Genomic DNA, 110,010 nt, shown 5'->3' with positions numbered 1-110,010 from the left:
GAAAACAGGTTACATCTATGTGTGAATCCACTGGGCATTTATACCAAGACTCCGTACATACAGCACCAGGCGTCGGGACTGAAAGCTGGTCGCTGAAGTTATCAGACAGCTATCGATTCGCTACACGACTGTGAGACAATTTGGTTTGAGAATTGCCCCACTATCCACAAACCAATTTAGTTCAACCAGGCTGTAACTGCAACGTCGATGATAAGTCGGGTAAAAACACTCTATCAAGTAATTCCGATTACTACGATTGTTTTAATTATTTGAAATTGTAATACATGTTTTGATGTGTTTTCAGGTCATTCTTTTCTTCAGATTACAGACGTCAGAAGTTCAGTTGACTTGACAGATGGCAAACTCGGTGAGTAGCGCTACGCCGAGGATTTCGTGGGTGGAGCTTGTTCTGGCATGTGTTAGTGGTCACGCAAGTTCCGGGAAAAGAGTCAACGACCAGGTCCGAAAGGATATGATCACCGCTTCATTCTGAAAGGAATTGAATGATATTGGAGTATGTAAGTAGCGTCCGTAGGACGTGTGATGCACCAACAAATCCAAGGTAAGCGAATTGACAAAAGCTTACGACTTTTATGTATCCTTTCTGAAAGTTATAATTTAGCTTTGGAGTTATTAACTACGTTTTAATATTCCAAAATTTTTACAAACACATTGTGTGTGTGTGTGTGTGTGTGTGTCTGTGTGTGTGTGTGTGTGTGTGTGTGTGTGTGTGTGTGAGTGTGTGTGTGTGTGTGTGTGTGTGTGTGTGTGAGAGAGAGAGAGAGAGAAAGAGAGAGAGAGAGAGTGTTTCTATCTTTGTGCATATCTGTATGAGCTTCAAGTTGTGTGCCTTATGTATATTTGTGAATATGCCTGTATGTCTGCGTATATAATTGTTTGCTTCTGTAGATATGCATGTGAGCGAGAGAGGGGGTGAGAGAGAGAGAGAGAAGGAGAGAGAGAGAGCTGGGAAAGAATGCCTTTAGCTTAAGACCATGTTTTCCTTTATTAATATAGTTATGCTGTTGGGTATTTTATTTTCTGCAGATTTTCTCAAAATGCAATGTGTACCTTTCATTGCATTATTAAATCGAATGATTCAGTTGATTGATAAGTTAGGCTTGTTGAATTGGCTAACAGCATTTGTCTTGTTAACATTTGGCAAATAGAATGCTCTGGAACATTCCAGAGGGATCGGGGCATTTTTAGGACAGACCTGGAGGAAGAAAGAGAGAGACGAAAGAATGGAGATGGACGAAAAACATAAGTGAAGAACAGGGTGACGCGCTCACACAACCCATTTGAAAGGGTAGATACTGCTGTCAGAAAATCCTCATACAAATAATGGTCTCACGTTTAGAGGTAGTAACACCGAAAAGTCAGGAGGTAGGTAAATGGGTGACAGTCAAGAGAGGCAGGGGAGCAGACAGAGAGAGCAGAGCACCCCTGTGGCCGTTCCCATCAACAATAAGTATACCGTTTTGGATACAGTTGGTGAGGATGACCTACCAGGAACAGGTTGCAGTGATCCTGTCTCTGGCACTGAGGTTGGACCCTCGACTAGGAAGGGGAGGAGGGAAGAGAAGAGAACGGTAGAGGTAGGGGATTCTATAGTCAGGGGGGCGGATAGGAGATTTTGTGGGGAAGATCGGGAGTCTCAGATGGTATGTTGCTTCCTTGGTGCCGGGGTTCGAGACATCTCAGATCGGGTGCAGTTTATTCTCGAGAGGGAGAGCAAGAATCCAGATGTTGTGGTCCATGTAGGGACAAACGACGTGGGTAGTATGAGTGAGAGGGTCCTGCGTAGGGAGTTCAGGGAGTTAGGTGCGAAGCTGAAGAGCAGGACCTCCAGGGTAACAATCTCAAGATTGCTACCTGTGCCACGTGCGAGTGAGGCAAGGAACAGGAGGATTATAAAGATTAATACGTGGCTGAGAGGATGGTGCAGGAGGGAGGGCTTCAGGTTTTTAGATAATTGGGCTTTGCTCCAGGGAAGGTGGGATCTGTTCCGAAGGGACGGTTTACACCTGAACTGGAGCGGTACTAACATTCTTGCAGGGAAGTTTGCTAGTGCTTCTTGAGGGGGGGGGGGGTTAAACTAAATTTGCAGGGGGCGGGAATCCAGAATGCGAGAGAGGATAGCGAGATGAAGAATAAAGGACAGGTGGGGACTACACGGTTCCGGAATATTAAGTGTGTAGTGGAGGAAGGTGAGGCGGAACAAGTGATAAGGGGGACACATGTACAGAGGGATGATCTGACGGAACATGGAGTTAAATGTGCAGAAAGAATAAGTAAATTTAGGAAGGACAGCAACATTCAAGGGGATGTATAGCCCGATGGGAGTTCGGGGAGCTGGGTTAAGCACAATAGGCAGAGATTCAAACAGAGAGAGGAGAAATGGGCTAAAAATTCTATATCTGAATGCACGAAGTGTCAGAAATAAGGCGGATGAGCTTGAAGCTCAGGTGCGAATGGGTAACTATGATGTTGTTGGGATAACGGAGACATGGCTGCAGGGAGATTAAACCTGGGAAATGAATGTACAAGTAGGGACAGAAATGTGGGCGGAGGGGGTGGGGTGGCCCTGTTGGTGAGGAATGAAATTCAGTCCTTTGCAAGGGGGGACATAGGATCAGGAGAAGTGGAGTCTGTGTGGATAGAATTGAGGAACAGTAAGGACAAAAGGACCCTAATGGGTGTTGTCTATAGGCCACCAAACAGCAGCATGGATATTGGGTGAAAGTTGAATAGGGAGTTAATATTGGCATGTGGCAAAAGTAGTGTCGCAGTAGTTATGGGGGATTTCAACACGCAGGTGAACTGGGAGAATCAGGTCGGTGCTGGACCCCAGGATAGGGAGTTTGTAGAATGCCTACGGGATGCATTCTTGGAACAGCTTGTACGAGAGCCGACCAGGGACAAGGCTATTCTGGATTTAGTGTTATGTAATGAACAGGATTTGATAAGCGATCTTGAAGTAAAGGAGCCATTAGGAGGTAGTGATCATAATATGATAAGTTTTTATCTGCTATTTGAAAAAGATAAGGGCAGCTCGGAGGTGTCAGTGTTGCAGTTGAACAAAGGAGACTATGGAGCCATGAGTGAGGAGCTGGCCAAAGTTAACTGGACGGATATCCAAGCAGAAAAGACAGTGGAACAGCAATGGCAGGTATTCTTGGGAATAATGCACAAGGTGCAAAATCAGTTCATCCCCCGGAGAAGGAAGGATTCAAAGGGGGGAAAGGGGCCACAGTGGTTAACAAAGGAAGTCAGAGATTGCATAGCATTAAAAAAGGAAGTATCGTGGCCTCTCTCATCCATATGTACTGGTTCTGTCCTAGCTTGGAGAAATTCTGGAAAGATGTCTTCACTACGTTCTCGTGTATTCTGAATCAGCACCTAGAACCTAACCCCTTAATTGCTCTGTTCGGTTTTTGGGGTGAGACAGATTTATGTCTGGGTCCGACCAAATGCCGAATATTGTCCTTTGCCTCTCTCCTGGCTAGACGCTTGATCCTCCTTAGATGGTGAGATGTTGCCCCGCCCATTCATGCGCAATGGCTTAACGACATTATGGCCTGCTTGGACCTCCAAAAGATTCATTATTCAGTTCTTAATTCGGATCTAAAGTTCCATAAGTTCTGGGGACCTTTTATCGAGTTCTTTCATAACCTTCCTCTTGACTAGGGTTTTTTCTTTCTTCTTTTTGGTCCCTTGCTTTCAGCTCCCTTTTTTTTCTGGTAGGAGGCATTATTACCCTCTGTTGCTAAGTGTATTCACAGTCTGGGAGTTTGACTGTCCTGACTTATACTCTCTATATTGTGTTGTGGTTGGTCTGGAGTTGTTGTTGTTTTTTCTTGTGTTGTGGGGCTTGGGGAGGATACTAAGCTTACTTGTCTTTAATTTAGGTGCTTTTTTGTTAAGTTCTCTTCCTTTGTAGCATATTGTTATTGTATGCTTAATTTTGCACTATATTAATGTTCCTCATTGGGATTTGGGGTTTTTAATTTGTAAAATGTTTTGAAAAACTAATTTAAAAAATTTTAAAAAAGGAAGTATGACAGAGTTAAGGTGAGTGGGAGGACAGATGATTGGGAAATGTTTAAGGAACAACAGAACTTAAATAAAAAGGCAATACGGGGAGAAAAAAATGAGGTACGAACGCAAGCTAGCCAGGAATATAAAGGAGGATAGCAAAAGCTTTTTTAGGTATGTGAAGAGAAAGAAGATAGTTAAGAACAATGTTGGGCCCTCGAAGAATGAATTGGGTGAAATTGTTATGGGAAACAGAGAAATGGCAGAAGAATTTAATAAGTACTTTAGATCTGTCTTCACTAAGGAAGACACAAGCAATCTCCCAGATGTATGGATGGGCCAAGGACATAGGGTAACAGAGGAAATGAAACAGATTGGCATTAAGAAGGAAACGGTGATGAGTAGACTGATGGGACTGAAGGCTGACAAATCCCCAGGTCCAGATGGTCTGCATCCTAGGGTACTAAAGGAGGTAGCCCTGGAAATTGCGGATGCATTGGTAATCATTTTCCAATATTCCTTAGATTCAGGATCAGTTCCTGAGGATTGAAGAATGGCTAATGTTATCCCACTTTTAAAGAAAGCAGGGAGGGAGAAAACAGAGAACTATCGACTTGTCAGCCTAACATCAGTAGTGGGGAAGATGCTGGAGTCCATTATTAAAGATGAAATAGTGGCATATCTAGATAGCAGTAATAGAATTGGGCCGAGCCAGCATGGATTTACCAAGGGTAAATCATGCTTGACTAACCTATTGGAGTTTTTCGAGGATGTAACCAGGAAGTTAGACAAGGGAGATCCAGTGGATGTAGTGTACCTCGATTTTCAGAAGGCATTTGATAAGGTCCCACATGGGAGATTGGTGGTTAAAATCAAAGCTCATGGCATTGGGGGGCAGACATTGACATGGATAGAAAACTGGTTGGCAGATAGAAAGCAAAGGGTAGCGGTGAATGGGTGTTTCTCGGAATGGCAGGTGGTGACTAGTGGGGTGCCACAGGGCTCGGTATTGGGACCACAGCTGTTTACGATTTACGTCAACGATTTAGATGAAGGCATTGAGAATAACATCAGCAAATTTGCTGATGATACCAAGCTGGGTGGCAGTGTGACATGTGATGAGGATGTTAGGAGAATTCAGGGTGACTTGGTTAGGCTGGGTGAGTGGGCAGATACTTGGCAGATGACGTTTAATGTGAATAAATGTGAGTTTAACAACTTTGGGAGTAAGAACAGGAAGGCAGATTATTAACTGAACGGTGTAAAGTTAGGTAAGGAAGAAATGCAAAGAGATCTAGGAGTCCTTGTTCATCAGTCACTGAAGGTGAATGAGCAAGTGCAGCAGGCAGTGAAGAAGGCTAATGGAATGTTGGCTTTTATTACAAAGGGAATTGAGTACAAAGGGGATGCAAGGAAATCCTTTTGCATTTGTACAGGGCCCTGGTGAGACCACACCTGGAGTATTGTGTACAGTTTTGGTCTCCAGGGTTAAGGAAGGACATCCTGGCTGTAGAGGAAGTGCAGTGTAGATTCACACTGTTAATTCCTGGGATGTTAGGACTGTCTTACGCAGACAGGTTAGAGAGACTGGGCTTGTACACGCTGGAATTAAGGAGATTGAAATGGGATCTGATTGCAACATATAAGATTATTAAGGGATTGGACAAGATAGAGGCAGGAAATATGTTCCAGATGCTGGGAGAGTCCAGTACCAGACGTCACGGTTTGAGAATAAGGGGTAGGTCATTTAGGACAGAGTTAAGGAAAAACTTCTTCTCCCAGAGAGCTGTGGGGGTCTGGAATGCACTGCCTAGGAAGGCAGTGGAGGCCAATTCTCTGGATGCTTTCAGGAAGGAGCTAGATAGGTATCTTATGGATAGGGGAATCAAGGGATATGGGGACAAGGCAGGAACCGGGTATTGATAGTAGATGATCAGCCATGTTCTCAAAATGGCGGTGCAGGCTCGAAGGGCCGAATGGTCTACTTCTGCACCTATTGTCTACTGTCTATTGTTTAATATACGGATAACTTTTAGTTAGCACACGATCCAGGAGAATGCTCGTCGCCTTGCCCTTGGACTTGGCGGGAATATTTACTTTTTCACTTGGACTGTGCATTCAAGCAGAATTGTTCGGTACCGTGAGTAAATAAAGTGAAGCAAACTGGATTGAGAATAAAGCAATGCGCTCTATCAATTAGTACACACAGTGTGTATTGGGCCCTTTTCTGTATTCTATTTGTTATCGTTTAAATATTTTGTCAATACACTTTGAATTTAAATTTATACTGTTGCGAGTTACGATGTTTCCTGGCAGAATGTCATTTTGCATGGGTCTTTCAGTGTTCAGAAGAGGCAAAGAAACAGTCGGGAGTAATTTCAAACCGAGGGAGGTTAAAGTAAATGTGCGGAGCAAACCATTTACACAGGGAGTGGCGCGTACACGGAGTACCTTGGATTTCAGAGGAGGTGTAGGAAGCTAACCACACAGAGTCGTTTAAATGGCTCTGAAGTAGGAACGTATGCAGGGAATGGAGCCAGGTGGTCCTGTGCAGCCAAAAGGAATTGGCCAAAAGCTAGAAATTCTGCACACTGTGGAAATACAGAGTAACCCACGGGAAATTTAGGTCAGGCAGCATCTATGGACAGGAATAAATAGTCGATGTCTTGTGTCGTGACCCTTCATCAGGATGGGAGAGAAGCTAAAATAAGAGGGTTTGGAGAGGGGAAGGAGAACGGGATAGAACGTGATAGGTGCTGCCAGGTAAGGGGCAAGGTAGGTAGATTGATGTGTGGATTGTGAGTAACTTGCAAGTGATAGGCCGAAGAGATGAAGGGCTGAAGAAGGAATCAGATAGGAAAGAACTATGGACAATGGGTGAAAGGGAAGGAGGACAGTCACCAGAGGGAACATTAGGAAGGTGAGCTATAATGAAGAATGGGACAAAAGAGAGGAAAAAATAGGCTTAATTTAGCTTCCTGTCCGGCACAGATATTGCAGGCCGAAACGTCTATTCCGGTGTTATGCTGTTATCCGTTCTCTACCTTGTGCAGGCACAGGTTTGTGAACTTGGCTTAATTTTCCACCCTTTCACACTATATTTCCAACACTTCACACATCATTGTGTCCTGTCAACTATGTCCATCACCACACTGACAGCAAATCGCTCCGGCTATCCAGGTCCTAACTGACCACAGGTTTTCTCGTTATCCTTTCTTTCCAGACGAAACCTGTGCTCAACCAAATAGCCCACACTCAATGCAGTTATACAGGACAGACACCAGCTCTTTGGTCACATTCGTCCGTGGCCAACAAACTGCTTTCTTAAATTAATAATATTCGTTGGCGCTTCGCCTTTTTTTCTTCTGATCCTATATCTGTATCTATAGAAGTCGCTTCCATCATCAGATATCTACACTATCCTTCCCGTACCATCATTTCGCAGCAAGAGAAACAAAAGTCTGAATTCCAACAACACTAGCTTTAAGAACATCTACTTCCCTTCAACAATTCGGTTCCTGAAACCATCCGGAAAAAAACCCCAAACGCTCTGATCATTGGCACGAAAACTGACTTTGCTTTCTCCTGTCAATGTTTTGTTTAATTTATATATCGCTTTGATGGTGCTTATATGATGTTGTATGCCTGTGATACTGCTGCAATTTTTCCTTAAACATGTGCAGGTATGTGCTGTAAACATCTACAGTTTGGCTTCACCTTGTCACGTGTACATACAGTGTACATATGACAAGTGAAACGTACGGTGAAATGCGGCATTTTTGCGTCAACAACCAACATAGTCCGGGGATGTGCGGGGAGTGCGGCAGTGGGAGCGTGGAGAGAGGAATGCTTCTGACGACAAAAAGCAAAGAACAAAGTTTTCGAACTCTAACCATAACCTATTAGAAAAAATTGGACAGCTTGGAAGCCCACACGTCACGGCAAGAAATCCTTCCAGCCAGTTACAGGAAATGAAACTTGGTCAGGGATGACGTCAAACATTTCACTATAATCTACGTCAACATGCCTGCAAAAATAAGTTCCAACTTTTGACATTGACCTTTGTGCGTCAAGAAGAACGAAGAGGAAGGAAAGGGGGAGAATCATTGCAGTACATTGAAAGACCATTTCTCCCATCCATACAATGTCCGCTCTTGGTAGAACAAACTAACTAATACTTTTGAAATTATACTTCCACCGCGACACTTCTTCTAACATACATCTTCACAGACCGTGGCAGTCTGTGGACTGATGACTTACTGTGGAAGTATGAGTGTAAGAAAGAGCACGAAAAGAGGAAGAAGGGAGAAAAAAGGGAACGCGACATGATGGGAAATTAGGAGACAAGAAGAGGGGCGACAGAAAGAGCAGGGAGCAGGAGAAAGAATACACCTGGAGATGGGGAGGGGAGAGGAAGGGATGGAGAAGAATGGGAACAAGGAGGAGGGAAAAAGAGGAATGGGGCATCATTTCATTTTCTTTAGAGATACAACATATTAAGAGAACTTTACGGCTCAATGAGCCCGCGCCGTCCAATTACATCTATACGACTAACTCACTGCTCACCCTTATGTTTTTGGAATGTGGGAGGAAATCGGACCACCGGAAGAAACCCAGGCGGTAACGAGGAGAACGTACACGCTCCTTACAGACATCTGTTGGAATGGAAAGGGACCGAGAGGAGAATGACGGAGGAACCTACAGGCCAAAGTGGAGGAGAATAAGAGAGGAGAGACAGACAGGGAAACATCAGGCCTACGTTACGAAAGAAAATTTGAGGAAGAGGAGGAGTGCCAAAGGAGAAACCGAGAACAGAGGAAAATGGAATAGCAGAGTGGGAATAGAAGAAGGAATGTTAGGAAAATGAGAGGACGAGGGAATGTTAAAGAGCGAAGAACAGAAAGGAGGGGAAGCAGGCGTTAGTGGAAAGAGGAAGGGGGGCAAGCGTTGCGAAATTAGAAGGAACGAAATCGCCAATAGATGAAGGAGTGGACGAAGAGAGGCAAGGGCAAATGGGAGACAAAAGTGTGGATTGTTGTGGGAGAGGAAAGAGCCAAACAAAACGATGGAACTGCGAGGGTGTATGTGGGAGGGAAGAGATTTTCACGAAAGTGAAGCAACGAGTAGATTGATCTGGAGACAACGAACTTCATCAACGCATTTATATATATGAACTCGCGTCCCCAAGTTTAAATTAGTGCGAGCAACCTGTGCAACAGACAGCGGGGAATCAAAACACTCATCAACGGCGATAACGTTTCCTCACCTGTTATGGTGACAGTCAGCGTACTGCTGTATTTCGAGTAGATGAGGCGATCTTGGAACTGGTAGCTGTAACGACAACTGTAGTTGCTTCTTCCGACTATAGTCAGGTTGGAGAGTGTAAACGTGGCGTGGCTATCGGACTCAGTGAAGTTTTCCACTGAATGGTAACTGTCTCCGACAACAGCGTACAAGCCAATTTCTCTAGCAAACCAGCTAAACGGAGTGAAGCAATCCAGTACAATATCGCTGCCAATCAGATGCGGAATGTACGTCCCATGGAGTGACAGGATAGGCGGTGGCGGTCGATCTGAAATAATATATTGGAAAGCTGATATTTATATTGTGTGATAGAAGTTTGAGGAGCCTTGCCATGCTCCTCCTTCAGTAAAATAATGGATGATGTCGAACCACAGATAAGAAAACACTAACTATCCAAGTACTCCGCTGATCTGGCAGCATCTGTAATAGGAAACGTGCAGTCAAGAGTCAACGTTCCAAGCCTTCCTCTCTACCCGATGGAGTAGATCAGAGATGGCCAGTATAAAGATTCAAGGGGAAGGGAGAAGGCAAGCGATGGATACATCTAGGAGGTGCTCCGTTAGACAGACCGAGTTAGTGAGTGCAATGACATTAGATGTAACAGGTGGAACAATAAAGCATAGCCAATGATGGAATCTGAGAAAGTGGAGCATGGAACCAAATAAGGGTGGTAGGATGGATGATGGGAACAGTGGGGGACGTGACCCAGTGAAACATGTGTGTGGCATTGGGGTAGATCGCGGCATGGCAAGAAAAATAGGGAACTCTGCGGGGGCAGGACGGACTGGGCAAGCCAGGAAAAGGAAAACCTGACAGTGCGGGGGAGGTTACTTAAAACTGGACCAGTTGATTGCCTGAATTCCCAAAGTGTTACCCATCACTACAGCGCAGATACCAGCGACTGAGTCCTCCAAGACCTCGGAGGAAGAGAATTCCAAACAATCACCGGCTATCCTTCTAATCTGAGCTCTGAACAGCGAACATCTTATTCTGGAAGGGTGCCCCGCTAAATGGAACTTCTTAGCTAGGGAGGCCGTACCCTCATATATTTACCTTTCCAATACTGTGACAGATCAGCCTTTCTCCAAGTTCAACTCTGCGGACAAATGGGACTGATTAGGAGAACGGGTAAAGAGGTCACAGAGGGGATAAAGAGTAGGGAAGTGTATGGTCCTGCTTTGAGAAGCAATAAAGCTGTAGACCATTTTCTAAACGGTAAGCAAATTCAGAAATCAGAGATCAACGGGGGGTTGGGATACCATGTCCAGGATGCACTAACAGTTATTTTGTACGTTGAATCTTGGTAAGTAAGGCAAATGCAATGATACCATTCATTTCGCAACGACTACAATAGAAAAGCAAAGGCATAATTTTGAGGCTTTAGAAGACAATGCCAAGACCCACTTGGAGCATTGTGAGCAGTTTTTAACCCCATATCTAAGAAGAGACGTGCTATCATGAGAAATAATTCAAAAGACGCTCACGAGAATGATCCCTGAAAGAAAGCAGTAATGTATGAGAGGTGTTAGGTGTCTTTACTTGTTGGATCTTAGAAGAATGAAGCGAGAAGCGGTTGAAATCTACCGAATACTGAAAGATCGAGATAGAATAGAAGTGGACAGAATGCGTTCTCCAGTCCTACCCTGCGCGGTTAGTCCGTACTCACCAGTGATGTGGACGTATAGACTCTGGCTCTCCGTCGAGTTCCACATATTCCCATTTCGCTGGACCTCATAGAGACACGTATACTCCCCTTCATCTGTTAGACTTGCGTTGAGAATGGTGAAAGTGGCGCTATGCTCAGTTCTTCGAGTGGGCCAAGATGACAAGGAAGGTGCTTTGCCAACCTTTCCCAAGTAGAACCGGCTTCCTGCGTAGTAATGCCTAGTTGTGCATTCAATGCTTATATTCTGCCTTTCAATAAATGTTGCAAAACGCCTTTGTAGGTCAATAGTAGGTTGTGGTGGTTTCACTGTGTAAAGATAATAAAATAGACTTCTTTGTTATTATCTACGACGGTTTGAATCGGTTGCAGTAATATTACTAACGTACTAGTATTATCAGTGGCTGAGAAGAGAAACACAGAAAGTTCTAGAAACACGCTTCAGTTTAGTCCTGGGGTTCCCAACATGAGGTTCACGGATCCCCTGCAATGGCATTGGCCTCTGGCATATGAAATAAAAGGTTGGAAACAGCAGACTTAGGCAGTGTCTATGGAGGAAGAAGCTAACTCAGATTTTAAAGTCTAAAATAAAATTGGAGAATTCTTGAAGTATTAGGAACGTCAGTCTAAGACTTTGGACAGAGAACCAATGTGAATGTTTCATGTCATACCCAGAGAATTATAGAGTTATATAGCACAAAACCTGGACCTATGATACATGCCGACGAGGGTATCCCATCCGAGATAGGGCTCCCATCCAAGAGTCAGCCCTCACAACATTAATTCCTGGTGGCTGGGTTCTCTGAACCCAATGACTTTGAGATCATCTGTGTCTGCACTCTAGCGAGCGTGCGGCCATTAAGATTTGTATCAATACATTTGTCTGACTGTCATTTAATACGTATTATTGTACCCGACTCTGCCACTTCTGCTGGCAACTCAGTGCACATCGATGCTTCGCGATCAAACCATTAGACTTCAAGTGCATTTTAAATTTTTCCAACAAATTGACATGGTGATAGGAATCGGAGACCGATGGTAGAAGATTGCTTATCGCACTGGAAGTGCGTAACTTCCGACATTGCCGATGGGCCATAATTACAATTTGCCACGTCAGTGAATGATACGGATTAGAATATACAATCCGTATATACAATATACAAAACGGATTAAAATATACAAAATATACTTCTGCAGGTGACACTAATACAGCTAGTATCGTTGGTAGTGGAGATTATTATCAGGATGTACAAAGTGATATTGATCAGCTGAAGAAGGAACCGAGAATTCATAGGAGTATAAGATATTGTATTCTGTGAAGACTAATCCCCAAGGTTTTCTAGCATTCATACTCTTTTACATTATCATGTGGTGTTTCCAGATACCTTTGCTGCCACGGAGTACAGACACAGATGATCTCAAAGTCTTTGGGTTCAGAGAACCCAGCCACCAGGAATTAATGTTGTGAGGGCTGACTCTTGAATACACAAATATCTCAGCTATTGACTCATCAACTATCTCTGATTATGTTTGATGTGTTAAATGATAAACTCTGTCTTGTCTGCCAGGTTCTCGAAACTCAGTCACAATAGTCCAAATAACTTAACCAGTTTTGTCTGGTCTCTTTCAGGCCAATTAACACAACAACATTGTCTTACGTTCATTGTGCCTATGCCACAATATTTCAACACCATCGGTTGATACACTGTCCGGCTGCAGACTGCTACAACATTCATGGAATCGGAGACTTGAGCAATATTTTTGTGTGACTGTACTTTACTATTATCTTACAAGAGCTACATTATATGTTTCTTGTGTAGTTGATGACTGTTGAGACTGAGTTCTGCACCTTGGGCCCAGTGCAACGCTATACCGTTGGGCTATATTCATGGGCCTTAACTCCATGGGTAGAAAGATGCCGACGGATGTAGTATACGGTCCCCCAACCACGAGTACGGATGTGGAGATAGGAAATGCATGCGAAAAGGGCAATGTTACAATAGTCATAGGGGATGTCAATATGCTGATAGATTAGGAATATAAGGTTGATGCTGGATTCCGGGGTTGGGGGGGGGGGGGAGCGGCTGGTGATTGATTTCTAAAATGAGATTGGCTTTTTACAGCAGCTCCGGTTTGAGCCCACTAGGTTCACAGCTATTCTGCACTGGCTGTTGTGCAATCAACCGGAATTGATTAGAGAGCATAAGATATTTTTTTAAAAAAAAAACCTTTAGGACAATTAATCGTAACATGATCGAATTCACCATGAAATTTGAGAAGGAGAAGCTAAAGTCACACATATCAGTATTACAGTAGAGGGGAGGGAATTGCAGAGGCTTGAGAGAGGAGATGGCTAGAATTGATTGGAAAACATCACTGGTAGGGATGACGGCAGAGCAGTGATTGCAGGAATTTCTATAAGCAATTCAGAAGATAAAGGATATACACATCCCAAAGAGGAAGAAGTATTCTAGAAGGAAGATGGCACAACCGTGACTAATAACGCCTACAGAAAAACCAAAAAGAGAGCATCTAATAGTGGAAATAATAGTGGGACGTTCGAGGTTTGGGAAGTTTTTTTAACCAACAGAGGGCAACTGAAAAGTTCATTAAGATGGAAAAGATGGTAAGCTAGCCAATAATATTGAAGAGGATGCCAGAGGTTTCTTCAGATACATAAAATGTAAAAGAAAGCCGAAAATTCGCATCGGACCGCTGGGAAACGATGCTGGAGAGGTAGTAATGGGGTAAGGAAATGGGGGATAAACTGAAGAAGTGTTTTGCATCAGTCGTCACTGTGGAAGACAATAGCAGCATGGTGTAAGTTCCAGGTGTCGGGAGTCATGAAGTGTGTGACGTTACCATTACAAAAGAAAAGGTTCTTGGGAGACTAACAGGTCTGAAGGTAGATAAGTCATCTGGACAAGATGATGTGCACCGCAGGGTTCTGAAAGAAGCAGCAGAAGAGATTGTGGAGTCATTAGTAATGTTCTTTCAAGAATCACTAGATTCCGGAAAGGTTCCTGAAGACGGGAAATTTGCAATTGTCACTTCATTCTTGAAGAAGAGAGAGAGGCAGAAGAAAGGAAACTATAGGCCAATTAGCCTGGCGTCACTGGTTGGAAAATTGTTGGAGTCGATTATTAAGGACGAGGGCTCAGGGTATTTGGAGACACTTGATAAAATAGGCCGAGTCAGTATGGTTTATTCAAAAGAAAATCTTGCCTGACAGATCTGTTGGATTGCTTCGAAGACATAACAAGCAGGGTAGAAAAAATGAGAAACGGTTCACGTTGTTTACTTGGATTTTCAGAAATCCTTTGACAAGGTCCCACACATGCGGCTGCTTAACAAGCTACAATCCCATGGTATAACATGATAGCCGGGAATAAAGAGGGTCTCTTTGGGTTGACTGCTAGTGACTAGTGGTGTTCTACAGGGGTCTGTGTTGGGCCGATTATTTTTACGTTAGATGTCAAAGATTTCGATGATGGAACTTATGGCATTGTTTCAAAGTTTACAGACGATTTAACGACAGGTTGGAAGGGAAGGTAGTTTTCAGGAAGTAGAGAGACTACAGAAGAGCAAACATGAGGAAATCTGCAGCTGCTGGAAATTCAAACAACGCACACAAAATTCTGGTGGAACACAGCAGGCCAGGCAGCATTAGAAGGAGAAGCACTGTCGACGTTTCGGGCCGAGATCCTTCGTCAGGACTAACTGAAAGGAAAGATAGTAAGAGATTTGGAAGTAGTGGGGTGAGGGGAACTGCGAAATGATAGAAGACCAGAGGGGGTGGTATGAAGTTAAGAGCTGGAAAGGTGATTGACGAAAGTGATACAGAGCTGGAGAAGGGAAAGGATCATGGGACGGGAGGCCTCGGGAGAAAGAAAGGGGGAGGGGGGAAGCACCAGAGGGAGATGGAGAACAGGCAAACAACTAGATATATTCAGGGATGGGGTAAGAAGGGGAGGAGGGGCATTAACGGAAGTTAGAGAAGTCAATATTCATGCCTGATATTTAGTTTATCGACTTACTTTTGCAGGTGACGGCGGCATATGCCCAAGGCAGGCATCGGATACGAGAGACTTCTGAAGGGTGGGAGCACTGCGACAGAGACTTTTCACTGCCCTGACAGTTAACTCCAGTCAGAATTTGTTTCTCTTCTTTTCTTTTCTTTCTCCATTCGGCTCTTGGATGAAGAGAGAAGCCGCAGTTCAGCTGTTTGCAGGTAACTTCTGCATTTGCTGCACTCCAGCTCTCGGCACACATTGGGCTCCAGGCCTGATTGTAATACACTTCAACTACTCCACTGCACAAGCTGTTGCCCTTGCGTAATCGCAGCCGTGTGCCTGAAATCAAGATCACGCAACAAGTACTTGTATGAGTGCATTTATCCAACAAATAATATACTTTCGTCACCAGGAATGCATGACAGATTGGTGATTCGCGTTGCCATAAATTACTCTGCTTCTCTTGAACAGAAGAAGGTTTTCAATATGTGAGCCATTGAGGTGCATTGACCGAGGGAATGCAAAGGAATTTCGGTCCAACAGTTGCCAATGTGCTGTATCAGATCGATTGCAAGAATGCGGCGAGTGTGCAGGTGACCGGTCAATCACGTGGTTAGTCGTCGTCCTACGTGCGGGTGCGGGCATTCGAGTGCTTATATCTTTTCCTCTCGTCGGACTCGGTTTATCACTACCGAACTTTGAGTTCTCCAGCGTGTATCGTTACTGGACTGGTAGAATGCGGAGAACCTGCACCCCTTTCATACCGCGGGGGAGCGTGGGGGGGGGGGCGGGTCTTGGAAACGAGCCTATTTCTAGGCCCCCCGCGATATGAGGACACGTCTTTTCCATAATTCACCTTCGTCATCTCAACATACTTATTCCTCCATCTTCTGGTAACCACTCCCTTCTGTCTCTTATTTTTTTCCTTATCCTGCCTTACCTTATCATCTCAATCCGTCCTGTCTCCCAGAATCTCGATCCGCCCGTCACCCATCTGTTCCTTCCTACATTTCCACCCTTGTGAAAAGGTTGATCGAGTTGTGCGGTATTGGATTGTACATGTGCAGGAGGCAATGAACGGCATGGATCGTTTGCCAGTGAGGTAAAATAAAACCTGGATGTCAAGATAATCGTGGAAAGGTTGAAGGGCCATTTGCGCAAAGCTTTGTAGAGGTAATCATCTGAAATGTCAGAGTGGCAGAGGTTCTTTACGAACTTAGATGTACAATAAACATCGAAAATGCTGCAATAATTCAAAAGGTCAGGAAGCATCTGTGGAAGAGAGACAGAATTAAAGGTGCAGATCAGGACTGGGAAACAGAAGTGACTAAACTTGCAGAGAAGGTAGCTTGCGAGGTGGCAATTGGCAGCTGGTAAATTACCTTTGTTAATGTCATACATGTAACAAGATACGGAGAGAATCTGTACCTGCATACCATCTATACAGAACGGAACGCAAAACAATATACGCGAATATAATGCAAGACAAAACATTAAGTACACCAAGGTGGTGCAGGGGGAAACCGTAGAAAGTGCAGAATATAATGTTAAAGTTGCAAACAGAGTTTACGTTGAGAGCAAGGTGCGAGGAAGGAGTGGAGGCTGATTGTGGGAGCTGCGAGAGAACTTAAGGAAGTTTGTCTTTATCGCAAACGAGATCCATTCAAGACTCTTCTAACACGGGTTAGAATTTGCCCTCGAGTCCTCTCGTGAGCGTTTTCAAGTGTTTGTATCTTCTGCCTGATGGGAAGGGGGATAGGAGAGCATCACTGGATGGTAGGAGAGTGATTACGTTGGCTGGCTTTCCAATACAGTCGTAAGTATAGACCAGAGTCCATGATTTTCGTGATGGACTGAGTTGTATTCGCAAATCACTTACGTGTTGGGCAGGCCTAATGCTGCATCAATCTGTGATGTATCCGGGTAAGATGCATTCCAATGTGCCTCTCAAAAATGTGATCATGGTCAATGGAAGGGTGCACTATTTCCTTCGGCTTCTGAGGATACAGACGCACAAGGGTGCTCTCTTGATAATGGCGTGGTTGGACCAGTACAGGCGTTTTGTTAATGACAGGAGAACGGAGATACTGTAATAAGGTGAGAATAGGTCATATGAATAAATATAGAATTGGTGGATACCTAGTGTGTGTTGTGTGCCACGAGTCAGGGGATCCGGGTCATGCTTCGGAAATCACGTGACATAAATGGTTAAAATGGGAAAGCAATCACAGATTAATTATCCACAGAATCGGTCAGTTCTGATGTAGACAGAAAAAATGTTGGTATTCTTAAATGGGAGAATTGTATCTTTACCATCCAACGCTGCAAAGCATGCTGGATCGTCCTGTTATAACAATGCGTGGCAGTACAGTCAGATTGAATAAGATTTTGAGATTTCTGTTCCTTTTACGCCCTGATCTGCATGAGGTATTTGTTGCTTTTGTCGTTCAGTACCTTACTGTCGACATGACCGTGACACGCTGGGTGGAGGATTGAAGGTCGAATGCGTTTAACGCTATGAATCTCACCCTGTGTTTTTATTCCAATGGGATCGCTCCGCTCTGAGTTGTATCTGTTACCCATCCATTCAATTTCGTAGCCGCACGTGTAGTTCCCGCTGTTCGTTTCATCCAGATTGTCGATGTCGAACCTGGCGGAAGTACGTGTTTTCTGAACATGCTGAAATGCAATTGGTTCTGCCGAGCCATCCTTGTACAAGTGAAAGGTTATTCCACTGTAGCCTTTCGTTCTCCTGCATGTTACTCGAATCTGTTTCTGAAGCATTGAGGGGTCCTGACGGTCGACGGCTAATCGTGGCTTGGGCGGTCTATCTGTCAATGGAATAAACCAATAAGCACTTTCATAGCTGACATAATCATCCGAAATATTCAGCGACGTTACAGGGAAGACACGTACCGTTTTCATGAAGGATAAATTGCTCTTCTTACATTCAAAACCCACTATAACCCTCGCCAACTCCCTTAACACTGTAAATCCTAACACTGTTCTAATTCTGATACTATTACTCATATTACATTTAACATATATATTATGTATCTTTGTGTAACGCTACGGCTACGATTTTTACTGCTAGTGCTCTAGGATATTTCATTTCGTAGCTTTCAGTAGAAGCAGTGTGTCCTGCCAATAGTGTTTGGTTTTCAGTTAAAGATAAGAGGGCTATGACGTTCAATTTAGGAATACTGTGTCAGTCATTCACGATAGCCGAATGGGAGAGCGTTCGAGAGAAAGCTGGTCGGAGAGGATTTGCATCGGGAACAGATGGGGTTCCGGTGCTTCTGGCTGGAGATGGAGGGAGCAGGAGTTCGGGAGAGACGGACGTACAATTGGATCCGAAGGGACGGCGTGATTGGGAAGTCCAAGATGGGAAGTTCCACCGGTGATCAGCGATGAGAAGTCGGAGTCGTGAGTAAGGGATACATCCAACTTTTGGAATATATGAGCTCCAACATCTGTACATTTAGAATGGCTTAATTATAATAGGCCCTTTTATTTTTTCTCCTCTTAATAACTCTTTGATTAAGCAGTTATTAAGAGGTAAAAATAAGTTAGTATATGTCTTTATAATTGTAGCGGTGTAGGATTTGTTATTTATTGCCGACGGATGAATCGGTATATCGGTGTATCGGCAGTATTTACACAGCATTCGTTCAAATCGGGGTTCCGTTAATGAAAAGATCGGAATTTTCCCGAACTACTGGGACGCAAATTATACCTAACCTAGACGTATATTGTTTGAGAAAGGTGGCTTTGTGTGTGTGTGTGTGTGTGTGTGTGTGTGTGTGTGTGTGTGTGTGTGTGTGTGTGTGTGTGTGTGTGTGTGTGTGTGTGTGTGTGTGTGTGTGTGTGTGTGTGTGTGTGTGTGTGTCTGTCTGTCTGTCTGTCTGTGTACATTAAGTTTCTATTTATAATATATTCTATGTGTGTATGCATAATAAGAGACATCCATCTGTATGTCAATGTCTCCTCTGGCCGTGGCATTCACTGCTCACTCGCCCTCTTCTCTATAGCCGCTTCAACGGAACTGGAAAATTACCTTGCTTTCCTAACTGACTATTACGGTAAACATAAGTATGATTGGGGAATGTCCTTATTGTCCATTTACTCGACCATGACACAGGTGGACAGGAAAAGCCGAGTCGACTACTTCGGCTGGGCGTGTCGTCCAGTCTCAGAGGCAACCAATGGAGGAAAGTCGAGAAGAAAATTAAGAATAAATGGACAACAGATACAGGCAGAGAAATAAACTCACGTGAAATTTTAACCTATCAGGGATATCTTCTTCCGTAACCCCCTGCATTTATTCAATCACATGATCGTGTCTGATAAATTATCAATGAGTGATTTCGAACAGTTAATGTCATTAATTCTGTTATTCTTCTATCTCAGATCTATCTGTCATATTCTTCGTGTATTATTGTTTTTTAGTTTGTATTTTACATTTCCAGCATTTGCATTTTTAAAAGACCTTCTTTACTTATGGAGGCAATAAATGCTTAGAGTGTTGGTTGCCGTGGACAACGTTTTGTAAATATTGGAGTATCATTCCCGGCAACGGGATCAGCTGATTCATTGCGCTGTTAGGTGCAACGTTTGCCCTGGTCTGTCCTCTTGCTTACTTATCTGTCTTATCATTTTTATATTCTATCCTCTTTCACAGAACATGAAATCGAGGGTATAATGATAGGTCTTTATAAGGCATTGGTCAGGCAGCACTGGAATATTGTGAGGGGTATTCAGTCCCGTATCTAAGAAAGGACATGCTGGCATTGAAAACGATCCAGACGAGTCTGACGAGAATTATCATGGGACTGAAAAAGTAAACGTATGCGCAAAGTTTGGTTGTTCGAGCTTGTATTCTTTGGAGTTTAGAAGAATGAGAGGGATCTCATTGAATCTTCTCGAATATTCAAAGGCCTGGATAGAGTGGAAGTGGGGATGGTGTTTCCTATAGTGGGGAAGTCTAAGACCAGGGGCCACAGACTCAGAATAGAGAGACGTTCCTTTAGAACGGGTTAAAGAGGAACCCCGTTTGCCAGATGGCGTTTAATCTGTGGAATTCACTGCCAAAGATGGCTGTGGAGGCTAAATCATTTGCTGTATTTAAAATGAAGGTTAACGTGTTCTTGATTAGTAAGGGCGTCAAAGGTTACGGGAAGATGGCAAGAGTATGCTGTCAAGAGGGATAATAAATCAGTGGAGCAACTCGATGGGCCGAATGCCCAAATCCTGCTCCTATGTCTTATGACCTTACAGGTCTTACCTGTAATAGCTAACTGCAGTGCGTCACTCCAAGTCGAATTGACAATTCGTCCTCTCATTCGACCCTGGTACATGCAGGTGAAGTTGAGACGAGCGCCCACGGTCAGATTCTCCAGGGTCGCCGACGCACCGCTAACTGAGAACCTGGATCGGATTATTTCTACAATGTGGTCGTGGCGCTTTTGAATATAAACTTGAGTTGTGGGGATGTTTCTTGGGACGACACACTCGACCTGCACTCTGTCTCCCACGAAGAGTGTATCACGTTGTGGGCGCACTGTGATCGTAGGTTTGGGGTATTTGCCTAACGAAATGACATAAGTGTTACAATAATATGCCCCATCAGATTCCGTTCATTCCAATATGACCTAGTTCGCTGTCTGCGTTTTGAAAGACAGACTTTTGGACTCGACTCTTTCCACACAAGGTGCCGTACACGTTAGAATGGAACTGTCATTGTATCGGAAATCCCTCATAATACCCACTACACATATTCTACAGACATAAATACTTGACATTTCCTCGACATTAATAACACTGGACAATAATGATTTCGCTTCCTGAATATGTTTTGGAATTTTTTTTGGATTTTGGGCTGATGAACATAAAAATCACCATGAAATTTCCCTATCACGCACCATATCAGAATAACTGACGACAAGATTATGGAAGGCATTTTTGTTGGTCCACATATCAAATGGGTCATCAATGACAGGCAATTCGAAGAAACTCTAGTGTGACCAGAGAAAATAGCATGGAAGGCATTCATGGATGTTGTTGAAAATTTTCTTGGCAACTGCAGAGTACCAAACAACGTGCAGCTGGTTGACAACAGGCTTCAAGCATACAAAACCATGAAATGCAACATGTCACTAAAAATACATTTTCTGCATTCCCTTTTAGACTTATTTCCTGCAAATTGTGGTGCTGTCCGTGACGAACATGGTGAAAGATTTTACCAGGACATTGCCATCAGGACAACTGGAATCCATCAAACTGGCTGATTATTGTTGGACACTTAAGCAAAAAGCCTCCGACACTGAGAACAAACGAAAGTCATCAATAACACATATTTAGCTTCGTTGATGTATTGCAAAGCGTCGACGCCGTTCTGCAGTTAAAAGGGTTATAGTCAATAAAAGTTAATTTCTTGTTTCTCCATATCCCTACGTAATACAAGTAGTCTGAAATTATTTTCGTGTGCAGCTTCAAGCGATTCATCATAAACTAAAAAAAAACTCTGTGGAAGCAATACTTCCGAAAAAAAATTGCTGCCCATTGTAATTGCATTCAAAGTTCGATTACCCCTTTATGGGATGGATGTGAGGGTTTTAGAAAAGATGCAGAATAAGCTAACCAGGATGCTGCCTGGATTACCGGGCGTGTGCCATCAGGAGACAACCCTGGATTGTTTTATCGAGTTCTGCATATTCCACGATATTCTACCTTCCTTTTGCATTCACAGAATAGAGAAATGCAAGAGAATCAATGAGAAACTACACACTAAGAATGACGAGCAACCAATGTGCAAACCGAAGACAATCTGCGTAGATAGATAGATCGATAGATATATGCAAACGTAGACAGGCAGAGAGACACTGGTGTAAACACAGATATACGGTTAGCCTTTCCCTGAAAAGGCTATTTGTAAAAAAATTAAAACTTCTGAATTGTTGAACAAACAGGATAACTGACCTCAATGTGACAGCCATGTGGAAATTTTCCACAGTTCTTTACCACATAGGATTCGGGCACTCTGATCATCAAATCTACGCCCCCCCCCACACACACACACACACACACACACACACACACACACACACACACACACACACACACACAGATATAGATTCAAATGCATACACACATATACACACAAGCATAAGTTCATGGAACACAAGCATAAGTTCATGGAACACATACCTATTGTCAAAGTCAATCGTGTTTACCTGTCACAATGACCTCAATGCTAAGACTCTTTGTTGATGCGTACGTGGTCCCAAATCTCTCTACTTGGTAGGCACAGACATAAGAACCCGTGACTTCAACACTTGCGTTAACAATGCTGAACGCAACATGAGAAAAATGTTTAGTCGCCGTCTGCTTCGCTATCTCTACTTCTTCGCCAAGCTTGAACAAATAGAATGTGTTCCCGGGGAAGTAACTGGCAGCTCGGCAGTGGATTTTGATTTTCTCCCCTGTCATGAAATGGCCGGACGATCTGTCCAACAGGATAACTGGCTTCTCGGGCCTACCTATACCAGAAATAAACACTGTCGGTTTATTTAGAAAAACACTTTTTTTAATATAAATGAATTGTTCAAAAGATTCACTGGAATGTTGCCGAGATTGGAGAACATTCGGTATGGGGAGAGATTGGATAGATTGACAATTTTGTAAATCTGTTTACCTATCTAACCATCTATCTCTATGTCTATCTATCTATCTATCTATCTATCTATCTATCTATCTATCTATCTATCTATCCAACTATCCATCCATCTACATTGCTATCTATCTAGCTATCTATCTATCTATCTATCCATCTATCTATCTGTCTGTCTGTCTATCTATCTATCCATCGATCTATCTATCCAACTATCCATCCATCTACATTGCTATCTATCTATCCATCCATCTATTTGTATGTCTATCTACCTTTCCTTTTATCTACAAACCCCATTTCCAGAAAAGTTGGGATATCTTCCAAAATGCAATAAAAACAAAAATCTGTGATATGTTAATTCACGTGAACCCTTATTTAACTGACAAACGTACAAAGAAAAGATTTTCAATAGTTTTACTCACCAACTTAATTGTATTTTGTAAATATACACAAATTTAGAATTCGATGGCTGCAACACACTCAACAAAAGTTGGGACAGAGTTAAAATAAGATTGAAAAGTGCACAGAATATTCAAGTAACACCGGTTTGGAAGACTCCACATTAAGCAGGCTAATTGGTAGCAGGTGAGGTATCATGACTGGGTATAAAAGTAGCGTCCATCAAAGGCTCAGTCTTTGCAAGCAAGGATGGGTCATGGCTCACCCCTTTGTGCCAAAATTCGTGAGAGAATTGTTAGTCAGTTCAAAAGGAACATGTCCCAACGCAAGATTGCAGAGAATTTAGGTCTTTCAACATCTACAGTACATAATATTGTGAAAAGATTCAGAGAATTCAGAGACACCTCAGTACGTAAAGGGCAAGGTCGGAAACCACTGTTGAATGCGCGTGATCTTTAAGCCCTCAGGCGGCACTGCCGAAGAAACCTTCATGCTACTGTGACAATTATAGCCACCTGGGCTCGGGAGTACTTCGGAAAACCATTGTCACTTAACATGGTCCGTCGCTGCATCCAGAAATGCAACTTGAAACTGTATTACGCAAGGAGGAAGCCATACATCAACTCTATGCAGAAACGCCGGCGAGTTCTTTGGGCCCGAGCTCATCTCAGATGGACCGAAAGACTGTGGAACCGTGTGCTGTGGTCAGATGAGTCCACATTTCAGCTAGTTTTCAGAAAAAACGGGCGTCGAGTTCTCTGTGCCAAAGATGAAAACGACAATCCTGATTGTTATCAGCGAAAGGGGCAAATGCCAGCATCTGTGATGGTATGGGGCTGCTTCGGTGCCCACGGCATGGGCGAGTTGCATGTATGTGAAGGTACCATTGACTCTGAGGCGTATATTAGGAGTTTAGAGAGACATATGTTCCCATTAAGAGGACATCTTTTCCCGGGACGTCCATGCTTATTTCAGCAGGACAATGCCAGACCACATTCTGCACGGGCTATAACAGCATGGCTTTGTAGACACAGAGTGTGAGTGCTTGACTGGCCTGCTGCCAGTCCAGATCTATCTCCTATTGATAATGTATGGCGCATCATGAAGAGGAGAATCAGACAACGGAGACCACGGATTGTTGAGCAGCTGAAGTCTTATATCAAGTAAGAATGGACAGCATTTCCAATTACAAATCTACTACAATTGATATCCTCAGTTCCAAAACGATTAAAAAGTGTTATTAAAAGGAAAGGTGATGTAACACAATGGTAAACATGCCTCTGTCCCAACTTTTGTTGACTGTGTTGCAGCCATCAAATTCTAAATTTGTGTATATTTACAAAATACAATTAAGTTGATCAGTAAAACTATTGAAAATCTTTTCTTTGTACTTTTGGCAGTTAAATAAAGGTTCATGTGAATTAACATATCACAGACTTTTGTTTTCATTGCATTTTGGAAAATATCCCAACTTTTCTGGTAATGGGGTTTGTATATGTCCATCTATCTATCTATGTACCTATTTGTCTACGAAATTCTCTCTCTCCCTCTCCCTCTCCTCCCTCTCTCTCCCCTATTTATTCAAACAGCCAACTGTGAATCTGCTCTGCTTATTGTTTCCTTGAGGGTGGAAGAATGGCGGTTCTCATATGTACAACCTGACCTGCATTAACCTCATCATTTTGCAGACCTACCAATCCACGTCCCCCAGCTTCTTCAGCACCAAGAAGTTTAAGCGCAGCCTATGCCATTTCCCAGCCGAGGCTCTCCGTTACCTTCGTCGGGGATCCCGACGGATCTCTGCTGCAGCCTCTCCAATGCAGTCACGTCCTTGGCAGTTTGATGAATGGACGCTTTCACTACTAACCTGAACAATTGGCAACAGCTACTCTTTGACGGTTGCAGCTACCGAAGCTGTCGGTGGATCTCATAAAGCATTGCCAGAGGGTGGCCTCTTGGCCGCTACAGGAGATTGCATTTGGCAAGACCTGCCCGGTTCTTCGGCCGTAGTCCACGTTGCTTGTTTCCGATGCCACAAATCCGCATCCCATATGTCTGCAAACCACATTTATTTCTTTCGCTTTCCAGTCGGGGGCGCAGATCCTCCACCATTTACCATTATGAAACACTTCCACCCTTCCTGAGCATCGGTTCATCCCGTCGATGAGCCTTAATTCAATTTTGTCTGGAAAGAAATAGTTGACCTGGTTACAAGCAAACCTAAATTGTTAGTTACATGTGACGCCAAAATTACGCCAGGTTTGAATCCTGAGAACTGTCTTTAAAACCATTATATAAGCTCAATGCACCACGCAAAGACTTGATCCATACAAACAATATGTAAGACAAGCTGTTCACTGTACCTCGGGACATGTGACAATAACAAACTATTTCCATTTTAGCTGTCAGATTGAAACATATGTTTTTCCTAAATGTCTCTGAAATATCAGTAATATAAATTACAACAGTGAAATTTATCGTAAGAAAGACTAACCAAGGAACATGACAGAGTATTTATTTCTAACACAGAGGGTAATGGGTGCTTGGAGCACGCTGCAAATTGCAGATGTACAGATAAATACGATGGTGGCAACTACGAAGCTTTAACAGAGGCAAATGAATCAACAGAGAATATAGGAACATGGATATATGCCAGCAGAAGGGATTAGTTTAGTTCGCCGTTAGAAAAGTGTTTAATTGGTTTGACACCGTCTGAACAAGCAGAAATAAAAAGTGGGCATAAAATGATCGGTGGAATTCCAGCGTATCAGTATTGATACCAGCACTTTTCACTCTCTAACTTAACCTCAGGAAGAAGGAACTGATGACATTGTGGCCAAATTGCAGAGTGGACCAAGATAAAAGAAGGAACACGTAGTGTCACAGAGGCGGGAAGTATGTAGGATATAAATCGATTGAGAGAGTCGTCAAGGAAGTGGCAGAGGTAGTGCAGCGCTGGGAAATATGGGGTTATACACTATGGTATTGAGAATAAAGTTCAAATAGGATGTTAAGACAAAGTATTTAACTCGGAGTGTGCGACGTGTCTGGAATGCGCTGCCAAGCGTGGTGCGGAAGGCGGTTACGAAAGAGGATTTCAAGAGCTTCTTGGATAGGTACATGTACATGCAGAGAATGAAGGGATATGAACTTAAGTAGGCATCAGGAAATAGTATATCAGCTGACATTGGCTTTGTTCGTTCAGCACAAAGTGGAGGACCGGGGGCGCACTTGCAGCACTTTGCTGTTCTGTGACTTATTTCATCTCCCATTCTTTGGTCCACTTTCTCAGTTCATTTACACCCTGTTGTAAACGCGGGGAACCTCCTCCTCTGACCACTATATGGTGTTACTCACAAATTTACTAATCGTGACAATTCCACGTCTATCATAATCTCAACTACCATCAAAAGAACCTCAGACCGTTAGCATTGGCGAAATCCATCACCATCCATCACCATTTCTGATCATAGTCATCCTGCCGCCACGACTATCACCTAGTATACCACTTCCTGCCCTCCCTCTTTTTCTTTTTCTCTCGCTCATTCTCTCACAAGGCATGATCTTTCTCTCTTAGGCAACACGAGTGAATCTGTAGATGCTGGAAATAAATAAAAAACACAAAATGCTGGCAGAACTCAGCAGGCCAGCCAAACTGTTGCTGTCTGGCCTGCTGAGTTCTGCCAGCATTTTGTGTTTTCATCTTTCCCTCTTAGTTGCTCCTCAGAAAATCACCTTGCCGGACAAAAAGGCTCCTTCTGCAATCGTCATATTCAATCTCGTGGACATTTGATCATGTGACATCCCTCGCGAATTTCTGGTTGTATAACTCACCTGTTATATTTAGCTTCAGCTTGTTGCTGCGGAACGAGCTGTACAGGCGTCCGTCCACACCAACTTGCTGCACGCACGAGTAATATCCCTCGTTGGTTTTATTCGCTTTGGAGACTCTAAAGCTGACCCTGTTCGATCTTTTGCTGTCCTGTCGCGAATCAATAGCCCCTTCATGGCCTTCTTTGTACAGGTAGAAAACTCCCCCAGCGAAGTTATTTGTGGCCAAGCATGAGATACTGATATTCACGTTAAATGTACCAGTTGACTGCATGATCTCCAGTCGAGGCGCTGATAACTTATCTACATCAAGATATGTGTAATTTTCTATCTTTAATCAGTATAACGATTTTCTTATAACCATTTGCAAGGCAGTTTTAAAACAGTTTATACTACTATGAAAAAAAAACAGAACTACAGCATCATCCTCTAACAAATCATGAAGTACCTTTTGTAAATGGCGTCAGGCGTATACGTACATCAAACAAAGAAAACCACAGCTCATTACAGGCCCTTCGGCCCACAATGTCGTGCCGATTATATAATCTACTCTAGAAACTGCCGAGAATTTCCCCAGCGGATAGCCCTCTATTTTTCTAAGCTCGATGTACCTATCTAAGAGGCTCTTAAAAGACCTTATTGTATCCGCTTCCACCACCTCCGCCAGCAGTGCATTCCACGCTCTGCCACTCTCTGTGTGAAAAACTTACCCTGGCGTCCCCGGTGGACCTATTTCCAAGCACTTTAAAACTATGCCCCCTCGTGTTCATCTTTTTAACCCTGGCAAAAAGTCCTGGGCTATCCACACGATCAATGCCCCTTATCATCTTATACACCTCTATCAGCTCACCTCTCATCCTACGTAGTTCCAAGGAGGAAAGGCCAAGTTCACTCAGCCTATTCTCTCATAAGGTACGCTCTCAATTTCAGGCAATATATTTGTAAATCTCCTCTTCACTCTCTCTATTGTATCCACTTCCTTCTTGTAGTGAGGTGACCAGCACTTCAAGTGGAGTCTGAACAAGGTCTTATATAGCTGTAACATTACCTCACGACACTTGAACAAAATCGTTTCAATTGATAAATATCAACACACCATACGCTTTCTTAACAACAATGTCAACTTTCTCAGAAGCTTTGAGTGTCCCATGGACACGGGCCCTAAGATCCTCCACACAGCCAAGAGTTTTACCATTATTATTATATTCTGTCTTCAAATATGACCGACCAAAATGAACTGCTCCACACTTATATGGGTTGAAGTCCAGCTGGCACTTTTCACTTTTCGGCACTATCGATTTCCCACTCTAACCTTTGACAATCCTCCAGACTATCCATAACACCCCCAACCTTTGTGTCATCAGAAAAACTCCTAGCCCACCCTTCTACTTCTTCATCCGGGTCATTTATAAAAATCACAAAGAGGGAGAGTCCCAGTTCAGCGACAGTTTTCTGTGCCACTTACGCGGAATAGTGCCCCAAATAAACCAAGGAAATCCCGACTATTTTCCCAATTAAATTTTGTTCTTTAAAAGTTGTTCCAAATGAACTGCCCGGATTAACCGATTGCCCAATTAACCAGAAACGACTTATCTAGATATGTATCGAGATTGCTTTTAAACTTTGATAACATTCTCGCCTCGACTTATGTTCTTGGCAAACTATTCCAAATGTAAACCACCCTAACGAAGTAGAAAAAGCCACTTTTGGTTTCTCTCTAAAATATCTGACGTCTTGCTAAGACTTAAGAGAATGATTTCGGAACCGAAAGGTTTATCATATCAGGAGCCTTTGACTGTACTGGCCTGCACTCGCTGGAGTTTAAAAGAAAGACTGAGCATCTCATTGAAATATATCCAATATTGAAAGGACTAAACCGTATGGAGGTTGCAGGATTGTTTCTTATGGTTGGAGAGTCTAGGGCCAGAGAGCATAGCCTCAGATAACAAGGACATCCCTTCAAAACAGAGTTTAGAGGAATTTCTTTCGCCAAAGGGTGGTGAATGGGTGGAATGCATTGTCACAAACAGTTCTAGTGGTCAAGCCATCATGCATTTATGAAGCGAAGGTTGATATGTACTTGATTAGAAAGTGTGTCAAAGGTTAAGGGACGAGGCGGGGTGGGGGGGAAATATAACCGAGAGCGATAATAATAAATCAAGCAAGATGGAATGACGGAGCCGACCCGGTTTAATTCTGACCCCATGTATTATGGTCTTACGATGTTATGGTCCAGACAGCACCACGTTAACCCAGTGTCTCTACCAGCAAGCAGAACAAGGGTAGTAAAAGATATGGGGAACACAAGCAACTGGAAGTCACCCGTCAAGCCACACCCCGTTCTGACTTGGAAATGTATCACCCAGGCTTTGCTGTCACTGTGTCGGCCGTCAGTCCCTTTGGTGGAATGAATTTTAGCAGCCTGATGATCACAGATACTGACTTCAGGGGGTGGCCCACTGTTCCACTCAAATTCTCGATCAGAGTCACTGCCTGAGAGTCCTTGGCCACAATTCGCATCTTGCTATAATCTAGTTCTAGCTTTCACTTCGCCGTCTCAAGACAACACTTTAAAAAATTGAACTGTCTGATTTCTTCGGCTTTGATGAGCTTGCAGTGTTATTGCTGGAAGTATAATGGGTAGCACCATTCACAACTGTCATGTGTTCTGTATGGATGTCACAGCGTCATTTATTTCTGTGTCCAGCAGTCTCATCTACCTTGTTGACCTGGAAATACAACCCTCGCTAGGAGCCGGTGTCATCTTATTAGTCACTATTACTTTTGTTCTGAGATGTAGTTCGTGTAAATGTGGGAAAAGGAGCCTTTTGGGTTTGCTTATCTGAATATATTTGGGTGTGCTGTTGGAATGCTGGTGATATCGGGATTTAATATTTTCATACGAAGTCCTGGAACTCTCTGGCTAACAGCCTTCTGAATATCGCCATACCTCAAGGAATGCGGAACTTTAAGAAGGCGGCTCACCATCACCGTCTGAAGGACAACAATATGCTCTCAATAAACGAACCCCGAAATCCTTGAATGAATAACGTGAAGGAAATGTATACATTGGAAGAGGGGCGTTTCCCCAGTTGAACAGTCTAAAAAACAGAAGGGGCACAGTCGCAGAATAAAAAGCCAGAGGAAGTGACCAGGGCGTGTACAACTGCAGCCTTTAAGATGCATTTCGAAAGCCACATGGAGGGGAAGGAATTGGAAGATTATTGGACGAGCCCTGGCAACTAGGACTTGAAAGAAAGATGCTGTGGTCAGTATGGATCACTGGGCCGAAGGTTCTGCTTCCGTGCTGGATTGTTCTGAGATTCTATAATGCTCTGACAGAGGGAGGTGAATCTTTGGAGTTATTTGCTAAGGCTATGTCTGTGGGGGCTGATCGACGTTTAGCTATCGGAGGAATCGGTAAAATGAGATCAGCGCAGGGAAGTGACACTGAGATTGGAACGCCGTCCAAGTATCCTCCCATGCCGGCGCAGGAGCAGTCCCTATGAACTATCAAGTCCAGCACAAACCAATTTACTCTAACTCTAAATCAACCCCATTTTCTGTTCCAGTTCACGCCGGCAACCACATACCCAACCTCATTTTCTGTTTCAGTCCCCACCAAAAACCATATACCTATTTACTCTAACTGTACACCAACATAATTTCTTTTTGAATCCTCACCGGCGACCACGTACCCACCTACTGTAACTCTAAGCCTATTCTATGTTTTCTTGACTCCGTACCGACCAGAATTACCTATTTGCTCTAACTCTACACGAATCCCATGTTTTGTTCTCCACATTCCCGTTAGTTATTCTTCCTGCAACAAATACTGTACGCTGCCAAACAGTAAGGCCCAGAGAGATATTGTTCAAACATAGCAAGTGGGACTTGACAAGACAGACTTGTTGGTCCTTTGGGATGAGTTAGGCTGCATGGTCTATTTCAAAGCTATATTGCTATGACTTTGTTACTTACGGGGAATAATCTCTCTCTCTCTCTCTCTCTCTCTCTCTCTCTCTCTCTCTCTCTCTCTCTCTCTCTCTCTCTCTCTCTCTCTCTCTCTCTCTCTCTCTCTCTCTCTCTCTCTCTCTCTCTCTCTCTCTCTCCCCCCCCTCCCTCCCTCCCTCCCTCCCTCCCGCTCCCACCTTCCCTGTCTCACTCACTCTCGCTCATCCTCTCTCTCGATACCATTTACTTTCTGTTTCACCCTTACCTGTGACGATTATCTCCAGAGCGTCGCTGGGAGTCGAGTTGAAGAAACGCCCTGAGATCTGAACCTGGTAGGCACAGGTGTAATAAAACCTTCCTACCTTCGTTCCCACGGGTGCCAGGAAAGGCATTGTCTTGCCTGCTTTTCTCGTGTAGGTATGTATTGCTTTTTCCTCCCCCTTGCGGTAAATGAAGAATCCAGTTGTGAAAGTCAAATAGGGAGCAATGCACTTAAGAATGGTCGACGCTCCTGCAAGGAAGTTTTGCTGGGGTATATCCTGCGTAATAATTGGTTTCGCTGGAGAATCTGTCAAGAGGAAGGAAAATAAATAAATCACAATTTGCTATGCATAGCATCAGCTACGTTACCAGAATAGGTAACAAAGAAGCCTAGGGTATCAATATAAACACAATAGATTTGCAAATGCTGAAAATCCAGAGCAACATAGACAAAGCTATGAAGGAACTTAGCAGGTCAGACAGTAACAATGGAGAGAGCGCCACGGTAGCGTAGTGGTGAAAGCGACACTGTTACATCACGTGGTGTCGTAAAGGCCTATTCCACCGATTCCGGACAATATCTCTGAAAAAAAAACAACTGAAAAGAAATATTAAAATAATAGATAAAAGACAGTGAAGTTTCGGACCGACATCCTGGATTAACACTCCGGTAAACAAGTATCTGAAATGTCCATAAGAGTCTCGAACTGATACAGCAGGTCAGGCAGCATCTGAAGAGAGAGAGACGTGTCAATGCATTTACGTCGGCTGTCGGGCAGCTGACTTGAATAGATGCTGCCTAACCAGAATTGTTTCGAACTTTCCTGCTTGCCTTCAAGCGCCACCAGGTGCCAACCTTCCATTCCACGAATATAAAAGCAAGGATAATCAGGCCTGCTCCCTAGACTGTACATGCAGACATTTCCCATTCTCTACCTGGCGACTAGCTTTCACATGCCGCTCGTTCCAGGCCAAGTATCTGGGTGAACTGAACACAGAGATTGATAGGTTCCTGATTGCTAAGGGGTTTATAGGAAACAGGAAGTTTTTGTTAATCAGCCATGTTTGAATGGCAGGGCGGAATGGCCTAATTCTACACCCACTGTGCTCTTATTTAATGTAATATCCCGTAGCTTTATCGAGGTTGGAGATCAAACTATTTTGACAAGATAGGCAACTATCCGGGGTGGCTGGGTGGTAATACGGCTCCAGCAAAGGAGAGGTACGGTGTTTCTTCCCTCCACTGGCCTGCAGATTACCCCTAGGTAAGGTATAGCACCTGCTTACCCACCACTGCATCCGCTCCCCTCAACTAATCAACGTCACCTGAAACCATGGGAGCAGATGGTAGATGTTCATATGAGCAGCTGGTGCATATCAATAGTGCTGACTTTGCGACCACTGACACTAGTACACTAGAATACTACAGCACAGTACAGGTCTTTCAGCCTTCGATGTTGTGCCGACCCATATATTCCTTACAAAAAATTATAAACCCACACTACCCCGTATCCCTCGATATTTCTTACATCCATGTGCCTGTCCAAGAGGCTGTTAAAAACCCCTAAAGTTTTAGCCTCCACCACCATCCCTGGCAAGTCATTCCAGGCACCCACAAACCCCTGTGTAAAAAAACGTACCCCTAATGTCTCCCCTAAACTTCCCTCCCCTAACTTTGTACATAGGCCCTCTGGTGTTCGTTATTCGTGACTTGGGAAACAGGTACTGGCTATCCACCTTATCTATACCTCTCATACACTTGTAGACCTCTATCAAGTCCCCTCTCATCCTTCTACGCTCCAAAGAGACAAGTCCCAGCTCTGTTAACCTTGCCTCATAAGACTTGTTTTTCAATCCGGGCAACATCCTGGTAAATCTCCTCTGCACCCTCTCCATAGCTTCCACATCGTTCCTATAATAAGGTGACCAGAACTGAACAAAATACTGAACAAAGTGTGGTCTCACCAGAGATTTGTAGAGTTGCAACATGACCGCTCTACTCTTGAACTCTGTCCCCCTATTAATGAACCCTTGCATCCCATAGACCTTCTTAACTATCCTATCCATCTGTGCAGCGACCTTGAGGGATGTATGGATTTGAACCCCAAGGTCCCTCTGTTCATCCACACTCTTAAGTGACCGGCCATTAACCCTGTACTCAGCCTTCTAGTTTGTCCTTCCAAAATGCATCACCTCACACTTATCCGGACTGAACTCCATCCACCTCTTTTCTGCCCAACTCTGCATCCTGTCTATATTCTTTTGTAACCTTCGACAACTCACAGCTCCATCCACAATCCCTCCAATCTTCGTGTCATCCGCAAACTTACTCACCCATCCTTCCGCCTCTTCATCCAGGTCATTTATAAAAATTAGAAAGAGCAGGGGTCCCAGGACAGATCCTTGCGGCACTCCACTAGTCACTGACCTCCAGGCAGAACACTTTCCTTTGTCTGCTACCCTCTGCTTTCCTCCTGTAAGCCGTTTTTTCTTTATCCAAACGGCCAAGGTTCCATTGATCCCATGCCTCATGACTTTCTGGCTGAGTCTCTCGTAGGGAATCTTGTCAAATGCCTTGCTAAAATCCATGTAGACCACATCAACCGCCCTCCCCCCATCAATTTCTTTTGTTACCTCTTCAAAAAAACTCAATTAGACTCGTGAGTCACGACCTTCCCTTCACAAAGCCATGTTGACTATCCTTGAGTGTACTGTACTTCTCCAAATGCTTGTAGATCCTATCCTGAAGAAACCTTTCCAATAGACAACCGACGTAAGACTCACTGGTCTATAGTTCCCAAAATTCTCCCTATTACATTTTTTTAAACATCGAACTACATTTGCCATTCTCCAAACCTCCGGCACATCCCGTGCAGCCAAAGAGGATTCAAAGAACACAGCTACTGCTCCAGCGGTCTCTTCTCTCACTTCCCACAGGAACCTGGGGTATATCACGTCCGGCCCTGGCGACTTATCAATCTTGATATCTTTAAAAAGATCCAACACTTCTTCTTCCTTAATCTCCACATTGTCCAGCACACTGGCCTGTTCTATTTCGACCTCACCCTGATCAAGGACCTTTTCACTTGTGAAAACTGAAGCAAAGTATTCATTTAGGACGATCCCAACCTCCTCCGCCTCCAGGCATATGTTGCCTTCTTTATCCTTTAGCGGCCCGACCTTCATTCTTGTCATCCTTCTGTTCTTCACATACGCATAGAACGCCTTGGGGTCCTCCTTAATCCTACATGCCAAGGCCTTCTTATGCCCCTTTCTATCTCTCCTTTCTTAAGCTGCTTCCTGGCTAACCTATATTTCTCATGAGCCCCTCCTGCTTCCTGCTTCTTATATCTAACATATTCTTCCTTCTTCCTCTTGACGAGTTGCCTCACGTGTTTCGTCTGCCGCGACTCCCTTTTCCTTTCATTTTTTCCCTTGTCTCTGTGGGACAAACCTATCCAGAGACAGAGAAGCAGTTTCAGCGACAGGTTACTATCGATGCAATGCTCCTCAGAAAGGATGAAGAGGTCAATACTCCCCAATGCCATTAGGCTTTACAATTCAACCGCCAGGACTTAAGAACTTTTTAAAAGCTATTATTAATGCTTTTTGAGATAGTGATTTAGATGCATATCATATTTTTTACTGAGTTGAGTATTGTATGTAATTAGTTTTGCTACAACAAGTGTATGGGACATTGGAAAAAAAGTTGAATTTCCCCATGGGGATGAATAAAGTATCTATCTATCTATCTATCTATCTATCTATCTATCTATCTATCTGAACCCAGCACAGGTGGTCCCTAAGCTTCCTCCATATGACTTCTGTGCTTTCACCCTTGAAGATCTGTTTCCAATTTACTCTCGCTAGTTCCTGCCTCGTCCCTTCATAGTTAGCACTTCCCCAGTTAAGCACTTTCCCATTTTGTTTTTATCCTTTTTCCATAGCTATGCTGAAACTAAGGGAGTTGTGGTCACTCTCACCAAAATGCTTCCCCGCCAAGAGGTCTGCCACCTGACCAGGTTCATTACCTAGAACTAGATCCAGTATGGCCTCTCCTCTCGTCGGCCGGTCCACATATTGTGTCAGGAATCCTTCTTGAACACACCTGCCAAATTCAGCCCCATCTATCCCCCTTGCAGTCAGGAGGTGCCAGTTAATATGAGGGAAGTTGAAATCACCCATAACTACAACCCTGTATTTCCTGTACCATTCTAAAATCTGCCTGCTTATCTGCTCCTCGGTGTCCCGAGGGCTTTTTGGGGGCCTATAGACTACTCCCAGCACAGTGATTGATCCCTTCCTATTTCTGACTTCCACCCACACCGACTCATTGGACTCTTCCTCTGCAGGGTCCTCCCTTTCTATAGCCGTGATACTATCCCTGACCAGTAATGCTACTCCCCCTCCCCCCGCCTTTTCTACCTCCCACCCTATTACTTTTAAAACATCTAAATCCTGGTACCTGCATCAGCCAATCCTGCCCTTCCTCCAGCCAAGTTTCAGTAACGGCCACAACATCTTAGTTCCTCGTACTGATCCATGCTCTAAGTTCATCCCCTTTATTCCTAATACTCCTATTAGGAATAAGACGCCAAACAGAGATCTCTGAAGAATATTGAGGCAACTATCATATAGATTGTGTATACAAATCATAATCACACTGCAGTTCTTAATCACAAAATTCAAACGATCGCATTTATTTTACCATAAGCAAAGGCTCGTAGATCTGATATCTTGGAAGTGACAGGTTATGTTTTCTCTGGGAAAATGAAGTAAATGTAGAGCTAACTGAAATGTAGAGCAAGAAGATACAGAATGAAAACGGAAAGAGCTGCGTACTTTCTGATGAGATTCACGGGAATGATCCCTGAAATGAAATGGTTAACGTACAGGAGCCTTTGGCTCTGGGCCTGTACTCATCAAGGTTTAGAAGAATGGGGAGGAAGAATAGAAGAATGGAAGAATGAAGAATGGTTTTCATTGCAAACTATCGAATATTGAAAGAAACGCGCACAGAACGCGGGAGGAACGCAACAGGTCAGGCAGCATCGACGTTTCAGGTCACGACCCTTCTTCAGGACTGAAAAGGAAGGGAGAAGATTCCAGAATAAAAAGGTGGGGCTAGGGAGGGAGACTAACTGAAAGGTGATTGGTGACGCTTATTGAATATAGAAATACCTAGATAGAGAGGACTTCAGGAGGATGTTCCCTATAGTGAGAGAGGCTAGTGCCTGATGGCACAGCAACCCCTTTCGAACATTAGCCGGGGGATGGTGAATCTGTGGAATTCATTGCCACAGACGAGTGTGGAGGGCAGGCAATTGGGTATATTTAAAGCAGAGATTGATAGGTTCTGGATTAATGATGGAGTCAAAGGTTACAGAGAGAAGGCAGGAGATTTAGTTTGAGTGTGGTAGTAAATCAGCCATGGCGAAGCAGACTCGATGGGAAGAATGGCCTAATCCTGCCAATATGTCTTATGGTCCTATGGAATATTTAGGTTATGTCGAGATTTGTGCAGGTGGAAACAGAGTTAAAGTTCATTTCGCATTCACGTTCCTGTGTTGTAGCCTGCTTATCGGCATGGATGCTTCTCGACCATTATGAAGGTACAACTGTTAAATCACCTACTAATTAAGATATAACTTACCTCCGACTGTAAGATTGACAGATTCGCTCACTGAGGAGTTGTAATGTTTTCCACCTCTTTCCAACTGATACCAGCAGTTGTAGGATCCTCCGATGGTCGACGTTGCATTGATAAAGGCGAAAGAACCTCTGAAAGCCGCCGCGGTTGCTACCAGCACATCGCCCCCGACCTTACGCAAGTAAAAGGCCAGCTTGTAGTAATAGCGCGGAGCCACGCATTCTATGTTAATGCTTTCTCCTTCCACAAATACTGAAGGCGATCTTGATAATGATATCGTTGGTTTTAACGGGTTAGCTGAAATAAAATGGGAAACACTGTCATCACGAAAATACTCGTTCCATGGAACTTGTTGCCATAATGCTGTGGCATATTTGAAACTCCACCCGCCCTGCGTATGGGCTCTCTCCTACTCCCGTCAGACACAAGTGCACGCAGCATCCACGCCCAGACCACTCGCACGGCTCCCTCTAAGCTGTGTGGGTGCACAGGCGCGCAGGAACTCAAACGCTCCTACGCACATCTGTAGCCTTTATTGCCGGGCAGCTGGAATTGGGCGCAACTAGAAGAAGTTTACGAAACATGAAAGATTTTCCTTGTTGTACTGTGTTTCATTGTACCCTCCAATTAATAAAAGTATGCTGATTTTTAAATTTTTATTCGCAATGATCATAGTATGCATCTTACAAAAAAAAATAAGTGTCGTGCAGTTTTCAGGCTGTCGTAAAAAGAATAGGAGGAATGTTGATCGCGACTCAAAAACAGTTACTTCACTCGAGCCCTCGAGCTGATCAATACCTCTACCCATTACCGAACCCGCCACACACGCACACGCCTCCACTAACACCATTTTATCAATTCCTGTCAGTCAGGGTGGTGAACCTTATGAGCGGATACTCCTGTACCTAACGACATTTTAAGTACATTCAATCAGTCTATGTATACAACAGTTACTTATACAATGTGTTTTATAGGATTGCATTCATATTTACATTAACTGTGCTTCTTTTTTGTTTGTTTTATTGTGTTTTTTATGCTTTTTGTGTTTTATATGCTGCATCCGATCCGGAGAGCAATAATTTCGTTCTTCTTTGCACTGGTGTACTGAAGAATGACAATAAACAATGATGAAACCCAGGTGCGGAAGACTGACAGACTGGCATGTTGAGACGGCAACCAAAGTTTGTACATAGAAATTCCAGCAGAGCATCAGTGACTCCGCCAAGCAACTTCGTGAGACGTAATATTCTTCAAGCTAGGACCTCGCGATGAGCGCTAAGGTGCGTCGGTTTTAATAATACAGATAGACGGAATCCCTGCGTCAGACAAAATTAACTTAACAAAATTAAAGCATTAACAAATCTCGTTAAACAAGAATTAACGGATTAAGGTGCTCGAGAAACCTCGGCGCCCAACACTCTCCGGCTCCCCGCACAGACCGAAGCGCTAATTACACGCACCATTCTCTGTAAATTCTAGGGACTATTGTGCGTGAAAATCCAAGGAGATCAGCAGTTTCTGAGATACTCAAGTTGCTCCGTCTGGCACCACGGTCAAAGAAATATACTTCACATTTCTTCCCGATTCTGATATTTCGTCTGAACAACAACCGAACCTCTTAACCGTGACTGCATACTGCTATGTATTGAACAGCTGTCAGCTGATTGGCTGATTCGTTTACAGCTGTACTTAATAGTGTGCCTAATAAACTTGCCACTGAGTATTTCTGCTCTTGCTCGGAAATGTTACGTACGTGATGCTACATACCTGTGACGCTACTGCAGGTAAGTATTTCACTACACCTGTGCATACATCTGTTTGAGCAAATGACACAGTTACTCACCGGAACATTTGGCCGAGGCATCTTGCTCTTTGTTCCAGTATCTGGCACGGAGGTACTTTTGCGGGTTGCATTCCCAAAGCGATTTTTCGTTACCCCAGCAGCCAGCCCGGGTGTACCAGATGACTCCAGTTCCCGGTCCAAAGCTGGGCAGGGATTCCCCAAACCCGCAGCCCACCTGGCGGCAAAGTACTTCAGCATCTTCCAGGTCCCAACCGCCGTTTCCGAAGCGCCCCCTTTCGCCTCGATGGTGAATCTCTACCCTCCCCGAGCAGTTGTCTGGTCCATTCACCAGCGTCAGTTTGGCATCATCTGCAACATGGTGGAAGTAATGTGGGTCAGGCCATGAAGGAAGGAGACTCACGCTTATCGGAGTGTGGGAAAACTGGGATAGGGGCGTAGGATATAAAGCAAGCGGTGAAATAATCCAATTATAGACTTCCTCCCGTAGGACCCCTATCATTGCGTAAGTGAACATGGCATCACTCTCGTCCCACCTGTCGCATTTAATCGCAAACCGGGCACAGACGAACAATTGAATAGCTGAGACAGAAACAGAAAGAACGGCAGGGAAGAAGATCCGGGAAGAGGTGTGTATGTAAAGAATGAGGCAGAGAAAGAGACAGATAAAGCGGTAATGAAGAGGGAAAAGATGGAGGAAGAGAAAGTCAGACAGAGATGGGGAGAACGAAAGAGAGAGATGAACAGAGGCGGTAAAGGGGAAAGGGAGGTAAGAAAGAGAGAGGGAAAGAGGAAAACAGAACGTAAGAAATCGTGCTTAGAAGTGAGTTAATATGGACATGTGACAGGGTCGTCGGGGTGAGGAGAAATTAAGAGACAGGGGATGAAGAGAGGAATTGATCAGAGTCCCACTGAGAGTAAGAGTGAGAGAGTGAGGGGATCAGGTAGAGAGGGAGAAAGAAAAGGCAAGAGAACGGGAGAGATTGGGGTTTGGGAAGAGAGAGAGGACCATATATGCCGATATAGCAAAGCAGGCAGGTGGAGATGGAGGTGATGACAATGAAAAGTAGTAAAAAACAGCTTGACAGCAGAAATAGATAGACAGATAGAGACAGAAATAAAGGGCAGTGGGGCGAGAGAGAAGACGGGTGAGAAATGGAGAGGGAAGCAGAACAGAAAGGCAGAATTCGAGTTTTTTCCGGAAATCCTGATAAATAGGGAAACAGAGGCAGAGAGCTAGTAACAGTAAAGGGAGGGGAAACGTGCTGGAGAGTCGATGAGAAAGCAAGGTTAAAGCTAAAATCGGCCGAAGGGTCGTTGAGCGATTCAGAGAGAGAGAGAGAAGTTAGCGAGAAGGTAGGGGAGAGATGGATGTGGAGAAAGGGCTGTTGACAGCGAGAGGAAGGCAACAGAAATGAGGAGCAGGTAACGAAAGAGTGAGGGAAATATAGTGCGACAGCTGACCAGATACAAAGGTTGACAGAGACAGAATGAGAACTGTAAACAAGAAATGGAAAGACTGGAGCGGAGAACACAACAACCGCACAAACATTTCCCCTTGCCTATTTCCAGCTGCACTGAGTTGCTTTTCGCTGAGTTGTAAGTTCTCCCAAGTGACTGCACTTCATATTGACACGTGTAGTTGCCACTGTTTTGTTTGTCAGTATTGCGGATATGGAAAGTTGCGGATGGTCGCCCAACATTGATATGCAAAACTCCGACTCGATTCTTCCGTCCCTCCTTATGCAGGGAAACGATATTTAACATGTATTTGTTGGAGGCAGAACATGTTAATTTTCTGTACAGATCCAGATGACCGTCGGTAGGTGCGACTTCAAGCGTCGGCTTCGAGGGCTGATCTGGAAAGATATATAAAAACATAGAATTGACTTTGCAAGACAGATTTCAAGGCTACAATTTCGAGCGGTGGGTTCTGAGGTTAACAGGATCGATATCTGGGATCGATAGGAACAATGTGATCTATCTTTCGATTGACTAGCACAGGGTCCAACTGTAGGCTACAATTTTCCCATAATTCGTTGCGGCAAAGAAAGAGGACCCCCGACACTCCACAGGGATCCACCTCAACTAACCACACCACACCACTACCCCAACCTCGCTCCAACGGCTCCCTTCTCCTCTGTCGCGGCAACTGAAGATTCTGCAGTTCACCAACACACAGTGCAGCTTGCGGTGGGCCAATTCACCTACCAATCTGTCTCTGGGAGTGTGGGAGCAATCAGGATTACCCGAAAAGGTCCTACACAGAAAACATGCTAACTGCAAAGCAAATTTGTCTTGCATATGATGGAGTCGTGAGCGAAAGAAAACGGCAAGCTTCTGGAGAAACACGGGGGAACAAGTAGCATCTGTGGTGCCAGAGTCGGAATCGAATTTTCGGGTTGGCGCCTTGCTGTAGCGGAATTGGTTTAACGGAGGTGTGTCTGTGAGTTTCGGTATGTCACCCAACTCCGGTACATTATTCTATATATGTACCGTGGAAAACATTCTTGGTGTTCCCATTGACAGAATTGTAAGAGGCTGTGGAAGAGACATACACACACAGGCCGATCATTGACGTAACACTGCCCAGGAACGAGACCAACTTAAAGAGGTTGGGTATCCATTGCTAAGGCTCGTCGGCATCCGGTACAAGTCCTCCTTTTTTAACCACCATATGGAGGAGATGCAGGAACCAGAAGACCCAGAACAAACTTTTCAAAAACAGCATTTCCCTCTGTCATCATATTTCTAAACAGTACATAGACCCATGAACAATATCCCATAATTCCTTCCCTTTGCATTATTTATTTATTGTTGCAATTCGTGGTAATTTTATTGCTTTACACAGCGTCTGCGGCAAAGCCGTATATTGAACGTCATATTCTGATCGAGCGATTGATTATGAAGTGTGCAGGAAAGTCTCAAGTGATTGACACCTGTGATCGCGAGCTTGTGATACGAGCGAAGACGGGGCTCTAGGTTTGTATTAATTGGAGACTCAGAGAGTAGGACTGGGCCGAACTTGTGGTTTCAACATTTCCCATGTCCCCACACATGTAGCCAAGGATGTTGTAGGAAGCTAAGGTGGAATTTAAGGAGCTCTCGCAGAGGTGCTTCGAACTTACTTAACTAACGTGCGATAAGTAGTTTGCTAAAGGTGTCTATTGTTTTGCCTTTCTTCAAGAAAGGATATAACAACAAGTCAGTAAACTGCAGGCTAACATTAATATTGGGATTCTGAAGATCATAATCTACTGGCATTTGGAAATGCAGCGAGTGATTAGAAACTGTCAGCGTCACAGAACATAAAAAACCTACAGCACAATACAGGCCCTTCGGCCCACAATGCTGTGCCGAAAACGTACTTATTTTAGAGATTATCTAGGGTTACCCATAGCCCTCTATTTTTCTAAGCTCCATGCACCTGGCTAGGAGTCTCTTAAAAGACCCTATCATACCCGCCTTCACCACCGTTGTCGGCAGCCTATTCCACGCACTCGCCACTCCCTCCGTAAAAAGCTTACCCCTGACATCCCCTCCGTACCTACTTCCAAGCACCTTAATACTGTGCCCTCTCGTGTTAGCCATTTCATCCCAGGGAAAAATCCTCTGACTATCCACACGATCAATCCCTCTCATCATCTAATACGCCTCTATCAGGTCACCTCTCATCCTCTGTCGCTCCAAGGAGAAAAGGCCTTGTTCACTTAATCTATTCTCACAAGGAACTCCCTCTAATCCGGGCAACATCCTTGTAAGTCTCCTCTGCACCCTTTCTATAGTTTCCACATCCTTCCTGTAGTGAGGTAACCAAAACTCAGGTCAGCACTCCAAGTGGGGTCTGACCAGGTTCCTATATAGGTGTAACATTACCTCTCAGCTCTTAAACTCAATCCTATGGTTGATGAATCCAATGCACCGTATGCCTTGTACCACCCACCTTGTACCGTAATCGCCACAGAGGAACTAGCTGAGTCGACCCACACACCGTCTCGATAGATCTGATAACGGCACAGATAATCCCCACTCTGCTTCGCAGTCGCGTTGGCGATCACGAAGGAAACGCTGAAATCATTAGCTGAAGCCGCCAATGATACTTCAGAAGAGGGCCCGTAACGGTTGTTTAAGTAAAAAACGCTCCCCCTGTAAAACGACGGGGTTGAACACTGGATGGTGATATCTTCGCCTTCCAAGTAAGTGTGTCTGAAGCCCACGATTAACATCGATGGTCTCGTCGGTTGATCTGTAAAAACAAAATTAATGGAAACCTCCAGTTGATATGCAAATATAAATATAGAATGTAGAACAGTAGAGCACTGGAAGAGGGCATTCGGCCCACGATATTTTTCCGAACTGGTAAAGCTCATGATGCTTATAATTATACTATAATACCAAGCATTCTCACCACCAAACTCCGAAACCTGGGAATCAACACCTCCCTCTATAAATGGATATCAAACTTCCTGACTAATGGTCTGCAATTAGCACCCACACCTCCGCCACGGTTCTTCTCAAAACTGATAATGCACAAGGTTGCGTCTACATCCCGTGACTATAGTTCCGGAACACTCACCGCTGCGTGGCCAGATTCTGCTCTAACTACATCCACATGCTTGCAAACGTAACAGGCCGTATGTCAAAGAAAGATGAGTCGTGGAAAAGAGAGAGAGGACTTCGTAGTGTGGTGTTATGGCAACAAACTTTCCGTCATCAAAACAGCTGGTCATTTTCTTCGAGGGGAGAGGATATCGGTGCATATTCTCCTAAGTACATCAAAGACGTTGAGGCTGAGAGGGCTGACATTTTTAGTTCAGAATTAGACTGTCCAATCACATAGAAGCGCCGGGCATAAAAGCTCACCATCGCTTCTGACGCCTGAAGAGGCTCAAGAAATTTGCCTTGTCCCGGTCCACCTTCGGGAGGCTAAAGAAAATTGGCATGACCTCGTCTACTCTTAGCAATTTCAAAGAAAGCGTCCTATCTGGATGCATCACATTTTTATATGGCATCTATCTGCCCGTGACCGCAATAAACTGCAGAGAGCTGTTGACATGGCCCTGCACATCACGGAAACCAGCTTCCCCTAGATTTGAAAACGCAAACACGAGAAAATCTGCAGTTGCTGGAAATTCAAGCAACAAACACAAAATTCTGGTGGAAAGCTGCAGACCAGGCAGCTTCGACAAGAAGTACAGTCGACGTTTTGGACCAAGACCCTTCCTCAGGACTAACAGAGAAAAGAGATTTGAAAGTGGGAAGGGGAGGGAGAGACCCGAAATGATAGGAGAAGACAGGAGGGGGAGAAATTAAGCTAAGAGCTGGGAAGTTGATTGGCAAAAGGGATACAAGGCTGGAGAAGGGGGGGGGTATTATAGGACGGAAGGCCTTGGAAGAAAGAAAGGGGAGGGGCGCACCAGAGGAAGATGGAGAACAGACAAGGAGTTATTGTGAGAGGAAAAAAGAGAAAAAAATAGGGATGGGGTAAGAAAAGGAGGAGGGGCATTAACGGAAGTTAGATAAATCAATACTCATGCCATCAGGTTGGAGGCTACCCAGACGGAATATAAGGTACACACGCAAAATGCTAGTGGAACGCAGCAGGCCAAGCAGCATCTATACGGAGAAGCACTGTCGACGTTTCGGGCCGAGACCCTTCGTCAGGTCTTCCTCTCGACAGTAGAAGAGGCCAAGCATTGACATATCGGAATGGGAATGGGACGTGGAATTAAAATGTGTGGCCACTGGGAGATCCTGCTTCCTCTGGGTTTGGGTTCTTTATCTAGTTTTAGGATTTACGTGAAGATCTGATCACATTTTAGATCATATTTATGCAGAAATAGAGAAAACTCTACAGGGTTCGCAAACTTTCTAGCACCACTATATAAGACTGTTAAACAGTCCTCGTTCACCTCGCAGTTTGCGCTGTTGTGGCCCCTGCACCTTATTGTTTGCATGCACTGAGCATTATCTTTATTGCACTTTTATCTGCACCCTGTTACTCTTTTTAATAATCATGCTCTACCTCAATGCACGGTAGTTTGATTTTCATGAATTGTATGCAAGGTAAGCTTTTCACCGTATCTCAGAAATGTAAAACCACTCCTTGCACCAATTACATTATGTCAGTATATTTGACTTTTTCATTAAGAAATACAGAACGCAACAGGCCCTCCAATGAGCCATACCGGCCAGCCACGCACCGTATTAAAAATTTGCAATGATACATTCGCCTTTGAACTGCGCAGGTAACCGGTGCATCCGGAGACTGTACAAGTTTTTTACAGATGGTGGCGGATTTGAACTCCGAACTGCGGAACGCCCCGAGCTGTAATAGCGTCACGCTAACCGCTACGCTACCATGGCGCCCAGCAAGACTGTGTGGATCCTGCTATTACGCTGTGACTGCCGATTAATTACATACTTCTGCGCTTTGGGGGCTTACCGTCACAGGCTAGTTCTGCGTCTCTCCGAAAATGGCAATCTTGCTTCAAGTCGCAATGCCAAAGTGAGGACTCTGTTCCACTGCAGTCGACATGCCAGACTTGAGTGCTCGAGGTGGAAAGGGCAGTGAAACTGTGTTGCATCTTCCTTCCACCGAACCCGCAACCGAGATGACGGCAGACGACCTCCTCTTCCTCTAGGCCCCAGCCCTTCCTGCAGACCGTGCCCCAGGTACCGTTGTGCCAGATCTCCAACCGTCCGGAGCACCGAGTCGTTCCGTTCGTCAGTCTCAGTCGCATGGCGCCTGCAAAAGATACACACAGAAGTGAATAGTGGGCGGTGCTGGCAGAGGGGTGAGTAACATAATTTACAGCTCACGGGAGCTGTGCAAGTGCAGAGAGATGACATTCGACCACTATGCATGCTGACCGTCAATGGCCCATCGTCTAATTCGATTTTATCCAGAAATCTATATGCCTTGAAAATTAACCGCTGCTCCAATCGTGTCCTAAGTGTTGTGGGAATCTCTCCCTCCAACACACCTCACAGACAGTGTGTTATAAATCGCAACTGTCCTATGGAGTGAAAAAAAAATCCCGACCAGCCCCAACCCCTCACACCTCGCCCTCCACCCACCACCGTCGATCGCAGCTGGGACATTTATTCCTTTCCATAAACCCTTAACTTCTGGTAACAATGCGATTCTGTCATCTACGTGATATAGATACGTTTAAGAAAAAAAAATCGGATGAGATAGGAACATGCAGCAAATGTGTGATGGTGATTGTGCACAGTCGAATGGAATTAGAAAAATCTGCATTGTGTCTGTATGGACTTTGAGGGAAGAAGCGCCTGTTCCTGTGCTGTATAGTTTTGCACTCTATACACACCTGCTTATAGAATACAGAACAGAGTACAGGTCCTTCAGCCCACGAATGTGTGTCGAGTCCAGAAACTAAACTTCCACGTGAACTCTGCTTGCTACATCGTTCATATCACTCCGTTTTCTGTGCATTCACGTGCCTTTCTAAGAGTCTGAAACACCTCTGTCATAATTGTCTCCAGCGCCGCAGCTGACAGCGCATTTCAGACACCCAGTACTCTGTCTGTGTAAGGAACTTATCCCCATATATCTCCTTTCTCCCGAAATGCACGCCTTCTAATGTTAAGCATTTCGGGCCTGGGGAAAAAATACCGATTGTCTACCCTATCAATGCCTCACTTCCGATATAAATTTCTGTGGTCCACCGACTCTCCGATAAAACAAGCTAGATTTTACTAAATTCTCCTCAAAAATATGCCCATCAGTCAAATTAGCATCCTGGTAAACCTGTTCCGCACTCTTGCGAAAGCGCCCAAATCCTTTCTTCTAAGAGGTGGCCGGAATTGTGTCCAATACTCCAGATGTGGATTAGCCAGAGTTTGATAAACAGCAACGTAAGTTCATGACTCTTAAACTCAGTGCCTCGACTAATAAATGCAAGCTTGCGATAAGCTTTCTTTGCTGCCACTTTAAACGCGTGGAGCCATTTTCAGGAAGCTATGGACTTGAATCCTCGCTATATCAACAATATTAAGTGTATTTCCGTTAACTGGGCACGATGCCTTTCCGTCTGAACTATCATTATGTATTTTAATATACAGAGGTCCATTGGCTGATACTATTTATTGGTCTACCAGACATATCTGACAAGTGGGACTCGGAGCATTACAGCATAGAAGCAAGCCCTTCAGCTTATCTAGTCCATACTAAACTATTATTCTGCCTGTTTCGATCAACCGGCTCGCTGGACCTTTCATTCCAGGCATCATCCTTGTGAACCTCTTCTGAACCCTCTCCACTGCCAGCACATCTTTTCTTTGAAGTGGAGCGCAAAACTGTTCACAATATTCAAGGTGAGGCCTCGCTACTGCCTTATAAAGTTTCACATCCCTGCTCGTGTTTTCTAGACATTGTATGCCAACATTGCATTTGCCTTCCTCATCACTAACTGTACCGGCAAATTAACGTTGAGTGTTCTGCACAAGGACTTCCAAGTTCCTTTACATCTCAGGTTTTTGGATTTTCTCCCCGTTTTGAAAATAGTCTGCACATTTATTTCTGCTACCAAACTAATTGGCCATGCATTCTCCAACATTGTATTTCATTTGCCACTCTCTTGCCCATTCTGCTAATCTGCCTAAGTTCGTCTGCAACCTACTTGTTTCCTCAACAATACTTGTCCCTACACAAACCTTCGTATCATCTGCAAACTTGACAACAAAGCCTTCTAATTCATCATCTAAATCATTGATATACAGCATAAAAAGTTGCAGATTGCTAGTGGCTTCAGATTTCAACATCTACAGTCTCATATGTCTCAGTCGGTTCTGTGCGATGTTTGTCTACTACTCTATAAGAGCATCAACAGTGTAGGAGACTGCGTTCGGAACTTGTGTCTCAGGACGCGAGGTTCTGAGGTTGGAGAAGGAATGACAGCGTGTTTGTGGATGAGATGGATCCGTATGTGTCACAAGGGGACGTGGAGACTGGACCCAAATGCAGGACGCAGGCACTGAAGTACTAGGGGTAGGACAGGAACAACTAAAGGATAGAACAAGATGGGGAGACCGTGGCATGCAAAGGTGATCCTGGGGTTCAGAGAGTTCATGGCGAAGGCAGGACCCTGGAGTTCATGGCGAAGGCAGGACCTGGCTAGGCTAAAGGATGGGACTATGGGACAAGAAATGCTGGGAGGATAGCCCCCTGGGCGGGCCGCATAACTCTTGGGCAGTGCCCGGCCTCCCAGGCAGGAACACAGGGGCCTGGGCAGGTCGCGGGACACAACCCGTCGGAAGCGAGGGGTAGGAAACCCCGCCGGGCAACGGCAGTCCAGCCTGCTTACCCGACGGAGGCAAGGGATCGGAAGGGAGCTCGGTCCAGGGTGACTACGAGAACGGACTTACAAAACTAGATTATTAACAGTGGGTACTCCAAGCCGGGGTAGAAACAGGATAGCCAGGCGAACAGCGCAACGGCGCGAACAAGGCAAACCGGACGGAACAGCAGGTACAAGACAAACAGAGGAACAAACCAACCCCCCAATTAGACTCAGTCCCAGAGCCCCTTATATACACCTGCCAGCCGATAGGTCTCAGGTGCAGCTCCTTAAGCCAAGATGATCCTATTTGGGCTTAAGGGTGAAAGGAGGGACGGCTACAAGACCCGGAGTCCGGAGTCCGCGGACCGAATCAAGACCCGGAATGCGGGCTGTCGACCGGACCATAACAGTATATGTCCAGAAACGAGACGCCACATTTCCCAGAAAGGCTATCAGGAGGTTCAAAGGATCCCAGAAGAAGAGATGGCTTCGCTGAATTGATCTGGAATTGGAAAGCATGGAGAATGTGAGCAGAAGAGATTCTGCAGATGCTGAAAATCCAGGGCAACGCAAACAAAATGCTTGACCTGCTGAGATCCTCTGGCATTCTGTGTGTGCTCTTCGGGGTCAACCTCACGGAGTCAGTGCAAGTGGTAAGGATCGAACGCGCCTCGCCAGATTGGCTGGATCCGTTGTGCCGCAGCGCAGACGGCACTAAAAGTACAGGGGTAATAGACGTGCAGTGACGTTATTTCGAGGCTGTAGTGGAGAGGGCGAAATGAGGCAGGAGATGCCTCTTGCTGATGCTGCAGCTGGAGGGAGTGGCTTGGGTCTGGATTTACGGGTGCCACAGCGAGGAAAAAGGAGTGAATGGGGAGGACCGACCTCTGTTACCGCTCTCATAAAAAATCAGTAAATTCTCCGTTTGTCGATGCTGCCTCCCTCGACCACTCGGCATTAACAAGATCAGAACTTTGTCCCATTTAACCTTCGGCAATAGATACTCACCGTCTAAATCCTGATTCGCGCCCGTCAGTACAATAACTATAAGAGAGAAAAAAGAAACTGAAGCTTAAGGGTTTCCATTTGATAAATTAATCATTGCAAAGTTGCCAGAAGAATGTTTCTTTTGAGATAATTGCTCAATGTAATATCTAATATATAATTATATTAAATATTACTTTGTGCAATTATATTACCTATTGATGTAATACAATACAATATAACACAGTACGATATAGTATAAGAAATAACATTGTATTATTGCATAATTACATTTAATATAATGTACGAAATATGGAGATATATTTCTTGCCACGCTCTTAAGTTGTTCCATAGACAATGTAGTATGTTAGATGTTTAGTTACTGTCGCAAAGAAAGAACAAGCATCTCAATTCACACAGGAAGGTTCCACTATTTGATTGCGACTTTATCAGTTCTGTATATTGCTGACAAGGCAAACAATTAATAACCTTATCTAAGTGCCTTTGGCTTCCCAAGCCTTTTCAGGCATTTAAAAGCAGCAACAAATTTGGGGTAAGCTCAGGGTCATTTGTAGGCCAAAGAGAGTAAAGCCGTCAGCCGCGCTCCCGAGTGCCAATAAAAAGTCTTCATCCACCGTTTTCGTATTTTATAAAATCATAGTGGATTTAATTTGTCATTTCTGATACTGATCGACGGAAAAAGACTCTTTCGTGTCAAAGTGAAAACAGATCTTTCCGAAGTGATCTAAATTAATTCCAAACATAAAACACAAAATAATTGATTGCATAAGTATTCACTCCCCTTTAATATACACAATTAATCATCAATTAATCGGTTTTAGACTCCACATTATTAGTTAAACGGAGATGTTTTTGGAGACCGATGTGCAGTCAAAGTGTTTCAATTGATGGTAGAAAAATGCACCTGTATTGGGAACGCTCAATTGCTGACGTGTCAATATCCTGGCAAAAACTACGCCATGGAGATAAAAGAACACTCCAAGCAACTCCTCGAAAAGGTTATTGAAAAGCATAAATCACGAGATGAATACAAGAACATTTTCAAGTCACTGAATATCCGTTGGAGTACAGTTAAGTCAATCAAGAAATGGAAAGAATATGGCATAACTGTAAACCTGTCTAGGGCAGCCTGCCTTCAAAACCTGAGTGACCGTGCAAAAAGGGAACTAGTGAGGGAGGCCACCAAGAGAGCTATGACAACTCTGGAGGAGTTTCAAGCTTCATTTTGTGCTTTATATTTATAATTAATTTTGATCATTTGTAGAGATCTATTTTTACTTTTGAAACGAGAGTTATTAAATCCATTGTAATTCTTCTTCTTCTTCTTCTTCTTCTTCTTCTTCTTCTTCTTCTTCTTCTTCTTCTTCTTCTTCTTCTTCTTCTTCTTCTTCTTCTTCTTCGGCGGTTGGCACCCAGCTTAATGGTGCATTACCGCCACCTTCTACTCCGGACCGTGGATCAGACGATAGACTTACATTCTAAATCCCTTCATTCATTTTCACACACACACATATACCCTGGTCTACACTTTATCCTTCCTTCTTTGGCCATCCTATTCCTGCTTATCAATCATATCGTATAAAAACCCCTGTATCCCTTAAGAAAGCTAAAGGTACCCTGACCTGCGCTCTCTCACCCATGCCCAATAACCCTTTTAATGTGAATTCCTGCACCCCAATTCCCTTAGATTAATTCTCATCATCTCTCTTTCTGTATCCCATACTTCCTGCAACTCAGAATTACATGTTCTACTGACTCCTCTTCCTGACATTCCTCACACAAACCTGTCTGGTGTTTTAATGTCTTTTAAGGTCTTTTCACTCAAACAGCTGGCAGGATGTACTTTATGAAGTCCTTCAGTCAGTCACAAGAGTTGCAAATCAAGGAGGTCGGGTAAAATTTCTATGGGTTCCAGCTCGTGGGGTGAAGGGGAATGAGAGGGTGGATGAGTTGGCAAAGAGGGCGTTAAAGAAAGAAAATATAGAAATGCACATTAGTATCAGTAAAGCAGAGGCTAAGTGTGTAATCTGGGGAAATATCGTCCAAATGAGGCAAGAAAGATGGGACAGAGTGGGGAAAGGGAGGCATTTATATCAAATGCAAAAGAGGGTTATAAGTACTAGGGTAGGCAGTGGATACAGAAGAGAGGAAACTGTGTGGACTAGGTTAAGGCTGGGGTACTGTACACTGAACCAAACATTGAAAATGATAGGGAGACAGGTTTGTGTGAGGAATGTCCATTGTGATTCAATGTTGCAAAACAATAAAATATGAAAACTTCTGAGGGCTTGGGGCGGGTAAATACTTTTTTATGGGCACTGTAAATGCATTGAGTAGGACGCAGCGTACATTTTGCAGGATGTAACTTAAGATCACTCCGCCATGGACAGTCCCATGCTCAGCTGCGAAAGGAGAAGGAATAAACTTGGGGCCATCTATCCCATCCTTTAAAAAAACAGAGAAACTCTGCCCTGTCGAGGAAGGATCTTTGAAGATGGGCTACACCTGTGAACAACTTGTTGGCGGATTTTGGGCTTAAGTCAATAAAAAGATTGTGATAGAGAACTTCAGTGATGAGGAGACACTGCAAATGATTCAGAGACAGCTGAGGGGTGGAGTGGGTTGAACTTTATGGTGGTATAGAAAACTCCAAAGGGATAGTTCCAACTGAAAATAAGAATCCGTCAACCAAAGCAGGTGCAGTGCCAAGGGTGAGGGCAACAGTGGTTAATGGACTTGAGGTTATTATTGAAATCAAAAAGAATGTAGAAGCAGATGAGATTCTGCAGATGCTAGAAAACCACACTAACACACAAAACTTGCTGGAGGAACAACGTGTCAGGCAGTATCTATGGACAGAAACAAAGAATAGACGTTTCGGAGCCGTTGGGTTCCTTCAGCATTTTCTAGTGACATGGAAATCTCTAATTTTGGGTTATATGATCTTCCTTTGATCTGTGCAAGCCTTCTAACACGCGTCCCTTTTTTTTCTTCTTTTGCAAACCCCAGCCCCAGTCTCCCTATGACTTAGTTTCTTCCCCCTCCCTAATGGCTCCACGCTAATGATGATCATACTCTGAACCTGGCTTCCTTGTCTGCTCCCCCCTTTGTCCAACATCGCTCTCTTGGTTCCAACCTTCGCCTTCATTCCCCGTCCGATTTCATTTGCCGCCCTTCGTTGCCTCCAAGTCTCTGCCGCTATTGCCCATTTCTTACGCCCACCTGACTCTATCATCTCCGCCATTCTATAATAGCTTTTTTTTATGTTTCATCCCAACCCCATTCTCCTGCCTTTATTCCATAACCTTTGATGACCTGACTAATCAAGAAGCTATAATCTTCTGCTTTAAATATACCCAATAACCTAGCCTCCACAGCGGGCTATAGCAATAAATTCCATGGAATCGCGACTCTTTTTCTGACACTGTGCACTCCGGTCACACACTCTTTCACTCTGGGAAACATCTCTCCACATCCACACTATCCAGGTTATTCAATATTCCATATGTCTCAATGTGATCCATCACACCTCCCCCCTATTCTTTTAAACTCTATAGAGTACAGGCCCAGAGCCATCAAGCGTTCCTCAAACGTTAACCCCTTCTTTTCCGGAATCATGCTCGTGAGCAACAATTCTACATTAAGTATAGAACTCAGTCCAAAACTGTGCACAAGACACCAAGCATGGTTTCATCAAGCTCTATACATGTGCAAGACTTCCTTGCTCGTTTTCTCAAATCACCCTCAGCAATTACCATTCGCTTTCCTAATCTCTTGATGCACCTAATATTGGCCTTTATTGACGTATGTAAAATGGCGCTGAGATCCCTTTGCACATGAACAATTTCCAATCTGAAAATGTGTTAAAAGGTACGCTTTTCTATTTCGTGCAAAACAGTGTATGCCCTAGCCTTTCCGCATTTTTTCATCTTTATATTGGATTTTATTATTGCAGTTTATATATGCTCAAGCTGGTAAAACCTGAGTACGGGCATAGACAATACTCTTTTCTCAATTGCTAGGAACTTTAGGACTATTCCATTGGTGTTACGTATTGGGTCTTTCTGGAGATTTACATCAATTTTACGCTGCTGGCCTAATTGTTTTATGCCCGAGGTGGAAATATCTAATACTAAATGCCATGAAAATGGGTAAGTTCAAATGAGTTATGTGGGGCAAATTAATTTACAAAGGGAGAATGGTAGGTTTCTGGAATACACTGTCGAGGAAGTGCTGGCGAGAAATATGATGGAGCTGCTTAAGGGGCTTTCGCATGGTCACAAGAATATACGGGGAATAAAAGGAAGTGGACATGGTGTAGGCAGGCGGGATTAGTTAGACGTTTAACTACTCGTTTAATTCGGTTGGCACGACATCATGGACCAAAGGGCATGTTGCTGTGCTGCAGTGATCGACGTTTTACCATTCACTGAAGGGGAGACCGGTTCTTGTGATGGACCGGGTATTCACAACTCCCTTGCAATTTCTTGCCTTTTCGGGCATGCTCTCTTCCACGTTCTCAGCATGCCCAGATCCACTTTGAGCCCCGAGATCACAATCCCACCTTGATTTGCATCGTCAGCAAACTTGCAAAAGCGACACCTGAACTCCTGAGTGCTGAACCATGGATACTGATTGTAGATATCTGGAGGACAAAAGCAATTTCGCCTTCTCCTTTTCTCTGAAATTTCAAACAAAACCACCTCGAAACCTCACAACACTACTCCCTTTCTCGTGGATCTACGCCTCCCCCCCCCCCCCCACGCCCCACAACCCCAATTGTGAAGCTCTGACACAGTGGCGCTGGGATGCAAAATTGGTCGAACTCACGGGAAATGAAAATCACCGTGGCTGAGGTCATCTCCAGAATTCTGCTTCCAGCAGCATGGAAAATCCGACAGACGTGCCTCGATAGAAGTTCAGCACGCTCCTCTCCTGCGTTCGGCTATAAAATAGAACCTGAATTAGAAAGTATAGATCGGATTATTTATTATTATCAGTCTTTCTGCTGTTGATACAATCAAAACTGCTGCGCATCTCCCGAGCTCTGCGCATGCCAATATCCGAATCATGAAGTCTAAACACCCTCTCTATCCTTTCAGTATCATTTACATCTTACCTGTAGGTAGGTGGCTCGAACTGCACGCAACACTCCAGGTTTGGTCTCATCAACGTCTTATGCAACTTCAACATAACATCCCAATTCCTGAAATTATTACCTTGATTTATGTTGGTCAATGAGCCAAATGCTCTTTTGACGACCCTATCAAACTGTGAGGGCACTTTCAAGGAGGTTGACTGGCTCTACTTTATTTGGAGCTTAAAGAGATTTGTTACATCAAACACTGTAGCCTATTTTTACAGATGTACTCAAGGGGCGACACTGGTGCAAGCTATATCGGCGCTTGCCCTTCTCTTGGACGTAGAGAGGGGGAACCCTCTGCATGGACAACAGGTTCTTCAGATATTTCCGGCCAGGCTTGCGCACTGGAGAGGACACTCCAACATCGCTACTCAGTGTTGGCACAACACGGGAAGCAGCAGTTACCGGTGATAAACCACTGCCTTCGATTGGAATAGAGTGATGCGCCAGGGGCTTCTTCTAACGGTAGGAGAGGTCCTAAGACCTTACTAGGCAGATACCGCGCGCCTCAAACTGGGCAGTGCCCAGTCAAAGAGGCGCTGCTCCGCCACGGTACACTTGCTCCACTGGGTGTGTGGGGATCAGGGACGCCCGACAGGTGGATCGATAAACCTACTCTTGGCAAAAAATGGAAACGTCAAAAGTATCCTGCCCTCAAGACAGGTACTTGGAATGTACAAACCATGACATCAGGCCTTACAGAAGACCTGTGTTAAATATATACACTTCGGTAGCCCCCATTGCCCTCTATAGCAACGTATTATACATATTGATTCCTTCTCACTTAAGAAACCTCAGTTCTAACGGGTCTTCCTTCTATTTGGAGATTTTGTCCCCGGATTGTGGAATCTCGTACTCATGAAAATGTCTTTAGCACGTCCACATTATCCAAGACTTTCAGTATTCGTCAGGTCTCAATGTACTTCACTCTCATGCTACTGAACTCCATTGAGTAAAGGCCCAGAAAAATCAAATGTTCCTCACACTTCAACACTTCATTCCTGCGGTTATTCTTGTGAAGCTCCTCTGGACTCTCCCAGGTGATAGCACATCGTTCCTTAGATTTCTTACATCAAATGCAAATTTATCCATTCATAGAATATAAAACATGTAACACTAAAGTGCAGTACAGGTCCATAATGTCATGCCGGCCCTTTAATATTTAACCTTTTAACATTGGGCCCACCCGCGTTCAGGTGTACGCCGTTACTGTAGTACAGGCCATAAGTTCCCCAGAAGAGATTTCAATGATCCAGAATTCTCAAGCACTGCTCCCAGCACAAGTTTCTCCGCCACGCATTCATCTGCGAATTCGTCCTATTCTAACACTCAGAGATTGCTACCCTAGAGTTCCGGCTTCTCAGCTTTCTACCTAGCTCCATAAAATCTTTCTTCCGGACCTCCTCGTTTTACCTACCTGTGTCATTGATACCAAACTTCTGGCTGCTCAGCCTTCCCCTTTAGACTGACGTAGACTCGATCCGAGACGTCACTGGCACTGGCATCTGAGAGGCAAATACCATCCAAATGTTTCTATCGTGTCCACAAAATTTCATGTCTATTCGTCTAACAATGTAGTTCCTTTTCACTACTGTAGTCCTCTTCTCCACCACCCTTCCCTTCTGAGCCACACCACCAGACTCAGTGTCAGTGACCCGGTCGCTGTGTCTTCCTTAACCGCAACCTTAGCACGTCGCCCCTTAACAGTATCCAAAATAGTAACATTATTGAGGCGAAAAGCCACGGTTGTACGTGAACTAGCTGCCATATTCCCTTCCCTCTCCTGACAGTCATCTATTTACTTCGCTATCTATCCACCTATCTATCATCTCTTCAGTTTACCGTATGTGCCGAAAATCATTGAGACGCCGCTCCTGTTACTTGACAAGTTGTCTGGGGAGCTGCAGCTCGGTGCCTTTGGTGCAGAAGTGGTTATCCGGGAGACTGAAGGTGTCCCAGACTTCTCCCATCTCATACAAAGGGCACGTCACAGCCCCGGAACCATCCTCACTGCTCTAACTATGTAGTCACGGACGAAGAATAAAGTATGAAGAAGAAACTCATCAATGCTTACCTAGCCTAACCTGTTTTCGCCGATCCCTGATAAGCCAAATCGTCCCCACTCTAACTCGGCTTGCCCCTGCCTTTGCTTTATTTCCTTTTTCTAATTTTCATGTTTGGTTACAACAACTGAATGTCTTGACCACGTCTGCATGTTTCCGCCAGGTTATTAGTTCATTGGATAAGGATATTAAGGATCAGATGTACCTAATAAAGTGGCACACACACACACACACACACACAGACACACACACACACACACACACACACACACACACACACACACACACACACACACACACACACACACACACACACACACACACACACACACACACACACACACACACTTGGACCAAGTGTTTGATCAAACGTTGCGCACACATGAGCCCACTGTGAATAATTGATCAGAACATGCACACAATCACACTCACCGCATATGTTTAATCGGAATAGACACGCAGCTGAGCCCACTATAAATATTTATAGAAATGTCCATGCCGAAAACATTTCAGCTGCCTACTCACAGCGACCTGCACCTGGCCCATAGCCTCCATACCCCTAACATCAATGTGCCTGAGAAAATTTCTCTTAATCGCTGAAATCGAGCTTGTATGCACCACTTGTGCTGGTAGCTCATACCACACCATCACGACCCTCTGAATGAAGAGGTTTCCCCTCACGTTTCCCTTAAGTTTTTCACCTTTCATTCTTAACCTGTGGTTGCAGTTCCACCCAACCTCAGTGGAACAAGCTTGCTTGCATTACCTTATTAATAACCCTCATAATTTTGTACAACTCTATCAAATCTCTTTTCAATCTTCCACTTTCTAAAGCATAAAGTCCTAACCTGTTCAATCTTTCTTTATAACTCAGGTTTACCTGACCCAGCAACATCCTTCAAAATATAATCTGTACTCTTTCAACCTTATTGACACCTTTCCTGTAGATAGGTAACTATGACTGCACAAAATACTCCAAATTAGTCCTCACCAACGTCTTATACAGCTTCAACATGACATCCCACTTCGTCTACTCAATACATTGATTTATGAAGGCCAATGTGCCAAAAGCTTTCTTTGCGACATTATCTACCTGTGACGCCTCTTTCAAGGAACTATGGGCCCGTATTCCTAAATCAGTTTGTTCTACCACACTCCTCAGTGCCCCAACCATTCACTGTGTAAGATAGTTCATCAAAATACACATAAACTCCAAACCAACTGCAACAAATTCTTCAGAATAAGCACACAACACAAACCGGGAAGAAATGGCTCCGCGGATTATAGACACAGTGGAGCCCAGTGCGAGTGTTTCATGCGAATAACTGAACCCATTGCACGTATTACCAGAATATACACACAATCCGAAAACGGAAAATGCTTCAACAGAAAATGCGCAGAAGAAAACTCACTGAAAATGTCAAATTCTGAACATACACTCAGTCTTCCTATTCCTGAACCCCTACTCCCACAGAACCCCTTCGGAAGCCCTCACCCAACCCTGTCTTTGTAAATCCCTCCGACCCAACAATCTCACTTCGTTTTAAAACATTTTAAATTCTAGTGTTCGAAAACTGCGGCGCTGAATGTCCGTCTTTGAGGTGTAGGTGTGTGTGTGTGTGTGTGTGTGTGTGTGTGTGTGTGTGTGTGTGTGTGTGTGTGTGTGTGTGTGTGTGTGTGTGTGTGTGTGTGTGTGTGTGTGTGTGTGTGTGTGTGTGTGTCTGCGCGTCTTCATCCTCTCCCCGGACTCTCCTGCATCCTTACGCGTCCCAAAGTCGTGTGCGGGATGGGCGGTTAAATGGCGGCTAGATAGGCCTTTGTTGCAGGTGGATGGCAGTGCGATTGCGAGAGAGTAGGGAATACATGGGGAATCAGGAGTGAGGAACTAGTGAAAGTACAGGACGGATGCTGGATGCAAAGGATCTTGTGCTTTCCAGGCGTATCTGACGAATAAACTCTTCTCGTATACCACCGGACGAAACGTGTCTAGGCGTCATCCCTGATGAAGATGGCGGAGTTTGTCATCAAAGCAACGGTTGAAATTGATACCTGTACTCGGCTGGATCCCCAAGTAAAGTTTGTTCTTCAGATAATGGATGGTCTGCAAAAGGGCCCTTATCCATGTTGTATGACTCCATGACCCCGAAGCGTTACTTTATTAATGTGATAAGTTATAGCAGATGAATTATGCCTTTCGGCCATCCTGCCTACTCCGCTATTTCATCATGGCTGATTATTTTATTCCTCTGAACCCTATTCTCTTGCCTTCTCCATATAGTATTTCGCGCTCTTACTAATCATGAACCTATTGACCTCATGGAACTGCCCATTACGCCGCTGGCGGTTAGACCGACATTGAAAGACCGCTATTTCTGGTGGTGTTCAGGTCTTCCTTATGTATTTCACTAATGTCAGTCGTGCAAGTCCCGTACGGAGACTCGGGAATGCCACTGCAATTAGATGTAGAAGGAGTCGTCATTGCTGTTTCCGTGACGTTGATGTTTACTAATTAGGGCTGTTCGTACTGAAAAGAACCCCTTGAATCTGGAGGAGCAGTGGACCACTTTTAGTCTGGCCTGTACTCTTTGACCTGTTTGACATGGGTGACCCTACCAATTACACCAGAAGATAGAGGAGAAGAATTATGCTGTCATTCTACCATGACTTCTTTATTGTTCCTCTCATAGCATTTGATGCCCTTATTAATCAAGAACCTATCAACTTCATGGGACTGCCTATTGCGCTGTTGACGTTTAGGGCAGCAGTGCAAGTCACCCAGGTCTTCCTTCATCATTTCAGTAGCTTCCTCTTGAATTTCACTATATTCAGTCATGCAAGCCCCGTGTGGAGTCTCAGGAATACCAATGTGGTATGATGTAGAAATAATCTTCACTGCTCTTTCCGTAACAATGCTGTTTTCCGGTCAGGGTTGTTAGTTCTAAGCTGAATCCCCTGAAGCTGGAGAGCCAGAGGGCCACTATTAGTCTGACCTCTATCTTTTGACCTGTTTGGCATGGGTGACCCTACCAAGAGCCAAAGCGCAAAGTCCTAACTTCAGCCAACATAGCCAACATGGCCAAGTTATTGAGACCCGCAAGCCTTCAAACTAAGACAAGGTCGTGGTCCTCTTGGAGGCTATTATCCTCAATATATTTCAATATATTAAGTGACTTGACTTCCACAGTCGTCTGTGGCAATGAATTCCACAGATTAGCCTCCCTCTGGCTAAAGAAGCTCATCCTCATCTCTGTTCTAAAGGAACGTCTTGGTATGCTGAGGTTGTGTTCTCTGGTCCAAGACTCCCTCACGATTGGAAACGTTCTCTCCACGTTCTTGCTATCTCGGCTTTTCAATATTCGATAGCTTCCAACGAGATTCACGCCATCCCCTATTCTTCTAAATTCCAGTGAATATGGCCCAGGCCCACTAAGCGCCATCAACTATCAACTCCCACCTTTTCCTCGGAAACCAACGCACAGAAGCGCCTTAAGAGTTTAATTCCCGCACACACCACCCCCCACCCTCCCTCTGACAGGCAGAAGGAACTAAGACTCATAAATTCCAGCTCCGCAATGAAATATTGTGAAATCAGGCACAATGTTCAAGGTTCTGTAAATACACATGACTGTGGACTGAGATAATCTTATTTACCAAGATCAATACTAGGCATTCATTGCCAACACGAGAAAGTTGAGTATGTTTTATGGGATAGTGCATTAATTCTCCAACATTCAGTTGTCCCTGGTCAACCCACTCCCCTTTCTCTCCTCTGAACTCCACTGGATACAAGCCTAGGCCAAGAATATTCCTCATAGCACAAACCGATCATTCCAAGGATTAGTCCAGTGGAAATATTCAGAAATAGGCATTGAACATAGAATACAGAACAGAGGACAGGACACCTGGCGTCCTGTGAGTACGGCCCAGACCCATCGGTGTCAGTGTCAAACAGGATGCGAAATGAAACAAACCCCATCTCTCTGCTCATGACCCACACCTCTTCGTTCCCTGCACGTTCAGTTATCTGTCTGAACGCTTCATAAACGATGTCTGTGTTGACTCCTTCCACCTCTTCCCCTGGCATCCCGTTCCAGGCAAGCACTACGTTCCATATAAGAAAATCTTTCTTTGACTTTCCCACTTTCACATGTAAGGTCTACGCTCGTAAGGCTGACACTTCTGCCCTGCGTAAGAGACCATGATTACATATCGTGTCTCTCCCCCACAACCGTCTAAACTTATTTAAGGTTCCCCCTTAGCCTCCGCTACTCCGGAGGAAACAATACAATGCTGACCAACCTCTCCTGGTGGTTAATATTCCCTCATCTAAACAGAATCCCAGAGAATGTCCTCTTCAAAGTTTCCACATCCTTTCTTCATAAAGGACGAGCAGATATGAACTCAGAACTCTGAATGGGCCATCCCGCATATATGCACCTACAGATCGCCTTCTTTGCTCTCATGCTTAATGCGCGACCTGTCAAGGCAATGTGGCGATGCACTTTCATTGCCACGCTATCTACCTATTGGCACGCTCAGGTAATTACGAAATTGGTCTTAAGATCTTTGATATTTACTGTGAGCATTCTTTACGTACATCGACTCACACTTGCCAAAATCAACCTCCTTCTGCCGTCTATCGGCTTCCGACAAATTCACACCCTTCCTTAATTACGCATGCCTTCTTTGTGATTATGCTTAATGCGCTGATCAGTTGCATTCCGACGCAACACGGAAACGTGCCCTGCGGCTAAACTAGTCCAAAGCGGCCAAGGTGCCTTATTGAGTTAGTCCCAAATGACTGCATCAGGGCTGAGGAAGTGAGACGGGTATGGAACCCGTCCCCGAATGCTCCCGTTCCGAAGGACAGACTGAAAGTGCAGATAGTCCCCAGTTTGTAGGTGAGTTGTAGAATCTGGGGTGGGAGGAATTTGATTGGATAGCGTGGAAAATAAAACAAGCTTAATTTGGTGTGCTGTGTACAGTTTTGTCACCCCGTTATAGGAAAGACATGGATAAAGTGGAAAGGCGGAAGAGAAGATTTAAGAGGATGCTGCCACGACTAGAAGGCCTGAGTGAAACCAAGTACGAACGTGTGGGTAGGGTGGGCTCAACTGTCTATTTCCATGCTGTTTTGCTCAAAGATTCTAACTGTCTAAAACCGCACTGAAAGAGGCCATTTGGCTCATCGGCGCTGTGACAGCATGATGCCTAAACTTCACCCAACTAGAACGAAAAACATGCACTGAAATAGAAAAGAGGGCATCAAGACCCTCCAACTCACGGACTACTTCAGTCGGGATGGTGAGCGTAAAGGCCGTGTGCTCAAGATGCAGGTGTATGAAACCTGTTAGGCCGCGTTTGGAGAATCTCAACGTAGTATGCCCACTTTTATAATAAATTTACCAAAGGACACAGGAGGCGAGTTAGGACATTCTAGCATGGCTCACTTATTATCCCTCTTAGTGTCCCATTCTCCTGCCTTCTCCCAATAACCTTTGACGCCGGTACTAATAATGAACCTGTCCCCTTTAAATACACCCATGACTTGGTCTCCACAGCTGCCTGCGGCAATCAGTTCCACTGACTCACCACACTCTGGATAAAGAAATTCCTTTTGTAATGCGCTGTATTAATCTATGTTCTGAATGCATTTAAGATATCCATCTTTAGTGCAGGTGAAGAAGTAGCAGAAACTATAATGTGGACAAATGTGAGGTGGTCGTAACAGGAAATCAGTTCTATGGAGTTAGACTAAGAAGGGTGTGTTTGTAAACACACCGGGATAACCTAAAACACTGAAGTTCTGCAGATACTGGAAATCCGGAACAACACACAGAAAATACTGAAGGAACTCAACAAGTCGAACAGCATCTACAGAAATAAATAAGCAGTCGACATTTCGTGCTGAGGCCATTCTTCAGGATTGAAAAGAAAGCGGAAAGACGTCATAATTAAACAAAAATGTGGAGGGGGAAGGAGGATAGCTAGAAGGTAATTGGAGAAGCCAGCTGGATAGAAAGATAAAGGGCTGGCGAGGAAGAAAGCTAATAGGAAAGGGGAGCTGACCATAGAAGAACGAGATGGAGCAGGGGGCTCGGAAAAGTGATAGACAAGTGAGAAGAGGTAAAAAGCCAGAATGGGAAATAGAATAATGGACGGGAAGAGAATTTGTTTTACTGCAAGGAGAAACCGATATTCATGCCATCAGGTTGGAGGCTAACACAATAAACTATAAGCTGTTGCTCCTCCAACCTGAGAGTGGACTCCTCTTAGCACAAGAGAAGGCCAAGGACCAACATGCTAGAACGGAAATGGGAATCCGAATGGGTTTCGATTGATCTCTAGTCAGTGGCGGTAAGTATGTAGAAAAAGCAGGTGGTAATGAAGGCACAAAACGCGCTGGCCTAGACAGTGACAGCAGGTTTCTAGAGGTAACTCCTGCTGAAATTTAGCAGGGTCCTGCTAAGACCGAGCCTGGAGAACTCTGGGAAATTTTGTTCTCCTGCTCTGTGGAAGGGACTTCGTTAAGATTCGCCAGACTTATTACAGCGAGGAGACAGCTGGCCTATGAAGCAATGCTTGGACAATGGGACTTAGATTCAGTAACATTTAGAGGAAGAGGTCACATAGACATAGAGCAGAGAAAGAATCCCAGCGGAACTGGACAACTTGGATTCAATAAGGATTTTCTTGATAGTCAGGAAGGTCGTAGATCAGGGGATAGGGAGGATGAGGAAACGGAGAGACAGTCACGGGACAGTGACAGGCCGAGAAAGTGGGAAAAGTGAAAGACTAGAAGGAGAAGAAGAGAGAAACAAGGAGAGGGACAAAAAAGCGGGAGAAAGCCGGAAGGCGAGAGTAGAGAGAAAGAAAAGATGGAGTGAGAGAGACAGAGAGAAGTGGGGAAAGATGACACGAGAGAGATAGGAAATAACGGAAAGGAAGGGAAGATATGGAGGAGAATGGGAGAGAGATAGTGGAAGAGAAAGAATGACAGATAGCGACAGGAAAGAGAGCTGGTGGAGAGAGAAAACGCGACAAAAGGAAGAGCGAGAAAGAAGAGAGAAAGTGTAAGTGAGGTGGAAGAGATGAGAGGGAAAAGGGGAATACGCTGTGAGAGGATAGAGATAAGGAAGTGGGAGAGAGCAAGAGGAGACTGAGAGACAGGCGAAGAGAAGGGAAAGGGGGAAAGAGGGGAGAAGAGGAGAGGCGGAGTATGTGTTGGAAAACAGCGGGGTCAGAGAGCATGCAAGAGGAAGAAAAAAGGGCAGAGGGAGGAGGTCGAGATAGGGAGGAAAGAAAGGGGAGAGAGACGGAGAGAGCAAGGGGGGAGGAGACATCCAGAACGAGATTAAAGCCAAGATAGAGAGAGTGGAGAAAATGAAGTGCAAAAAGAGATAAAAGTGGATAGAAAGGATGAAGCAATAGAGAACAGCGTATTTACGGATCACCATAAAAGCATACTCATTAAGGATTAAGTCAGGATGTCTTAGAGAACTTGGGAGAGGAGGGGGAAAAGACAGAGACAGAGAGAGTGAGAGAGAGACAGACAGACAGAGACAGAGAGGTGAACGATCCCAGTAGCATGCTGAGCCAGGATGTAAATAATTCTACATTGATTTTACTGTTTAGATATAAGTTCCCTGCCTGCGAGAGTACGCTATGAACCTATGGCAGAAAATCAATACTCCAGGACTCCGCCAACCAGTGCAACTACTGCGCCGCCACTGCCTACGTCTGATCTCTCTCTCCAAATCCATGTGAGCCTCTTTAACTCACAGATTAAAATTAGGCCATTGAGCCCGGCAGTTCCTAGTTGGCTGAGAATGATGCACGAATTAGTTCCAATTCCCAGCTCTCTCTCTCTCTCTCTCTCTCTCTCTCTCTCCTCTCTCTCCTCTCTCTCTCTCTCTCTCTCTCTCTCTCTCTCTCTCTCTCTCTCTCTCTCTCTTCTCTCTCTCTCTCTCTCTCTCTCTCTCTCTCTCTCTCTCTCTCTCTCCTCTCTCTCTCTCTCTCTCTCTCTCTCTCTCTCTCTCTCTCTCTCTCTCTTTCTCTCTCTCTCTCTCTCTCACTCTCTCCACGAACTGAATCTATTTCAGCTCTACTCGTCCCACTGTAAGGCGGATGTTTTAGGTACGAGGAAAGATTTGGAGAGGCTGGGCTTGCATTCCCTGCCATGATGGTCACCATTAGGCAAGGTTTAGCAGCCGCTTAACCCCGTCCCCCCAATCAGAGTCACATGAAACCATGGTATAGTCATATGAGCTGCTAATGCATACCAGAAGTCCTGGTTATGCGACCACTGACGCAAGGCAGACAGTCTCTGAAGCGACTTGATAACGGCTGAGGTCACCCGTCTTGTAAAAACACTGCTTAGAAGGCAATGGCCAACCACTTCTGAAGAAACATTTCGAAGGAACAATCATGGTCATGAGACCTTGAACGCCAACGCCATAGGATACAACACATAATGATGATGATGTTGATGATGATGCTCAAGTACATGCATCCACAGGTGCAAAGAATAACTTACTTGCAGCAGCAGCATACACAGATAACAAGATATGAAGAACATTCAGGAAATGAAACATTCGGTGAACGTGGATGAAGCACATACTTAAAAGAAAAGACAATAAATACAAAAAAAAAAACAATATTTAATAGGTATCGGATTGTTTATTCTCATTCTTTAGTACACAGTGCATAGAGCGAGATTGAAAATTTGGCTGAGTGGTGTAATAACAACCTCTCACTCAATGTCAACAAGACCAAGGAACTGATTGTAGACTTCAGGAGAGGGAAACCAGCGGTCCCTGAGCCAGTGCTCATCGCGGATATGAGGTGGAGAGGGTCAACAGCTTGAAATTCCTGGGTATCACTATTTCAGGGGATCTGTCCTGGACATATCATATGAATATAATGACGAAGAAAACACGACAGCGCCTCTGCTTCCTCTGGAGTCTGTGGAGATTCGGTATGTCATCAAAAACTTTGACAAACATCTAAAGATCGTGGTGGAAAGTGTACTGACTGGCTGCATTACAGCCTGGTATGGGAAAACCAATGCCCCTGAGCGGAAAATCCGACAAAAGGTAGTGGATTCGGTCCAGTACGTCACGGAGCACATCTACATGAAACGTTGCCGTCGAAAAGCAGCGCCAATCATCAAAGGTCCTCCCCACCCAGGCCATGCTCTTTTCTCGCTGCTGTCATCAGGTAGAAGGTACGTGCTTCAGGGCTCGCACCACCACGTTCAAGAACAGTTAATACCCCTCAACCGCCAGACCCTTGAACAACAAGGGTAACTACACTCATTCTGTTTCTAGTGTTCCTGGAACCGATGCTCTCACTTTAATGGAGCTTTATCTTGCTATATGATACCGTCGTTATTTATTGCTATTTATTTATGTTTGCTTTTGCACAGTTTGTTGTTCATTGATCCTGTTTACAGTTACCGTTCTAAAGATTTGCTAATTGTGCCCGCAGGAAAAAAGAATCTCACGGTTGCATGTGGTGACATGTATGCACTCTGATAAAAACTTTACTTTGAACTCTGAATGATTGCATAAGAATACGAAATGATTCTTATTCCGGATCCGATGAAGCATAAGAAAACAGAAGAAAACATTATTCAATAAATATAAAAGTAATCCTATAAAACACAATGTACTTATATCTTATATGCATGGTCTGATTGTATGTACATAAAGTGACGCAAGGTAATATGTATGTAGTGATGATTGTTGCTCCTTTCCGCGCCTCGTGGCGCATTGGGCGGCAAAGCTGCTGGTTATTTAGCATTTTTCCCTGTTTTTCAAGAGGCCGAGATGCCATCTCGACGATCAACCCGGCACGGATGGAAAGCGTGCAAAGGACTGGCCGGTTTCGGACCTGGGACCAATTTCCTCAAGTCCGATGCGGATGCCACTGCACCACCGGCCGGATAGGTAGCCGGTGAACGGCTGAAAATGTTGATCAGCCTGACGACTTGGGAAAGTTTTTGACTGCAGTAGCCCTGGCATCCATTTTAGTGCAAAGGGATCAAAGAGGGCATTGTGTTGCTTGATTCTAGTGATTAGGGTCGTGTCTGTTTTTTCAAGACCGAATGGTTGACGGGAAATCACTTTTCCTGAACCTGGTGGTGTTAGACCTCAAGCTTCTGTACCTTCCGCCCGATGGTAGATGCGAGAAGATGGCAGGGACTGGATAATGGCGATGCTTATTGATGAATATTGTCTTCCTAATTAATCTTTCTTGAGGATTATTGTCTTTGATGCCCAGTGCGCGATCGTCGGGCCGAATAGACCGTTCCGATGGTTATCACACTGCAGATACAAGTATTACAAATATAATCAGTATGGAAGCCTATTTCATGCCTGGCACGGACCAAACCAGCACATGAATTAGAAGCCATATTCCAGTCTTTTGAGCTGGATGGACAGGAGTGTACAAATGTCTTCTCACATGCAGTATATATTGCGACGGTTCCTCAGACTTTTGCACAGTACTGTAGTAATTTTATGTACTGCATTGTACTGCTGCCGCAAAAAAAAAAAAAATCATGACATATGTGAGTGATTATCAACCTGATTCTGATATGGCTATCTACTGTGGACTGAGAGTGGAATGGGGCACAAAGAGGGGAATCATGGTTGAGAACAGGGGAAGGAAGATGGAAGCACCAGAGAGACATTTTGAAATGATCAGTACATCAATCCTTTGGAATTAAATTATCTTGCCTGGTGTATCAAGGCTGATGTGCCTGCACCTGCCGTAACCCCACCCCTGGCATTCCTTCTCTGCCATCTGTCCCACATCCCTTCTGCGGCGCTACACCCTCGCTATTCACGACATCTGTTGAATCTGCTAGATTTACCAACTTGTTCAGCACTCCACGTTGACAAACACAGTACTGTGCAAAAGTCTTAAACACCCTAGCTATGTATATATGTGGCTAGATTTTCGCACAGCACCGTAAACATCTCCACATTCTCGCCCATCCTTTCACTCCATTGTGTAACACAACTGTTTCCACATCTGCCATGAAGACCATAGGACATACGAGCAGAATTAGGTCATTCAGCCCATTGAGTCCACTCCACCGCTACAAAATGGCCCATCCACTTTCCCTCTCAAATCCATTCTCTTGTTTTCTCCACGTTGCCTTTGACGCCCTTACTAATCAAGAACCCACCAATCTCCGATTTAAATATATCCAATGAATTGGCCTCTATTGCCATCTATGGGAATGAATCCTACAGATTTGTCACGCGCCAGCTAAAGACATTTCTCCAGCTCTATTCTAAAGGGACGTCCTTGTATTCTGAGACTGTGACTGCTGGTCAAAGACACCCCCATTTTCGGAAACATCCGCTCCATGTCCACACAATCCAAGCATTACAATATTAGATAGGTTTAATTGAGATTTCGAGAAGGTGAAAACTACGAGGGACTGGAAAGATTGGGTAGCAAGGAGATAATAGACAATAGGTGCAGGAGTAGGCCATTCGGCCATTCGAGCAAGCGCCGCCATTTAATGTGATCATGGCTGATCATCCACAATCAATACCCCGTTCCTGCCTTCTCCCCATATCCCTTGACTCCGCTATCTTTAAGAGCTCTCTCTAACTCTTTCTTGAATTGGCCTCCACTACCTTCCAAGGCAGAGCATTCCATAGATCCACAACTCTCTGGGTGAAAGAAGTTTTTCCTCAACTCCATTCTGAATGGCCTACCCCTTATTCTTAAACTGTGGCCTTTGGTTCTGGACTCCCCCAACATCGGGAACATGTTTCCTGCATCTAGCGTGCCCAATCCCTTAATAATCTTATATGTTTCAATCAGATCCCCTCTCATCAGATTCCCACCATCCCGGGAATCAACCTCCCTACGCTGCACTCCCTCAATAGCAAGAATGTCCTTCCTCAAATTCGGTGAACAAATCTGAACACAATACTCCAGGTGTGGTCTCACCAGGGCCCTGTACAACTGCAGAAGGACCTCTTTGCTCCTATACTCAACTCCCCTTGCTAAGAAGGCCAACATGCCATTAGCTTTCTTCACTGGCTGCTATACCTGCATGCTTACTTTCAGTGACTGATTAACAAGGACACCTAGATCTCGTTGTGCTTCCCCTTTTCCTAACTTAATCTGCCTTCCTGTTCTTGCCATCAAAGTGGATAACCTCATATTTATCCACATTAAACGGCATCTGCCATGCATCTGCCCACTCATCCAACCTGTCCAATTCACCCTGCATTCTCCTAACATCCACCTCATATTTCACACTGCCACCCAGCTTTGTGTCATCTGCAAATTTGCTAATGTTACTTAATGTTGTATCAATTGCGTCCTTTCTCTACTGGAGCTAGGGAGGCTAGGTGGTGTCCTTCTTGAGGTTTATAAAATAGCCAGGAGCAGATAAAATGATTGGCAATGGACTTTTCCGCAGGGTCATCATCATCACTAAGTGCAATGTCGTATGACGTGGGTGATCTTGGACTTCCGTCTGTCTGACTGGCGTCAGTGGTCGCAAACCAGAAATTGTGATATGCATCAACTGCTCATATGAGCATCCACCACCAGCTCCCATGGCGTTACGTGACCCTGATCGTGGAGCTAAGCAGGTATTGCATCTTGCCCAATGGTGACCTACAGCCTAGTGGAGGGAAGGAACGCCTTATACCTCCTTTGGTGGACACGTATATCCAAACCACCACCCACTTGTGCATACGGCAATAAATTCGAATTGGACTTTGACTTTCCCTGATTGATCCTGTTTTCTCCACCCCACGTCAACCCCACTGAATTCCACAACCCTGTGGACAACCTCTATTGGCAAAATGGGCATCGCAGGATGTGGATGGAATCCGTAGTACCCGGAGGAAACCCAGTCTGGTCACAGGGAAGATGTGGGAATTCCCGACACACACCGACAGGGGGAAAATTCGACAACTACCCCAGGTCTCTGGCACTGTAATTCACCAGATCTACCACTGCACCACACCCTCTGAATGTGGCCCACGCGCACCAGTGCAGCCCCACAGTGCAGAAAACGCGAACGCCGCCACACTCCCTAGTATTTCACTGTATGGAATACACTGTTGGGAAATGTATGATAATACATTTTGGTGAAAGAAAGAAAAATGCAAACTATTATCTAACTGGAGAGAAAATACAAACATCAGGGGTGCAGAGGGACTTAGGAGTCCTCATGCAAGAGTGCCAGAAGGTTACTTCGCAAGTTGAGTCAGTGGTACCGAAGGCAAATGCCATGTTGGCATTCATTTCAAAGGGAATAGAATATAAAAGCAAGGAGATAATGTTGAGACTTTATAAGACACTGGTCAGGCCGCATTTGGGGTATTGTCATGAGTTTGGGGCCCCGTAGCTCAGAAAGGATGTGTTGTCACTGGGGAGAAGGGCGACCTTTTAGAACAAAGGTAAGGAGGAACTTTTTAGCCAGAGAGTAGTGAATCTGTGGAATGCTCTGCAGCTGTGGAGGCCCAAGACCCTGGTTATATTTAAAGGGAAAATTGATAGTTTCCTGACTGGTCAGGGCATCAAAGGTTATGACGTGTGGGCAGGTGTATGGGGTTGAGCGGGATCCGGGATCAGCCATGATGGAATGGCTAAGCAGACTCGATGTGTTGAATGGCCTGTTTCTGCTCGGGCACTAACGCCACTCGGCCACTAACTCCTCCAATAAGCTTCTGGGCCTTGGCAATTCAATTTAGCCTCCAGATATTTCTTAAAGTTGAGAGAGTCGCTGCATCAGATAGATAGATAGATAGATAGATAGATAGATAGATAGATAGATAGATAGATAGATAGATAGATAGATAGATAGATAGATAGATAGATAGATAGATAGATAGATAGATAAATTAAACTGTTTAATCGTCGTTGGGAATGATATCTGGTCATAATAAATTTCTGAGATGTCGATTACTGGAGTTTGTTAAAATTTGCCTGCTTCATTCACATCTTCACTAGAAGTGTGTCAACCATTATTCTCCTCTGTATCTCACTCGTAGTGTGGATAGACTGCTGCTTCACGCCTCCAATGAGTACAGGTTCGATCCCGTCCTCAAAGCAGTGTCTGTGTGTGGAGTTCGTACGTTCCCCCTTTGACCGCGTGAAGTTTTTCCCCGCGTCTTCCCAGTTACTCTCACGCCCCAAAAACGTGCGTGTGAGTGGGTGGGCGACGCTGTAAATTGCGGCCTATATCGTAAGTGAGTCGTTAGGACTATTGGCGGAGGGTGTGCTTACGGGACTGTGGGTGAATAGTTTACACATAGGAAATCAGTGTGGATTCCTCTGACAGATGAGTCAAAAGGCCGCTTCTAATTCCTATGGCAATAATGGAAAAGGAAAGAATTACAGACTGAAAGTTGCAGAATAAAGATAGCACGAAGAAAAACATGGTCGAAGAAAGAGAGGGGATCAACAGAAAAGATGCATTAAGAAGACTGAAGGTAGAAATAGTAAGAGGGTAATTGGCCGCAGTACTTACCGCTGGTGAGCGCTCGAAAGGCAGGAAAATTTAATGAGCGTGTAGAAAGGGGTAAAAATAGGGTTAATATGGATAGGGCATTTTATGGTGGGCCGAGCGCTCTGTTTCTGCACTCAATGGCTGGCACTGTAATGGGACCACTCACCCGAATCTAGAGGAAATTGACCACGGGTTTGCCACAGAGATCACTATTGCTTTCTCCGGACGACCTGTAACGAGTTGAGACTGGGTAGAGATAATCTCCACGGGAACTAGTTTGATCGCCGAAAGAATGAGGAGTATGACCTTTAGCTCTGTTGATCAATCAGTCGGAGCGTTTGATGCGTTCAGAGCACACAGCGCCTGTGCTGCTTAGAGAATCTTGTTGCAGAAGTCAATGACCTACAATTAAAATGCATATCCATACCTCTCCTATTTCTAGCACCACCCTGAAAGCCCGGTTGAAAACACAGTACAACGAAGGACAGTGCAGTCTGTTCACCATACCGTACTGAATTACCTGATCCGATTGCTCTGAATTAATCTATTCGCTCTTCCCCATCCGTTGACCGTTCTCTGCATCTTCATTTCTGTGCAAGCGTGTCTTAAATGCTCCCATAACTCCTGCCTCACCAGTACCCCTGCAGTGCATTCCAAGTCACCGACATTCTCTGCGTAAAAACAAGCTGCCTCATACACCTCCTTTGCAATTTCACCGCTCGGGAGAGTGCGTGCCCTCTGGTATCCTGAGGCTCTACGGTAGCCCAGCAGCCAGCGCGTCGCTATTCCAGCTCGGGCTGTTTCGGAGTTCGGAGTTCAACTCCACGCTCTATGTCAGGAATGAACGTGTGTGTTTCTCCCGCGTGGTTTAGCTTCCTCCCGCAGTCCAAAGTCGTATCAATTAGTAGGTTAATTAGTCATTCGAAATGGTCCTGTGATTACGTGTTGTATTAAATAGATGGGTTGGAGGCCGCTGGCTCATTGGGCCGGAAAGTCCTGTCCACACTGTATGTCCCAATAAACAAATAATACGTACATTTCTCTCTTGGGGGAAGAGGAGAGATATTAGCAAACGTTTCTATCTACGCCTCTCAAAATTTTGAAAACTTCTCTGAAATCCACCTCAAATTCCGCCTCTCTGAAGGAAACAACCGTAGAAAAAGGTTGAATAGGTAAGGACTTCATTCACTAGAAGGTAAAAGATTGTCCCAATCTCCTGCCTTCACCTCGTATCCCTCCATCTTCTGCCCAATCAAGAATCTATCGCCCTCTGCCTTAAATATAGTTGCAGACGTGGCCTCCACACCTGCATCTGATAACGAATTCCACAGATTCATCACTCTCTGCTAGAAAAAAATCATCCTCAGCTCCGTTCTAAAAGGACGCGTCTATATTCTGAACTCTCACATCATAGGAAATATCGTCTCCATATCCACTTTATCAAGGCCTTTTACCAATCGATAGGTTTCAATGAGGTCACACTTCATTGTTCAGAATTCCAGTGAGTACAGGCCCAGAGCCATCACACGCTATTGTATCACAAGCCGTTCAAACTTTAAATCATTTTCGTGAACCTCCTTTGAACCCTTTCAAGTTTCAACACATCCTTTCTAAAATAAGGGGTCCAAACTTGCTCACAATACTCCTGTTGACGCCTTGCCAATGCTTTATAAAGTATCAGCATTACATCCTTGTTTTAATGAATGCTAACATCGCATTTGCCTTCCTCATCACAGATTCAACCTGGTAGTTAACCTTTTGGGAATCCAGAACAAGGACACCCAAGTCCCTTGGCGCCTTCGTTTTTTTTTTTATTTTCTCTCCATTTTGAAAATGCTCAGCCCTTTCATTTCTTCTACTAAAGTACATGGCTATATACCTGCACATGCTGTATTTCATCTGCCACTTCTTTGCTCAATTTCCTATTCTGTATAGGTCCTTCTGTAGCCTCTCTACATCCTCAAAACTGCTTGCCCTCCAGCCTACCTTCGTATCGTCTGCAAACTTTGCAAAAAGTCCACCAAATCCATCATCAAAATCATTAGCATATAACGTAACAGAAATCAGTCCAGGCACAAACCCATGTGGAACACAACTAGTCACCGACAGCCAACCACAATAGCTTTCATTTATTCTCACTCTTTGCCTCCTGCTAGCTATCCACTGCTTTATCCATGCTCGAATCTTCGCTGTAATACCATTGGCTCGGAGCTTGTTAAACAGCCTCATGTGTGGTACCTTATCAAAGATTATCAGAATTTCCAATTAAACAACATCAACCGGTTTTCCTTTGTCGATCCTACTTGATATTTCTTCAAAGCATTCCAAGAGAGTTGTCAAGACTTCCCCTTGAGGAAACTATGCTGACTACGGCCTATATTATTAGGTCCATCCAAGTACACCGAAACCACATTCCGAACAATCACCTCCAACATCTTCCCAACCACTGACTGGGTTTCCGTTCTTCTGTCTCTCTCGCTTCTTGAAGAGTGGAGTGACATTTGCAATTTTGCAGACATCCGGAGCCACTTCATAATCTAATGATTCTTGATAGATCACGATCAAAGCCTCCACTAGCTCTTCAGCCACCACTTTAAGAACACTGAGGTGTACACCACCTGGTCCAGGTCACTTATGTAACTGCAGACTTTTCACTTTCCCAAGAACCTTCTCCTTAGTAATCGTAACTTCAGAAATTTCATAATCCCTAACACCTGGAACTTCCACCATACTGCTAGTGTCTTCCACAGTGAAAACTGATGCAAAATACGTATTCCGTTAGTCCGCCATTTCCTTGTCCTAATTACTACCTCTCTAGTATTCTTTTCCAGCGGTCTGATATCCACTCTCGCTTCTCTTTTACACTTCATGTATCTGAAGAAACGTATTATTCGCTGGCTTACTTTCATATTCCTTTACCTTCTTAATTGCTTTTTAGTTGCCTTCTCTTGGTATTTGTAAACTCCCAATCCTATAATTTCACAATGTTTTTGCTCTATTATATGCCCTCTCCTTGGCCTTTATATTGGTCTGTCATCTTTCGTTAGCCTAGGTTCTGCCACCTTGCATTTAGAATACTTTTTTTTCTTTGCGTTGTGTATAGCCTGTGCATTCGGAATCGCTTCCAGAAATTCCAGCCATTGCTACTCTGCCATCATCCCTGCCAGTTTTCTGTTCCAGTCAACTCTAGCCAGCCGCTCTCTCATGCCTCTGTAATTCCCTTTACTCCACGGTAATATTGAAACATCTGACTTTAGCTTCTTCTTAAAGTTCAGGGTGAATTCGATCATATTATGATCACTCGTCCACAAGGGTTCTTTTTCCTTAAGCTATCTAATCGACTCCGGATCATTGCACAACACCCAGTCCAGAATAGCTGATTTCCTAGTGGGCTCGACCACGGGCTACCCTAGAAAGTCACCTCGTAGCAGTGTAACAATTCCACCTCTTGAAATCCAGCACCAACCTAATTTTCCCAATCTACCTGCATATTGAAATCCCCCCATGACTTTTGTAACCTTGCCCTTTTGGAATGATTTTCTGACTCTTGTAAATTGTAGACCACATCCTTACAATTGCTTGGGAGTCTCTATATTACTCCCATCGTGATCTTTTAACCCTTGCAGTTCCTTAGCTCTATCCACAATGATTCAACACCGTCCACACCTATGTCACCGCTTTATAATGACTTGATTTCATTTTCACCGGAAAATGTATCCCCTCGGGTTCAGGTACAACCTGACCCTTCTGTACAGGCAGGACCTTCACCAGAGGAGATCCCAATGACCCATAAATCTGAACCTCTGCCCTCTATACTGTTCCTCATCCACGCGTCACCTGCCAAATCTTTCTATTCTCACCCTCACTGGCATGTGGCATAGGCAGCAATCCAGAGATTACGACCCTAGAGGTCCTGTTTCTCAGCTTTGCATATATCTTCCTAAAATCTCGTTTCAGCTTTTCCACCTATGTCATTGGTGCTAATATGCACCAAAGACTTCGATAATGCTATAGACATGATCCAAGACATCCCTTATTCTGGCACTGGAGAGGCAACATAGCATCCGGGTGTCTCTATCATGCTTACAGAACCTTGTCTCTGTTCCTGTGAATATGAAATCTCATATCAACATTGCAGTCCTCTTGGCCTCTCTGCTCTTCTGAGCTGCAGGGACAGATTCAGGTAGGTCCGCCCTGGCGGCTCGTCCCCCTCAATAGTATCTAAGGTTATAAACATTATTATCAATACTCTTCTGAGATTGTCTGCCTGGAGGCAATGGTTGCATAACCAGAACTTCTGAAATGCAACAGCTGCTCATACGACCATCCACCCCCTTTCCACATGGCTTTATGTGACCCGGATCGGGGAGGTAAGCAGGTGCGACTCCTTGCCCAATGGTCACCTGCAGTCTAGCGGTGTGACAGCGCGCCTTGCACCCTCTTTGGTAGAGAAGTATCTCCACCCCGCCAGCCTATAGAAATTTATGAGGGGTGTAGATAGGGTAAATGTTAGGAGGCATTTCTGACTGAGGTTGAATGTCGACTGCAACTAAATGTTATGGGCAAGGCTAAAAGGTGAAATGTTTCACTGAACATGAGGGGGCACTTCTTCACTCAGAGAGCGGTGAGAGTGTAGAATGAGCTGCCAGCACAAGTGGCAGATACAAGTTCGATTTTAACATTTAAGAGAAATTTGGTTAGGGGTGTGGGTGGAAAGTGTATGAAGATCTATGTTCCAGGTACAAGTCGATGGGACTAAACATATTACTGGTCCCGCATGGACTAGATGGGCCAATGGGCCTGATTCTGTGCTGTAGTGTCTTATGACTCTCTGACTCTAAAACTAATTTGTCCAACCCCTCGCCATAGCTCAAGTGCTTGAAACCACGCAGCAATCCTCAAAACTCCTGCACGCCCTTCCAAAAGCTTTCATATCCATCCCGCAACGAGGTGACCAGAACTAAATTTCCGCTTAAAATATTCCCCCTTAAAGATATACCCACGAGTATTGCATTTTTATACTCTGAGAGTAAGACTCTGATGGTTTTCATGCGATTTTAAACATCTCCCCTCAGCCCCTGAGCTCCAGAGAATACAATCCAAGTTATAGAAGTCAGCGTCATAGTGTCATAGAAAGCTACAGCACAGAAATAGGCCCTTGGCCCATCTAGACCATTTAACGTTTAAACTGACTACTCCCATCGATCCGCACTAGGACCATAGCCCGCCATACCTATGTATCTATCGAGACATCTCGAAAACATTGAAATCGAGTTCGCATTCACCATTTGCGTTGAGAGCTCGTTCTGCGCTCTCAGGACACTCTAAGTGAAGAAGCGTCCCCTCATGTTTCCCTTAAACTTTTCACATTTCACCTCAACCCATGGCCTCTGGTTGTAGTCCCACACAACCTTAGTGAGAAAAGCCAGCATGTATTGCTCTACCTATACCCATTGTATATTCAGGGGGTCGTGTGCTAAGTTAAAGAGCAGAACCTCCATGCTGTGATCTCATAATTGCTACCTGTGCCTCGTGCTATAGAGGGCAGAACTAGGAAGACGATACATGGCTAAGGAGTTGCTGTAGGAGGGAGGGCAGTAGATTTTTGATCATTGGGCTCTCTTCCAAGGAAGAAGGGTCCTGTACAGAAGGAATGGTTTGCACCTGAATTGAAGGTGGAATATTGTCCTAGCGAGAAGGTTTGGTACTGCTGCACGGTGATTTGCAGGGGGATGTGAATCACAGTGCCAAAGCAGTTAGTGGAGAGGTTGTGGAGGCGGATATTGATAAGACCTTAGACAAAGTCAGGAATCAAAAGGTTGAGCATGGTGCGACTGGTGTCCTGAGCTGAATTTATTTCAATGCAAGAAGTATCGGCGGAAATGCGAATGAGCTCATGTCAGGAATCAAAACCTTGAATTATCTCGTTGTAGCCATTAGTGAGACTTTCATGCAAAAGAAGAGGACTGGCAGCTCAATACTCCGGGGTTTAGTTCTTCCTGACCTGACAGGGGGAAGGATTAAAGGAGGAGGGGGGGGCGTTACAGGACAGACTGCAAAACTCGACTACTGAGGCATTATCGGTGGGCCTGAGAAATGAGAAAGTTATGGCCACATTAGTGGAGCTATATTACAGACCACCCAGCAGTCCGAGGGACTTAGAGGAACAAATATGTAAAGAGATCTCTGAATGTTGCAAGAAACATGAGGTTGTTACAGTAGGTGATTTTAACTTTCCACATATTGACTGAGATTCCTATACTGTAAAATGTTTAGATGGGATAGGCAAGGAAATCTGTAGATGCTAGAATTTCAAGCAACACACACAAAATGCTGGTGGAACGCAACAGGTCAGGCAGCATCTATAGGAAGAAGCACTGTCGACGTTTCGAGCCGAGACCCTTCTTCAGGACGATGGGATAGAGTTTGTCAAATGTGTTGAGTAACAATTCTTTCATAGAAGTCCCAACGACAGGGCGTGTGATACTGAAATCTACTATTAGAGAATGAGACAGGACAAGTCACAGAGGTTGGTGTGGGGAACACTTTGCATCCGGTGACCACAATGCTATTAGTTTAAAAGTAAATATGCTAAGAGATAGGTCTGGCCGGCGTTGAGACTCTAAACTGCGGAAAGGCCACTTTTGATGGTATCAGAAAGGATCTGGTAAGTGTTTATTGGGACAGGTTTCTTGCTGGAAAAGGTGCACTTGGAAAGTGGGAGGTCTTCAAAATCGAAATCGTGACATCACAAGCCCTGTTTGCGCCTGTCAGAATAAATGGTAAAGATAACAAATGTAGGGAACTCTCGTTTTCAAGAGAGGTTAAGGCCCTGGTTAAAAGAAAAAAAAGGAGGTGCATAATAGGTATAGGCAAGTAGGAACAAATGGAGTGCTTATGGAGTACAGGAATGCAAGAGAATACTTAACAAAAAAGAAAATCTGCTTAATGCTGGATATCTGAGCAACACACACGAAATGCTGGAGGAACTCAGCAGGCCAGGCAGCGTCTATGATAAAAGTACAGCCGACATTTAATATATATATTATTGGATAGGTTTATGGACAGGAAAGGAATGGAGGGTTATGGGCTGAGTGCAGGTTGGTGGGACTAGCTGAGAGTAAACGTTCGGCACGGACTAGAAAGGCCGAGATGGCCTTTTTCCGTGCTGTAATTGTTATATGGTTATATGAAAGGTGGGAGAAGGGAGAGAGAAACTCAAAGGTGAAAACTGAATATAGAGTTGATGACGTAAAAAGCTGGAAAGTAAATTGGTGAAAGAGATAAAAGGACATGGAAGAAAGAAAAAGGGAGGGGAGCCCCAGAAGGAGGCGATAGGCGGGCAAGAGCGTAAGGTGAGAGAGAGAAAAGGGGATGGGAAAAGGTGAAATGCAGTGGGAGGTGGGCATTACCGGAAGTTCAGGAAATCGATGCTCATGTTATCAGGTTGGAGGCTACCCAAACGGAATATAAGATGTTGTTCCTTCAAGCTAAGGGTGGCCTCATCACGACAGTGGAGGAGGCCATGGATACACATATCGGAATGGGAGTGGTAAGTGGGATTAAAATGGGTGGCCACTTTGAGATCCCGCTTGTTCTGGCGGACGGGGTGTAGGTGCCCGGCGAAGCCGTCTCCCAACCTACATCGGGTCGCACTGATATACAGGAGGCTACACCTGGAACACCGGACACAGTATATGACCCCAAAAGACTACCAGATGAAGTGGCGCCTCAACTGGAAGGACACTAAATGGTAGTGAGGGGAGGAGGTGTAGGGACAGGTGAAGTGGTTTTTCCCTTTACAAAGATAAATGCCAAGTCAGTGGGAAGGGGGGGTGAACGAATGGACAAGGGAGTCGCATAGGAAGTAAACCCTACGGAAAGCAGAAAGTTGGGGAGAGCGGAGGGAAAGATGTGCTTGGTGATGGAAACCCTTTGGAGATGGTGGAAGCATTATGTGCTGGACGCGGAGGATGGTAGAGTGGTAGGTGAGGACAAGAGGAACTCTATCCCTGGTAGGGTGCGGGGAAATGGGGTAAGAGCAGACGTGCGTGAAAAGGAAGAGATGCTACTGAGGGCAGCATCGATGGTGGACGATGGGAAACCCCTTTCTTTCAAAAGAAAGGGGTTCTTTCATGTCCTTCGCTCTAGAATTAAATGCCTCATCCTGAGAGCAGATGCGGCAGAGGCAGAAGAATTGAGAGAAATGGGTGGCATTTTTACAAGTAATAAGATGGGAAGAGGTATAGTCAAGGTCGCTGTGAGAGTCCGTGGATTTATCATAAGCGTCAGTGAATAACCTGTCTCCGAAGATTGAGACAGTGAGGTCGAGGAAGGGACGGGAGATGTCGAAAATGAACCTAGTAAATTTGAGGGCAGAGTGGAATTTAGAAGCAAAGTGAAAGAAGTCGATGAGTTCAGCATGGGTGCAGGAAGCAGCACCAGATCAGTCGTCGATGTAGCGTAGGAAAAGTGCGGGACTGTCATTAGTGTAGGCTTGGAACATAGACTGTTCCACGTTGCCAACAAACAGCCCATGGCTGCACCTTTTGTTTGATGCAAGTGAAAGGAGCCGAAGAAGAAAAACGGACAAGTTTCACTAGGTGGAGGAGAGTGGTGGTGGAGGGGAACTGGTTAGGTCTGGTGTCTAGAATGAAATGGAGAGCTTGATGCCTTCCTGGTGGGGGAAGAGGCTGTATCGGGACTGGGCATCCATAGCAAAAATAAGATGATGGGAATCAGGGAATCTGAAATTGAAAAGATCCAGAGCGTGTCAAGTGTCACGGATGTAGGTAGGAAGAGACTGAACAGGAGGGTGGGGTAGATAAAGCAGAGTAGAGATTGAGTTCAGTGGGGCAGGAACAAGCTGAAATAAAGGGTCTGTCTGGACAAGCGGGTTTCTAGATCTTGGATAGGAGGTAGAAATGGGAGGTGCGGGGTGCTGGAACTATGAAGTTGGTGGCGGTGGATGGGAGATCCCCAGAGTCAATAAGGTTGGTTGTGGCCTGGTGTTCCTTAGTCTGGTCCTGCTCGAGGGGTAAGTAAAAGGAGGTTATCTGAGAGTTGGCGCTGGGTCAGTACACCAGAACACTACAGCACCTCTCTTATCTGCGGGTTTGATGGTGAGGTTAGGGTTGGTGCGGAGGAAGTGCAGAACTGAGCATTCGGAAGGAGTGAGGTTGGAATAGGAGAAGGAAGTGCTGCAGTCTACATGGTTGATGTCCCGTCGGCAGCTGGCAATGAACGGTCCAGAGCAGGCAGAAGACCAGGGCAGGGTGTCCAGAAAGAGGAGGAGGATTGAAGAATGGAGAAGGGGATTGTCGTTGCGGGATAGAGAGTCCTGACCAATGAAATAGGTTTGGAGACAGGGGCGGTAGAAGAAAACCTCAGCGTCGTGGCGGTCACGGAAATCGCTGAGGTGTGGGCGCCAAGTGACAAAAGTGCGGTCCTTACTGAGGACGGAAAGTTATGGCTAAGAGAGTGGGAGGTTGGAGAAGTGGTGAAAACCTGCCATGGATGAGAGCTGAGATCGGAGGGAGGAAGAGAGTTGGTTGTATCTAAGGACAAGGGAGGCTTGAGGTATTCAGGGATGTGGGATGAGAGGAAGATGAAGTCCCCGAGGACCCAAGAGCTGGCGGCGGCACCTGAGAGACTTGGGATGACGGAGTGGTGGTGGGAGAAGGGGAGACGGGGATTCCAGCGAAAGCGCGCGATGACCCAGTCCGGAAGTCAAGGCTGAAGCCAGAGTTGGAGGTTGCGCAATTGGCACTTTAAAGGTGAGGCTCCGCAATCGGCACTTTGGCGATCTGCCTGCAGCTTTTTCGCCATCTCTCACATAAGCATCTCCTCGATGAAGTTTTAAGATGAACTTCAGTCCTGGCCGGAGATCAAAACGGGAAACCATTTTTTTCTAGTTATTATTCTTACAGAGAGATGGGTTGATATCTGTAATGCAGATGAGACGGTGGATCTGATATAATTAGAACCGTCGGCGCTAATTTATTAGGAACATCAGAGCACCTGCTCGTTAATGGAAAAATCTAATCAACAACACACTGCATAAAATCACGTAGACATAGTCAAGATGTTTAGTCCTCGTTCAGACCAAACATCAGAGTGGGAACAAAATGTGATCAAGGTGACTTTGATCGTGGAATGGTTGTTGCCAGACGGGGTGGTTTGAGTATCTCAGAAACTCCTGATCTTCTGGGATTTTCACACACAACACTCCAGGGTTTCCAGAGAATAAACACCTTGCAGTGAGCAACACACACAAAATGCTGGACGAAATCTGCAGGCCAGGCAGCATCTAGGAAAAGAGTACAGTCGACGTTTCGAGCCGAAACCCTTTGGCAGGACTGGAGAAAAAAAGCTAAAGAATAGATTTAAATGGCAGCTATGAACGGACATATCGGAATGGGAATGGGAAGTTGAATTAAAATGGGTGGACACTGGGACATCTTGCTTTTTCTGGTGGATGGAGCGCAGGTGCTCGGCGAAGCGGTCTCCCAATCTATGTCGGATCTCACCGATATGCAGGCCACACCGGGAGCACCGAACACAGTATGTGAACCCAACAGACTCACAGGTGAAGTGTCACCTCACCTGGAAGGACTGCTTAGGACCCTGAATGGTAGTGAGCGATAAGGAGTAGGGGCAGGTGTAACACTTGTTCCGCTTTCAAGTATAAGTGCCAGGAAGGATATCAGTGGGCAGGAACAAATGGACCAGTGAGCGGCAGTTTCGTGGGCGAAAACTGCTTTTTAATGACAAGGATCAGAGGAGAATGTCCAGACTGGTCCAAGCTCACAGGAAGCCGAGAGTTACTCAAACAACTATGCGTTACAACAGTGGTGTGCAGAACAGCATCTCTGAACGCACAACGTGTCGAGAGTACGCACAAGTGGGATGGGCTGGAGCTGCAAAAGAACATGATCATACACAGTGATAAATTTATTGTGTTGGATATTACAATAAGGTGGCTACTGGACGCATGTTCTCGGGACAAGCAAAAGTGACGAAACGGTGCTGAAGTCCGAGCGTCTAGGGGGTGAATGACGACTGTTTTTTCATTAAAGAGGTTCAATTAGCCACCGTTTAAAGATTTATTCTTAGTCCTGCCCTCTCTCTTTTAAATCGACGCGGCTGCCATGGAAACGGGATTGCTTTGGAAGCTGACGCAGACAATGCAGACTAAGAGGCGGACTGAGCTAATCCCTTAATCGAGGGCACAGCAGTGTCACAAAGATTGAAGAGAGAAACCGGAGATATCCTCCCCTCGAGGTGACCGAAGGACGGTGGGAACCCCTGAGATGCGACAGCTATGGGCCATGTGGGCGGCCTGCTGGTGTTGGCTGGCCGTCTGCTGCGCGGCCAACAGCCAGCCAACCAGTTACCTTTGCACTCAAGTGACACGGGACAGGGAGCACGGAGGCGCGCAGCCAAGGGTATCGGATCACGCCAAGAGCGTTATCCTCCACATGCGGGAGGAGCTGGTCCAGCAGAAAGAGTCATTGCTGGACCAGCGGGAGACTATCCAGGAGCTGATGGCCAAGCTGGCTCTTTGCGAGGGCTCGGCTCACCTGGAGCACGGCCACGACCTCGGCTCTGACCCCAGCATGGAGCGGGTTCACCACCGCTCCGGCTACCACAAGGATCACCGACAGGGATTCGGCAAAATTCGGAACACCATGGGAGACCCGCCAACCACTTCCGACTCGCACGTCGGCCAGGTGAATGAGGGGGGGGAGGGGAAATTCAAACCAGTGGGGAGAGGGGTCGCGGCGGACAAAATAGAGGAGGGAATGAAACGACGGTCCTTCGAAGCAGTAAACAGCGAGATTCAGGAAGGTAAATGGTGCGGAGAGGATATGAGGAGGGTCAATCAGACAGTATAGAAAGGCGATGAGAAGTGAGAGAGTGGGACGAAAGAGCGTGTGCATACGTTGGAGGAGAGAGGTTGGAAAGACTGATAGAGGGGGAAGCAAAGCATGAACATGGGGAAGTGAATGAATGGCCTGGATTGAAAGAGAAGGTAAAATAAGGAATTGGAACAAGTAAGAGGTAGAGACAGGAGCGAGGGTGGAGGAGGAAAACGGAAGGGTGTAAGAGAGGCAGGAATAGAAACAGAGCTGAATTAGTGACAATCATACAGAGGCTCGAGGGGGATAAGGAATGGAAAGAGAGAGCGTCTGAAGGGAGAATGTAATACAGAGGGGCAGAGGAGAGAGAAAGAGAGAATAGTATGGAGGGAAGAGAAACCAATGAGTAATTGTGGCGAGTGAAAGCGAGGTGAGAGGACTACAATGTTCGAGGCTTGACTAAAGACAGAGAGAAAAATGAGGGGGTGAACACTTTAGGCGTCTAGTATCACAAGGGTTAAACTGTAAGGCAGAGAATCCCTGGAGTTTATGAGAGGGTTGATGACTTCAATTCATACAAGATGCTGGGGTGGCATGACTGGGTAAACTGACATCCGTTTACACATCTGGCAAGGTCTGAACCAAAGGCACTGATTATTACGACATATGGGGGGCTGTCATGTGTCACTGAGTGAGATAAAGAGAAGCTTATGACAAGGTATGACGAGGTTTGATGACTCTGGGCCTGAATCTCTTTCCAACCCGAATGTTGAAAGGCCTAGATAGAGTAGAGGTAGAGTGAATATTTTCTATAATGAGGGGGTCTACGACCAGAAGGCGCAGCCTCAGAATACAAGAACGTCCTTTTAGAACGGAGATGAGGAGGAATTTCTTTAGCCAGAGGGTGGTGAATTTCTGGAATTCATCGCCACATGTGGCTGTGAAGGCCAAGTCATTGGGTACATTTAGAGCGGGGTTTGATAGATTCTTGATTCGCCAGGGCGTCAAAGGTTACGGGGAGATAGCAGGAGAATGGGGTTGAGAGGGATAGTAAAATCGGCCTGTCTGCTCCTTTGACTTATGGTCTGTAGGAAGAGATAGGTGAAAACAAATAACAATGGGAATGTCAGAGTTGCTGGATGGGTTGCTTCACCTGGAACGTAGGAGGCCGAGGGAGACCCGACAGGGATGTATAACATCTTGAGAGGCATATAAATGGTGAATGGTCACAGTCTTTCTATCCCAGAGCAGAGGCGGGCAAAACTAGAAAGCGTAGAGCTAAAGGGAGAGAAGAATAAACTAATGTGGACGTGGTGGAGGTGACAGCTATCGAGAGAACAAGAGATTTTGCAGATGCTGGAAATCCGAAGTAGCGTGGAGGAACTGGAGGAACTTGACAGGTCAAGCAGTATCTACGGAAATCTGTTATGGCATATATCCGGAACGGGCTGCAGAGTACATGCCAGCTTGAACAATTACAACATTTAAAGCACATTTACACAGGAGCATGAGTATAAAATGTTTACAGGGATGTGGGCCGATGGGATCAGCTTTTTTGGGAATTTAGAAAGGTTGCAAGGAAGATTCTACTCCTGCCCTGTGTAACGCCGTGATTATGGAACTTCCGAAAGAATTGTGTAAGACAGATGAATCCCTAATGAAGACGGCAGAGTTTGTCATTGAAAATTTGGTTAAAATCGATACTATACCCGGCTGGAAGCCCAAGGAGAGTTTATTCAAAAAGAATAGGAGTTAGGAGAGATAATGAGAAAGAGCGACTTAGGTAGTACCAGGAGAGATGTGTGAACGTATTAGGGAGAAGTGAGCGCATAGGGAAAAGCAAGAAACACCGATTGGTTAGAACTATAAGACAATATGACGTAGGATCAGAATTCGGCCATTCAGCCCATCAACTCTACTTCATCATCACTGATTTGTTAACACCCTCAACACCACTGAGGGTGGTTCAGTAGTGCAGTGATTAAGTTAACGCTTTGCAGTTCAAATCCGGCAACTGTTTGAAATGAGTTTGTACGTTCTCCCCGTGATCACGTGGGTTTCCTCTGGGTGCTCCGGTTCCCTTCTACTGTCCAAAGATGCACCAGTATGTATGTTAATTGATTGATGTAAATTTACCTATAATTAGGCTAGGATTGAATCGGGGGATTGCAACGTGGTGCGGCTCAAAGGGCTGGAACGGTCTTTTCCGCGGGGTTTCTCAATAAATAAATAAACAGACAAACAAACAAACAAACAAATAAATAAATAAATGGATGAATAAATGAATGAAGGAATGAATTATCCTGCCTCTTCCCCGTAACCTTTGACCGCCCTTACTAACCAGGAAACGATCAGCCTCGTCTTTGGCTTGCACAACCGTCTCTGGCAATGAATTTCGTAGATTCACCACCTTCCGGCTAAAGAAATTTAACCCTTTACTGTTCTAAACCAGAGCGAACACAGCGAATTGATGTCAAAAAAATTATGAAAAAGGGAAGAGATTGGAACAGAGAGAAAAAAGGGGAGAGAAAGTTAGCGAAAGTTTGTGGGATATAAGGGGAGAAATTAAAATTCGACAAAGAAGTAGGAAAGTGAGCCAATCACAAATAGGAAGCCACACCGGGAGCACCGGACCCAGGATGGTAAGCCAGTAAATGCCAATGGAGGAAGCGAAAGAGCGCAACATGACAGGAGTCGAGAGAGTGAGGAGAGGCAGAAGATGAAAATGGGATTAAGTCGGCGCGAACAACAGGAAATGAGGGGAGTAGAGACAGGGGATAAGTACGAGAGATCAAGAATCAAGGAGATAATTCAATTAGGGAAATTTCCATCTGTCTCCTGCGAACGGCAGAGGACATAAACAATGATACTAAAGCTCCACTGGCTTACGACCGCTAAAGCAGGCAGTGAGGAAGAAAACTCAAGAAAGTGTGGTCGATAGCGGACACAACCAGGCAGCGGTGGTCTGCCTAAGTTCCAGAAATAGAGCTGAATAAAAATCATCTGATTGAAACGTATGAACCTCTCGCACCTAATAAAGCGGCCATTGAGTGTACTCCTGCATGTTCATAATTTTCTGCTGCTGTAGCCCATCCTTTTCGAGGTTCGACGTGTTGTACTTTAGAGATGTCCTTCTGCACACCTCTGTTGTAACGCATTAGTTCCTGTCAGCTGGAACAGTCTAGCCACTATCCTTAGACCTCTCTCATTAACAAGGCGTTTTCGCCCACCAAACTGCAACTTGATTACTTTTTTCGCACCATTCTCTGTAAACTCCAGAGACAGTTGCGTGTGCAAATTCGAGGTGATCAACAGTCTGTTAATTACAACAATCGGTTTGCTCATCAATTATTCCACGATCAAATTCATTTAGATCATATGACGTTCCTATACTTGGTCTGAACAGCAACTGAATCTCTTGACCATTTCTGCATGTGTTTACTAAGATGGCGCAGATAAGTGGCTACACTTTGTGTGTAGCCTCGATGGAAATCATCAAATATTCCCATTTAGGACTACTACAGCTAAAATCCACAGTCACGGTCATGGGTACCAGCAAGCAACATCGTTTTAGGACATTTAAAGCAGCAATTGATCCTCAAAATCGACGGAGACCGGACAGAAGGCTCAGGTCGCGAGTACATTTCCCCTTTTTAAAAAAAAACAGAAGCGGGAACTGCGCGAATTGTACAGGTCAGATTGAAATGCAGAGACCTTTGACCACCCCCCCCCCCCCCCCACCACACACAAACTCCCGGCTATCCTGCTGGCGATAGTATGGCATCTGTAAAACAAAACTGAAGACTTCGGAGCAAGATTCTAGAACGACATCTGGATCTACTGTGTACTTTGTTTCGTGGGAACATGGCTCCATTTCGGACGCACAGCTGCAGTCTGAAGGCTTCACCATTCTCCACAGACACGCCAGTTGAGTATTTTAAAGGCAGAGGGGTGGAATACATAATGTGATCTAAGTGAACTTGAAGCAGAATGGTACAGGTACGCTTCATCATTAACTCATCATGCTGCACAGACGTGATGTTTCAGTTTCAGTCGTGCTCACACAACCTGGAATATCCAGCCATCAAGTGTTGTCCACTTGATCTGCCGAGAATTTTACCGCCATCATCCTGGTTGATGCGTTCAACCACAGGCCAAATGGAGGAGGTGAGCACCGTGATCAGCAGCCATGAAACAGCGCACTCTGATTCCTTCCCTGTCATTGCGTGGAATTTCAACCTAGCCGGCCTGAAGAAGTTCCTGAACAACTACCATCAACATATGAGCTGTGGAATCAGGGGAGACAACATATTTGATCACAGTTGCATCAACATCAACAACACGTGTAGTGCTATCCCACGCCCACACTTTGGGAAGTCTGATCACCTGGCTGTACTTCTACTCTCAGCGTACAGAGAACAAAGACCGCAGCATCAGTGAGTGGACCAAGAGGGTATGGCCAAGGGAGAGAAGGAGAGCTTGAGTTGGTGGACTGGACAATATTCAGAGACTCATCTTCAGATCTGAATGAATACATCACAGTTGTCACGGACTTCATCAACACCTGAGTGGATGAGTGTGTGCCTTCGAGAACATACCGGACATCAGCAAAACAAAACCGTGGATGAATCAGGATATTCGTAGTCTGCTGAGGTTGACATTCAAGAGCCGTGATCCCCACAACTGTACATGAAGTTCAGAAGTGACATGCGGAAGGTGTATTAAGAACGAAAAAAACAATTCTTATTGAAGTTAGAGATGAAATCGGCTGCAAGGCAGTTCTGGAAGGGTTTGCAAGCCATTACTTTCTACCAGGAGAAACCTACTATCATAAATGAAAGTGATGTTTAACTCTCAGATGACCTAAACACCTTGTATGCACGCTTTGAAAATAATAAAACTACACCTGTCCGAACTGCTACAGCAGCTGGTGATCCTCTATTCTCTGTCTCTGAGGGCGACGTCAGAACATTTTTTATGAAGATGAAACCTCGCAAAGTGTCATGCTCTGATAATGTACTTCGTTTTGCGCGGAAAACCTGTGAGAACCAAGAAGCGGGGTTGTTCAAGGACATCTTCCACCTCTCACTGCCGCAGTCAGAGATTCCCACCTGCTTCAGCAGAGCGACAATCACAACAGTGCCCAAGAAGAACAGGGAAAGCTATGACTATCACCCAGTTGCGCTTACATCTATTGTGATGGAGTGCTTTTAAAAGCTGGTCATAGCCCGAATAAGTTTCTACCTAAGCAAAGACCTGGACCAATGCAATTTATCTATCGCCACAATAGATGGCGGGTGCAATTGCACTGGGTCATCTGATCAATAATAAAACCTAGGTCAGGAGCTGCTTACTGATTACAAGTCAGCTGTCAAGCTCTAAAATCTGGACCTCTGGACCTCCCTCTGCAACTGGATACCAGACTTACAGCACTCATCGGGAGACCATGGCCAGTGCAGATCGGAAATACCATCTTTTACTCACCGACACTGCTGCCACTCAAAGGCTTTGCGCATTCCTCTACTCTCTCTACATCCACGACTGTGTGGGTAGGCTCAGCTCAAGCACCGTCTATGAATTTGCGGAAGACACAGATATTGTTAGCAGAATTTCAAATGGCGACGATGAGGCGTGCAAGAACGAGATTGATCATCTGATTGAGTGGTGTCGAAACAAACCCTTGCATTCAACATCAGTGAGCGCGAGGAATTGATTGTGGACTTCAGGAAGGGGAAGTTGAGTGGGACACACACGAGTATCCATCGAGGAATCAATCGTCGAAAGGGTAACCAGTTTCAAATTTCTGGAAGTCAACACCTCTGAAAAAATAAATTCGAAAGAGTACAGAGAAATTTTGCAAGGATATTGCAGGTGTGGAGGACCTGAGTTATATGGAAAGATTGAATATTTAGGGCTTTTTTCCTTGGAGCGTAGAAGATTGAGAGGAGATTTGATAGAGGTATACAAAATTATGGTGGGTTAAACGTAAACAGGCTTTGTCCACTAAGGTTGGGTGGGAATACAACCGAAGGTAATCGTTAAAGGGCGAAAGGTGAAAATTTTAAGGGGAACGTGAGAGGAAACTTCTTCACTCAATAAGTCGTGAGATTATGGAACGAACTGCCAGTGCAGGTGGTGCATGCGAACTCGATTTCAAATTTGAAGTGAATCTTGGATAGGAAGGAGGTGATGGTGCAGGTCGATGGGAGTAGGCAGTTTGAATGGCTCTGCTCAGATGAATGGGTTGAATGGCCTGTTTCTGTACTGTACTTTTCTGTGACTCTATGACTCTGCCTATCCTAGCCCCAACGTATCGATGCAAAGAAGGCACAACAGCGGTGATATTTCAGCAGTAGTTTGAGAAGATTGGCGTGTCACCAAAGACTCCTGAAAATTTCTACAGATGTAGTGTGGACAGCATTCTGACTGGTTGCATCACAGTATGGCAGGGAAGGGCCACTGAAAAGAAATTTGCAAACTGGTCCAGTCCATCATGGGCACTAGCTTCCACAGCATCGAGTACACCGTCAAAAGGCGATGCCTCAAAAAACAGCATGCCCTCTTTTAATTACTAACATCCAGGGGGAGGTACAGGAGCCTGAAGCCACACACTCAAAGTTACACAAACTTCCTCCCCATCGCCATTAGATTTCTAAATTGGCATTGAACCCATATGCAATAATATATGCAATTTATAGTTTTGATTATGTATTGCAATGCTCTGCTTGCGCGAAACAACATACTTCACTACAAAAGCCCTTTGCATAACCTGATTCTGAGTGCTACTATATGATTGGCTGATTAGTTATTTGCATTATCAAGCAGATGTACTGGTGTTCCGAATAACGTTACCACTAGGTGTAAATGTCAGTGTCTTGAATGTTGCATGACATTCTGGGTGTTTGCAGTATTCTGGGTTGTTATTTATAGAACTCAAACGTGAATTCTGTTTCTCCCTCCACGGTCGCTGACGACCTGCTGAGAATTTCTAGGATTTCCTCTATTAATGTGAAATTTAGTGTGGCTGGGGGATATTTTACTTTTAATTTCCAAACTCTGTTCCCAAATGCAGAGAGGCCACAAAATAATGCGGATCATTTTGATGGCTTTCATTCCTTCTGAGGGGCAAAAAACGGCAGAAGAGTGGGAGAGAAGGTTTGGGTTTGGGTTAATGATTGGGAGGGAAGAAGGTAACCTAGATAAAACCTGCTGAAAGAGCGGAGGCAAATACGATGTTAGCATTCAGTTCGAGAAGACTAGAATATAAAAGCAAGAATGTAATGCTGAGGATTTATATGCATTGGTCAGTCCGAATTTGGACTATTGTAAGCAGTCTGGGCCCTTTAACTAAGAGGAAATATACTGGCATTGGAGAGGGTCCAGAGGAAGTGCACGAGAATGATCGCTGGAATGAAAAGGTTAATGTATAAGGAGCGTTTAATGGGTGTGAGCCTGGAGCTTAGAGAATAAGCGGAGAATCTCACTGAAGCCTAACGAATATGGAAAGGCCTCGATAAAAAGGGCGTGGAGAGGATGTTTCCTAAAGTGGTGGAGTCTAGGATCAGAGTGCACAGCTTCGGAATACAAGGGCAATCTTTTAGTACAGAGATGGCGAGGAATCTCTTCACCTGGGGGTCGTAAATCTGCAGAATTCATTGTCACAGACGACTGTGCAGTCCAAGTCATTGGGTGTGTCTAAAGTGGAGATTTATAAGTTTCTGATAAGAGTATCAAATGTTGCGAAGAGGAGAATGTGATTGAGAGGGATAATAAGTTGGCCATGGTGGAATAGAGGACAGGCTCGATGGCCGAATAGCTTAATTCTGTTCCTATGGTCAGAGGACGAACAGATTTTTTTTTATTATGACGTTTCCAGTTGGGTGTGGAGTGGGATGCGCCGGTGTGGTGAATTGCACCCATCAACCGAGGACTCTGATGTGGGCTAGAGAAGACATCTCTTTTGATGCAAGGATGAGTGTTTGATGAGCTGAGCGCACGGAAGGAATGGAACAAGAGATGAATGACAGGAGAGAGACGTTGAAGGAGCCATCAGGAGTTAAATTACGGATGGAGGACTGAGCATGAGGGATGAGGAGGGAAATTAATGCAAAGAATGAGGAGTGTACGGAGCAAGGGTGAGAAGGAGAGCAAGGGAGCCTTCAAGAGAAGAAGATTCTGCAAGGGATTAGCGGAGGGAGAAGAGATGAGAAGGAGAACGAGGCAGCGAGCAATGGTTTCGGGGGGGGGAGAGGAATTTTCATGCAAAGAATAAGGAGAGGAGCGAAGTGGAGAACAAAAGGTGGGAGCAAACGGTACCGATTCATTTGTGGGAATTTTGCAACGGCGCATGAGCTGATTAATCACGCAGTGAATCGATTGGGCCTTCTAAGTGCTGGGGGTTTTCCCTTTTGACGCCGACTTTCCAGTGCTCGTGTCCTTTCTTATCGTTCTCCCGATTTGCTGTTCTCACACCATAACTTGCCCTATTGTGTACCCTTACTAAGATGACTCGGTTAAAACGTTCAAGCCTACTGCTCTATTACAGTTCTTGTTCTGCGAATAAGTAACAAGCAGGAGAGCAAGGGAATTATGAAGGGAGGGCGGAAGATGAAGTTATGGCTTATAACGCCGGGGATGAGAGGATGAGCAGAACGGTGGATAAGGGCAGGGTGTAAGAGACAGAGTTAATGAAAATATGACAGAGAGAGGAAACAGTTTAATAACGCAGGGAGTGGGAGACGAGGGAAGGAAAAGAGTCAAAGATGGCTGCGAGTAAGTTATCAGACTACGGGGAGGAGGAGATCGGGGAATTGGACAGCGGGGGGGGGTCAAAGCGATATCGGAAGGGCTGGGAGTAGGGGAATCCGGCTGACACGCTTCCTCGCTTTTTGATCAGGAAAAAGGGAAAGGCCCAGACACTGAACGTGCCAAGGCTCTGCTCAGCCTCCTTCAACCGCAGTGGAAGTCGCAGCGCAGGGTGGCCGGGAGCTGGAGGGCCCGAGCGGCCAATCGCACCGAGGAGACGCTCCGCGGGGGTCACCTCAAGCTGGACACCGTCCTCAGCGAGATGAACCCGAAGCAGCAGCCCAGATTCACAACAGGTGAGAGCAAGGTGGTCGCAGGGAACGGACGGGGCGGTTGTGTGTGGGCGGATATCAATAAATGTTACATGATTTTACACAAGAATTTAACAATTCCCGCATGGCACGAACTATAAGTCTTGGTTAAAGGCATAATTCTTAGCATGTGGAAGAAGAGATGGATTTTGGGTTCCAAATCCATAGATCTCTGAATTTTGTCCCGCAAGTTGTCAGGGTGATTAAGTGAGTTTGGTAGCAGAAAGGTAATGTAGTTCTATAAAACTCTGTTTAGACCACACACGGAGTATTGCGTTCAGTTCTGATCTCGTCTTTATAGGAGGGATGTGCAAGCGTTAGAAAGGGTGTGGAGGAGAATCGCCAGGATGCTGTCTGGATTAGAAAGCATTGTGAGGAAAGGTTGAAGGAGACAGGGTTTTTCTCTTTGGATCGAGAAGGACGAAAGGAAAGTTGATGGAGGTGGATAAGATTATCACAGGCATGGATAGAGGGAAAAGCCTTTTTTTCCGAGGGACGCAGTGACTAATACAGATGATATCACTTTTAAGAGGGTGGAACGCTAAGGGGGAATGCCAGAGGTAAGGTAACTTTTTTGACGCAAATAGAGGTGGGTTTTGGAACGCAGTGCCGAGGGTTACAGTAGAGGCTGGTACAATAGGGACATTTCAGAGAATGTTAGATAGTGACAGTGATGTAAGATAAATCGATGGTTATGGGTTGTGCGGATTGCACATAGAGTGGGTTAAAGGGTCGGCCTAACAACGTGGGCCATAAAGCCCATCCTGTGCTACACTGTTCTGTGTTCTTAACATACAACGACATACCGTACACTGATTATCATAGAGTCCTGTAACGTGTAAATAGGCCATTAGGCCAACAACGTGCATGCTAACGTGTCAGCTCCATCCCTATCGATATCATCTTACAGCGTTCGCCCCATTAGTACCGACTGCCTGTGGCACGCTGTGCCAGGGTTAGGATGTCGTTTAGACACTTTCTAAAACCTGTCCACGAATTTGCTTCCACTGCTCTCTTCAGCAATGCGTTCCGAGAACTGCCTAGTCTCTGGGTGAAGACCTTAGGTCGACATTGAATCTCACCCCGCCACCATGCCTAAATCTATCCAACTTTGTTTAATTTTCCAATGGTAAAAGGGGTAGCTTCTTATTATCTACACTACCTAAAACGCTGATATTTTCTCATTTATGTCTGTTCTTCAACTCCCCGGGGAAAGCAGACCCAATCTCTTTAGTCCCTTTTCAAAACAGAAATGCTCCATCCTGATGAACCTCCATCGTTCCGATTTTATCAACGTCAAAATAACGTTGGGTTTATTGCCATTAGCCCGACTACTTGCACGCGTGGGTGCAAAGAGAATCTTAGATACAGTGGCCATTTTATTAAGTACATCTATACACTTGCTCTTTAATGCATACGTATAATCATTCAACTACGCTGCAGCAATTTAATGCAAAAAAGCATGCATCCATGGTCATGAGATTCCACTGTTGTTCAAACCAAACGGCGGAATGGTGAAGAAACGGGATCTAAGTGACTTTGAACATGGAATGATTGTTGATGGAAGACGGGGTGGTTTGAGTAACTCGGAAAGTTTGGATCTCCTGTGATTTTCACGCACAACAGACTGTAGAAGAAGGGTTCCCAACCTGGGGTCCATGACATACAAAAGATTGGGAATCCCTGCTCTAGAGCTTACGGAGACTGGTGCGAGATAATCACCAACTACCCATCCAAACTTATATCAATGGTTTTTATCTCACCATCCACAAGAGCGCCCCAAACCCTGTCTATACTTCTGTACTTCTATACTTCCACTTTCTCTCCACCGTTAACATTAACTTTATTCACTCACATCTTATCTCACCGCCAATCGTCATGCCTTCTAAACATCCTTTTTATCTACCACCCATCCACCAAAGCTTCTAACTCTCCACCCCAGTCTAACTCTCCATCCATTTTTCTGCTCATCCACTGCATTCTCCGCCCCTCCATCGAACACTCTATCCACCCTTTAATCTCTATCAATGCTTCCAGTTCATCTCAACCCATCCATCGTATCCACCGCCTTTCAATGTTGCCCTCCATCCATCCTTTGTATATCTCAATCCAGTCATCGATCCCTACGTGTTATCTTTTTTCGTTCACTACATTTTCTCGATCAAACATAGAACCCTCTTAATATCCTTGGTATCTTTCGGTCTATCCATGTAATCCATATCTCTGTTTTATCCCCACCCATCCGACTAACCCTCTTCACCTCCTCCCTCACATCCATTCTGGGCGGCAAACAGCTCTTCCAGATGACGCAACACTTCACCTACGAATCTGTTGGGGTCGTCCATTGTTCACAGTGCTCCCGATGCGGCCACCTCTACATTGGTGAGATCCGACGTAAATTGGGGACTGTTCCATCGAGCGCCTCCACTCCTTCCGCCAAAAGCGTTACTTCCCAATGGCCAAATGTTGCAATTTCGATTCTCATTCCCGTTCCAACATGCCGTTCCATGGTCTCCTCGTGAGTCATGATGAGGCCACGCTCAGGGAGGAGGAGCAACACCTTGTATTCCGTCTGGGTAGCCTCAAACTTGAAGCAAGAATATCGATTTCTTCTTCCGGTTAAAAAAACATATCCCCACTGCTTCTTCTATTCCCAACTCTGGCCTCTTACCTCTTCTCACCTGCCTGTCACCTCCCCTAGGACCCCTCCTCTTTCCCTTTCACCTATAATCCACTCACCTCTCCTATCAGATTCCTTCCTCTCCAGCCTTTAACCTTTCCTACCCACCTGTCTTCGCCTAACTCCTGTTAGATGTCCTTCATTTCCCTCCCTCTAGATTTTCTTCTATTCAGGAATCTCCCCGCTTCCTTTCCAGTTCCGAAGAAGGGTCTCGGGCGAAACATCGAATGTTGTTTTTTCTTTAATTTCGACAGATGTTGCATGACCTGCTGCGTTCCTCCAGCATTGTGTTGCTCTGGATTTGAATTATCTGCAGAATTTCCCGTGTTTATAACCTTTTAACCTTCCTTTGTACCTCTTTATCTATCACTCATTCCTCCATTTTGCCCCTACCGAGTCACTATCACCATCCAGTATCGCCTCGCCCATCCACTATCTATACACTTCCGTCTAACCAACCCGCCATTTTAACTCCATATTCCTTCAACTATCCATCGAACAGTCTATCCATCCAGTAATCAATTTATCGTCCCATTGCTTTTCTACCCATCCACTGCATTCGCCCGCCCATCCATGGAACTCTCTATCCATCCCTAGTTGTTCGCTATTGATCCATCGAATCATCTGCCCTTCCATTCGAAGCTTACCCATTAAAACGTGTCCGTCTATTGTACTCTGCACCCATCTATTTAAACATCCTTGCACCCACCGTATCGCTCCATCTTTTGCATTCACCCTCAACCCTCCTTCTATCTCATCGATCTACTGCCGTCAGGACATCAAAGGATTTGGCGATATTTGGCAGGTGTATAGGAATGTGTGGGATCCTGATTCAGCCATGATGAGCTGATTGACCTAATTCTGCTCATATGTCTTACGGTCTTATGATCTATACCTCTCCTCTTTACCTTCCGCCCCTAGTTTATCATTGCCTTCGTCTCATTGCCTCCTAGTCCATCTCTCCTTCTGACTACCGAAGTAGCTCGCCAGATTTCCCAGGTTTCCCTTCGGAGCTATGCTTAACCAGTTCTGTAATTCACTTCCCAGCAGAGGAAGACACAGCGATCAGCCACGACGAATTCCAAGTGGCCTTCCCGCTGAGGACCAATTACATGTTCGCCAGGATGACACAGACCCTGTCGCAGGAAATCTTCGCCTTCACCATTTGCCTGCGCTTGAAGACCTCGGAAGCCCCCGGGATTGGGACACCCTTCTCCTACGCCGTGCCCGGACAGCCCAACGAACTCGTTCTGGCCGAGTGGGGAACGAACCCCATGGAACTCGTCATTAATGACAAGGTGTGCATGGCTGAGAGACGCGGTTGCGGTGGGTTACAAAAAAGCACAGAACGATACAGTACTGGACAGGTCATACATAGAAACATAGAAAACTTACAGCACAATACAGGCCCTTCGGCCCACAAAGCTGTGCCGAACATGTCCTTGCCTCAGAAATTACCTAGGGTTACCTAGAACCATCTATTTTTCTGCGCTCCATGTACCTGTCCAGGAGTCTCTTAAAAGACCCTATCGTATCCGCCTCCACCACCGTCGCCGACAGCCCTTTCAGCATACTCACCACTCTCTGCATAAAAAACTTACCCCTGACCTTTCCTCTGTACCTTCTTCCAAGCACCTTAAAACTGTGCCCTCTAGTGCTAGCCATTTCAGCCCTGGGACTATCCACGCGATCAATGCCTTTCATCATCTTATACACCCCTATCAGGTCACCTCTCATCCTTCGTCGCTCCAAGGAGAAAAAGCCGAGTTCACTCAGGCTATTCTCATAAGACATGCTCCCCAATCCAGGCAACATCCTTATAAATCTCCTCTGCATCCTTTCTATGGTTTTCACATCCTTCCTATAGTGAGGTGACCAGAACTGAGCACAGTCATAGTCACAAAGTAATAAAGCACTAGAGCACCACAGGCCTTTCGGCCCTTACCATCCGTGCCAAACTACTATTCCGCCTAGTCCTATTGACCTGCATATGGCCCATAGCCCATAGCCTTCCATAATGGTCCCATCTATGCGCTCATCCAAATGTATCTAAATGGTGGAAATGAACCCACATCCGCTCTTTGCGCCGGCAGCTCTTTCCACATTCACACCATCCCTTGAGTGCAAGTCCCTATCATTTTCCCCTTAAACAGTTCACCTTTCACACTTAATCCATGACCTCTAGTTCTAGTCTCACCCAATCTCAGCCCTAACTATACCTCCCATAACTTTATTTCCTTGTATCAAATCTTCCCCATTCTCCTACTCTCCAGGGAATAAAATCCTCACGTAGTCAGCCACTCCCAATGACTCAGATCGTCAAGTCCCGTCTAATTCTTCTCTGTCCTCTTCGAATCTTATTTTCATCTTTCCTGTAAACACCAGGCCAGCACACATAGACCCATGATATTGTACCAATCTTGCTGCCAGCTGGAAACTGTGTCTCATCCCTATCCCTCCATTTTCCTCATATGTAAATAAAACTCATAAACTCCAACAAACTGCATGTTTTAGCAAATACAAAGAAGTTCAGACCAAACATCCAAATGGGGAAGAAATGCGATCTAAATGTCTTTGAGCGTGGAATGATGACGCAGACGGGGTGGGTTGGGTCTCTCACAAACACGCAACAGTCTCTAAAGTTTACGCAGAATAGCGTGCAAAAACAAAAAACAAAAACAATTCTGTGAGCGAAAATGCCTTTTTAATGATTTAGATCAGTGGACAATGGCCAGACTCGTGCAAACTAACAGGAAGGAGAAGACCATATAAGATCCTACAGCACGTCTCACCTGGAAATGGATGTGTAACAGCAGTAGAGGACCACGGACATACACTGAGTGACCACTTTATTGGGTACAAGAGCTGCCCTGGAGAAACGATTTTGGTTGATAACTATTCCCCTTAAACTTCCTTTTTTTAAAAAAGCTCGGACAGGTTTTCTCTCAGCCTTCGACGCTCGTGGAAGAATAATTCAAGTATGCCCAGCCTTTCCTGATGTCTTGCACCCTCTAATCCAAGAAAATTAGATGCTATAAACTCTCATCTGGGGGAGTTGTGTGCCCGTGACGTACTGTCCTAAGTCCATTGCTCCGTCCAACTTCGTATTAGCATTACCATACCAGACCAGTCAGGCACTTTCAACAGAACGTCTGTAGAAGTTGTCAGAGTATTCCAACAAGCCCAACCTTCTTTACCTTCCAAGAAAGTAAAGACGCTGGCCCTACTTCCTTTTGATTATATTTCTTTCATTCCGGGGGTGGGGAGGGGATAATAATATCGATACGAGACAAGTATGTACAGAAGTTAATTTGGGACACTTTTTGGGGGGACAAAAGGGTATATTTGCTATTGATGTTGCTATTGCTTTGGTATTGTCACATGTACTGAGATACAGAATGAATTCTATTTGAAAGCAGAGAACTAAAGAGATCAACATACGTAGTTTTAGTCCCTGCCGGGAGAAGGGAGTCTTCACTGGATTATAGAAATTTATCTGACTTCAGGAAGCGCGTCGAAGATGAATGAGATTAATGAATCAAACAAAGAAACAGTGCAAGAATAAATTGGTATTGGAATTGGAATTAGTTTGTTATTGTCACAAATACTGAATGGGTGGCAGGGTGGAGACAGGTCTCGACCAAAGGAGGTGTACGGCACACCTTCCCTCCGCTAGCCTGCAGCTCACTCTTCGACAAGGTGTAGCACTTGCTTAACCCCACTCCCCAACCAGGGCCACGTAAAGCCATGTAAGCAAGTGGCGGACAGTTGTATGCATACCATAAGTCCTGGTTATGCGACCACTGACCCTAGGCAGATAATCTCGGATTAGTATTGATAATGGCCGGGATAGCCTGTCTTGTAAAGACACTGCCGAGAAGAAGGAGGTGGCAAGCCACTTCTGCAGAAAAATTTGCCAAGAACAATCGTGGTCATAGACCATGATCACCACGTCATTTGACACAGCACATAATGATGATGATGATGATACCGAGATACAGTGAAATGCTTGTTTTGCTTACAGTTCATACAGATCAAAGCATTACATCGCGCATTGATGTAGAATTCTATTTTAATGTGAGTTGGACGACGACTTCACTACGTGTGAAAAGGTACAGCGCTTTGTTGAGTAGCACTGAGCGGAAACGAACCCTTCTGCACGACTGTTTCATGCCTTTGGACATGCCTTCCTGAGCTAGCCCCATTTGGCCCATTACTTCTAAGGCTTTCCTATCCAGGTACCTGTCAAAATGTGGTGTAAACGTGGGTTGGCACGGTAGCATAATGATTATTGTGACGTTATTGCAGCGGCAGCAGCACGGGTTCAATTCCGATGTCGTCTGTAAGAAGTTGGTATGTTCTCCCCGTGACCACATTGGTTTCCACCGGTTTCCTACCACATTCCAAAGAATTACGCGTTAGAAGATTAATTAGTCACATTGGCGTAGATGGGCGGTGTGGGCTCATTGGACCAGAAGGGCCTGTTGCAGTGCTGTATCTCTTAATAAATAAATAGAATAATTGTACCCGGCTCTATCACTTTTTCTGGCAGCTCGTTTCACATATCCACCACCCTCTGGGTGAAAATCTGCCCTTCAGGTCCCCTTTAAAGCTTCCCCCACTCATTTTAAACTCAGGGCCTCAACTTTTAGATTCCCCTACCCGACGTCGAACGCAGTGACCCGTCACCTTATCTACACCCCTCGTGATGTTACACGTCTATTTAAGATCACGCTCGGCTCCATTCAAAGGAAAAACAGTCCCAGCCTATCCGATCACTCCTCGCCACTCCTGGCAACATATTTATGTATTGTTTCTGTACTGTCTCCTGCTTAATCACATCCTTCCTATAGTGTGATGACCATAACTATATGTGTATTCTAGCTGACGAGGCTAAAGAAAGTTAGTATGTCCCGCCGACCCTCACCAATTTGCATCGATGCATCTTAGGCCAGATACATCGTGGTTTGGTACGTGACCTCCAGAACTGCAGAGAGTTGTGGACACAGCTCATCACATCACAGAAACAACCCTCCCCTCCATTGACTCTGTCTACACTACTCGCTGCCTCAATAAAACAGCCAACGTAATCAAACACCCCACTCACCCCGCACTTCCTCTCCTCTCCCTTCTCCTATGGAAAGAAGATACAAAAGCCTGAAAGAACATATCACGAGGCTCAGGGACAACTTCTATTCCTCTGTTATAAGACTATTAAATGGTAAACAGTACGCTAAGATCGACTCCTGACTTACAATCCACATTAGATATGACCTTCCAACTTATTGTCTACCACTGCACATTCTCTTTAGCTGTTATATTCTATTCTGTATTCTGTTATTGTTTCACCTTATGCTACCTCAGTTCACTGTGTAATAATCTGATCTGTATAAACAGTGTGAAAGACAAGATTGTCTCTGTTTTTCCGTGCAACTATTTATTGAGATACAGCGCAGAATAGGTTCTTCCGGCCCTTCAAACCACACCACCCAGCATTCTCTCGATTTAATTGTACCCTAATCACGGGACAATTTACAATGATCAATTAACCTAACAACCAGTACGTCTTTGGAATGAGGGAGAAAACCGGAATACCCGGAGGAAACCCACGCGGTCACGGGGAGAACCTATAAACTCCTTACACGCAGCAGCAAGAATCGAACCCGAGTCGCCTCAACTGTATGAAGCAATACAGTACCCCAGCAATAATAAAGCAATTCCAATTCGTATCAACGACTGATACGACTGTGACATGACGCCCCAGTTGTTGTACTGAATGCCTTCATCACCCTGCCTCCCTGCGTTGGAACTTCAGAGAACCGGTTACCTGTAGCCATAGGTCTCTCTGTTCTTCAACGCTCCCCGGCGCCCTATCATTTTACACAAAAGATTCCGCAGGTGCTGGAAATCCAAAGTAACGTACACAAACTGCTGGATAAACTCAGCAGGTTAGGCAGCATCTATAGAGAGGAATAAAGTACCGTCGTTTCGAGCCGAGACGCTTCATCTAAACGGGAAAAAAGGGGAAGAAGCCAGAAAGGCCCCAGAATTTACTATAAATCCTAAACCCACAAAGTGCAGCTTTTAATTTGTCGGATTTCAATTCCATTTGCGATGACTCTTCACATAGATGTTGCCTGACCTGCTGAGTGTTAGACCACATGCTCATGGCCAACTGGGGGTGCGAAGTTAAATTCTGGCTCAGCCTGTAGAGCCTGAATCCCTTCAATGATCAGAAAAAAACAGTTACAGACTCACTAATCCTAGGTGGACGAATTGCAAGTATTGTCCCCTCCTTGTGGAACAATACAGCACAGTGCAGGCCCTTCGGCCCACAATTATGTGCCAACCTTTCAACCTATTCCTGCCATACGGACTCTTGTCATAGAGTAGTAGCATGCTACAGTGTGGTAATAGGCCCTTGACTGTTTTGCCTCACGGGCTTTGACCAGTTGCCCTTTAAACCACAAACACAAGATATGCTGGAAACACAGTTCATCTGGCATTTTCTGTACGGTACCTTCTGACCCCTACTTCGTGTTTGGTGTCCAATAAAATCAGACACAATCTCTACAGTTAAGAAGCAGTGGGGGAGGGGAGTCGCTGCCTGAGGTAAAAGAGAGGTGATTACGTAAAGAGGCGTTAGGGAAACATGCAGTACCATGAAAAGAACGAGTTTCATTATATTGGAGGTATTTTCGCAGCAATATTCTCTAGATTGAGGAATTTCGTCTTGAGAAGAGATCGGAGAGGCTAGGGCTGTTCTCCCTGGAGCGAAGGAGGTCGTTGGAGGGTCTGACAGTACTTGACATTATGGGCATTGACAGGGTCAGAAAGTCCTACAGCATGGAAACAAGCCCTACTGGGCCCTGCAAGACCGTGTTGCTCGGTGAGTTAGTCCCATCTGCCCGCATTTGGTCCATTGACCTGTAAACCTCAAACACCCATAATAATAAGACTATAAGACATGGGATCAGAGTTAGGTCATTTTCCCATTGAGTCACCTCCACCATTTCATCATGGTTAATCCATTTCCATCTCACCTCCAATCTCCTGCCCTCTCGCCATATCCTTTATGCCATAATTAATAAAGAATCTCTCAGCCTTTGCCTTAAATATGCCCTATGACTTGGTCTCCACAGCCGCCTGTGGCAATGAATTGCATATATTCACCACCTTCTTGCTAAAGAAATTCCCCCTTATCTGCGTTATAAATGGACATGTTTATGGACATAAATGGAAATGACCAAACAGGTCCTTCGGCCCATCTGTAATTCTGTTTAGTTCCAGCGACGCACACCTCAGGACAAAACGATCGCAGAAATCTCCAGTGGCGGGCAAAATGGACGGTACTTCATTGCGAGATATTTCCGGTCCAAACACCTTCTTCACCACTCTATCCACCAATGACCCCACTTTCAGTGAACTATACACTTGCACTCATCGATCTCTCTGTGTTTCATAACACGCTCCATGGTCCTACTTGGAGAGTGCTATCGAACGCTTACTGTAAAAGGACGACCCAGGTTACATCTCCCAAACTGCAGTGCCTCACGTGTTACCTGGGTTACTATTCTCAGCCCACCCACAGAGGTCATCAAGATCCTCCCGTTAAATTTCATAACCTTCTACAGAATCTGCAGCACCACCTACTTTAGAATCATCCACACACTTACTCAATATGCGTTGTGCATTCACATCCAATTCCTTTATATAAATTACGAGCAGAGAAGGTCTCAGTAGCGACACCTGTGTCACATCACTAGACACCGCCCACCAGTCTAAGAAAAAAACCCTCGAACATCACCCTCTATTTCTCACCACTGGTCTAATTGTGAATCCAGTCAGTTAACACCACGTGGATCGCATGAGTTATATCCCTGCCATGAAGGACTTTGTCAAAGTCTTAGCTGAAGTCCATTACCGCTATGCGACGACGGGGTCTCCAGTTGGTCTTTTTCTTGGCTCGTGGAGTCAGATGGGTTCATGGGAAAATTTACGAGGATGTCTGCGGGACCTGAGGACCCGAGTTATAGAGGAAGGTTGAATAGGTTAGGAATTTATTCCATGGAGTCTAAGATAATTAGGAGAGATTTGACAGAGGTACTGTATAGATAAAGTAAGTGCAAGCTGGCTTTTTCCACTGAGGTTGGGTGAGAATAGAACTAGAGGCCATAGATTAAGGGTGAAAGATGAAATATTTAATCGGAACCTGAGGGAGTAACTCCATCACTCAGAGGGTGATGAGAGTGTGGAACGAGCTGCCAGCGGGAGTGATGCTTGAGGATTCGATTGCAATATTTAAGAGAAGTTTGAATAAGTACATGGATGGGCGGGATTTTGAAGGCTATGTTCCAGGGGTGGGTCGCTGGGAATAAACAGATAACAGATGGGCCGAAGGACCTGTTTCCGTGCAGTAGTACTCTGTGACTGTGACTATGACCCTGTGACTCAGGGTGGGAGGCACCGGGTGGAGTGGGACTCCCGTTGGTTTTCCGCCAATGGAAATTAACTAGAGCCTCCGCCTGCTTCCAGGTCGCCACGCTGCCGCTGGTGCTCAACGATGGGAAGTGGCACCACGTCTGCGTCACGTGGTCAACGCGCGACGGCGTCTGGGAGGTCTACCAGGACGGAGTGAGTCGGGGCTGCGGGCGGAGCCTGGCTCCCTGGCATCCGATCGGGCTGGGCGGCATCTTCATCCTGGGCCAGGAGCAGGTGAGCGTCGCTTCTCCCGGCCCTTCCCTTCTCAGGATAAAGTCTCGGGGGTGGCTGGTATGGGAGGAGGTATACGAGGTTAGATGGGCTGAACGTTTCTCTGTGCTTTTTTTTTTTGCTTATCACCCAACTCTCAATTTCCCTGTCTCTCCTTTATCTCTATTCCTTCCCATTTCATTTCCTTCCTTTTTTTTCTACTTCGGTATCCAATAGCTTTATTCCGTAACTTTCTTCTCTCTCATTTTTCTTCCCTCTTTCTGTCAACCCCACTTCCCTCTCAGCTCTCTCCAATTCCTGTCTCCTTCGTCGTATCTCTCTCTCTCTCTCTGCCCTCTAACCTATCTTTCTTCTCTTTCCCTTTTCTTCCTATCCGTTCTGTCACTCCTCTCTACCCTCTCTCCTCCGGTTCATCTCTCCGACCTCTCTACATTCTACCCTAACTCTCACTCTCTTTTATCTCACTCTCTCTTTCGTTTCTTCTCCTCACACCTTTCCCCTCGCTGCTCCATCCCCTTTCTCTCCCCCTCTCTCTTTCTCTCTGCCACTGCACTCTCGCTCTCTTTCCTCTCTCGCCGTTCCATTCTCTCCCATCTCTCCCTCTCATTCTCTCTCACATTCACTTTCTTCCCATCTTCTCTCCTCTTTCTTCCTCCTCATCTCTCTCTGGCCAAATTTTATGCTGTTCTTTCTCTCATCCCCTTATAAGACGATAAGATATAGGACCAGAATTAGGCCATTCGCCCGTCGAGTCTTCTCCGCCATTCATCGTGGCAGCTTTATTATCCCTCAGAATCTCATTCTCCTGCCTTCTCCCGTAACCTTTCATACCCTGATTAATCAAGAACATATCAACTTCTGGCCTGAATGCACACAATCACCTGGCCTAAACAGCCCTCTGCGGGAATGAATTCCACAGATTCACCACACTCTGGCTAAAGAAATTCCTCCTCACCACCGTTCACAATGCACGTCCCTCTATTCTGAGGCTGCGCCCTCTAATCCGAGACTCTCCCACCATGGAAAAATTCCTATCCACATCCATTCTATCTAGGCGTTTCAGCCTTCGATATCTTTCAATGAGACCCCTCCCGTCATTCTTCTGAATTCGAATACAGGCGCAGACCCGTCAGACGCTCCTCATATGATAGGTCCTTCAATCCCAGAACCCTTCACGTGAACCTCCTCTGAACCCTCTCCAGTGTCAGTACATCCGTTCTGAAATAGGGGGCCCAAAGCTGCTCACAATACTCTAAATGAGGCCTCACCAGTGCATAAAGACTCAGCAGCGAATCCCTGTTTTTTATATTATAACCCTCTCGAAATGAATGCTACCACTGCATCTGCCTTCCTCCCCACTGACTGTCTGCAAGAGGACTCCCAAGTACCTTTCTACCTCAGATTTTTAATTTTCTCTCTATTTAGAAAATAGTCTGCGCTTTTATTTCTTCTACCAAAGTGTATGACCCTACACTTCTCGACACTATATTTTCATTTGACCCTTCTTTGCCCATTCTCCTAGTCCTTTTGTAGCCTCCCTGCTTCCACAGTATTACCGGCCCCTCTACCTATCTTCGTATCGTCCGCAAACCTGCCCACAAAGCCATTAATTCCTTCATTCAAATCACCGACACACAATGCCGACACACAATGCTCTCTTCTGATTCGCCTTCTTCTCTCTGTCTCTCGCTCTCCAATCCTGATTCTTTATCCTTTTTTGTCTCTTCCCCAATATCTTTTCCTCTTCCACTCTCTTTCCGTCCCCTCACCGCTGTGTTTCCTGTCATATGGACACACACTTTTCTCCCCCTTTCCTGCTTCTCTCGCCTGTCTCACACTACCCCAATCTCTCCTCACGCCTCCCATTTCCATGCATTATCTCTCCCTCTCTCTCTCTCTCTCTCTCTCTCTCTCTCTCCTCTCTCTCTCTCTCTCCTCTCTCTCTCTCTCTCTCTCTCTCTCTCTCTCTCTCCTCTCTCTCCCTCTCTCTCTCTCTCCTCTCTCTCCTCTCATCTCTCTCTCTCTCTCTCACACTCCACACACACACACACAGTGAATATCAGATCAGCATTGTTTTACTGTTGCGTGAACACGTTTCTTTCTTGGCAGCAGCTCCCAAAGCAATTTAAAACACGTTAATCCCCCCACTTGATTGAGATAATAATGCGGAGCGTGATATCCGTCATTTGCCTCCATCTGTCCGTCGCGATTAGTGATTCATCAGACTGAGTGCGTTAATCTCCAGGCGTCTTTTCCACGAAAACCACGTTAAGTTAATCAAACTCCCAAAAAAAACAATTCTCTCTCCTGTCACAACCACCCCCACCTTAAAGTCGGAAACGAATTAGCGTAGCTTTTCCAATGACAGAGCGTTATTGTTTTCCAGGAAATGTTGCGATAATTAGGAAATATAAGGATGGGGGAATTAATGGAAGAACGCGCAAATTTAGGAGTGAGAGTACGGCACTCGGCAACTTCACCCTGCTCCGCCATCAATAGGATGATAATAACCCACACTCCCACACTCTGCGAAAACTACGGGTCTGACCGACGTCCTCTGTGTGTGTGTGTGTGTGTGTGTGTGTGTGTGTGTGTGTGTGTGTGTGTGTGTGTGTGTGTGTGTGTGTGTGTGTGTGTGTGTGTTTATGAGTCACTATCAGTGTGCCCGTTTCGGTGTTTGTGTGTAAGTGTGTGTCGGTGTGTGTGTCTGTGCAACTCTATATGTTTGTGTATGTGTGTGTGTGTGTGTGTGTGTGTTTATGAGTCACTATCAGTGTGTCCGTTTCGGTGTTTGTAAGTGTGTGTCGGTGTGTGTGTCTGTGCAACTCTATATGTTTGTGTGTGTGTGTGTGTGTGTGCGTGTGTGTGTGTGTGTGTGTGTGTGTGTGTGTGTGTGTATGCAAGTGTACTGTGTCTGATTTTGTGTACAGTACCTGTGGGCGTCTGCCTGTATGTCTGTGTATTTGTGTTTGTTCGTCTTTTTTCCCTCTTTCTGTATCTGTGTGCCTTCTTGTGCTCTTTTATGTGCATCTGCGGGTTCTTCTGTGTCTGTTGTTCTGTACCTGTATCTGTCTACTGTACGTCTGCTTGCTTTACTCTGTGATCGTTTTATGGTTCTTCCTGTGTTCTTGTATGTATGCGGCTGTGTTCTTGTATCTGCGTGTGTCTAAACGTGTTCATGTGTGCGCGTTCTTTTTATTTATTGAGATACAGCGCGGAATTAATCCTTTGAGCAACAACACCTGATGTAACCCGAGCCTAGTCACGGGACAATTTACAATGACCAATTAATCTACCAACTGGTACGTCTTTGGACTGTGGGAGGAAGCCGGACCACACAGTGGGAACCCACGCGGTCACGGGGAGAACGTACATACTTTTTTATAGGCAGCGAGGGGAATTGAGCCTGGGTCACTGGTACTATAGAGCATTGTCCTAGGAACTACTCCACCACACCATGTGTTATTCGTGTGCCTGTGTGCATTTGGAGTATCTGTGTGCATTCTCTGTCTTGTGAATGCGCCTGTGCGTTCCTTTGTGTGCCACCGTGCGGTCTTGTATGCTTTCTTGTGTATGTGTTTGTCTGCACGTCTATAAGTGCATGTGTGTTCCTGCGTGTCACTGTGGCCCATCCGTATAGGTCATTTCGTTACAACAGCCGATTGAGGGAAAGAGAAATATCAGAATACAGAACGGAGTAAAACTGTTACCGATGGTTTCATAGGCTGAAAAGATTAGGTGTGTTTCAGGCTAATGGACATCTGGATAGTGAGGCAGAGATAGAGGTTCTCTCTCTTTAACAGTAAAGCCCTTAATCGTCTTACATACATCAATTGGATAAGCTTGCTATCTATTGAACCCGGGTAGCGCAAGGCCAAAGTAATTGCAACCTAGCCTCGTGATTAAGCTATCAGTCTGCGGGAAAATAGGGACAGAAAACCACTCGGCCCTTCACACCAGACCTGCCATTGAAGAGGTTCACCACGATGAGGTTCAACGGGAGGGATGCTGTGTCCATTAGAGGGTCATAGAATCATAGAAAAGTACAGCACAGAAACAGGTCCTTCGGCGTATCAGTCCGTGCCGAAATCATTTAAACTACCTACTCTCATCGGCCTGCACCGTAACCATACCCCTACCATCCATGTACCTATCCAAAATTCTCTTACACGTTGAAATCGAGCTCGCATACACCATTTGTGCTGGCAGCTCGTTCCATACTCTCACAACCTTCTCGGTGAAGAAGTTTCCCCTCATGTTCCCCTTAACCTTTTCACCTTTCACCCCTTAACCCATGATCCCACCCAATCCAAACTCGGTGGGAAAAGTCTGCTTTCATTTAAACTTGTCTGTACCACTCATAATTTTGTACACCTCTACCTAATCTCCTCTCAATGTTCTATGTTCTAAAGAAGACAGTCCTAAGCTATTCAATCTTTCCCTATAACTCAGGTCCTCCAGATCCGGTAATATCCTTGTATATTTTCACTGTGCTCTTTCAACCTTATTTACATCTTTTCTGTGGGTAGGTATGAGGTATAAGGAGGGGATGTTCTGTCTGGTACTGCGGAAGTTGAGGGGAAACTGGTCAGTTTATAAGATTATGAGAAGCATTTAGACAACAGATACTAAGATATAACTAATATCACAAACAGAAGAATTCCAGGACCAATATCCGCCGGTCACCACTGGTTTACGGACTTAGAACCAGAGTCACAGCCTTTCCACTGCGACCCTGTTTACTACGGCAAACCGATTCTGAATCCAAACGGGCAATTCACCGTGGATCCCGTACATCCTAACCTTCTAAACACAGCCTATCGTGAAGGAGCTCGCTCAAAGTCTGGTTAAATCTGTGTGGGCAACATAGGCTGCCCAACCCTTATCTGTCAAAGATTGCTGTGCCGAGCATGTAACCGCTGTTATTAATACATTGTCTTTTGAAGATGTCCTTATTGCTGGGGAGGCTACTGCCCATGATGAAGCTGGCTGAGTTTACAACCATTTGCAGCTTTTTTTCGATCCTCTGCCGGGTTTAGGATATTTTACACGCTCTCCCCTTTCTTCTCCCCAGGACTCGGTGGGTGGACTGTTCGACGCCACGCAAGCCTTCGTTGGCAACCTGTCGGACTTCAACATGTGGGACCGAGTGCTGGAGCCCGCGGAACTGCGCCAACTGACGGCCTGCGAGGTCCGGGCAGTCGGCAATCTGCTGACGTGGACGGCGGACGGCGTGGAGTTGCGGGGCGGGGCCGTCGGTTTCCCGTCGCACCCCTGCCAGGGGTCCTGAGCCAGGGACCTGGATGGAGGGAGCAGGAGGATCAGGGTGGGGAATGGATGCTGGTGGCTCGTAGCTAGCTCCGGAGCGTCACTGTCATGCCGAATGGGGCAATCGAGAGATGAACATATAGCTGTCAACGGCCCATCCCCTTCGCGATCTGTACAAACCTCTGCCTATATCTGTAACCCCTCCTTCGCTCTGTAACCACACCGAAATCTGTAAACTCCTTTCCGTCTCTGTTAACCCTACGGTCCCTGAACTCCTCGTCTAAACCTCTCCGCATCTCTGAACCTTCCCTCACTCTTTCCCTGGCCCTCCTTCTGTCTGTAAACCTCCCTAAATAAACTCAGCCTTCTCACTATAACTCCTTTCTAACCCCTCTCCATCTCTTTCTCTCTCCCTCTCTCTCTCTCTCTCTCTCTCTCTCCTCTCTCTCTCTCTCTCCTCTCCCTCTCCCTCTCCCTCTCCCTCTCCCTCTCCCTCTCCCTCTCCCTCTCCCTCTCCCTCTCCCTCTCCTCTCCTCTCTCTCTCTCTCTCTCTCTCTCTCTCTCTCTCTCTCTCTCTCTCTCTCTCTCTCTCTCTCTCTCTCTCTCTCTCTCTCTCTCTCTCTCTATCTTTGTAACTCTTCCATGTCCCTATAACCCCTATCTGTTACTATTACGCCTCTAGCGCCGACATTCGCCGTCCAAACCTCGCCAACCCGTTGATCCTTCCCAATCGCTGTAATTCCTTTCCCATATGTAAATCCCTCCCTTTCTTATAAACCCCTTCCTTGTCTCTGTTGTCCTTACAGCCCCTGCACTCCTCGTCCAAACCTCTCCACGCCCTCAATCCTACCCTGTCTCTGCAACCCTCTCCCTCTCTTTATTCCTATCTTATTCACCCTCTCCAGCATCTACGCTCCCTGCCCAAACTCCTCCACGGCCATCGGCCTTTCCCTATCTCTGTAACCCCCTGTAGCTCTGCATTCCAGGTCTTCCTATTCAAATCCCCCCGTAGCCCTCCCTACCTCCTCATCTCTGTAAAATACACGAACATTTACGCTTTCTTTCCTTATATTTAAACCCATCTACAGCCCTCAACCCCTCCCTATCTCTGTAAGAGATCTCTGTGATCTTCAGTTAAATGCCCTTCACAGCGCTCCGATCCTTCGCCCGGCCCCCTTCTCTACTGGAGTCAAAATTAAAACTGTTGTAAACGTTCATCCGGTCGGGCAGCATCTGTGGGGCGGAAAACAGAGTCAACTTATCAGATGGAAGACCTCCCATCAGCAACCCCTCCCCATCAGCACAACTCAGTCCCTCCGTTAACCCAGTGTTTGGCTCCCGTGTCTCGTTCCAGTGACTTGGCGCGGAGTGCTGTCAAATTCAAGGTCGACGGTTCATCGTCTCCTGAACAAGTACATATGTGTACAGGCGCAAGGAAAAACATACTTGCAGCAGCTTCGCAAACACTTCGCAATGTATTAGCAGCACTCAAGCCTCAGAATTGTTTGTTCTCATTTCCAGTACACATGAGTAAAGGAGAACGAAATAATTGTTACACGCGATCCGATGCTGCACAAATAAGAAAACACAAAAGATAAAGAACTGAATAATAATAATAATAATAATAATAATAATACAAATACGTATAAATACAATAGATAACATATACGTAGAGTAATTATATGCCCATAAATTGTTAAGAAAAGCATAAATTATACATAATTATAAACAAGAAAATGATGCATAATTCGGAGGCGTCCGTGATTCTGGGTCGACC

The 110,010-nt window shown here is 45.2% G+C and overlaps 2 protein-coding genes across 4 annotated transcripts; one reads left to right on the top strand and one right to left on the bottom strand.

The window, feature by feature from the left end:
* Window positions 1-297: 297 nt before the first annotated feature.
* Window positions 298-70,872, bottom strand: LOC140715543 (scavenger receptor cysteine-rich type 1 protein M130-like). Its single transcript, XM_073027898.1, has 17 exons — window positions 70,763-70,872; window positions 53,724-53,838; window positions 48,897-48,932; window positions 45,029-45,331; window positions 42,527-42,829; window positions 38,626-39,165; window positions 36,786-37,079; window positions 31,137-31,439; window positions 26,921-27,220; window positions 24,954-25,271; window positions 22,251-22,556; window positions 20,303-20,605; window positions 17,547-17,849; window positions 15,043-15,357; window positions 11,009-11,314; window positions 9,305-9,610; window positions 298-489 (listed from the first exon to the last, which is right to left on the bottom strand). Exons 2-17 carry the CDS (start codon window positions 53,752-53,754, stop codon window positions 485-487), a joined length of 4,272 nt encoding a protein of 1,423 aa, XP_072883999.1. The 5' UTR covers window positions 53,755-53,838; window positions 70,763-70,872; the 3' UTR covers window positions 298-484.
* Window positions 70,873-81,833: 10,961 nt separating this feature from the next.
* Window positions 81,834-108,667, top strand: LOC140715574 (neuronal pentraxin-2-like). Of its 3 annotated transcripts, none has more exons than XM_073027936.1 (5): window positions 81,834-82,328; window positions 91,354-91,558; window positions 95,304-95,551; window positions 102,789-102,968; window positions 108,040-108,667. In XM_073027936.1, exons 1-5 carry the CDS (start codon window positions 81,909-81,911, stop codon window positions 108,253-108,255), a joined length of 1,269 nt encoding a protein of 422 aa, XP_072884037.1. In that variant the 5' UTR covers window positions 81,834-81,908; the 3' UTR covers window positions 108,256-108,667. The 3 variants fall into 3 exon arrangements, with proteins under 3 accessions (XP_072884037.1, XP_072884036.1, XP_072884038.1); XM_073027935.1 differs by having other exon boundaries at window positions 95,301-95,551; XM_073027937.1 differs by lacking the exons at window positions 102,789-102,968; window positions 108,040-108,667 and adding an exon at window positions 96,970-97,834 and having other exon boundaries at window positions 95,301-95,551.
* Window positions 108,668-110,010: the final 1,343 nt, after the last annotated feature.

The sequence above is a fragment of the Hemitrygon akajei genome, chromosome 24 (genome assembly GCF_048418815.1).
Source record: "Hemitrygon akajei chromosome 24, sHemAka1.3, whole genome shotgun sequence".
NCBI lineage: Eukaryota > Metazoa > Chordata > Chondrichthyes > Myliobatiformes > Dasyatidae > Hemitrygon > Hemitrygon akajei.
This window is presented reverse-complemented; position numbering and strand designations above follow the sequence as displayed.

What these genes read in the sequence shown, in the direction of transcription:
- LOC140715574 (XM_073027935.1), top strand. Translation starts at nt 81,909, where the DNA reads ATGCGACAGCTATGGGCCATGTGGGCGGCCTGCTGGTGTTGGCTGGCC. An exon ending in GCAGCCCAGATTCACAACAG is followed by an intron (nt 91,559 to 95,300) that starts GTGAGAGCAAGG and finishes TTCACTTCCCAG; the next exon opens with CAGAGGAAGACACAGCGATC. An exon ending in TCATCCTGGGCCAGGAGCAG is followed by an intron (nt 102,969 to 108,039) that starts GTGAGCGTCGCT and finishes TCTTCTCCCCAG; the next exon opens with GACTCGGTGGGTGGACTGTT.
- LOC140715543 (XM_073027898.1), bottom strand. Translation starts at nt 53,754, where the DNA reads ATGACCTCAGCCACGGTGATTTTCATTTCCC. An exon ending in CATTGAGGTCATTGTGACAG is followed by an intron (nt 20,606 to 22,250) that starts GTAAACACGATT and finishes TCATTTCGTTAG; the next exon opens with GCAAATACCCCAAACCTACG. An exon ending in ACTGCAGTTAGCTATTACAG is followed by an intron (nt 17,850 to 20,302) that starts GTAAGACCTGTA and finishes TTCCATTGACAG; the next exon opens with ATAGACCGCCCAAGCCACGA.